The following is a 143,406-nucleotide window of genomic DNA, read 5'->3' on the forward strand; positions in this document are numbered from 1 at the left end:
TGCTGGGTCATACACTAAGTCCACATCGAACGCTTTGCAGAACTTTATTTACATGTTTTATATTTTGTTCATCGTGGATGATGTACATTCATTTTTTAAATATGTTTTTATTGATTTTTTTGGAGCGACAGGAAGGGAGAGGGAGAAGGAGAGAGAAGCATCGATGAGAGAGAAGCATGAAAAGGCCAGTGTGGGCTCCGTGTGTTTTCACAGGAGACGCAGAGCTGCTGGGAGAGCAGGCACGATGCCAATAAGAGGAAACCAGGTGGACAGGTCCTTTGCGGTAAGAGCTTGCTTCCTCCCCCCTTTCCCCCCCCCCACAGCCCATTGACAGCAGAACAAATCCTGCCCCCGGGGAAAAAATTAAATTCTCAAACCCTGTGATTGTATTTGAAGAGGCAGGATGACTTCCCCAAAGGAAGGATCTGCCAATTACCTCGCCGGCCATCCTTCTCCGGCAGCACAGCTGTCCTGCACGCTGCCCAGACGAGGCCGCCCCCGCGCGTCACCAGGGAGACTGCGCACGGGGGAGGGGGTGCGGTGGAGGTCTGTGACTTTAGCAGAAACACGCAGAAGCAACTCGGGAAGTGGCCCAGGGTCTCCGGCCGCCGCGCTGGCCCTGCCGGCGCCCGGCAAGTGCTTGTCCGGGAGTCCAGGCCAAGTCTCCCCCAGCCCCCCACGCCCAGTGTTTTGGGCTATTTATTGCATGTAATAAACTGCTCCAAAACTTGGTGGTTTAGCCCCGGCAGTGTTGCTCAGTGGTTTGAGCATTGGCCCGCGCACCCAAGGGTCGCAGGTTTGATTCCTGGTTAAGGGCAGGTACCTGGATTGTAGGTTCCATCCCAGCCCTGGCCAGGGTGCATGAGGGAGGCAACCAGTCGATGTGTCTCACAACCATATTTCTCTCTCCCCTTCCTCCCTCCCTTCCACTCTCTCTAAAAAAAAAAATCAATGGGAAAAATATCCTCAGGTTAGGATTAACCAAAACAAACAACATAGTATTTAGTGGCTAAACAACGTGGATTTGCTCTTGATTTTGCACGGTGGGGGGACTTGGCAGAGAGAGCTCATTTCTGGGGCCGGCAGCATCGCCGGCCGGGCTCAGCCAGGGCAGGTGGGAACACTTCCGAGAATGCTGACTCATGGGCGGGCCTTCCTCCTCCTCCTCCTCCTCCTCCTCCTCCTCCTCCAAGTGGCTGCTGGGCTTCCTCTCAGTGTGGAGCTGACTTCCAGAAGGGAGGGGAGCCGCCCGAAGAGCCACACCTCTGCCAAGTTCTATTGGCCAAAGCAGTTACAGGTTCCACCCAGATGCAAGGGGTGTGGCAGGAGACCCCGCGCTCCATGGGCACGTGTGGAAGTATTTGTGGTGTTTTCTAATGCACCACATCTGTGACCGACCGACCGACCAACCGCACTCAAGGGGCCCGCCGCTTGGGCGCTCTATTCAAGAGCCATGGACGGGGAGTTGTGCTTACTTGCAGCAAGAAGACGGGGTTGCATCCCAACTGCCTCCAGAGGGAGGGTGGCCATGGCTTATGTGCACTGTTGGGTCAGGGACATGTTGGTTGCAGCTGGCTGTTTTGTCCCTCAGTTCCTACAGGCTCAGCCTGTTGACAGCTACTGCAAACCGCAGTGCTGCGTTCTACCCTTAGCGAGCACAGCATTTGGTAAGCATGGCCGACCTTGAGACTCTTGTCCGACCTAACATCCAGTCTTGCTGCTCCTCCCTGCCCAGGCCCCACTCTGTGGCAGCCCCTTTGAGCTTTCCAAAGAGTAGGCCGGTGTGGCTCAGTGGATTGAGCGTCACCCCATGCACCAGGAGCTGCCGGTTTGATTCCTGGTCAGGGCATATGCCCGGGTTTGGGGCTCAATCCCCAGTGGGGCGGCATGCAGGAGGCAGCATCATCCATGTTTCTATCTTCTCTCCCCCCCCGCCCCCCCCCCAAAAAAAAGCCAATAAAAACGTATTTAAAAAAACAAAACGGGAAGACCGTTAAAAGGCCAGAGTGGATCCAACCACAGCGCTTTCTTGCCAGGAAACCCGGAAGCCCCATCATTGCCCGAGGACTCGCGTTCGAGCGATGTTGGCCGGCATCCCTCCAGCTGCCCCAGCCTTGCTCCCCAAACAGTGGGTCCACCCCCCAGGAGAGACTGATGTAGTTTGGGATATCTGTGCTCAGTTGGCTATTTCCAGTTTTGAGCCAGGAAAAACCAGTGATTAGTTTGCATAATAAAGAGAGTCGCCAGTGAGCTTCAGATAACTCGGTCTTTCCTGGAGTCTCTAACTGTGAGGAGCGGGAGCAGAGCATTTGCTTTCTCCTTTTGAAACAGTTCAGCCATGAAAATGAGGTGGCTCTATACTATAAACTCGCAGTGGTTCTCAACCTTCCTAATGCCGCGACCCTTTAACGCAGCTCCTCATGCCGCGGCGGCCCCCAGCCATAAAAGTACTTTCGTTGCTACTCCATCACTGTCACGTTGCTGCTGTTAGGAATCGTCATGTCAATGTCTGATCTGCAGGATGCATTTTCATTGTCCTAGACCCACAGGTTGTGAATCGCTACTTTATAGCCTGTTATCCAAGAAGGTATTTCAAAAGTATCTTAAAACCTTCCCTCTCCCAAGAAGCAGTGTATGGCAATAAAGTTGCATTTTCACCAAGGATGACATGTCCAGGGAAAAGTGCTTAGAAACAGAAGGAATGGCCATGAGGCAGCGACACTGGTCACCTCCAAGGAGGTGTGGGGGGAGGGGCGGGGGGAAGGCAGGAGGGGAGCAGGAGGGCAGGAGGGGGTGGAGGCCCTGAGGAAACCAGCCTTCCTGGCGGCTCCGTCCCGAGGGAAGCGGCCGAGCTGTGAGGCAGATGAAAGCGCTGTCGCTGTGCCAGGCCCGGGCGCCCACCCTGTGCTCCGGTGCAGGTGCTGAGTCCCATTAGCAGCGGCTTTCTTTGCTCTGTGTCTGAACTACAATAATCTGGCTCCTTTGGTCACTTTGGTTTGATCTCGCTTTCCCAGCCTGGGGGGTTAGGGGGTGGCATGAGAGAGTCCATTACAGGAGCTTTCATCTGAGGGTCTTTGTGAGTCAGAGGCCCCGGTGGGCCCGCTGAGCCAGGAGGGGTGAGGAGGCAGGCGGTGGGCAGATGCCCGCAGGCCAGGCTCAGGGCACACGTGGGCAGCTGGGCCGGGGATGGCTCCCTGGGGTGGGGGGCGTTTCCATGGGCGGGGGCTGCCTTCCAAGCCCCCAGGAAGCGTGCATGCTGACCTTCCAATGTGGCAAATGTTTCATCCGTTGCAGCGTGTTGCCAGTGTGTGGCATCGCCCAGTGTGGCCGGCAGCACGATTCACCGCAGCCCGAAGGGGGAGCACCTGGCGTCGGGGGATGGACACCGGATGGACGCACCCACCGGGCCTGTCTGCACATGGAACACACCCAGCCTTAGGGAGCGAGGGCTTCCCACCTGCTGCGCCAGGAACCCTCGGGCACTGCGCCGGGTGACAGGAACCGGGGCACAGGACAGACACGGCATGACCCGCTTCTGCGAGGGCTCTGGTCATCACACCCACAGAGACAGCATGCACCGGCGTTCCCGGGGCTGGGGGAGGGGCGGGGGGGAGTGAGGGTTTGATGGGGACAGGGTTTCGGTTTGGGAAGATAGACTGTTCTGGAGATGATGGTGGGGATGGTCTTATAACAATGTGAATTCGATTAATGCCACTGAATTGTGCCCTTAAAGATGCAGCCAATGGTACATTTTATTTGTTTTACCACCATTTTTTAAAAGTGAAAAAATCAGCCGGAAAGAATAATTATCCTCAACATCATGTAATTATCTACAATTTCCTCCCTCCCCAAAAGAGTAATTTGGAGAAACGTTTTTTACAAATTTCAGAAGCCAGTTTCCCGGCTCTATTGTGTTCCCTGGAGAAGTGGGGGTGGGGAGAGGGGGGAGCGGGAGGCCGGGGAGCGGGAGGCGGTGTGAATAATCCACGGCCTCGCGGGCGGCGGGCCTCTTAATGCCCCGAGTGCTGATGATGATTACATAACTCCGCGCCTGTCAGAATCACGAGGGCGGCGTGACCGTCTGATGGCATTATCCCGACTCCTGCCGCCTCATTTCCCGGGCGCTGTGATGGAGGGTTCTCAGAGGAGCACTGTGGTGTCGATGGAAAGTCCGGCCAGTGCTCCTGGCTTTGCTTCTCGCCCGTCACCCATCTGCATGTGGGACTGTCCCCACGCAGACCAGCCACAGCACGGGGTGTGGTCTTTATTTTCTTGGGGGGGCTATTCCCGGAGTTGGGGTGGTGCCATTTCCCCAGGATTCCACAGATCCTTTCCCTCCTGTCCCCTCGCCCCTTCTGCTTGGACACTTGTCCATCAGCCACTGCCTGCAGCCCCAGAGCAGGGAGCTGAGTGAGTGTAGCAGGTGCCGTGGCGTGGAGACCAGGCCCCTGTGCACCTGTCCCAGCCTCCGGGTGCTCCCGCTCACTGCTGACCCCTTCCTGCAGAGTTGCCATTGGGCCCTGCCCAGCTCAGAGACGGGGGGCTGGGGGGAGGCGCCCCTCCTTCTGCACAGCCCAGTAACGACTGAGCGTCCAACTTCTTCCCCAGGATGGGATAGCCTGTGAGGCCTCGCACACCCGAGCTCCCGTGGGGCCAGGCCGAGGCTCGCGTGGCTTCTCCCGTCCTCACCTGACAGGTTTCTCCTGAGGTCACTCCCTCAGGTCACTCCACTTCCACAAGAATCTGCCTCAGGCTCTGCTGGAGGTAACAGCCGAGGGTTTGGACTCATTCCGACCTGGGCTCGAGTTCCGCATCTTACAAGCTGTGTGAGCATCCATCAGCCCAGCGAGCCCCTCTTCCCGCTTCATCAGCGTCGGCCGGCGCCTGGCAGCCTTTTTGTGCCATGAGGTTCCCCCACCCCAATCAGGAATGATGGGACAAGTCTGGTACGTTGGGTCAGACCTCCTTCCTCAGAATCTGGGATTGTGGCCCCGCTGGTGTGGCTCAGTGGTTGAGCATCAACCCATGAACCAAGAGGTCACAGATCAATTCTCGGTCAGGGCTCACGCCCAGGTTGCGGGCTCATCCCCAGTGGGGGACATGCAGGAGGCAGCTGATCAATGATTCTCTCTCATCATTGATGTTTCTCTTTCTCTCTCCCTCTCCCTTCCTCCCTGAAATCAATAAAAAAAAATATTTTTACAAAAACAAAACAAAACAAGAATTTGGGATTGTGACTAAACCTGAAAGCCCCCTGCTAGGAACTGCACCACCTCCAGCCCTCAAGAGGCTGGGAGAGGAGGGCAGAAAGGGAGCCGCAGGGCAAGTGACTCCTCTGCCAGCGGCTGCCTGAGGCCCAGCTGCTCTCTTGTCCTTGGGGTTCCAGAAATTCACCTTGAGTAGATCCTCCGTTTTAGCTTAAGTTACCTCAAGTCACTTCAAGTCGATTTGTTACAACCCAAGACTCCGAGTAACTTGGAGCTGAAATCATTCACCTCCTTCAACAATGAGGAACCGAGGCTCAGAGGAGTGAAGGTACCTGCTGGAGGTCACCCAGCCGGAAAGGGCCCAGCCGGGATTTGCAGCAGGTCAGTGGGCCCAGAGACGGGCCTCCAGCCTGGGGAGTGCTGGCTTTGAACTCACCGGCCACCCCCTCCCCCTCCCCAGGCCTCTCTAGCCCCAAGCCCTTGGGGTCTGCCTTCCACAGGACGCCCTGGGAGCCCTGCCCTCCTCCCCGCCTCCCACTGGCCCTGAGCCATGGCTCTAACCGGGCAGCCGGGCTGGGCTGCGGGGAGCCTGCTGAGAAAGGGAGGCTCAGGGGACCTGGCTCCATCGGGAACAGCGCGCTCATGCGGACGAGAGTTCCCAGAACCCACGACGACGTCAGACCTTCCTTTCACAGCATGAGCCTCCCAGTGTGGAGACCCCCCCACATGCCCTCCTCCGGTCCAGCTTCTAGACTGTTCTAGCCAGGAGGGCCCTGGGAGGCTGCTGGGTGTTGGGTGATGGCAGAGAAGCTATGGCCAGGCCTAGCGCTGGCCTGGGACACAGAGATCCCTTCCACCAGGATATGCAGATCAGATGTCCTCTTCAGCCTGAGGAAGAGTCCGTCAGCCGCAGTGTGAGCGTGCTGTCGTGGTACGGGGTGTGTGTGTGTGTGTGTGTGTGTGTGTGTGTGTGTGTGTGTGTGAGCATGTCCATCGTGCGTCTCTGGGTGGGACCTGAGCCTGGATCGTGGCCCTCGCCCTGCCTGGAATGGCCTCTGCTTCTTCTGGGTGTGACAGACCCTTTCCGTCCCCAGGCCCTGCCTGGATCGCTGCTCCCTGCTCTCCGGCTCCTGAGCAGAGACCTGCCCAGCGAGGGGCGCTCCACCTGTGCAGGGACTTGGGGCTGAGCGCTCTGTTCCTTTGCCAGCTGGTGGCACTGCCCCGGCGGCCGGCCACCCTGCCCGAGTCCTGTCCTCTCTCTCACGACTCCCTGCCCACCCCTCTCTGCTGCCGCAGCGCACCCTCTGGAGAACATATGGACTCAGTTTGCCAAATCGAATTTGACTTATTGGGTTATTTTTGCCCTTTTAAAAAAGCATCACCATGCCTGGTAGGTTTCCTAATTGAATAACGTATAGCAAATGAACTTTTATGTTTTAAAAAAAGCTAATCCCCTGAAAACGTCATGAAGCGGGGGCGCTCCTGCCTGCCTTCCGACTGTGGGGTGAGAATCGCCCCCACACCCCCTCCCTCACCCTACCGGCCACAGGGGTCATTTGGAGCAAGAAGGAACCATTCTGGCTACAGGCAGCGCTGTTTCCGGGCAGCACAGGCCCCTGGCCCCCACCAAGGCTGGACTCCCCGGGGCACCTCCCCTCCCTGTGACAGTCACCCAGCCAGCAAGGGGGGAGGCCCAGCTGCCAGCTCCCACCTAGTGCCCACCCGAGCCTCAACTGCAGAGCGGGGCGTGGGTAACAGATTAGGAAGGACAGGCGGCCACGCCCCACGACCCGCCCAGCGGCCCGCCATAGGGTGTGGCAGCCGGGCTCTGGGACAGAAACAGGGACACTGGCCACCTGGGGGCCCGAGCAGCCAGGTGGGATGCCAGGGCGGTCCTCGCTCAGGCACCTGGCCCTCTGGGCTCTGCGTCCTCCGCAGCTCCCTGTGTGGGCTCAGCCGCCCGCACAGCTGTACCCAGACAAGCAGGGCTCCCACCCCCCAGGGTGTCGAGGAGAAGACGAGCTACTTTACGTCAACCTCTGAGACAGGACGGAGGAGGTGCTCCAGGGACACTTGCCGCTCCCCAGTGTCCCCCTCCACGGCAGGCACCGTGTCCCCACATGGGACAGCCCAAGGCCTTGTAACTGCTGTCCACGGTGTCACTGACTCGGCCGGATCACATCACAGACATCTTGTCTCGTAGCAAGTTAATTTTTTTATTTTTTATTTTGTTGTTAATCCTTACCTGAGGATATTTTTCCATTGATTTTTAACATTTTTTTAAAAATACATTTTTATTGATTTCAGAGAGGAAGGAAGAGGGAGGGAGAGAGAGAGAGAAACATTAATGATGAGAGAATCACTGATTGGCTGCCTCGTGCATGCCCCGCACTGAGGATCCAGCCCGCAACCCAGGCATGTGCCCTGGCCGGGAATCCAACCATGACCTCCTGGTTCATAGGTCGATGCTCAAACCCTGAGCCACGCCAGCCAGGCTCCATTGATTTTTAGAGAGAGTGGAAGGGAGGGGGGAGACACTGAGGGAGAAATATCGATGTGAGACATCGATTGGTTGCCTCTTGCACACCTGGCCCTGGTCCAGGATGGAGGCTGCCATTAAGGTACCTGCCCTTGACCAGAATCAAACCCGGGGCCCCTTCAGTCCTCGGGGGGATGCTCTATCCATTGAGCCAAACTGGCTAGGGCTCTCGTGACAAGTTTAAAAGGCGCACCCCCGGCTCTGCACCTGGCAGAGTTGGGGTCACCCCCTGCCTGCACCCCTGAACCTGGACTGTCTCCAGGCCTGGCCCCTCAGCCGCTCTGGCAGGTTCTCCGCTGCACGGATTCTGTCCCTGGCGCACATGGCGATGTCTGAGACAGTTTTGGTTGTCACGACCAGGGGAACAGATAAGGGGGCAGCTAGTGGGTGGAGGCCGGGATGCTGCAGACGTCCCTCGGGGCACAGGACACCCCAGGAATTGCCCCAGGAGTTCCAGGGGGTGCAGGTCTGGATGCAGGTGAGGAGTCTGCGTCTAGAGGCGAGTGATGAGGACAAAGCTGCGCTGAGCTGGGGTCCACGGCTTCAAACACAATCTGCATTTTCTTCTAAAACAGTGGTTCCCAACCTTGGCTGCACATTAGAATCACCTGGGAATCTTTTTAAAATCCTGATTTCTGGGCCCCATCCTCCAGAAATTCTGTTTCTTTGTGATGGGGTGGGGCCACAACGTTAGTAACAAAGAATTTCCGGAGGATGAGGCCCAGAAATCAGGATTTTAAAAAGATTCCCAGGTGATTCTAATGTGCAGCCAAGGTTGAGAACCACTGCTCTAAAAGATGGCTTTCCAGGGCTCCTCCGCCCACAGAACCGCATGGACGCCTGGCCCGAGCCTGGCTCAGGCGTCCTCAGCCCCTCGCAGGGCTCCTCCCAGCTGGCCCTCCTGTGGCACCAGCCTGCCCCCATTCTGTTCCTCCCCTGCTGTGCCCTTCCAGCAGCAGGCGGTGGCCTGATGCCAGGTCCACCATTTCCCCAGGGTCTTGGTCTGGGGCTTGAACTACAAACGTTTGCTTCTCACAGTCATGGAGGCTGGAGGTCCGGGTCAGGGTGCTGGGGGCGTTTCATTCTGAGCCTCCTCTCTTGGCAGCAGGCGGCCGGCCGCCTGTGTGCCCCGTGACCCGTCTGCACCCCTGTGACCCGTCTGCACCCCTGTGACCCGTCTGCACCCCAGGAAGGAGTTAGAGCTCGCTCACTGGTGTCTCCTCCTATGAGGACACCAACATGGTGGGGCGCCCGCATGACCTCATCTAGACCTAATCGCCTCCCACAGGCTGCACCTCCAAATGCCACCACATTGGGGGGGGGGACACACACCAGTCAGCACACAGCTCACAGCCATGGCTTCACCGTCCCTGCCCGTGTCGTCCTCTGTCCCCAGAAACTCTGTGCAGGTCAGACCTGTGTGTGTCACCCCCTCCCCAGGGAACTCCTAAAGGGCAGTGCCCCCACCATGTCAGGGGCTCCATAAATCTTGTCAGGGTCGCCTGGGGCCTGTCTCCAGGGGAGCTGTGGTCTGGTGATGTTCCCCCCCACCCCACCCCACCCCCCGCCGGAGACAGCTGGGGGTCTGCAGCCCAGCCCAGGGTCACCGCAGGCCGAGCAGCGGCCCCTCCCCTGCAGGGAGAGGAGCGAGGACCCCACAGGCACCAGACACTCCCCCACGTCTCATGCCTGGAGAGGAGACTCTGCGTCCCTTTTCATCACAAGGAAAGAACGGAGGGCAGCACATAATGGCCTAATTTATGCTGAAATTATCGGCAATTTGGGCCATTGAAGCTAGTGGACCCATGGCTGTGTCCTGAGCACAGGACGGAGGCGGCCTCTGTGGAGAGGCTGTTTCTGTGGTTATATTTTGGGGTGTTTTTTTAAACGTGTCCATGGCTGAGACATGAGCCCCTTCGGTGGCTGGGAGCCTGAACCCCTCGGCGTCCTTCTAGAAGCTGGGGTGCTGACGACAGGCTGCCACGTGGGGCCAGGGCCACGCAGGGGCCAGACACTGACCGACCCCGAGAAGGGCCCTGTGGGCGAGTCTCCACTTCATTTGCATTTTTATCCCTTTACTCCGCGCTCGTTGATAACTCCAATATTTGAAAATGTTAAGGCAGATGGAGATTTATATTTGAATCTGCTCTGGCGTCCGCTAACAAGATTCGAGTTTCATTTGAAGCTATTGAAAACACATCTCAGGGATATTTGCTGGAATTAAGAACTTGAGCTGAGAACATTCTGGAGAACTGACCACCGCCCCCCCCCACTCCCCCCCCCCCCCCGGCCCCGCACCCCTCCCGAGAGTGAGGGCCAGCTCGCGGCTGACGGCAGAGCTCACCCTGGGCCTCTGCTGTGAGTTCACACCCAGGGGCTCAGGGCACCCACCTGTGGCCAGGCGGGCAGCCCCTCCCCAGGCCTCACCTGACCTCGCTCAGGACAAAGTCTTCTATCCCCAGTGAGGCCCAGAGGACAGCATCTGTGCTAGAAGCTAAATCAAGGTCGGCCTGTTTCCTGTGAGGCCAGATAGTGCCTATTTCCGGCGTAGTGGGCCTTCTGGTCCGTCACAGCGGCTCAGCCCGCACGCTGAGTGACAGCGATGGCTGTGGACCAATAAAACTTTATGGAAACAGGCATCGGCTAGGTTTGGCCCACGGACCCTAGTGCCCCGATGCTCAGATGTAAGACAATCCCACCAAGTGCACTCGGCTCGTTGGCAGGACTTGAACCTTCCTTCTTGGGGGACACAGGTCAATCCACTACTTCTGGGTGCTGCCTCCCAGGCGCCCCTCCCTGGCCTGTCACGGAGTGACCTAGAGGATGTTATGAGTGACGTGTAAGTCAGACAGAGAAAGACAAGTACCACAGAATGTCACTCACACGTGGAATCCACAGAACAGAATACAAACAGAACAGACTCACAGACACAGCGGGCATTCTGATGGTTGCCCGAGGGGAGGGGGTGGGGGAAGGGGCTCAACAGGCAAAGGGGATTCAAGTACAAACTTCAGGTATAAAATAAGTCACAGGGATGTAATGTAATGAGTAGGGGACATAGTCGATAATCTATAATAAAAGCATACTGTGCTAATTAGACCGGACAGCGGAATGACCTCCTGGGCCGGGCTGGAGGCGTGGCCAGCACCGTGGCCTGGCCGTCTCCTGAGCCCGCTGGGGAAGCCCAGGTCTGGAGGCTCGCTGACATGGCCTCCGTGATGGGCTTACTGTCTGGCTGAACTCTAATGCCGCTGATTTCGCCTCTCACTCAGATTTCTGGGGGGAAAAACAAGCATATAATGGCCCAAGTTCACTTAAGCCAAGAAAATAAAATAGTAGAAAAATAACAGTAACAATTACCGTGCAACTTTTATCACCTTAATTTGTTATCCTCTCACTTATAGTTTATCCCCCATTTTCCTGAATCTCCAACAATGCAGGAGGTTACGAGTAATTTCCAGAAAGCGTAACCCTTTTGGAAGTGCACCCCTCTCTCCACAAATGAGCAGCTGCTTGTGGTAATTAAAGTAATGCCGTCCGGTGCTCCGACTGCCGTGCTAATGAGGCTAATTGACGACAGCGGTATTAACCATGATTAGTCATAACGTCTAATAGTCACGGTGCCTGTAATTCCCCGCAGGGAGGGCTTACAGGACTCCAGGCTCTGTCTGCTTTCAGGACCTGCACCCTTGGCTGTGCATTTCTCTCTAAAGGATTGGACCCCCCTTTGCCCGGCCTTCAATAGCCAGGTTCTGTTTCCAAAGGTGAAGAGGGCTGCAATAGAACATTTCATGTTGGCTAGTTTTTAAAAGAATAGATGCTGCCCTGGCCAGTTTGGCTCAGTGATTAGAGTGTCATCCTGCAGACTGAAGGGTTCTGGATTTGATTCTGGTCAAGGGCATGTACTTGGGGTTGCAGGCTCGATCCCTGGCCTGGTCTGGGAGCGTTCATGAGGCAGCCAATCAATGTGTCTCTCTCACATCAATGTTTCTCTCATCCTCCCCCTCCCTCTACTCTCTCTAAAAATCAATGGGAAAATATCCTTGGGTGAGGATTAACCACAAAAAAAAAAAAAAAAAAAAAAAAGAATAGACTCTAGCACATTCTAGGGTTTGGCGTTTATCCACATGGACACTTATTTTTTTTTTCATTTTTAAATATATTTTTTATTGATTTCAGAGAGGAAGGGAGAGAGATAGGAACACCAATAATGACAGAGAATCGTTGATTGACTGCCTCCTGCATGCTCCACAATGGGGATTAAGCCTGTAATCCGTGCATGTACCCTTGACCAGAATCAAACCTGGGACCTTTCAGTCAGCAGGCCGATGCTCTATCCATTGAGCCAAACTGGCTAGAGCAGCTGTGGGCAAACTACGGCCCGTTTGAAATGGATAAAACTAAAAAAAGACCGTACCCTTTTATGTAATGATGTTTACTTTGAATTTATATTAGTTCACACAAACACTCCATCCATGCTTTTGTTCCGGCCCTCCGGTCCAGTTTAAGAACCCATTGTGGCCCTCGAGTCAAAAAGTTTGCCCACCCCTGGGCTAGAGCCAGACACTTTCTAGTATCATGGTCCAATCAGGTGCTCAGAGCTCAGAGGCAGGGCTCACGCAAGAAATAACATAGGGCATTAGGAAACACAATTCAGGATGTCCATGTCCCCCAGGCTGCAGCTCCGTTTGCTCAAATACATGTTTGGGTTTACTTCACCTGGCTAGTGTCTGGCGGAGCCAGGATTCCACCCTAAATCTGACTCCTCCAGCTCTTTTTAAAAAAACCTTTCCCTTCTCTTTTTTTTTTCTTCTTTTCTTTGTGCCCTGGCCAGGAATCGAACCAGTGACCTCTTGGTCCCTAGCTTTACACTCAACAACTGAGTCACACCCAGAAGGGCAAACATATTTTTATTGATTTCAGGGAGGGAGAGGGAGAAAAACATCGATGATCAGAATCATTGATCGGCTGCCTTCTGCACACCCTCTACTGGGGATCGAGTCTGCAACCAGGCATGTGCCCCAAACGGAATCCAACCATTAGCTCCTGGTTCATAGGTTGAAGCTCAACCACTGAGCCACACCAGCCGGCTCCTCCAGCTTTTTTTTTTTTAATATATTTTATTGATTTTTTTTTTTTTTTTTTTTTTACAGAGAGGAAGGGAGGGGGATAGAGAGTTAGAAACATCGATGAGAGAGAAACATCAATCAGCCGCTTCCTGCACACCCCCTACTAGGGATGTGCCCGCAACCAAGGTACATGCCCTTGACTGGATTCGAACCTGGGACCCTTCAGTCCGAAGGCTCATGCTCTATCCACTGAGCCAAACCAGTTAGGGTGGCTCTTCCAGCTCTTAACAAAAGTTCAAGGAGAGAGTGTTGCAGAAACCAGAGAAAAACCAAGCCATGCTTAGAGAAGGGAGTTACATTTTTTTAAATTAAACTCTGTGCAGGCCCAGAGAAAAATGTGTCTTTCAAATTCTGGGCCCCCAACATGGAGGAAATTCTCTATTTATACTTTTTCTAGTCCTTTGTCTCCCAAATTTGGAATGAGACTTCTGGGCCTTCTGAGAAAGAAGGCCTGTGTGCTGGGAAGGGGCCATACCATATTTCAAGGCCTGGCCTGGTGTCAGCACTGACAACTCTGTCTAGGGCATAGTTTATGGCCTCTCTGAATGGGAGTAGTCCTATTTGCCTTATTATTTAAGCAAGCATTTACAGAAGCCAAATAGCAGGGTTAAAATTTCAAACAGCAGTTGTTATATAAGATGGATGCGTCAAGAGAAATGAGGAAATGGGTTTTGAGTTGTGTTTTTCTAAGGCTAATAGGTGCTGGAGAAGAAAGGATGAGCAGTAAACAAGGGAAGGAGAAAACAAAACTACAGGAATGTCAGGTGGGGAAAGATGAAGCAGCTCCCTGAGCCGGCCAGCGTGGCTCAGTGGTTGAGCATCAACCTATGAACCAGGTCACGTTTCGACTAGGTTTCGGGTTTGATCCCCAGTGTGGAATGTGCAGGGCAGCCAATCAACGATTCTCTCTCATCATTGATGTTTCCCTCTTTCTTCCTCTCTAAAATTAATAAAATTTAAAAAAAGAAGCTCCCCGAGTTCTGAGGCCAGTTTTAAAAATCAAGGTCAAAAGAAGTAACTATTTAATACTTTCAACAATAAAGATTAAAAGAAAAAATATATACATATATAAAAACTAAAAATCAAGATCAGAGGGAGAGGCATTTATGAAAGGCCCCGCCCCTATACCTTCCAGCCAGCAGCCCCTTCCCCCAGGGGAAGGCCAACTTCCTCCTCACAGGGCAGCTGCTTCTGGTAGAGACGTCCCAACACTGCCCAGCCAATCCCGGCCTCGGCCTCCCCTTTGTCTTGAGCACTAGCTCCTGGTGCGCTGGGAGGCTGGGCGCCAGGCCGATTCTATGGATCTGGATGTGGTGGATGGGAGCTTCACTGATTAATTTGTGCAGTTATTCAGTTTATGTTCAAGAAAAAAATATTAATTTTTATTAAAATGTTCTATTATTTTATATTAACGATTACTCATTTATTTCAGCCCTTTGTATTCAGCATGTCTCTGTTGAAATAAACCTATGTTTCTATGAAAATTGAAGCTTTTGTTTTTTTGCATCCCACATACACTCACACCTTGTTTATTTGGCCGTTAGCTTTTGAGTTTGACATGCTTGGCCAACTGTCTCTGTTCTTGCCATCTTCGTGCCTTCCTTGCACATGCGACAAGCAACACCAAACACAGCCCCAGAGAAAACTCCGACGCTCTTTCATCAGCATTAGGAGGAGGGTATACGACGCTGTTACCTTGGGTGGGACAAAGATGCCAACCAAATCCAAACCATATGGGACAGTATGTGCCACCCTGAAGCCAAGCCCTGGTGTTGCCGGCAAAGCTCTCCACCAGGCAAGCTAAGAGCGCGCCCATCCACCGGGAGTCCCCGAAGTCCTGTGCCACATAAGTCAGCAGCCTTGAGACAAGCTGAAGCCCCGATCCAGAGGGGAACACACGAGACAGTCTCTTGGAAGAGGAGCCACAACAGAGGTTCCTGAGGGAGGAGAGACGCACAAAGGCTAAGGGCACACGCAGCCTGCCCCGGGCACACGCAGCCTGCCCCGGGCACACCACTGACCCCACTGCCCCTTGGTGCCAAGTCTGCTACTCGCAGGAGCCTCTACATCACTTACAATGGGAAAGTGAACGAAAGAGAAGGCATCAGATGTTTGATTCTTTTATTTCCATATGCAATGTAATGTTTAGGCACGTTGCTTGGGAGGCTATTTCTAAAAAAATTGTTGGCCATTTCTCAGAATATCCTTTTGGTTTTAAATACTGGTCAGGAAAAACAAACAATGTAAAAATAGGTGAATAATTTTCTATTACAGAAATGAAAAACTGATTTGCATCTAAAATCGCAAGAGGTGAAGTCATTTAACCCTTTCACCAGACGGTACGCAATATACAACATATTGCTTCAGCTGTTTGAAGGCTGTGATGTATTTTTATATTGACATAGAAAATTATAAATTACATTGAATTAGTATCCATAATCACTATATATATATACATAGACCAGCTCTAAAAAATATAGACTGGTTGAGAATTTACGAGTGAAAACCTCACAGGGCACAGGAAACAATTAACATGCTGAGGTGCCACAGTCTGATTTCTAGGTTTAAACACTAGCCAGTAAAATGAACGCACTCTAATTCCATTAGCAGCACGAGCATTTTTCAACGGACTCGCCTATTATGATCTTGGTATGTTAAATACGCAGACTGCTCAGAAATGTTCATTGGTGGTGCCTGTTAACAAGGGAAATTTTGGTGAATGGGTTAAAAGGCAGATGAACTACCAAAACAAAACAAAAAACAAAAACAAAAAACAAAGAAACCAAACCACAAGCCATGTACACTCCAAAAATTCTAGTGTTTCACCTGCAGGAATAATCATTTCAAGCAAACAAGACTTTAACAGAACATATGGCTTTACAATAACATCAATTCATCAACTAAGTTGTAGCAATAAATACTCATCTCTACCAATAGACTTACATTTTTGATCCGTTTTAAACAATACAGAAAAAACAGTTACCAATCAAAAACTGGTTATAAAAAGAACACCAAGTATTTCTTATTCAAAATCACTTTTGTGAGTTAAGAACAACCAAAATAACACTCAGAGGGCATTCCAATCCCACTACTTACTCCTTGCCAGCCTGGAAGAAAATGAATTCAGAATTTTGTACAAGGTGAAAAATGTATGAAAACTGCCTAATACTTTGGTCACACTAATAATTGTCAAATAGTTATGTTTCAAATACAATAGCTCTGTGTTCACTTTTATAAAACTATTCTTACAGCCATTTTAACTATAGTATTACTACTATTATTACATGGGTGGCAAGATCTTATTTCACAGGCTACCCATTATTTAGAACAATACAATATAAACATACGCAAAAATTCTTGGTATTTGTCAATATGCAATATTTGTACACGTCCCAATTTCTCTGTACAATGTCTTAGCATCTGGAGTAGAAAGGTTGCTGGTCCTGATCCCCTGCAGAGCGAGGCAGCAGGGGCGCGTGGCGGCCCAACCGAAGCCCCGGAGCCCTGCCTGGTGGCGGCCTGCAGTCCTCGGAGGCACAGAGGTCACTCATCATACAGGGCCGTTCACGGATGTGTCGCCTGGCACGCTTGGCTGGTCAGTCCTACACAGTAAGACAGATATCTGAGGCATTAGGCAGAACGTGAGACGGAAGGTTAGCTTCACTTAGCTCTCAGGGCGGAGGTGATTTTAATATCATTTGTGCCATGCCTACCCCTAAGCCTGGCACTCAGTAGCTGCGTATGAAATGCTTCATAAATGAATTTATCTAAAGCTCCAGAAACTCTAACTGAAGAGCATTTAAGCTCCATCTAAGCTCGGTTACCCAGCACCGGCCAGGGCAGCAGCCACACAGGCTCCCGGAGAGCCCCGCTCAGCGCTAGGAGCACAGGCACAGGCCAGGTCCGCGGTTTAAACTTCTGCTCCCAGAGCCTTCGGGGCCATTTGCTCATCCCTCCTTCACTGCAGTCTCTTATCGCTTCCATGTACTGAAATCCACATAAACTTTCACTTGAAAAACAGGATTCTGCTACTGAGGAAAAAAGGAAAAGCTTGTCAACAGGACCAACTGTTGCAGACAAAGGTATGCACTGCAGCGCCCTGGCCAGGGCACATACACGAGGCAACCAATGAATGCATGACTAAGTGGAACAGCAAATTCCTGTTTCTTCCTCAAATCAACAGGAACAGGTGTGCACTGTAACAAATGTTCCCACAAAGCCAAGGTGAGGTTACCGTGGGGGGGGGGGGGGGGGGGGAAGAGGTGGCACTACCTGGACAAAGTGCTGGCAGAATCAGAACGTCTGCCTGCCTTCCTGCCAGAACGACAACCTAGACATGTCAGATACTCCGGATGGCGTTACCAAATCTCATGGAGTTGGGCAAGAGGATGCTTGGAGGCCAAACTGGGAAGCACACGGTACTTCTGAACTAGCACAGACATTCACAAACGGAATGCTTTCGAAGCCTGCTAGTAACAGAGCCAAGAAGGCAGCTGCACACTACTTATATTTGCTGATGTCTCACTATACCAGAAACAGGAACCTAGAGTTCTGGAAGCAGACATAGCCGGGCACATACCCCCCCCCCCCCCCCCCCCCCCGCTCACCATTTACAAGCTGTATGACCACAGTTAATTTCTTACCCTGTAAGAGCGGGACAATGATCCCAGACAGGCGTTCCTGAGTATACAATGTGTGCAAAGTGCTTAGCATGCTGGCGGGCACAGGTCTCGGACATGCTTGGTGAACAGTAGTGAAAAATAAAATTTTGTGGTGCTGCAGGAGCCACGGTGGGGAAGTCCCAAATGGCTCTTATCTTCAGCACTGCCATTTGCTTTAAGAACACGAATGTCACCTTCTCAGAGGCCTTGCCTGCCAGCCTACCTAAAATGGGACGCCCGTTCCTTTGCCCAGTTGTTTATTCTTATCGCCTTTTCTGTGCTTCCTTATATCGTCTGTCTGTTTTGCTCTGCTTTCTCCTCGGGCTTGGACCAACGGCTGCCACACTGAGCCACTGACTGGAGGGAGGACGAAAGGACAAATGCCCATATGGACACAGTGATGCTAGCTTCTCCACTGGTTCGCTCCACATTGCCTCCACCACCTCTGCCTTGCAGATTTGAGGCGGGGCTCTTCATACCAGAGGGTTCTCCGAAGGGAGGAGCAAGTGGGTTTCCTGAAGCGAACAATTCTGCACTCAGAGAGCCAAGGAAACGCACCCACAGCCTTCTGTGCCTCTCATGTCAGAGAGGCCAAAGCCAGACTCCTGAAGCAACTACGCAATTGGGACAGACGTGGGTTATTCTGCCTTCTAGACAGGTCTCAAAATCAAGAGAATTATAACTAGAAACCAGGGAGATGACAAATGATTAGCAATCAGACCTACAAAGGGCCTTTATCAAAAACATATTGAAAACCCAGGCAAAAAGTGACTTGTTCTCACCCTTAGCAGCACAGCTGGGGCTAGATCCTCCAAAGCTGGAGTGTCAACTGCTTCTTCCTCCCAAAGCCTTCACTAGAGCCAACATGCCCAAAGAGTTCTCATCTCATAATTAATTGGTTTTACAAGCAAAAAATATATATTTTAAAAATCACATTCATTCTGGCTAGAATTTCCATGAGAAACAAAGGCAGTTTCTGCGAGTCTGATATGCTTGCTGTAGAGATTTGCTGACCAGTGGACGGACAGTGCCCCCTGCTGGCCCCACTGGCTATGTTACCCCTAAAATGATTAGACAATTGCCAGGGCTGCCGAGGGAGAAAGCACTTATGTGAAATGACTTTAAAAGTTATTTTATTCCTTAGGGAAGGATTATTCAGACGTAGAAGTATCTAATCAAAAGTGCTGAGAAAAGTCCCAGTGGACCCAGGACCAGGCCTCATCCTGGCGGGAGCTCTGGGGTGTGTGTCTAGGCTGCCCCCGATCAGCCTGTGAGGCCATGTGGTGGCAGCGGGACTCTGGCCTAAGCAAAAGGTGACCAGGAAGAAAATCTGGCAGTGGGATTTTCACACTTGAGATAAAGTATTTTATAAAAATCAAACCACACATGGACTCATCAGGGGGTGGAGAGGATTTAGCTCCACAGATGGAAGGGTCTCCAGGGAAGTTCTCTGCGTGTGTCACATGGGCATGTCCACAGGAGAACAGGCACCAGGAGCCTCTCGTGCTGGCGGCTGCATGACTCCACAGGGCCCATGAGAACCTGGCTGCCATGGCCAAGGGAACCCAATCCTGGAGGGCTCAATCAGTCTCAACTTAGCATTTTGTTTATCATCAAAAACAAACAAACAAACACAAACAAGGGGGGAGGGGGGAGGATGCCAGCATGAGAGACCCTTCCACTTACGGTAATTTTTTTATTGATTTTTTTTACAAAGCGGAAGGGAGAGGGATAGAGTGAGAAACATCGATGAGAGAGAAACATCAATAAGCTGCCTCCCCCACCCCCCCCATGGGAATGTGCCTGCAAACAAGGTACATGCCCTTGACCGGAATCGAACCCAGGACCCCCCAGACTGCAGACCGACGCTCTATCCACTGAGCAAAACCGGTTAGGGCCATTTATGGTAATTTCTTAAAGAGCCAGTGATGTTACTGAAGCTCCAAAAACGGTTAGCTTTCGACTTCTGCTGTAAGGAGATACTATTTCTAAGTTCTGAGCTCAATCACTCTGATCCCCTAAGGACTGAGAAAACTACTGTGCTGAGTTAAGTCACTGAACGTTTGAGGACAATTCTAATGATCCCCCCTGCCCTCCTGTGCCAACTTTCCTCCCAGTGCCCAGGAGCCAACAGCCAAAGCCAGAGCAGGGCCTGGGCAGACCTGAGAAAGCGGGTGGTTACCTCTGCTCAGGACTACTGCTGGGGGGCCGGGGGGCTGCAGACTTCGCCTCAGCCGGCTCAGGGCTCTCCTCCACATGTTTGCAAGCAGCATCTTGAGAGGTAGACAGTTTTCCTTCCTCGCTGTGGTAAAGAGGATGAGAGGCAGCATTAGAGCCCGCAGTGCCAGCGCCGAGTGGAGGAGGGATCATGCAATGGCTCTGGAGTCATGACTGCCATGGAGTCACAAGCCCTGGGCTGAGCATGCTCAGGTGAGGGACACAGGGGCACAGACAGTGACTGGGAAACCACAGGAGGAGAGGATCACGCAGGAGGGATCTGAGAGGGACGATGTGATGCAGCTGGCGTTGATAAAGAACGGCCCCTGTGGCTTACATACCGGTAGGATTTCAACACTCTGACGCCAAGTGTGCAAAACAGAAAAGAAATGTACAAGAGTTTCAGAACACTCCTATAATGAGGGGTGGGGCTAATATGTCCACGACTGCACATAAGCAAATCTGCAGACTCGGTGAAGGTGTCAAATGAACCTGTTTGAAGGAATGAGTCTTTAGTTAAGCATTTTGCTTTTGGGTTGAGCCCACCATTCAAACCGTCAGTAGGACAGACCCCCATCAGTTTGCTGGCTGAGGTCACGGGAGCAGGTTCCAGGGTGCCTGACCTTCTCGAGTTGTCCTCCGACCACGAGTGAGAAGTACAACACCCTCAAGGAAGAGAGCCAAGAACTGCGGCCAGAAGAGGCAGAAATGGGCTGGAGGATCAGAGGGCGTGGGGAACATGAAAGGGTTATTTTTCCCCTCAGATGGCTCTTGGTGAAGAAACACAAGTAGTAAATGCTTTCAACTGTTTGTGGGCTAAAATTTCAGACGTTTGCCTATTCTGTCTGGATTTCTATTTTGACACAATCAAGATGCCCCTAAACTGAAATAAAGGAAATTGGAGGTTCCCTTTGAAAAGCCTAATTTTAGGATGATTTCTGGGGTGGCTTTCAGATGGGTAGGTCAAGTGATGAGGAAAATGACCTGTAGTCTACAGATTTGTTGACAATCTGAGTTGCCTCTTAATTATTCCTCTTCATCCCCACTCCCACTCCCTGACCAGCAAAGCAGCTACCCTGAGTGTCACACAGTTGTCCGTATGGGAAATGATGGAGTATTAATAAATAATACTAGCATGCACTCTTTCATGTGCTCATAACTACAAACCTCCTTCTGTCCCTCCTGCACTCCATTCCTGTAAAATGCAGTCAATGCAGATGTGCACTGAGTCAGACCACCGGCACTGAATCTGCACCCGGGGACCATCTGTGAGGAGCACACTCTGGAAGGTCCGTCTGCCCTGCTGACAGTGCCCCCCAAGGCGTGCACCTCTGGTTCTACCTGCTTCTCGCAGCAACCAGTGCTGAACTGTCCTCCACCTCCACGTCTCTGTGTACAACAGGGCAATGCACGCCACTGCACAGCGCCACAGGGGACAGCCCGGCATTTCCCAGCAGTGGAGAGGCGGTCACCCTTCCATCTCCAAGGAAGCCCAGTCTGCACCCCACAAGCAGGACAACGGGGCTGCTGTAGCCCAGAGCCCGCCAGCACTCAGCACTGTCCACACATTCCTGCTAGGCTCTGAGAGGTGTCAGATGGCGGCTGCTTTTTGAGCATCTTTTCTTAAAAATTTTAAGCCCTTTTAGATGTCCTTGTTTATAAACTGCCTACTGATATCTTTTGTCCCTTTTCTGGTTTGGGTTTTCTATCTTTTCCTTACTGGTTTATAGGAATGAAAGAAAATGCTAGTTTCTGGTTGATTTGGATACTGTAACCTTTACCCCCTCGATTTGCCATCTGCCTCTTAATTAGTCTACAGTACTTTACCAGCCAGAAATTCTTTTTTTAAAAAAATCTATTTTTATTGATTTCAGAGAGGAAGGGAGAGGGAGAGATAGAAACATCAATGATGAGAGAGAATTATTGATTGGCTGTCTCTTGCACGCCCCCTATTGGGGACTGAGCACACAACCTGGGCATGTGCCCTTGATGGGAACTGAACCCGGGACCCTTCAATCTGTAGGCTGACGCTCTATCCACTGAACCAAACTGGCTAGGGCGAGCCAGAAATTCTTAACATGGATACAGTCTAAGTCTATTCTTTGCATTATAGTTTATACTTCTGAATGTTTTCGTTTGGTTTTTAAAAAGGAAATCTTATTCTGCTGCTGGCCAGAAAGATGCACTGAATTTTATTCTAACAACCATGAGACTTTGGCCACATCACTTAACTCCAATCTCCTTTTTCTCCCCTGAAGAGTGGGAGGACACCCACTCTCACTAAACTTCTCAGGTTCTTGAGGGAAATCAATGAATGGTTAAAGCACCACATGTGGGTGCATGTCTCCCACACTGAGCTTCAACCCACCAGGAACTAACTGCCTTTGAATGGAGGGCAGGAAGGCTCTGATTTCATGGTCTCTCCCCCCACCCCTGCCTCCCACTGAGCCATCCCTGTGGTTACTGGCCTCTCACCTATTTGTGTGCTAACATCAGTTTTAATTGCTGTGACTTTGCAGGGCAAGTCTCTTTATTTCATCTTCCTTATGGTTCCATAAGCAATTTGGCAACCTTCATTATTCCACAGATTTTTCAGAGTATGTTTATCAAGTGCTTTTTAAAAATACAACTGAAATTTTTACAATGTCACAATATTCTCACATTCCTGAGATATATCCTTGGTCAGGACTTAAAACATTGCTGGATTTGGTGTGCTAGCTTTTAAGTTTTACGCATATGTGCCCACACATTGGCCTGCAATTCATTCTCCTCTCATGCTGTTTTGTAGTGGCCTCATGATGAGTTGGGAAGCACCCTCTCTTGTGAGGTGAAATGCTCTGTACAATATGGGGACCAAAGCTCTAAGCACTGATTTAAGTGCATTCTGCAAGTTTATAGAAGTTTTTTCATACCTTTTCAAAGCTATTGTTTTGCTACTGAATTCTAAAGACTGCATGATGTCTGAAGAAAGTGATCAGTATGATACTGAACCTTTGTGATGGGCTGTATGCAAGTCAATTTCCCCTATAACTAGATTCACCAACTTCTTATACTCGGGTATTTTCAATCTGCTAGACTGAAACTACAGTCTTTTAAATACTACCAGACAGGGGTGGGGCACTTGGGGGCCCAGACTTTTCATCTCTTCATTAAGACTTATAGAGTTTGTAACAGAGACATTAGAAAGATGTCAGGCTAATGTCTGAACCCACATTTGAACCAAATTAAAGACATTAAAACTTAAGGTTTCTCCCCATCATCCTCCCAACAACATGAAGCTGCCAGTACGATCTTGCCCCTGGTTACCTTTTGAAGACTGCAGTTTCTGTCTTGGCATCTACAGTGAGGCTGAGAGTTTCCTTCATGCCGCCATTCATCACTGTCTCAGTTACCTTGTCTGCACTTTCTGCATCCTCCTCTCCATCAGAGCTGGCTTCCATGGCCACACTACCTGTCACTGAAAAAACACACAGCTGATGGTCATCCACACCACAACCAAACAAGAACTGTCACCCCTCTTCTGTGCAGACCCACCCACCCCATGTGACAATCTCCTGCTTCAAGGGTGAGATGGTTTGCCCGCTGTTGCCTTGGACAATTCTTGATGGGCACAGGCTTCTTAGCAATGCCCAATGGAGACGTTTGCTGCAGCACAGGATCAGTGAGTACCCTGTCTTACGAGCTCACACACCCAGCTTTCCCCAGCAGACCCTGCTGTTCCTAATGTTCTCCAGCCCACAGTATGGGGCAGGAGGCAGCGACAGAGTCTAGCCCCCCGCTTCCATCCACAGTACGCACAGGCTATCCACTGCCCAGTCCTCACTCACCTCTTTCTTGTTATCCCACTTGGGTCCTATCCCTTTTTCCCAAGTTACTTACTTGTGGTTCCTGGTGGATGATTTATTTCTTATTATCATAGGGAGCCATCTGGTCTAGTGCTTATAAGCCCGGGTCTGAAGTCAGATTTCCCGAACTGAAAAGCCACTTACCAGCTGCATAAGCCTTGGGCAAGGCACCTAACAAGTACCTCAATTTTCTGAATCAGAAAATAGGGATAACTGATCTCACCCATAGAATTGCTGAGAGATCGAGTGAGGTCATCTACACAAAACGTTTAACAGAATAACAAATAAAAGAAGTATTAGTACTGGTCTTATTACTTTTCCCTGCCCCTTGGTTCATGTGCCTTCTACTGTACCCTCCTTTCTCTAAGAACTTACTTGTTTTTCTAATATTTATTTGATTTAATCTTTATTGTTGAGAGTATTATATTATGTCCCCCCTTTTCCTCCATCCTGCTCCTGCCTCACAGGACTTACTTCTTTGTTCCCTCCACATACCACCAATTCTCCCTCACATCCATTCACTAACCGCCTCCCTTTCCCCCACCTCCCAAAGTCCTGTTCTTCAGGTTGAAAACAGTTCAGGGCCCATGCAAGAAACAATATGTGTATTTTGAGTAACAAGAAAACTCACTGGATCCCCTTGACCATTTTGTCTGTTCATATGGTGAAAAGAAAATAGGCCCACGGCCTGAACCACACCGCATACACACACATGCTCCAGCAAAGTACCCAAGGGCAAAAGAACAGGGTACAGGCTGGGCTTGGATCGCACGTTAACTCTGGTTCTCCTTCCCCAGGTACTAGAGGCTAAGACCTGCTTCCTGTCTGCACACTGATGGGACTGAGTGACTGACAGCTCAACATGCTGTGGTTCTGGAGTGAGCACCCCATTTCTTTTCTCAGTTTCCCAGTGAACATGAGACCTACCATCTCATTTTCCTGGCTACTTTGAGCTCTTGAGCCCAAGAACAGAGAGTCAAGTCTGGTTTTACTATAAACCTGCTATGGGATAAAGTCACCTTTCAAATCTAGAACACTAAGCATACATTAACCCTTTTCGGTCCAACCGCGAGGCTGACTCAACAGACCAGGCGCTAGGAGCAGGTCCAATGTCGAGCAATAAGAACATTGAAAAGTTCAACATTCAATCCCGTCAATTAATTTGGACCAGACCGTTTGAATTCCAAAAATAACATTGGACTGCAAAGGGTTAAGGCTTGAACAGCCGCGAAATGACAGCCCACGGGATGTGCACCCAGGCTCTCTGCACCCACCTTCTGGCTGCACGGCTAGTGCAGCGACACTGGGAGTCAGAGGGTCCATTGGTTCAGCGCTGGTTTCCATTTCCACTGGAGAATTACTCCTTAAAGACTCTTTTGTACTTTTAGAAAAAAGAAAATTCACGTTAGCAGTGGGTAATAGCCTTGTTATCATTATTCACAAAAAATCCTTTGAAAATCAGTTCTGCCTGCTGGGAAGGCACCAGCAGTTGGTTACAGACTCCAGGGATACAAGGATCTACGCATAGGCAGTAGTATCTGCACACTCAGCAAGGCAGTAACGCAGGAACTTCTCCCAGGCCCCAGAGGCCCCAGCTTCTACCTCACCACAATCACCAGCTCCCAGGGCCGGACAGCAATGGTGCACGCTGCACAGTAGCACCTGCATCTCCGTGTCTGTTCTACAGAAACCCTGACTTAAGTAGAGGCTAACTGCCCGGAGCGCCCGCCCTCTTAGGATCCTGACTGAGAAAACACGAGCTGTGCACAAGGGGAAGGGAAATGAGGCGCTTCAACAGTATCTATCACCCACTGAGAAAGATACAGAGAAAAGCAGGAGGTGGAAACTGTTCTGGACTGGAGTGAGGTTGGTAAAATAATTCATAATTTGGAGACGTTTTCCACCAATTTTACTTTATCACTGAATAGTAGCTTATTTACCACCAATTACTTAGAGTTGCTATAAAGCAACATGGGTTTCTTTCATTTGTCTAAGATGGTAGCTGCTCACTCACCTTTTCAGTAGACAAAATAAAACAATGTTTTGCAAATCAAACTAAGCCTAACAAGACATGAATTCCATGGTAAATACTCAAATGCTGACAATATTGTTCAGGAAAATTACGAAATAACAGGTTGCTGTCATCGAGAATACAAATAACCCCAGGTGGTGTGTGGCTCAATGGTTGAGCATCAATCCATGCACCAAGAGGTCACTGGTTCGATTCCCAGTCAGTACATGCCTGGGTTTCAGGCTTGATCACCAATAGGGGATGTGGAGGAGGCAGACAATCAATGTTTCTCTCCCTCTCCCCTTCCTCTCTCTAAAATATCAATTAAAAAACATATGTATAGCCGAAACCCGGTTTGGCTCAGTGGATGGAGCGTCGGCCTGCGGACTGAGGGGTCCCAGGTTCGATTCCGGTCAAGGGCATGTACCTGGGTTGTGGGCACATCCCCAGTGGGAGATGTGCAGGAGGCGGCTGATCGATGTTTCTCTCCCATCAATGTTTCTAACTCTCATCTCTCTCCCTTCCTCTCTGTAAAAAATCAATAAAATATATTTTAAAAAACACACAAAAAACATATGTATATATATTTTAAAGAGAGAATACAAATAAGACTACTCCCCTTAATTTACAGCACTAGCTGAGCTACAAGTGAGATAGATACAAGTCCATGATATCACTAAATTCGAGTCACATTTTGCATTATTCTATCATGTTCCACAGAGAAGGGCCTCTCAGTTCCTTGGCTTCCCCCCATTCCTCTCTCCTCAGTCCTGTCCTGACAGCTCAGTGGGGCCAGAGCAGGCCTGGGAGATGCCATCTTCATCAGCACCCTGTCCACTCGCTACCTGGGGCCAGGTCTTCCCAAGCTGCTGGTGCAGGATCTACTCCCTCCCTTCTTTCCCCAGCTTGCTCTGGTGAAAGGAAGGAGGGTGGAAACTGTTGTGTTGGGAACTCAGAGCTATGGCATTATCTCCTCGTGTTGATTTTTAGTCTGTTTAAGTCACCATATCCAACTGGAATGGTGTGTGGTGCCTACGGCAAAGCACATCATCCCACAGTTTTCGTATGGGAAGGTGTGGAGAGCTGGTACCCATGCTCACCTCAGGGAAGATGTGAACTCTGAGAAAGAGGCCCAGCCTGTCTCTTTAGCTGGCATCGGCTCCTCTGTGCTCCAGACGTCAGAGCCCACAGAGTCTAAGGGAGCACCGTGGGTTGTCTCCATGGGGACATCAAAGTTGGCTGACCAGTTGGGTGCTAAAGAGAGGAGGAATTTCATTTTGAGAACACTTCAGTAGTTTAATATAACACAAGATATTTTACAGAAACAGATTGGCAATGATTTAAAGAAGATGGGAGATGTGGGGGAAGGCATCCCCTTTCCCCAAAGTCACTGGGTAGGAGGGTAGGGCACCACCACCTGGAGGGCAGTGGCACAGCATCCACCCGCCTACAAACTGCAGTGCCTCTGAGCCTTAGCAATTCCCACTGAGATTTTCCCCAGTAGAAATATCAAACAAAGATGCAAAGCTACACAAGAATGTGCTAATCTAACGGCTTAGTTTTCACAAGTGTACCAAGGTCATAGTAACATTGTTAGGAAGATGAGTGAAGGAAGCTACTCCCTGTAAAATCTTTATAACTTTTCTGTAAATCTAAAATTATTCCAAAATAGTTTATTAAAAATAAAGAATATGTTGGCTACTCACTCAACTGCAGTAAGTTGGAAACAACCTTAATGCTTCCTAATCCGCATCGGGTCCCATGTCTCACTGCTAAGGGACTAAGGGGCTCGCTGCAGTCTCCTGGAGTTAGTACGGATACCAAGCAATGTATTTAGTCCCTCCTCTGTCATCCTCATCTCAGAAATGGTTTCTTCTATATGCTAATGAGCTGACTGGTGGCTGGATGCCAAGGGAAGTCACTTTGTAGGAAGGAGAAGGGGCTGGAAGTTGAGCTAATCATGAATGGCCATAATTTAATCAGTTACTTTATGGAGCCCCTATAAAAACCCACGCTGGCCCTAACCGGTCTGGCTCAGTGGATAGAGCGTCAGCCTGCGGACTCAAGGGTCCCAGGTTCAATTCTGATCAAGGGCATGTACCTTGGTTGCTGGCACATCCCTAGTGGGGTGTGTGCAGGAGGCAGCTGATTGATGTTTCTCTCTCATCGATGTTTCTAACTCTCTATCTCTCTCCCTTCTTCTCTGTAAAAAATCAATAAAATATATTAAAAAAAACAAAAACAACAAAAAAACAAACCCACGCTGTAGGGTCAGAGCTTCTGGGGTGGCCCATGACAAATTCTGCAGGGACAGAAGCTCCTGTGCTCAGGACCCTTTCAGATTGCTACTCATCTCTTCACCTGGCTGTTCCTTTGTATACTTTACAATAGTCTTTGTGATAAAGTGGTAGTAGTACGTCAAGTGCTCTTCTGAGTTCTGTGAGCTATAATGGAACCCAAAGAGGTGACAGGAACTCCCGATTTATAGCTGGTTGGTTGGAAGAAAAAGGGCCCGTGTCTCACTGTGCCTGGCATCTGAAGTGGGAAAAGGCTGCAGAAGCGAGCCTTCCCCTGGGAGATCCACCCCAATTCCAGAGAGACAGTATCCGAACTGAACTGGAGGACACCCAGCTGGGGCTGGAGATGTGGTCCGTGTGGGAAGGCCCACCAGCTAGTGTCAGAAGTGAAGCTTGAGCACAGAGAGGAGCTTTATTTACTTTTAAGTCCTGCAGACACGGGCTGATTTCAGAGGTGGGTGGGGGTGGCGGGATCTGCATGGGCATCTGATTCCTATCTGCGGTGCCTATCACCATGCCACCTGCCTGCCAACTTTGGATCTGACCTGCAGGGCTGTTTAAATGCCACCTCCTCAGAGATGTGCCCCTTCAGATGACACAAGGCTGATACTTGAGTTCAGTGCACACCATGCTTTCCCTTCCCAGTGCTTATGCTGAATCCCTCATCCTGTCAGCCGGTGTGGAACCCCTGTTCTCTCTCAGGGCTATTTCCTAGCACCCGGGGGACCTCTAGGCTGTAGGGAGGCATGCTCGGCTAGGGAATCTGCCAGCTGTTAGGAAGATTATCCTAGAGGCATGAGACTGGGAAGCACCCGTGTACAAAAGAAATGTTCCAGTTCTAAAGACCTTACTGTGACTTTGGGCAAGTTACTTAACTTCCCCAAGCCTGCGTTTCCCCCCTGTTTAATTCCGATCGGGACTATCCACGTACTGAGGTTCAGCTGAGGATTCAGCGAGGGCCTGCAGGTCATAGGCATTGAATTAGGGTCTGTTCCATGCTTCCTGCCCTTAAGTCTGGGTGAGTGTGGCAGGGCTGCACTGATATCAAGAAGGGACGATACCTGAATGCTTGGAAATCTCACCTGAAACTCTGAAGTTAACTAATATTAATAAGCCAGCTAACACAAGTCTTTTTAGCAAGTAGCAGGACATAAATAAGGGAGTTTTAGGGTTTCAAGAGTCACAAATAAACTCTGAAAAACCCCATTTAAAACTGTTTAAGCTTTAAGGTGTTTCGTCTGGCTCAGTGCATTCATGATTCTACAAATGACAACACCGGCTCATCTCTCCACAGCTGTGGCCTCTCCTCTTCGGCACAAGCACCCAGAGACAGTGTGCCATGGCCCCTCTGCAGACTCACACAGGTGTTTCCACACCAAGAGAAGCAGCAGTGCCACCATCAGAAGTGTGACCTGCTTCTTCCTGCAGCATCAAATGACATGTGTCTCAAGGACTATTTCAACACAGATCAACACACGTGCTCAGAAGGAAAAGGTGACTCACGCTCACTGAGGTCCACCTCCATCTTGTCCTCTGTGTTGGTGCTACTGGAATCAAACAAGTCTTGTTTTGCCCCGTCTTCTTCTTCAGAGTCTGTGCTTTCCTCACTGTCTGTACTCCCCGAGCTAAGAAAAAAAGGGGCCAAAATGACTTAATGCCGCCTATCAGCCACCAGAAAATTCTACAGGTCATTCGACAACAGAAAACCACAGTGCACTTATCAGGAGCTCATCTGACATCACTTCATTAAGACTTTGCTCTGTAATTGGCTGCCTTATCCTTGGCTTAAAGATGTGGAGCACAACCTAGCAGCAGCCTTCCAACAGGGGTGCAGAGGTACCTTGCGTGTGTCAACCTGACTTTTCCTCCTGACTAAGGGTGCTGAGCTCTTCCTGCTGCTTTGCCACCCACATACCTTCTTTTCTGAAGTTTTTGCTTGTCTTCAGTGCATTTGAAAACTGGGTTACTGTCTTCTTTCTCATGATAGTTCTGAGTGCTTCAGAGCCTCTCCTACAAATCCTCTCAGACATGCGACTGCAGTGTTTTCCTCCTAGTGTATACTTTGTCCTTTCATTCTCTTAGTAGTGTCCTTTGAAGAGTAGAAGTGTTTAGTTTTGATAAATTTAAACTCACTAAACATTTTCTCTCATGTATAGTGTTTTAATGTTGTAGCTTAGAGACCTTTGCCTAACCCAGGGTCACGAAGGCTTTCTAGTGTAAGCTGTATAGTTGTACACGTAGGCCCATGGTCCGTTTTGAGCTCTGAAGTAAGCACTGAGCGGTTCTTTTGCACACACAGCATGGTTTGTTCCAAAGTCCACCCTTTCTCCACTGAACTGCCCTAGCGCCGCCATCAAAATCAGTTGTCTATGTATCTACTTATGGGCTCAGTCCAGTTCTCGTCTTAGTTACTTGAGGCCAGGTTGTGTTGGTCTCCAATTTCGTCCTGTATGAAAGCTGTTTTGGCTATTCCAGATCCTTTGTATTTTCACATGAGTTTAAGAATCAACTTGTGAACAGCTACCCAAAAACTTGTTACAATTTTGTTTGGGATTGCACTGAATCAAGACCAATTTGTGGAAAACTGAACTCTTAACTATGTTGAGTCTTCTAATCCATAAACATTTATCATTGATCAAGTCTTGGTTTCTTTCAGCTGTTTTATAATTTTCAGTGCACAGGTCTTACACATCTTTTGCCAGGCTTATCCCTATGCATTTAATACTTTGCTGTTACTCTGAATAGTATTGTGTAGCTATTTTGATTCTAATTGTTTGTTGCAATGTGCTGAAATACTATTTTATGGACTTTGTATTGTGCAATCTTGCTAAAGCCATTTAAGTGTCCGAGTCGTCTTTCTGTAGATTCCAGTAAATTTTCTGCATTGACAGTCATGCTGTCTGTGGATATATTTTTCCTTTTTCCTTTCCAACCTAGGTGCCTTTTCTGTTTCCTGACTTACTGCAGCGGCTAGAACCTCCAGCACAATATTGAAAAGCAGTGGTGAGAACAAATATACATCTCTTATTCCTGATCTTGAAGGGAAATCCTCTGGTCTTTTACCATTTAGAATGCCCTGACCGGTTTGGCTCAGTGGCTGGAGTGCTTCACGAATGTCCAGAAGACCAGACTGTTTTCTGCCTATTGTCTTATCAATATCTATGGATTTGTCTACTTCTCCATGCAGTTTGATCAGTGTTTCTCCATGTACTTTGAAGCTGTTATTACGTACACCAACATTCAGCTGTTGTTCTCTTAACTATAAAGATTCTGACAATGAATACTCAGATAACAAGAACTCCCTGTGTACAGAAGCAAATCTATTTAGGTTCCTATGATACAGTGACTTAAACATTTGGGGGAGACGCCCTGATCAGTTTGGCTCAGTGGATAGAGCGTCGGCCTGGGGACTGAAGGGTCCCGGGTTTGATTCCGGTCAAGGGCATGTACCTTGGTTGTGGGCACATCCCCAGTAGGTGGTGTGCAGGAGGCAGCTAATCGATGTTTCTCTCTCATCGATGTTTCTGACTCTCTGTCCCTCTCCCTTCCTCTCTGTAAAAAATCAATAAAATATATTAAAAAAAAACATTTGGGGGAGAAAAAATACTGAACTAATTCTGATGGGTTTCAATCGACATGAGTCTGTCTCCCCAAGTTAGATTAGCTTTTAGAAACAACTGCTCCATCCTTGGGGAAGCGCTCAGTCTGTGTAAGGACAATACATAACCCAGCTGCTGCCATTACTGGTGAGGAAGTTATTCAAAGCGCTCTGTAACCACATTGCTAGGCATCATTTCCCAGTCAGGAGAGGCTGTCACAACTTTTCACGAACGACACATAAGCACACCCAGCATTTTCAAGCAGGTCACCTTGACTCGTCCATTCTCCTATCACCCTACAGATGGGAGTATTAGCACCAGCTCACAGCAGTTAGCCAGGGTATTTCTGATCATGACAAAAGCTTTGGTTTCTAGATCAGATATACATGCTTGGAGAGGATACAACGATTCCTATTAACCATCTTTGCTTTATGCACTGGACATTATTGCTAATGGAACAGACTCTGCTTTACCTGGACCGTCTTTGGGATTCTGGTGTAAATGCAATGTGCTTCTCCTCCCAGATGTCTTCCTCATCAGAGCCGCCATCATCAAACTGCTGGATTCTTTCCTTACAACATGCTTCAAACAGGGCAATGTTTCCCTAAATAAAAATGAGGAGGAAAACAACAAAATTTAAAGCTCAAATCTCCCAAATTGAACAATGTAAACTGCATTCTTCTATTTCCTTTTAAAAACAGTGCTGCTCACATACACCAAAATAAAATGCAAATATCTAATGTCAGCCTCTGTGGAAGTAATGACAAAAAGTTCCCCACTAAGACTGGATTCAAAACTAGCATACAAGCCAGGACTGTCCTTGTGGACTCACGTTCATTTAGTAAAACTCCCTGCCCGCCTGCGATGCAGTCTCAGGTCTGTCGGAACACAAAAAGCAACCTGTATTTCCTCGGCTTTTCCAGTCCAGCTAAGCAGTGATGGGCACCAACTGGAGTCAGCACTTTCTACCTTATCACATCAGCCAATAAACCAGTGGTCTCTCATACTGATGAACCTAAAATTCAAGAATGTGTCACCTAGTTGGTTTGGCTCAGTGGATAGAGCATCAGCCCTCGGACTGACGGGTTCCAGATTCAATTCTGGTGAAGGGCACATTACTCAGATGCAGGCTCAATCCTGCGCGGGAGGCAATCGATCGATGTGTCTCTTACACATCAATGTTTCTGTCTCCCACCCCCCCTTCCACTCTCTCTAAAAAGTCAATGGAAAAATATCCTCAGGTGAGGATTAACAACAACAAAGACTGTGTCCATTCAAGCGACACTAATCCACTAGATCAGTTGCTGATGTGGGTGACTTGATGTTTCAGAACTGCTTGGGGCTAAGAGGCTAGTGCTGATCTGGCCCAAGTTCTGCTGACATACAGCAGAAAAAGGCTGCAGGCTAGCATCAAACTGCATTCTTTGAAGCTAAAGGTCTACACTGTAATCACAAGTGACCTGGTTTTATTAGCCCTGCTGCACCTTAGCCACAGGGCAGGCAGGCCATGTGAGTGGGTGAAAAAGCACCAATCTAAGATGAAGCTTGTTGGCCCAGAGCCCCTGATGTACACAGCACCCAAATGCAGCCTGACTCACCCAGTTCCCACTTCTAAGTTAATACTTACACTTTCATTTGTATTGAGGGTGAAGTTGATGTCTGATACCCGATCAAAAGAAACACTGTAAACAAAATGTAAGTGTAGAAATAGTTAATTATCTAGACTCACAGAAACAGTATTCATAAAATTTTCCAAATTTAAAATATTTACACTATCATTAAAATCTGCATACATTAAAAGAACACATACCCTTCTTGCATTAAATGATACCCCCTCCTTTGGAATTAAGGGATTTATATAAAATGGGAAGGCTGGCCGGCTGGTGTGATGCAGCAGTTGAGTGGTGACCCAGGAACTAAGAGGTTGCCAGTTCGATTCCTGGTCAGGGCACATGCCCAGATTGCGGGCTCAATCCCCAGTGGGGGCCGTGCAGGAGGCAGCCAATCGATGACGTCCTCTCTCATTGATGTTTCTATCTTTCTATCCCTCTCCCTTCCTCTCTCTCTAAAAATCAACAAAAAATATTTTAAAAAGAGAATTTTTTTTTTTTTTAATGGGAAGGCTGAAATAGAAGCCTTTTGAGAAACAATAAACACACCCTCAAAGACATCCTATAAAAGATTTTTAACATCCATGGACAACTATGGCTCCATAACCAGGAAAAGGTTACTCACAAAGAAATAAGTCAAAACATAAAAAGCACACAAACGTTCTCCAGGTACAGCCAAATTCATATACGGAAGACACAGATAGCCCTGAAATCTCAGGCCTGAATACGGCATTAGGAAGAAAGTAAGGAGTAAAAAAATTCAGAGCCTGGTGACATAACTTAACAGGTGGGGCTATCTCATCATCTTAAGAGATCTATTCTAATCAACCATTATTTTATTTTAAGTCCCCCAATACAAATTTTAAAGAGAGTATGGAATCCTAACAAGTAGCATTTAATGAGTGCAGACAGGCATGTGCAGAGATGCTGTGTGGGAAGCCTGCAGGTTCCAGTGTGTGCACTCCTAGGGTTCAGACCTGAATGCTCCCTTTGGATTTCCCAGGGCTATTGACAGCTTTCCACCCCTGCGGCTGACAGTGGAGCCTGAAGCGCAGGGTGCCAACGTGGCCTATTGAATGGCAGTTACAGTGAGTTGGAAAGTCTTTTAGCTTCTCCCATGCCTAAACTGTAGCTGTGATAGACAACAGCCTCCACTGGCTGTAGTTCCACAAACTATTGCGAGGAACCACAACAATCTGGTATTCCTGAGCGTCGTCAGGGAGTCTCCTGTGAGAACAGCCACCCAACATTCAAAACTTTGTTTTCAATGAGCTGTGCTACCTGTCTCTGAAACACTTTATTCCCCCAGGGAAGATGCTAGACCATCTGTTTCCATTTCTGAGGACCACCCACACAGCTTCTATCTGTTTGTTTTCTACAGCACCAGCAATGCCCCCTGCTGTGCTCTTCTTACCCTGACTGCAGAATGAGTGGTCTGGCTGCCTGGCTCTTGCAAAAAACCCAACTCTGCCTTATGGCGAGTGCCCTAGAGAAGGGAACACAGGGGTGGAACTGCTCCTGCACCCTCACTGTGTGCTGTAAGGGCAGGTGCTGCTCAGGCCTGGGCAGTAACACGGGGATTTCCTGCTTTAGTGCTGCCACCTAACTCTAATGACTGAAGAGCAGCAGAATGCATTAAGTTTTAGTAAAAATAAACTTCTGTGAAATAGGTCAAGCCCAAAGGCAATCCCTCTTAGTGGGAGGCTATCTAATTCCTCCCTGTCCTTTAGGTGCTGCAGGGCCTGACAGGTTAGAACTAATCTGGAAGGGTAAGTGCCTCCTGACTCATGGGTGCAGACAAGTTCCAAGAATCCAGGAAAATCACAAAATGTCTCACAAAGAGCAGGAGCATACGAAACAATTATGGAAGCAGGAAAATATACTCACTTGCCAATGTCATCTTGATCTGCAAACTTCTCATCGTTGAAGCCAAACTGGTCAATAAAATTGGACGTCATTTGTTGCATCTGATAATCAGAAAAGGCCTGGCAACCCCAGGACCAGTGACAGTGATATAATGATTCTAATGACATTCTACAGACTACTTGCCCACTGTGTTTCAGAAACCACCTTATTTATGTAGCCGTAGGGCTTTAAAAGTTGGTGTGTTTTCTAAGAAAAATTTCAAATAATTTCAGACATAATTTACCCAAGAGGAAATGTTTGGAATTTGGTCCACAAGTCATTCTAATGCATATGTCACTGTAATAAATGTTAAGGGACCACTCTGTCTCCTACTGCAAATTATCTTGAGAGAGGATTGGGTTGTCTAGTTGAAAGAGATGATTCAAGTGACATGTGACAGTCTGAAATTATAAGGTGTATTGGCTACCTCTGGACACCACCAACCTTCTCATTAAGATCCAACAAGTGACCACCTACCCTCCCTCCCTGCGTCCCCTGCCCCCTCCCATTACAACCACACGGCATTAGAGAACATCCACGGCCCTACAAACACAATGTTCATTTAAAAAAGAAAAAGATTAAAGTTTTAGAAGTTAGAACGAGTATAAAATTAACTTCTATCCTACCTACCTTAGAGAGAGGACAGAAAGTTCTAGTACTAATCCGAAACCATTCTGAAAAGTCTACAACACTGTTTCCTACACCACTTCTAGAGAGCCCAGCTCACGGCGTTTTCTTAGGTGGAAAATGGGGGAATGTTAAAATGAACTCCACAAAAATGTTGATATTCTAATTTAAAAGAACAAGCAAGGCCAGGGCAAGTGAAACAGGGAGTGTGTTCTATGCTATGGATCAGGAGTAAAGAATTTATGAATATAAGCAAGTACCACTCCTCACTCTACCCCAACAATAAATATGGAGACAAAAAACAATGTGTGTGATGCCCGTGGACAGGTAAGCGCACTCTTTCCTGCAGGGGAGTCCCACACAAGGGGCACAAACAGCAGGTGGTGGCTGAACTACAGGCGTCATTCCTGAGGCCACTTGCTGGGAGGGAGGCTGTAGCCGAGTCAGTCCTCTCTGAGCAGAGATCGTGGATTTCATCCTGCAAATTGCTGCAGACATGCCCTGCCCTTCCTTCCTGGCCATTCATTCTGGGGGCAGGGAATTATGGCATGAATAATCCAAGTTGTGGGTAATTAAAAAATAAACCTTATATTTGGCTTTGGAAGGCCTCTTAGGACTGAAAAAAACTTTATCTACTTTCCTGCAACCTAAAACCTCGCCTTTTGCTTTAACTCCGGATACCCACCGCCACCTCTGTTCGTTCTCACACTGTCAGGCGGTCCCTTCTTGCCCAGACATGACACTCTATGAGCACATGGGGCACAGGGCCAGCCTTGCAGGCAGCTGCTAGGAAGGCACACCAAGGCAGGGTTGTGGGAATCTGGGACCGAGTCTTGAATACGTTATTGGAAAATATGATGTGTAGCATGGCGGTTCATTAAATCAAAAAGGAATAAACCAGCTGTCTTTTACAAGTTAAAATAATGCTTGGTAACTTCAAAGATGTGCCAGAGAATGAGTCGTCTTTCTGAGGGAGCAAGCAGCATAACCCAGGCTCTGAGTTTATAGGAAATCTGGTCACACAGGGAAAAGGTCCTCCTCAATTATTGTGTTTGACCATTTTTTCCTTTATTTATTTATTTAGTACTTCTGGAGATCCTATTGTAAGTGTTTTGGATGTAAAAGGAAAGAAATATTACCAAAAGTATTCCTTTAAATGCTTCCTGATGTTTTAGCTGCTTCATAAACAGAATGCAAATTCTAAATGTATAATAAATGTGTATGTCAATGCCTACATTTATGTACATACAATCGTCCCTCAGTATCCATAAATTGGTCCTCGGACCTCCTTGGATACCAAAATCCAAGGATGTTCAAGTCCCTTACATAACTGTGTAGAGTATTTGCATGTAAAACACGCACATCCTCCTGCACACCTTAATTCACCTGTAGTTACTTATACCTAACACAATGTAAATGCTGTATAAATAGTTGCTATACTGGATTGTTAGTCCTCATTAAGGCTAAGTCTATTATAGCTTCTACATAGATATAAACTAGCAAAGAACTTCAGGTTTCAAACCTGATTTTCACTAATAAAGAAAGCATCAAGGCTTACTAAACCCATGTAAGTGAAGATGTTACTGTATTCTAGTTAAAGCTACATAAAAAGTGCTTTGAACTCTGAGGAATCCAAATCTGGAAAGCACACATGGCTATTAAAATCTTTTCATTATTAAAAAACAAAAGAAACATATTTCCCAGAACTAACATCCTGGCCAAAATCAGGGATGTACAGTCACTGAGCAGTGAGCCCAATGCTTCATTAAGCAAATCTCTTTGGTGGTGCCACCTGGGAAAGACCAGGCCACTTTGTCTGACCTGCCTGCCTGCCTCTTGACAAGCCTGTCTGGAATGAGGAGCAGGAGCAGGCTAGAGGGAGACCTTCTCACCCTCCACATCAGTTAGGCAGAATTACAAGGAGAAAAAGTCAAACACCAGCAGCGAGGAAACCACAGGAGCGGGAGGCAAAACAATGCCCTGAGCCAAACGTGGCCGCACGGGTGACATGCTCAGGCTGTCTAATGACCTCCTTAAGCTCTCTACCCTCGGGGCTTGACCAACATGAGACCGAACTTCAAATGTGAACGAGAACTTGAAGTTCTTATTCATATGAAAAAGAGCTCTGGACTAAAGTAACCTAGACTCATATTCTCAAATGAAAAAGAAAAAATGCTTTAGAACCCATTTCTTACTTTTAAAATGATCCATGATTGGTTTAAACATGCAAAACAAGTTTACTGAATGCCTGTCAGTCAGGAAAGAACAGTTACTCTCCTACTTTTAGAGGGTTACACAAAGTGGACAAAATCCACAGGAATAAGCCTGGTGAAAGCTGTTACTCAGGCAGTTTTGTGACTGAGTTACTTCATGTGCACATCAACAGTCTGTCAAACCACAAAAAAGTCAGAAACTTATCCCAGAGCAATTATAACCCTGGAACCAGGTTTCCTGAGAAATAAGGGATCCATTTCCAGACCCCTACACCCAACCACTCCTTGATTAAATCAGTGGCCCAAAGCTCCAAGTTTATTAGCCTATGTATCAAAAGAAGTTTAGGGGACTCTTCGTCTTCAAGTTATTTCAACAGGTACAAAATCACCGTGGTAATTTACATTCTCCACCACCATGCTTCACTGTGGGGTGGAGCAATGTGTAGCATGGGGTTCACACTAGGTTAAGTGGACATTTTCAGTATTCTACCGGTGCTCCAGTGGAGGGGAAGGCTGACATCGAAGTGCTTCCTGGGGTAGCACCGGAGAACTCAGGTCAAGAAAGGATTGCTTACAGGCATGGGGGCTCACAACAAGCCAGGAGGGCACCCTGGGGGGCAAGTGCTGCGGATCCACAAGCCAACGTGGAACAGTGGCAGTGAGGGGCTGCTGCCATCCATAGGAAGGCCCTGCTGCTCAATAGCATCCCCGATAGGATGGCTGCTCCCTGTTCCTAACTTTGGGAGGCTGGCTTCAAATTCAAGAGCAGCAGTGCCAAGAATCAAAAGAGAGCCCTGGTTGGGCATCATCCTATGCACAGAAAGGTCTCCGGTTCATTACCTAGTCAGGATATATGCCCATGATGCCGGTTCGGTCCCTGGTCGGGGTATGTTTAGAAGGCACCGATGGATGATGTTTCTCTCTCCTTCTCCCCCTTTCCCTTCCTCTCTAACAATCAATAAAAACGTATTAAAAAAGAAAAAAACCTGCCCTAACCGGTTTGGCTCAGTGAATAGAGTGTCAGCCTGTGGACTGAAAGGTCCCAGGTTCGATTCCGGTCAAGGGCATGTACCTTGGTTGTGGGCACATCCACAGTGGGAGGTGTGCAGGAGGCAGCTGATCGATCTTTCTCACTCATTGATGTTTCTAACTATCCCTCTCCCTTCCTCTCTGTAAAAATTCAATAAAATATATTTTTTTAAAAAGAAGAAAATCAAAAGAGAGGCCAGCCAACTGTGGAAATGCCACTTCAGACCTATCTTGAAAATGTGAATGTTAAACTGCCTTATTATCAAAACAAAGCAATTGCTTAGCTCAACTTACACTGGAAGGTGACAGCCTACTTGGACGCCAAAGATGGGGCCAGTATAACCAGTAGATGCTTCATCCTGGCCCTGATAAAAAATGAGGCTTACAGGCTGAGGGAAAAGAAGCTAAGCAACACTCGGTGCCAGGTGGGAAGGTGACCACGTTAATTCTGTTGTCACACCAAAGGAACTGATATGTGAAAATCTGGTCAACTTCTGGATATGAAGAGCTGATGACTTTTAAAAGGGCTTCTATTTTTAGCTCCCAAACTTGATACCCAGGTGAAATAATTTGTTGCCTTTCCAAAAACCACCAATGGATGATAAATCAGTACGTTTATTTTTACAACCTGTTTTCTCCCTCACAACAATTATAAGCAGCTGATAAATGGAGATAAGTTTGGGGGCAGTTGCTTCAACTAGAATTTAATTTAGAAGTCACTATAATAGACATTAAAGATATTAGAAACATATAAGCTATTTGGTTCAGGGATATTTGTGACATTAAAAAGGTTTTATTCCTATGATTTTCACCCTGAGTTCTCTATTACAGGAATCCTTAAGCAACAAGTTAACTACTGTAAAGGTCTACATAGCAACCATGTCTGAGACGCTTACTAAACTATTTGGTTCATTCAAATCTCTTGAAAACTTACTCAAATCATCGTTGTTATCAAGCATGAAACATTTCCTGGAAATATCAATACAAACCTTCCCCTCACATATCCAACACTTCCTATTTAAATGCTTTTGCTAATTAATAAGTAACCCTAAATTACATCCTGACACATAATCTGTCTCTAAAACGGATTCATAAATGGCAACTGGACTAAGCATTTAAAATAAAAACAAAAAGCAAAGCTTTAGGCATCACTCACTTGCTGCAAAGAAGAATCCTGTGAGAAACCCGTTTCTTTAAAGTCAATTTCATCATCACTGGATGAATGAATATGGCAGGTTGTAACCTATATGCATAAAAATGTAAAAGACTATTTAACAGAGAAAAGTTTTGGACATTTGCATCATCATTTTTATGGAAAAATTACAACAGCAAGAACAAAACTAAGTAACAGTTAAGTTGTAAAACCCACCCGATATTCATGGGTGCACTTCACTCAACCAGATGGTTTGGCTTCCTGCCCTCTGCCGCCCACTTGTGGTGATTTCACTCATTGCTAGCATCACCAGAAAACAGGTAAGAGATGAGTTACTCCCTTCAAGTGATTTTATCTCCTATAAAATGTTTACAAAGGGAAGGCAGAAGGAATGGCTCAGATGAAATATAAAAATAATTTATATGTGCCAAGCCTGAGAGCTAAAACTGCAATTCCTAGAAATTACTAATCAGCCACTAAAAGGTCAGGTTTAAATATTATGATTACACTTTAAATTCTTGCATTTCCTGCCCACTCTAAGCACTTGAGTTAATAGTCCCCTGCTTGTAAAAAGACCCCAAATTTTCCACCCCTTAAAAAGTACCGCCCCTGTGATTAGAACTTATAACCAATCTATTAATTAAGCAAAAACGCAAACATGAACTCTGCTCACCAATTCATGGTGATTTTTATTCATTTACAAATGTCACATAATATTAGAGGAAAATGTATTAACAATTAGGAATGAAGAAATACAAATGACTAATAGTACTAATAGCAATAACTGCTACATAGGAAGTAACAAACATAAATAATCTGTACACCCTAAAAACCAGCACAAGGGTCACTTACACATTTCCTGAGTTACTCTTCCTAAACTTTCTGTACAAGTGTGTAGGGCAGACACCTCTGTCATCAGGGGAGGACACTAGAGGCCATTACCTACCAGCCCTCGAAGCTGTGCCGAATACCGTGGAGTTACAGAACCTGCCGATCTGATTTTTGAGGTTTCAACACTGGTTCAAGCCAAAAGTAGAATTTAAATAGATCTATATGTGGTAGGGCTTGTGAAATTCTGACTAAATTACAGCCTGAAAATTAACCTTTCTCTGTGGCTGACCATCTGTGGTTAAAGATACTAAGCCCAAGTGAATAACCCAGCATTTTCAGTTCATTCCCTTTCTATGCCCCCTAAGGTCTAGAGAACACATTCACACCTAATTTTGAATCTGGTCTGATGAAATCAGAGGCAGAATTTGTGATCAATGAAGGAAACCTTACGTCAATCCTCCTGTAGTAAGTTAATGGGGAAAGATGTGGGGAGGATGGGATATGCCAGGAGTGCCCAGTCAGAATGCAGAGGAGGTGGCAGAATACTGCTTGGTCATGGCAGCTGGCTTTTCCTGGGGCCATTGCTATCAAGAGCGGGTCAAGTGGTTCCACTGCAATAGATGTAGAGGAGCTTTGGGCTACTTGGCTGGCAGGCTAGTGTCCGAGTCATATTATGCCATTGTGAGTTTTACACCATGGTGGGGTGCAGAATTAAAGGCAATTCACAGAGCAAGCAAGGTGAACTCAACAAGAGAGAATCAAAAAAGAGATGGCTACTCCTGTCTAAGTTTAAAAAGGATACAACATATGCTCATGCAGACTTTTACTTTTTGCTACAAAGTAACATGTTTAGCTCATTAATGAGAAAGAAACTAGCTTTTGTTGAGCAACTAATGTGCGCCAGACAGCAAAGCAATTCTGGGAGGGATCTAAAACAGTATTTTTCTCCAAAAAGAAACTACTGTTTTAGAAAGTTATTATTAATATTAACAAAATGCATGTACATACACCTTTGTAAATATGTTATTGAAAGATGTGGGGATTCTGCCCTAGGATAAAGCATTGGCCTGCAGACTAAAGGGTCCTGAGTTCAATTCTGGTCAAGGGCATATGCCTGGTTGCGCCCCAGTAGGGGGCGTGCAGAAGGAAGCCAATCAGTGATTCTCATCACTGATGTTTCTATCTCTCTCTCCCTCTCCCTTCCTCTGTGAAATCAATAAAAATATATTTTAAAAAAGAGATGTGGGGATTCTGATTTAATACTTTGCGGTAAAAAGACAATTTAATTTACCCACGGGGGAAAACTTGCTAACTGGAATCCCAATAGTTCATTATACAGATGTATCCACTACAAGTCCTGATCTAAACTTCTAAACACAGCCTTTTGAGGCATTCCATTTCAGTAAATGTCACCTTCATCCTTCTCCTTCAGCTAAAATTTCAAGTCATTTTGTTTTTTCTGTCCCACACACACCTATCCACTCTGCTGTCAAAATATAATCTAGCCCTTGTTCAGGTGCTTGCAGTGTTGACCAGTACACCAAAAGGTGGCAGGTTCAATTCTTGGTCAGGGCACATACCTGGGTTGTGGAATCAATCCCCAGTCAGGGCACGTACAGGAGGCAACCCATTGATGTTTCTCTCTCTCCCCTACTTCCTCTCTTTCTAAAAATCAATTAATATATATGTGTAAAAACCTAGAATCCATCACCTCTCATTAAATCTTTTTAAATTAAATTTACTGGAGGTGACATTGGTTAATAAGATTATATACGTTTCAAGTGTAGATTTCTATGATACATGATCTGTATACATTGCATTGTGTGCCCACCACCCAAAGTCAATCATCAAATCTTTATTACTACCTTCCTAGTGTGAGATAATGCTGTGTCATGCAGCTAACTAGTCTCCCTGCATGCCCAATATAGTCTAGTCTCAATCCAGCAGCCATAATAATCTTTTTAAATACACATCACTTGTTAGTTCCTAAGCTCATGGCTCTTCATCATACTAATAGCAACCTGAGGGGCTTGCTGTGGACTAGAAGAAGCTGCACAAGATCTGACCTCAGACATCACATCCCAAAATCTCCCTCCCTTGCTTGATCAAGGACACCGTGGCAGGCTCTGCACACAGGAAACGCCCCAATTCAGTCCTTTGCACTCACCCTTCCTCCCTCACTGCCATCAAGGCTCTAGAAAAGTTACCTTCTCAATGTAGTTTTCCTAGACCACCTCATTTAAAATTGCACTCCTCCCTGGAGTTTATCCATCCACTTATCCCTCCAAGGATTTTTGCCAATCTGGTCTAGTACGGCGACCTCGTGTCTGGCACATAGCAGCCATTCAAATATTTATTGAATTAATGAGTACTAGTAAACCACTAAATGAGAACACAGAATCATATGACTTTTTATAAAAAGTAACAAGTATATACAATCACTCTTGCCAGGCCAGATGTATTCTAAGCACTTTCTTGATGCTGCAGTGAAAATAGCTTTTAAGATGTTACTATCTTTCATAAAAAAAAAAAAATTTAGTTTTACTAACTGCTGTTACAGGAAAAAACAAATGTTTCCTTTCATCTTTGCTGATTAGGCTGCTAAGGAAAATCACAAGCATGACTTGACTGTTAACCTCTGACGGGGAGCAGGTTAGAAACACCAACTCTCAGAGGTTCCCCCAGAACCTGATAGATCTCCAGGCAATTCATATGTGCACATCTGTGTGGGGCTTTTTGTTTGTTTTTATTAATTCTTATCTGAAAATATTTTTTCTATTGATTTTTAGAGAGAGCGGAAGTGAGGGGAGGGACAGAGAGAAACATCAATGTGAGAGAGACACATGGATTGGTTGCCTCATGCATACGCCCTGACTGGGGTTGGGATCGAACCTGCAATCCAGGCACATGCTCCTGAACTGGCAATCACACTCGAGACTCTTCAGTGCACAGGCCGGCGCTCTAAACGCTGAGACACCGACCAGGGCCATAGCACATTTGCATTACTGTCCACAAAAACCCCCATAAACTATCTCATCAGTGCTGGGAAAGAAGCACCAAGACTTTTCATTCTCTCTCTCTCTTTTTTCTCTCCTTTTGTTGAGATTTTTCATTCTCTTCCTTGAGAATGAAACCCAATTTTCCAAAGTAAGCAGAAAAACATTTCCTACATCATCTAAACTTACTCTACCTGAATCCATACCAATATCTATAGTTTGGGGGCTTAGTCAAAACACAAAGGTCTCTGGATGTAATTAAAATACCAAATTTCATTCATAATAAACTCCCAACATAAAAGCATAAGCAATATACGCGTCTGCTGATGGGGTCAAAAGACTCAAGTACTCCAGAACTCTCAGAGGGAGTAAGGAAAGTGCTGCCCTAGCAGTGACAGGAGCTTGGGGCTGGTCCAGCCCATCCTACATAACTAGCAAGTCCTCAAGCTTACAGCCAGTAGGACGGACAGTTAAGTATTTGGTGTGTAAATGAACAAATCCTTGCTGGGACTAGGAAAATACTAACAGGCCAGGGCAACACAACAATGTAGCAACTCAAGCATTTGGTTCTTGAGTCACAGGTTGACTCAAATTCTGTGAATAACCTGACATGATTTCCAGAGAGGTAGGTACCTGAGCCATCCTAAAACCAACAAAATCATGGCAGTGCATCTAATCTATCTATTTAGGGAGGAGTCAAGGAGAAAGCCATCTAGTACCTAAGGCAGTGGTTCTCAACCTTCCTAATGCTGCGACCCTTTAATACAGTTCCTCATGTTGCGGTGACCCCCAATTTCATTGTTACAAATTGAACATAATTAAAGCATAGTGATTAATCACAAAACAATATGTAATTATATATGTATTTTCCGATGGTCTTAGGCGGCCCCTGTGAAAGGGTCATTCGACCCCCAAAGGGGTCGCGCACGACCCACAAGTTGAGAACCACTGACCTAACGGCTGATTTGACTGACAATGTACCTGAGACAATGAGAAGGGAAATGCTTTCACCTGGACCTTGCACTACAGCACAAAAAGTGGGCTACCCCAATGCCCTGCCTCCAGGCCACGTGGAGCAGCCACTGGGCCCCGCCCCCGAGGAAATCCTGGCATAAGCCGTTGGAAGCAGTTGCTGGCCCTGCCCCCGCTGTGCATGCTGCCATCTTGCGACAGCATTACAGCATGAGGGTTAATTTGCACATTACCTCTTTATTATATAGGATTCACAACAGCATATCTTCCCTGGAACATGGTTCCCAACCCCATTGGAATAGAGTCTGAAACATTCCGGGTGGAGAAATGAAGAGTTTGGAGGCTGCAGGTAAAGTCTCCTTGGTGGCCTAGGACAGTTGTCAGCAAAGCGCAGCTCGCGAGCCACATGTGGCTCTTTGGCCCAGTGGCATGGGCCACGAAGTTTCAATCACACTGTAAGTGCGCTCCTGCACGTGGTATTCTGTGGAAGAGCCACACTCAAGGGGCAAGTGTGCCAACCACTGGCCTAGGATGACTGTATAAGCATCTTTTAAAACCTGGAACATCTGTTACATCTGTATCCCTAAAAACCCTATAGGAAGAACTCAAGACTAAACGGAGGTGGTATTTTAGTGCTGGGTATGTGGGACCAAGAAATTGAAGAGGTCCTGAGAGAGCAACCTGTAATTCTCAACAGAAAATAAAGTAGAGAGAGGGCTAACTCACCTGGGATGTGAGCAAGGTGAACCGGGCTCCAAATCTGACCACTTTTGCTTTAGTTAGCCACTGCTCCTTACTTCACTTTTACTGCCGTCTAAGTATGGTGGCAAAAAGTGTAACAGGCAAAGGAGACCTGAGCTCCAATTAGGGCGGCAGGTGGAGCCTGTGGGGATTTTCCTTCAATACAGGTGCCCCGTCTAGATGTGCTGGACACCAGAAGGCTGCACATCAGTTTGCACAGCCTGCATGTGGATATACCTAACAACATTTGCACGGTCACACATCAGATTACTGACAACATCATGCAAAGTTATGGAGTGTTATCTGAACTGCAATGAAGTCCTTTATACAGAACTGCTCACAAGAGAAATCTGCTTGAATTACCAAAGATAAAGAAGTTTTTTAAAAAAATTTCTTACTTTTTTTTACTTCCACCTATGAAGTCAACCTAAGGATAATTTTAAAAGAAGTCTCTCAAAGAAAATGAGAATATCCCTCGATATTATTCCCAAATATTTCTTTTTAAATAGAAATAAGACAAAAATCCTCTTAAAGGCGACCACCTTGCCTGCAAGGAATCAAACATGGGGCCTCTAAAATGAAATGGCTTCATTTAACAGTATCAGAGTACCATTCCCCCTCCAATAAACCCTGATTGTCCAGAATTTTAACCAATTTGATGGAGGGGGCAGGGCAATCTACAATGGGTACTATATTCACAACAAATTACTTAACCCTTCCTTGATGACTCAGGGCAGCCAAAGTGAATGTGTTCCTTTGTTGGGCTATAATACACTCAAGACACTAAGGGCCGTAAGACCCATTTTAATTAAATGGCCCTACACAGCTCCCTTTTTATTGTTATTTCTTAACTTCATAATTCCTCCAACTCCTAATACCTACTGGTTCTATCATATGCCCACCTTAACAAGACATTAGCCCACCAATCTGTCAAGAGTCTGGAAAAAGATAACAAAATCTGTTAGACAATCTACAATGGAGGAGGCAACAGGCCCTTCGGGGTGTGACTTGGGATGACCTGGTGACCATCTGTAGCTGCCTCAGCGTTTTCGTTTCTCTCCTGTTTCTAAATTCCATTTTGAACAGAGAAGGCTGCCAGAGACTTGACTAATAATTGACGAGTTACGGTTTATTAGAAATTCAAGACTGTGGCTGCTGGATTTGGATTTCAATTATAAAATTCAATGCCTGACATACCCACTTCCATGTGGAGTCAAGGCCACCACCCCAATCATTGGCTGCCATGTGCTTATGAAAGGAAATACTTTCCCACATCTTAAAAGCAAAGGCAATACTCACCTTAAAACTTAATGTGTTAAAAAAAATGCATTCCAAAGTCCAATATAATTTTAAAAAACATTATCAATGCCATTATTCCCTTGCTAAAAGTACCAATCTGTTAAGGCTTTAAACTGGGGTTTCAAAGGCATCTACAAATTTTCTACCACTGAGAATGATCTAAAACAAGGGTCAACTAAACTGAGTAACATTAGGAAACATCCAAAGGAATAGTTAGGGTTCTGACCACCAAGGGTTCCCTTTACCTGAGGCAGAAGGCAACACACCCGGCGGAGTGGCAGGCAACTGTGGCTGAGGCGCTCAGGGAGCAGAGCACTAAGGGAAAGGGAAACCACCTCTGGTGTGAGAAGGAGCATTGGTGGCTTCCTTGTTCCCCTTTGTCATCCCAGGCAGGAATCAGGAGCTGACTAGGCAAATCAGCAAATACAATGCGAACACTGACCTGTCTTCTTGGTAAAGAAACAAACTTATCTTTGACACACTGTTACCGGGACAAATGGAAGATCTTTCACGTTTTTCTGAAGAAACGAGCAAAGGCTAAGTGCCCTGAAACCATAGAAATTTAACCTTGTAAAACCTACTAGATCTACCGTGTTCCTCTTGTTAGTTTCTCCTAAGGAGCTTGTGCAGAAGGTCTCCCATCGCTCCCTGAGGTCGTCTGGAAGATCTTGAGGGAAAGGAGGAGAGAAGTGTCATTACCATAGTGACCCACGCAGGCAAAGAAACTCACCAGGTAACACAGGAGGCCCACCCAGCAGTTCCCAAAGGTGAACTCAGAGGAACCTGAGGGCTTTCAGGATCAGAACCCCCACTCCCCAAAAGTCTATGTTTGATGTCAAAAGCCCTCAGCAGCTGTAATTATAACACTTTTTAAAAATATTTTGGTTAAAAACAAACTGGAAAATGTGAGTGTTTCCAATAAACTCTTCTGAGAAAGGCAACAGGTCTCTAAGGTGGAGGAATGCCATCTTTCTTCACCGTCACATAAGTTTAGGAAATGCCGCAAATGTCGGCTCCTGCACATTTTCTTGAGGTACTCTGATTGACATTTGACCAAAGAATGTTCCATGGAACCCAGTATGGCTTTTCAAACTGATCAAAAATAATGTTTCCTAAATGTTTGTGCCATAGGCCAACACATGGATCAGATGCAATAGGGAAATTCTACGTTCCAAAGAATTTTTTACAGAAAAGGATACATAATGCATTTTCTGAAAAAATGAAACCACAGCTGTAATCTTGGAGGCCTTACTAGACTACAGCTGTCATCTGACAATTCTGCTTTAAATATATTCTTTTATTGATTTTTTACAGAGAAGAAAGAAAAGGGATAGAGTGTTAGAAACCTCGATGAGAGAGAAACATTGATCAGCTGCCTCCTGCACACTCCCCACTGAGGATATGCCCGCAACCAAGGTACATGCCCTTGACTGGAATCGAACCCGGGACCCTTGAGTCCACCTGCTCTATCCACTGAGCCAAACCGGTCAGGGCTGACAATTCTGCTTTACACACACACCTGCATGCACCAGGCACACTGCGCTGGCATGCAGCCACCATACAAGAGACCAATCTAAAAAACCATCTCACACACACACGGCCACTTCTCTTTGGTAAGAACAGGAAGATAACCTGTGATGACCTGGCTTATACCTCTCTCAAGAAGCAAAATTGCAAGTGGGCAAGCCCCAATTTTTCCATCACGGGGCAGCAGCTATTCTCTGAATGCACATTCGATAGATAATAGCTCTTGAACACGTCAACATTCTTAAAAGATAAAGAAGGGACTGGAAAATGATTTTCATCATTACTCTGAAAGAACTCTGTGCTGCAAAGGTGAGGATTTTTCACAGAGTAAGTCCCAGGGCTAGTGATCCTGTCGGTACACAGAGCTCCCTCGTTTTAGAGGCGACAGACCGGGCCAGGGTCTGGGTGCCAGTGTAAAAGGCACCCACACACTTTCTTCCAAGTAACCTTGGGCTGACTAAATTTCAGTGTTAGTAATGGAGATGTGGACAAATGCTGAGAAATGTTTTAACACCCCAGTTAGAGGACTCAATCCACAGCCTACACAGTTGCCTTCAGAAGGAAAGAGAAAGCAAGAGTAATTATAGCTCAAGGAACGGGTCACCGAGCAGTGCTCTTTGAGATGGAAAGTGGGTAACTCTAGCGTGCTGAGCTCGGCCAAGCCTGCAATACCTGCTGAAAGAATGCAGAAATAAGACAAGTAAAGAACAATTATTCAGAACATTCTCAAGAAACTCATTCAAGTCTCCAGATAATTGTTAAAGAAACTCCACAAAGAATTATTACAAATGACAGAGTATTTCCATTTTGTCTTTAAATCCTTTCTCTGACCCTACAAAAATGTGATGAGAACTCCAGAAAGCACTTACCTTTGATAAGCTGCTGCACCAATACGCTATTAGGGCCCTTATCAGTGCTGTGCACGATGCAGTTAGCTATCCTCGTCAGGTGTCCCATGTAGCCATGCCGTCGTCCTCCCTGGGCCCTGATAACAAAGGACAGACATTCAGATTCCTGACAGGACGGAGCGATGAAACAGAAAAGCAGGGTGCCAGAATATTACCAGGCTTGGGGGTGAGGATGGGAGGTGGGGTGGCAGAAGCTCTACTCAAAAATTATACTATAGCTTCACTCAATGGGACAAGGTTTATTCAAATATGCCAATCAACTAACCAACAAACCATTAATCCTCAATAACATATTAGCTTTAAAAAACCAACAAAACCCAACCACTCATTGATGCTTCATGTTCCTGTGACTTTCCTTTTTATCTTTTTTGTGAAACTATTTTTCAGACTTTAAATAGATCGTAGGGAACTGCTTCATTTTGTTAAAGGTCATCAAATTTTAATCAATTAATAAAGAGAATCACCTACCAATAGCATTTCTCAAGTTAAAATATAAGCTGATTTGAAGATTTGGCCAAGAGGTAATCATCTCACGTCTGGCCCACATATCACTTGGAATACAGGCAAATCATCCCTGTCCCTTTCCCCATTTAGGGTCTAACCTTCCCAACTATACCCATCTTTCCATTTAGACCAACGCTATTACAAACACCACCACCCGGAAAAAATAAATCTGTGTAACAAACTACTTACATGCATCAACTAAGACTCGAGTAATATTGCCAATCAGCTAATGGAAATTTCCTGACAAGAAAGTAGGCAATTCCTCCCTCTAGTTCTATGAAGTGACATTTCTGCACAGTGAGAACATGGGGTACGCAGAAACAGAGTGCTGGTCCAACCATCACTGAGTAGGACTGGACTTTACAAGTCTTCCTTCAACTCCACATTATTCTCAGAAAAACAGCCATTCAAAAAGGACCAGAAAGTCTCAAAAGCAGCACAGAGGTGGGTAGTACTCCCAACCCCTGGTTTCCCCTCAAGAGGGAGAATGACAGAGGGATCAAAAAATAAATTATTGCCAAAACCGGTTTGGCTCAGTGGATAGAGCGTCGGCCTGCGGACTGAAAGGTCCCAGGTTCGATTCCGGTCAAGGGCATGTACCTGGGTTGTGGGCACATCCCCAGTATGGGGTGTGCAGGAGGCAGCTGATCGATGTTTCTCTCTCATCGATGTTTCTAGCTCTCTATCCCTCTCCCTTCCTCTCTGTAAAAAATCAATAAAATATATTTAAAAAAAATAAATAAATAAATAAATAATTAAAAAAAATACCTGCCCTAACCGGTTTGGCTCAGTGGATGGAGCATCAGCCTGCAGATGCAAGGGTCCCAGGTTTGATTCCGGTCAAGGGCATGTACCTTGGTTGCGGGCATGTACCCAGTAGGAGGTGTGCAGGAGGCAGTTGATCGATGTTTCTCTCTCATCGATGTTTCTAACTCTCTATCCCTCTCCCTTCCTCTCTGTAAAAAAATCAATAAAATATATTTTTAAAGAAAGAAAAAAAAATACCTGTTACAATGAAATACCCTGGCCGTCCAAGGAGAAGCATTTGTAACTATGAAGTGCCATATACCATGTAATCACTTTCACTGCTCTCTGTCCAAGGTAAGGGAGGACATTTTCTTCAAACAGAAAATCAAACTGAATTCCTATCAATTTACTTACTGTTTCTTCTCGTTCATTTCCCAGGCATCAAGTATTCGTTCTATTAACTGACATTTTTGAAAAAGCTGAATGAAAAGGAATATTCCAGTTAATCTTTATATAAATGTCAAAGTGTCAAAATTTTAAAGTGACCTAGAACACTAACTGAATAGAATAGTGATATGTTTAGCCCAGCAAGCTACTAGTAAATATAGCTGTAAATTATTGGCTAAATCAAATGCAGTGTGCTGAAAAATGTACCCAAGGCTCTCAGAACACTACAGGGATTTCAGACAGGACCCATGCCTTTAACTGTGCATCTACTGGGAAAGGACAGTATTTCAAGTAATGCTACCAATGAGCTATTGATCTAAGCAAAGCTAGGTTTTAGTAACCATGGAAATTTGGCCCAGAAATACAGAGCCTGACTAAAATTAAAATGGAATAAAGAAAATTGTGAGTCAGAATTCACAGTAATATTTGTACTTTCTTTTTTAATCCTCACCTGAGGATATTGTTTTTACTGATTTTTGAGGACAGGAAAGAAACACAGATGTGAGAGAGAAACATTGATCAGTTGCCTTCCACATGCACCCCAACTGGAGATTGAACACGAAACCTAAGTATGTACCCTGACCAGGAATTGAACCCACAACCCTTCAGTGCATGGGACGATGCTCCAACCAACTAAGACACTGGCCAGGGCAATCCTATCTAATAAAGAGGGGATGTGCTAATCGACCGTCACAAAGATGGTGGCACCCATAATCAATAAGGAGGGAATATGCTAATTGACTGCACCGCCCTCAAAGATGACGGCGCCCACAGCAGAAGGGGAGGGCAGTTAGGGGCGACCAGGCCAGCAGGGGAGGGCAGTTGGGGGGGCCAGGCCTGCAGGGAAGGGCAGTTTGGGGCAACCGGGCTGGCAGGGGAGGGCAGTTGGGGGCGACTGGGCTGGCAGGGGAGGGCAGTTGGGGGCGATGAGGCCAGCAGGGGAGCAGTTAGGCGTCAATCAGGCTGGCAGGCAGAAGTGGTTAGGGGCAATCAGGTAGGCAGGCAGGCAGGCAGGCAGGCGAGTGGTTGGGAGCCAGCAGTCCCGGCAGTCAGACACACTCCGAGGGGTCCCAGATTGGAGAAGGTGCAGGCTGGGCTGAGGGACACCCCCAGCCCCCCCCTCCCCCTGCCAGTGCACAAATTTCATGCACCGGGCCTCTAGTATACTTATATTTTTTAAATGTGAGCTATAATTCATTTCACACTTAAGTGGAAAAACTCTATGACCAGGAGTAGCAGAAAAAAGCAATCAAGTAAGCTTACGTGTTTCAACAATAAATTGTCACCAGTGGATTCCTGATCAGTAATTGTGCTATTTTCTGTTTTCTCAAAGGGACTTGCAAGTATCAGTGCAACACAAATTTCCACTTGTGTATGTAAAAAGTTATTCCATGTATATTTGAAGAACATGTCCTACAAAAAAAACAACAATTCTTTCTTTTATTCAGTTACCTCAATATTTAAGTCACTGCTTTAAAATACTGACCAAATAATAATTTAATAAAGTAAAAATGATGTGTTCTTAGTCCAATAGGACTACTAAAAGAATACAAGTTTATTTGAAACTGCACTTCATAGACTAAATAACAGGATATTTGCTCTTTCAACATGCCAAAGTTTTCATGAAATCATGTAGACACCAACAATAAACAGATGAAGAAGAGTTAATAGTTTCTCAAAGAGAAAGGGAGTATCCTCTTATGTTTTCAAGACAACTAATGCTGATATTTATTAAGTTCAATAAATAATTTTTAAAGAAATATATATATAAAAATAAAAATAAATGCCTAATAAGCAAAGTGTCCCCTCGGGAGTTCGACCGACCCTGAATTCGATTGCTCACTATGACATGTGCTGACCACCAGGGGGCAGCGCAGAACAAAGAAAGGCCCTGGCTGGCAGTCAGGAGCCTACTAGGGAGCCTACCCAGGCACGAATTTCATGCACTGGGCCCCTATTTATAATAATTTCCTTTTGATTTAACAAATATTTACTGAAGGCTTTTTGTGCAAGGTACAGTGCTAGGAGCAACAAGGCAGAGAGAAACACATAGGCCCCAAACTTGAGGTGCTCACACCTTAACAAAGAATAACCACTCGAGCATTTGAAACAACCCTGTTAGCAAATGGAGCAAAACAAGGGATTTCCAAATTACCTGAAAAGGTAACATATCACAAAAAGAAAAGACAATCCCTAAAAGCACAAAACACATAGTTATGTATTTAGACTATTATTGAGTCTGGTTAGGTAATCTCAAATGAAAAAGAAATGATGACCCACTTAAGAGTTTTATCAAATTATCTAAAGATTAGCAATAGTAAGATTAAACTAGTAAGATTAAAGACTAGTAATTGATGACTTCAAGGGGACTCAGGGACAGGAGTAGAAAGGTATATTTCTCGAGTTTTACATTCTATCCAGAGAGTAAGGCAAATACTATGTCCCCCAGGGCAACAATTATGCTACCAAACAAACTATTATCTTTTCACATTTCACCTTTATCCAAACTGTTCCTGTTCTCTATGCCCTACACTGACATGTCATTTAACCAAAGTATCTCAGTGACGCCAGCAAGCGCATGGTATGAAAACCACACATGGGTTTGCAATTGGATATGAATTCAAATCTGGCTCCACCATGGACAGCATGAGTGCATCCCTTCTCTGGGAATGATCTGAAAAACAGACTCTCTCTCACAGTGTTTGATGTTCAAGATCACATGAGCACAAAGTAAGTGCACATTCTAATGTGCACTGCCTTTCATGTAGTGATCGAACACCCACACATCCTCCTGTGAAACAACCCTAAACTCCGCAAATGAACAGTGTGATGGTACCTTGTGAAACCTGCTAAGTGTTAACCTCATACCTTCTGGATGGTGGGGCAGACACAGCAAGCAGGGGCACCAGAGCGGGGCCTATGGATTCTAAGCACAAACTTTGAAACTGGGGAGGAGCTCCTTCCTGGGATCTTCCTTTCCCTCTTTCACTGACAAGCAGACTCACAGCTGTTTCAAGGGAAATTCTGGACTCAAATCTGGTGTCTCAGATATGATAAACAGAGATGTCTCCGTGGAAAGATGAACACTTGCCCCTTTGCTAACAATGCTATCACCAGCCGTTATTCACTGTTCATACAATCTCCTGAAGAGGGTGACTAACCACGGCGGAACTTCTTGGCAAATCTGTCTTCACCATTTCTGAAAGTCTCTAATACAGTTTTCTTTACATAAATAACTACTGACAAATTTAAAGCACTCAAATTTGATGATTAACTCAAGGCAAAAAAAATTCTAAGATCATTTACACGCAAGACCAAGAAAAGTCATTGATATGGATTGTAAATTTGTGAGGTTGTACCTTGAGTTATATGGCCATAAAATACCGAAGGCAAATGAAAACATCTCTCCAGGGAAGGCTTACCAATATGACCCCAATACTGTTCAGCTCCATAAGGTCCCCATTGATACTGCTGGTGTTTGTCTGAAGCAGGCTGGATATCAACCGAATCACATTCAACCGGGTGTTGCCGACAGGAGGGTCCAGCACACCCCATGTCGTCTTCATCACACTTTTCTGAGGAAGAAAAAGTTTCCAATTAAAAGGCTTCCCGATACAATCCACTTAGGTAAACAAACAGAAAGGGACAGGGTATGTGCTAACGATGAAACACCAGGTCAAATAACCCTGTAAACAATTCAGCCTGAATTCTACATCTGAAGGAAAATTTATATCTTTAGGATATAATGAAGTAACCAAGAGAAAACAATCAAGTAACTTCCCTGGACTATTTTATAAGAAATGAAGTGCCCCATTTTAACATTCTAACTGCTACAGAAAGCAAGCAGAAAGCTACGTGGGTTCCTAAAAACCAATGCAATATGCCAAACCTGACCAGAAACCAAGAGAAGTTACAAGTGGTCTTGAACACAGCCCTCTGCCTTCGCCAAATCTGCCATAAAGATGGACACTCAGAAGCTGCCTCTGGATCACAACCTTGAAACATAACCTCAAACCTGCTCTTGTCCATAAAAGGGAGTTCCTACCATGTGAAGTCACAACAGACAGGCACAGAACCTTTCAGAATCTCAAGTTCAGGAGTTCAGCTGTGTGGTGTCCTTTCTCAGTGTCAGCACCCTCACCCCTTTCTACTCCCCCAAGGCTTCTGGGATTGTGAGGCTCACAGTTTTACTCTATGTACGACAGCTCTAATTATCAGATATTTTAAAAAGCTTCATGGATCTACTCACACACCACACCAGACAGTAAAATCAGGACACACTGAACACACTCACTCCTCCAAATGAGACAATACCTCCCTTTGGATTGGAGCCAAGAAGAATACGAGTGTGAGACTCCACATTAGATGCTGCCCTCGATGTCCTTCTGCAAGGAAGATGTGGAGGTTGTCTAAGTTAACTGGTCAGGGCCTTTCATCATGCACCCTCTTCTCTCTCATCCTTCTTCCTCTTCCGACTTCCACTTGTGATGTTCTCTCCTCTCCTCCTAAGTAAATCCTTTTTCTCCCTTACTCTCCCTCTTCTTCTGCCTAGGTCTGGCATGAGAGATGCCACTGACCGTTAAATATTCAATACCAACACTGGCACTTTTCCCGAGGGAACGCCAAGCACTCTGGACGGCATCCCATGCAGGCTGAATGCAGGGAAGACAGCACGGAGGAGGCAGGACCACACTTGATCACTGCAGCATCAGCCATCTGAAGAGATCATCAAGAAGCTGAACTCCTCTTCCTTGGTAATGGACATAAATTAGCCTGGGTTCCCACTCCACAAAATGACTAAATAAACAGAAAACATTTCATTTTGAAGGAAGAAACTAGCATACTAAACCTAAATCCCCAGTAACTCATGCACTAGATACCACCAAGGTTCTAGCTACAATGTCTAGGACACTGAATCCAGTGACACAGGGCTGAAGGGAAAGGAACACATAAGAGCTGGTGTTGGCAGAACTCTCCATAACTGAGTCTTCCACCCTCCAGATGCCAGAGGGAGAGCCTCCTACCCTAATCTACGCCTGTGCATCATTGCGCAGGCAGGGGCTGGAGCGATAAAACCACTGGGAACTGGGTACCGTGGACTCATTTTGCAGGTCTTCATTGCCTGTTCTCAGTGCTCTCTCTCATGGCCTGCCCGAGTAAACAGTCGTTTTCACATCAGCACACACATGCTCCCTGCAGAAAATCTTGGGCTCTAAGTCACATTCAATTGACAGCTTAACTAAGCATCTGTCCATTAGCTCCATTGCTCCAACTCTGAATAAGACAACTCCACTTCTAAAATCAGTTCCTGGAAGATTTATTTTACCTCAAAAATGTGAAAATAACATGCTGTGAGAAGAAAAGTATTCATTTTATGGGCACAGAAGTAACCAGAGTTTATAAAAAGAATAAGAGTTTCTTAAGCAGGTAAAAATTTTTTTAATTTTAATTATATACATTTGTTAATTTAGACATTATCCTATATAATAAAAGGCTAATACGCAAATCAAGAATGGCAGAATGACCGGTCGTTATGATGCACACTGACCACCAGGGGGCAGATGCTCAATGCAGGAGCTGCCCCCTGGTGGTCAGCACGCTCCCACAGGGGGAGCGCTGCACAGCCAGAAGCGGGACTCGTGGCTGGTGAGCACAGCAGCGGTGGCAGGAGCCTTCTCCCACCTCCACAGCCGTTGGACATCCCCTGAGGGCTCCCAGACTGCAAGACGGTGCATGCTGGGCTGAGGTACACCCCCCCCCCGCCCCCTGCATGAATTTCATGCACCGGGCCTCTAGTCTATATATATATAAAAGCCTAATATACAAAGTGTCCCCTCGGGAGTTAGACCGACCAGGAGTTCGATCGCTCGCTATGACATGCGCTGACTACCAGGGGACGGCATAGAACGAAGGAAGGCCCAGGCCCGCAGCCAGCAGCCAGCAGCTACTAGGGACCCTACCCGTGCACGAATTTCATGCCCTGGGCTCTAGTATAGAGATAAAAGCCAATTAGAAACTAGCTCAAAAGCAATAAAGACAACTGGCAGTGTATGTGTAACATATTTTGTGCATGCGGGTCACAGCCAGTTCTATTACTCAGAAGGTTCATATTCTTTCTAACAACTGTTTAAATCAAACTGTTAAGATGGCCAGCCATGTTTAAGATGGCTGTCCTACCTTCGGTGGCTCAAGCAGGAGTTCATGAAAAGATCCAAGCCTTCCTCGGATAGCTTCTAAAACACTCTTGTTGACCGAACAAGCTGAATGACTCATGCCTGGTGGACAGATCTCTATATGGCCTTCAAATCTTAAAATAAAGCAAGTTAATTATACTTATTACAATTTCAGAACAAATCACAGTGCTCCATATCAGCATGTAGATATATACACAACAACTATATAAAAATGTAGTAATTCGACAGGGACCAGCAGACACAACCTGAAATCCAGAGGCCCAGAGAATCAGATGGGAAATTGTATGTGATTTCTTCCCATTCACTTGAACCACCAATCATCTTGTACCTGTTAAACTACTAGCAGTTCTCTAGCCAGAAAATATGGAAAGCAGGCCTCTGACCCTTGAAGTACAGAGCATACCACACTGCCTACCATTTGGGATGTTAATAACAGGCCTGCATTTATTCTAGTTTTTCTTGGCTAATCAACATTGTTTCCTATTTAAAAGGCTTAAATTACCCCTCTCTCAAAAGCTCAAGCTATACTCATTATAACCCACTCCTACAAAAAGAGTTATGAATTCAATGAGACTCTCAAATCCCAATGGGCAGGACAGAGCCCAAGAGGGGAAAAAGGACATCAGGAAGGAGGGGCCTAAAACTGCAGGGATGCCGTTCAAATGAAAAGTCATATCTGGAAATGGTGTCAGCTGAACATCAGTGCAAACCAGTGGTTAAAAATGTCACTGCTGGAGTTGTGCCCAAGTCCTGGCTCTTCTCTTCCCAGCTATTTGTTCAAATGTGGAAAGTGGGCTCACTCAACGTCTCTCCCAAGACTGCCGTGAGGATCATGCTAATGTAGACACAGAACTGAACACTGCCTGGAACACAGCTAACTTCTAGAGTGATTATTATGACGATTACTTGAAAATATTCCACATGTGGAAGTGATTTCTAACTGTAAGAGCTACATGGGACAACATTCAGAAACTCAATTATTGGAAAGGGAGGAAGGGAAATAGATTACAGTGCTTTTGGATGTGTAGGGAGGTTTAATAATTTATGTGGCCAAATATAGTTTTTTTATTATAATTTCTGTCTAAAGAGATATGCTTAAAAGGTTTTCACAATTCCATAATTCTTTTGAGTGTTTGCATACTTTTCCTCTAGTGTTTTTAATTTAATTTGAATAGAATTCATTTTTATGTAAAATAGGTATAGACATATTTTTCCCCAAGTGGTGAGTCACTTCCTAAGCCATATTTATAGAACAACCACCTTTCCTGCTTACGTGAAAAACAAACAAAAAAACCCATAAACTTAAGCATATAAGTTGTGGTGTCACAAATACTAGTAACACGCTGACCTATATTACATCAGTGATGCATTGTAATAGGCAGGAGACAACTTAATCTCAATCACTGGTCTTGCTCAAAATTCCTTGGCTAGTCTAATATTTTTGTAAGTACTACAAAACCCAAATGTCCAGAATCCAAATACTGCCAATAAAGAGTGTTCACCAAATGCTATTTTTCAACTGCATCCCTATGTATTGCATTCACATAAAACTTACTTATAGTTTATACAGCAGAAAAAGATTTAGCACCTAAAATTCAAGGGCATGATATTGTAGCTTATAACCAACAACTCAACTCTTAGCTTTTAAAAAAATCTACAAAGCAAAGCTAAATGGCATTTTGTAAGATATAAAAGAAAAGAAAAGCTTACGTTGGTCGTCGTGTCTCAAGTAATGTCAGCAGTATCTGTATTGCACTGACTATAGCTGATTCATTTTTATCCTTGTGGAATATATTTGATAGAAGCTGCTCTATAATTTCTTGCCTAGGGAAACAAATCAACAGTCAAGTGTTAATTGTAACATCATTCACCAACAACAACTTCAGAGAAAAAGGTCATGGTACCAGTGAGACAAATATTACACAAGAATTCACAGTCACTTGTACATGTTTGTTTCACTAAACAGTATTTTGTTTTAATACATTTATTAAAGTAGGCAAGTGATCCTGCTTATAATAAATGTAACTCTCCATACATATATTGCTCCCCTCCTTCCCTCTGCAAAATCATCTGGGCCCTGCTTCCTTTTGCCGATCTTGTTGAGAGCCAACAAATATTTCAAGACTAGACGTCACCTCCCACTCAGACCAGAGTGGTGGTGGCGGTGGTGGTGATGATGGTGGCAGCGGCTGGGGGTGGGGTAGGATAGTAAGACCTAGAACCCTTCACCCCTGCAAAAAAGGGAAAATTTTTAAAAAGGCTAATTAGAAGCCACAAAGGCATTAATGTATAATTAACATCTAAAACAGGTAAAAGAGAACATCAATTATTGCCTTTTACTCTACAATTAAAATTTCATAAATCCAAATAAAGTGGTAGCAATGAAATGAGTATGACTGAACTATTGCCCAAAAAGAATTTTCTGCAGGCTTTTCCTATTACAGCTCTCCTGTACACAGGCAAGGTCACAATTAAAATGTAAGGTAACCTGCTAGGAAAATTTACAATGATTTTCTCAAGGAAAACCTCCATTTTTTAGGATCTCAGTAATTTTCAGAATCCATGTAGATTAAGGAAGGAACCTCCCTGACATACAGCTTGGGCTGCCCCGCGGCTCACACAGTTGTGCTCACTGTATCCTAACTCCAGGTCCCTTGCCAGCCCAGGGCAGCAAGGAGAGAATCTCTTTTTACTTGGGGGAAGCAAATAAAACTGGTATTTAAACTAACTTCAGAGGATTCCGCTGCAGGAAGTAGCTTTCAGGTACTCCCACACCTGCACTAAAATCACTCGAGACCTCTACCTAAAACAGTACTCTAACAGTCACTCAGCACGGCAGTCTACAGCAGGGGTCCTCAAACTTTTTAAACAGGGGCCAGTTCACTGTCCCTCAGACCGTTGGAGGGCCGGACTATAGTTTAAAAAAAAACTACGAACAAATTCCTATGCACCCTGCACATATCTTATTTTGAAGTAAAAAAACAAAACGGGAACAAATACAATATTTGTATCTGCATGTGGCCCACGGGCCGTAGTTTGAGGACCCCTGGTCTACAGGGTAAATGTGAGTTTAGGCCTGGGACTGTGCTCTGGAAGACAGTGGTTTGTTTGTTTTTTACAGAAAATATGTGTATTCTTCAAACAGCAACCTCAGGGGTACTGAAGGAAGAGGGTACCGACACAGTGTCCGACTGCAGATGCCCACCTTACTTATCAGGCAGCACTGTCACACTTTCATCAACACTATGCCTGAACGGAGTGGCTAACAAAGAGGCCCTCACTATTTCATGGCTGCACCAAATTCGAACTCTACCATATCCAAAAGGCGTTCTACTAATGGACAAAAAGGATATACTAACCTGCAAACACTTGGTGGTCAAGATGTAACATAGTAGCTGAGCCATATTCTGAGTCTTATCTAAACATACAAATATCACTGAATACAGATTTCAAAATCATAAACCAAGGGACTGAGCTTACCAAATAGGATAAAAGGAATGTCTTCATATTCTATAAGGTGTTTATTTACACCTGAGAGAAAACATATTCACTTTTACATTAAAAACAAACACACTGTAGTTCCTAGATGAGCATCAGTGGAACTAATGGTATGAGTGTCTGGTGCATGAAGCATTCCAGGGTCTTTCTCCATGTCTGTGAGACAATGGCTCACTTCTGTTTTGTTTTTTCTATGGGCAGGCAGAGGAAAGACTTCTATACAACTACTGGTTGAACAGGAATCAACCCCAACTCATTCCAAGTTCATTAGTATTAAGAATTAAGAGCTGCACAGTCCAACCCTCTCTAACACAACTATTCCTTTCAAGGAATTTTTGAACTTGAATATTTTCCAGGTCCACTAAATTGAATACATTCACTTTAAGCCCAGATTACTTCCCAAGCTAATATGCATTATCTAACACTTCAACCCACTTTTTTAGAGACCTTTTGGTACCCCTACCCATCTTTATCATTCTCTTTAACTTTAGCTCATTTCAAACTTTCCCTTCAATGCTAACTTATATTCATACATATGGTGTGTGCACTACACACACACACCCCACACAGTGCTACCCAACATATGAGTTGTTTGGCATAATATAAAGATTAGGTAATCTGTTTACTACGTATTGTCAGTAGATGGGCCTAATATTATACTATATTTCTACATAATTTATCAAATATTTAAAAAAACATTATGATTAATAAGCTTACTAGGCTCACAGAAAGAAGCCTTTTGTCACTGTGTATTTTCTCAATCAACAGATACTAAAAGAACAACCATAATGTGGGAGCATGTCTGATATTTAAAGGGGTTGGTTCTCATTCTCAAGAAGAGTGTAGGAAGCAGAGGAAGGGTCCCTGCTGCTAAGTGCAGGGAAGGTTTAACTCAGTGACATATTGGGGCCCCTGACTCAGCAGATCCATGTATTTGAAGAAACCTACTCCAACTAAAATTTAATGGTGTTATTTCTGAGCATGTACCTATCTGCATCAAAAGATAGTTGCCTGATTCAGAACTAAAGACACAGCCTGAAATGTAACAGCTGGTCCACAGAGGCTCCAGTGGCTAGATCCCCCATTGGTTCAAGCAGAGCTGTGTGAACAGAGGACTACAGCAGCATTAAGAACTCAGTGATTACTAGTGATCAGTCTGACATTCAGAGTGAACTTGTGATGTCCAAGACAGGAGCCATTCACCACACGTGGTCACTGAACACTCAAAATGTAACTAGTCTAAATTGATCTGTCTTAAGTGTAAAACATGTTGGAGTTCCAAAACTTTATATAAAGAAAAGACTATATATATTTCTTTATATAAAGTTATATATATATATATATATATATATATATATATATATATATATATATATAGAGAGAGAGAGAGAGAGAGAGAGAGAGAGAGAGAGACACTATAGTATACAGTCGTCCCTCAGTATCCAAGGATTCTAGGATCTCGAGGATACCAAAACCCAAGGACACTCACGTCTCTTATATAAAACTGTGTAGAGTATTTGCATATAACCTACATACTTCCTCCCGTATACTTTACATCTCCAGATTATTTATAATACCTAATACAATGTGAATGCTACGTAAATCATTGTTTCACTATATTGTTTAGGGAATAATGACAAGGAAAACAAGTCTACACGTTTAGTAGCTAGGACACATCAGCAACACCGTAACTTTCTTCCCCCCTAATATTTTTTTTTTTATATTTTTTATTGATTTTTTATAGAGAGGAAGGGAGAGAGATAGAGAGCCAGAAACATCGATGAGAGAGAAACATCGATCAGCTGCCTCCTGCACATCCCCTACCGGAGATGTGCCCGCAACCCAGGTACATGCCCTTGACCGGAATCGAACCTGGGACCTTTCAGTCCACAGGCCGACGCTCTATCCACTGAGCCAAACCGGTTTTGGCCCCCCCTAATATTTTTGATCCATGGGTGGTTGACTTGTAGGGAATCTGCAGATATGGAAGACTAACTGTAGGCTCAGTAACAGTTTTTTAAAATGAGCATATGTTGAAATATTATTTTTAACCTATTAAATACATTTAAATTAATTTCACCTATTTTTTTTTACTTTAATGTGATTAATAGAAATTTTTAAATTACATGCGGCTTTTATTATGTTTCTCTTGGACAGTGCTGTCATGAACCATATGAAATAGTTGCTATTCAATGTTTCAATCTACTTAAATGGCAATTTTATATGATTCAAAGAATATTGCAATTATTAGTATCTGAACATGAAATGTCTTACATGTTATTAAAGGAGTGCATATGTCATAATGCCAAGAACTACTGAAATGGGGCAGGTAAAATGACACTTTACTCAAAAGCAAGTAATCTCTTTAAGAATTGCTACTTGAGAGAACTAGTCAACTCCTCCCGTTCTATCACACTCTGGGAATTACAACTTTACTTCTCAGAAGACAGAGTTTAAAACAAGATACCTTGCCTCGAATTTGTTCCTTGCTTGGGTCAAACTTGCCAAGTAAATAATACATACACATGTCTATTTTAATAAAAGGCCTTCCAAGGTGTTAAGCCAAAAGGTGCAAATGAGCCTCACTATACAGGACTGAAACAGGACTGACAAAGTCACTAAAAAGAAGGAGAGCAGCAGTAAGTTGAAACAAGACAGTCTTTCATACTTAACAATGCTAACTTTCTAATGAATCATCTAACTGGGGAAATGTCTGTTTTTTCTTTATTAAAATACCTTCAGCTGCAAGGATGCAGGTCAAACATATGCCCATATTTAATGGTAAAGACTCTTTCTGAAAATGTGTGAACCTACAAAAACCTAGTACATGCAGGGTGGCCAGTCACAAATTTGAAAACAGCACACTGTCCCCAAGCTGTTTTCTGAAAACCTAAACATGACATGGCTGTTCATTTAAGAATTTTCTAAAAAGGGCAGAAGCCAGGACAAAGAAATGAAAGATACACGACATGTATCCCCTTCAAATCAGGTGTGATAAGGTTGCCCTTAGTCAGCTATAAAAGGAGAGTAAAACCTAAAAAGGGCTTCTGATAAAATTATTCACTAAAATAAATCAATTGAGTGCATTCGTAAGAAATTCTCCATCAAAACTCATAGAGGCTGTGAGTACAGTTATGATGTGGCTACGCCATCTTATGATGTCTTCAAAGAATTCTAGTTTGAACTTTGAAAAGTTCAGAGTCTACATATAAATGTCATTTATTTACATTCTTACCCTCCATGTCTCTACTGGGAAGCAATTTTCCTACCTTCTCACCCACCCAAAATAGTATCTTCCATGGACGTGATTCCCAACACTTACCAATCTCATAATGGCAACACATCAGATAGCATCAATATGAACAAAGGACAAAAACTGGGTTTAAACATACTTTTCTAGAGTGGCAAGCAGAGGATCTGGCTCTGTGCTGTTCTGAATTTGTAACATCTGGTCTCTGCTCAGGCGAACAATTTCACAAAGTGACTGTGATGCATTTGAATGCCGCTAAAGGAAAAAAGTACAATTTTAACTATAAAACATGTCAAAAGTCAAATTTATAAAAGTTAGGAAGGAAACTGCTTAAGACATGACACAAATTAACACTGGCCATAAGCTGCAGTGAGTAAAAAGTCAAGCTCAAAATAAATAACATATGGAAAAAGCATGAATTTTTAATTCTGCCAATCTAATGAGCTTGACTTAACAATATTGCACAGTACATACTGCAATTTGTGGGGAGAGATGATAGAATTTAATACTTAAAAAAAAAATCCCCAAAACATATACTTTTATCAGCATAAAAAAAAGCAAATACAGCTTTAAGGACTATACCAATGGGTAAGAAATATTACACTTTTCCCAAGTGTACAGTGTATTTACCTTACAGGAAAACACTAAAATCTCAGTGCCCAAACACTGAGCATCACCTGCAGTACAGGTAGAACAATGATATTCCAGCATAGATGACACACACACCAGGATATCAAAATCCACTGTTTGGAATCAGGAGCCTAATATTTCCTTAATAAATATAAATTGGTCAGTACAATTTTAGCATGTAATTTATCATTTAATACAGAAATATCAATAGGACTGTCCCAAAGAGTGAAATTAACTTTCTTGCAAGTCAAGTAGGGAAGGAGCTGATGCCCTAAACACTTTGTCCTTCGGAAAAAACCTGCTGCAGAACAGGGCTTCTCCTTTGATTTCACCTGGACCTGCAGAGGGTATAACATCCTGTTGAACCAGCAAGTTCTTCTGCTCAAGAACCTGAACCTAGTGAGGAGCAAGTCTGGTCCACAGCCACAAGCTCCCCGTGAATGGGTAGGCCGTGCTCCTGCCATCACTTTCCATATACCCATTGCATGGAACCACCTACCTCCCAAGCCACAGGAGGGAAGATTACTTCCCTTAGACTCAAGGCTTCTTCTAAGCAGGGTCCTCACACTTGGGCACCTGACATACCTGAATGTGTCCTCAATGTCAACAGTAAGAACACTACATGACCCCAAAAAGAATGATGGAGAATCAACAACCCCTTTAATAGTTAGCTCTTTTCTTCTTTTTCTTTTTTTCTTTTTAAATGCCTATTTAGATAAACTCCAGGTACGAAGTTTTGAAATGGACCAGAGTGAAGGGGAGGGGCTAAATTCATCTTAATGGAAAACAGGCCTTCATGAGAACACACCCTTTGGTGACACACCTCCTCCATTAGCACTCTGTCTAACCAGCAGCCTAAGGGTACAAGGAGGTGCCCCTGTGCCTCATGATATATCCTGCATCTTCTTGAAACCAACTCCTTCATAGAGATGAAGTTGAACAGCATGGAACTGTCATGTCTATAGGTAGAAATGGCTGAATGCTGAAAAATTCCACAGGGCTCAGTCCACTGCTGAAGGTGGCAAGAGTAGCAGCAGAGAAGCATAGTGCTAGCCTCCTCCACAGAGCCATACCAGCTGATCCCCGAGACCCCATCCTGACAGGCGGCCCCTCAGCACAGCTCAATCTTCAAACTGCAAAGCAGTGTCAATCCTATTGCCAAGTCCATCTTCAGCACCCAGGACCAAGCCAAACCTGCCAGAGCATGAAGTACGGGCCAAGGACAAGCACCAAGACGCTGTCACTCTAGGGATTTAACGGAGTCAACACTGACCCAGGCCCTGACACAAATGCAGATGTAGCCATATCATTCGGAAGCATGGACAGAGGTCTGTAACAAAGGCAAGTAGATTCAGCATGAAAACTGGGCTCTGGAAAGGAGAATGGTTACAACCAGACCTTGCTGCTTTCCATACTTTTGGAAATTTTCTGGGTATCAGCAAAAAATATTAAACATAGTATTTTTAAAGCCTTTAGTGTTTAGAAAATTGGCAACTTTAAGAATGCTAGGTTATCACTGTTCTACCTGCCCTCTATTTCACATTTCATGCAATTATGCTCTATGCCCAAATAAACATGGTTCTTTTTTTAAAAAAAATCAGTTTACAGTCAGACAAGGGAACTTACATCTTCTTCTTGCGATGGATGAACTATTTCCACAAGCCTCTGGATAATTTTCTCCTCATTTAACCACTGTAAAACACATTGTAGAAGTGATCATAGCAATGAGTGGCTCTTGTTCAAGCCCCAATGAAGGTTAACATACTTGGAAATATCCATCACATTTTAAGTAGAATGTTACAGGTTTCTCTGGACTTTGAACACTACAGGAAATTAAAAGTCCCCCAAGGAAAACGCCAGTGAATATATCATTTTAACAGTAGCCAACAGTACCAAGTATGCCCCAACTTACAATGCCCACATAACGAAAATTCTATACATCAGCTTCCTAGCCATGGGATAATTCACTGAGTACGAAAAGGGTCTGAACTTTGGTTACTGGAAGTTGGGGGATAGAATTCATACATTTTCTATAAAAGAGTATTCACATTAGGAGAGCTTCAGAAAGATTGAGAAAAGCAATATTTATTATTAGGCCTCTGGCTTAAAACACATTATGAACTTTTAGATTGAGAAACCAAAACAACCACAGGAAACATGGCGGGGGGGGGGGAGGTTAAAAGTGGGGGCAGCACTACGGAAGCAGTTTATCTACCCTGTCACATGTTAGCAAAGAGCTATTATCATGGCTAGGACAGTCTCTTCTTCAGCCACACATGAAATACTGCTGTGAATGAAAACATGAGGAGATGAAAATAAGGAAGAATAAGTAAAAACTCAGTTTGTGTAAACACAATAAATGAGATGCTCAATACCTAGAAAGGACTCCCCCCTCCAAAAAAAAAAAAAGGTTAAAGGAGACAGGGGGATACCTAAATTTACAAAAGGTATAGAGAGAAACCCTAATACTGTCCAAACTGTCCCCGGCTTCTTAAGGAGACATGCCAAAGGAAATGCAAACAATAGCTAATGGGGGGAACAAAGGTAAAGGCCCAACTTCACAGTTTAAAGTCTGTTTTACGGTGGGCACAGTAATCACCCTCCTAGGGTCTTGTTCAGTGCAGATCTGACTCAGCAGGGCAGGGTGAGATCTGAGTTTCTGGGTTTCTAACAAGCTCTCAGGTGATGTTTGGGACCGCACCATGAGTAACAATGGTGTCTCCTAAAACAGTGGATGGTAATGCCTGTACAAAGGGGGATGGGGTGGAGGGTTCTGACCATCACTCATCAGTCCCCCACCCTACTCCCTACATTTCACACCCTTTTTTAAAAAAAAAAAAAATATATATATTTTATTGGTTTTTTACACAGAGGGATAGGGATAGAGAGTAAGAAACATCGACCAGCTGTCTCCTGCACACCCCCTACTGGGAATGTGCCTGCAACCAAGGTACAAGCCCTTGGCCGGAATCGAACCTGGGACCTTTCAGTCCGCAGGCCGATGCTCTATCCACTGAGTCAAACCGGCCAGGGCACACCCACTTTTTAACTGATCCCCCATAGTGGGCCCCCAAATAAAGTTGTCATTTATGAGTTTTCAGCTACCCTTCCCCTAACTTATGTGTTTATTAACTACCTATCACTGTATCCCTCTAATTCAGTGGTTCTCAACCTTCCTAATGCCGCAACCCTTTAATACAGTTCCTCATGTTGTGGTGACCCCCAACCATAAAATTATTTTTGTTGCTACTCCATAACTGTAATTTTGCTACTGGTATGAATTGTAATGTAAATATCTGATATGCAGGATGTATTTTCATTGTTACAAATTGAACATAATTAAAGCATAGTGATTAATCACAAAAACAGTATGTAATTATATATGTGTTTTCCGATGGTCTTAGGTGACCCCTGTGAAAGGGTCGTTCGACCCCCAAAGGGGTCGCAACCCACAGGTTAGCGACCCACAGGTCGTCACAGGTTGAGAACCACTGCTCTAATTCCTTCTAAAAGACCATACCGAAAATTTACCCCTGTAACAATCCAAATTGTTACATTTGGACCTTCCCCCTTGACCTCAACAGTCTTCCCTGGAATCCTCAACCTTTTTCACATACACAAAAACATACCTAAAAGGAACCAGTGTTCCAATTCAGGGCCCTTCCATGGGCAGGGCCCAAGACATTCCCTAGGTCCACCAACTGGTTTCCTCACAATGAGCACGGTTCGCCGTACACCTCTACCTGTTCTACCTTCCAGCCCCATGCCCATGCCCAGGTCCTCCCACTCACACAAACACCCCACTTCTGCAGAGCATCCCCTTTCCTGGAGTACCACCTGACAAACCCCCATCTCTCCTTCTTTAATTAAAATTAGCATTCCCGCCCTGACTGGTTTGACTCAGTGGATAGAGAATCGGCCTGAGGACTCAAGGTCCCGGGTTCAATTCCAGTCAGGAGCATGTACCTTGGTTGCAGGCACATCCCCAGTGGGGGGTATGCAGGAGGCAGCTGATGGATGTTTCTCTCTCATCAATGTTTCTAACTCTCTATCCCTCTCCCTTCCTCTCTGTAAAAAAATCAATAAAATATATTTTAAAAATAAAATAAAATTAGCATTCCCAATAAAACTCATTTCCACGAAAAGAAGTAAGTTCTAAGATTCGAGGTTAAGTATTAGAGATGGCCTGAACTAGGGAGTGGTTCTGGAAGAAGGCAAGGAGGAGAACGAGAGGGAGAGACAGAAGATAAGAAGGCAAAGACAAGGGTCTCTGGGAAACTTCAAGTTACTCACATCTCCCTCTTCCCACCCAAATCCTGCTCAAGAGGCACATGTACCCTAAAATAACCATCTCCCCAAATTTTTAAATATGTGCCCTTTTGGAAATAAGCTCCATTCTCCTTATCCCATGCTCTTAGAAAGTTACTTCTGAAGCCTCATTCCTTGGAAATACAGACACCTCTCCTTTGACTCGTAGAGATAACGCTCTGATGTGCCCATCTTCTCAAGAAAGAAGCCTCAAAGCATTGCAGATGAGATGCAGCTCATAACAGTCATACTTCTGCTTTCACTACCTGGCCAGCTTTGAGACTAATCCTCAGCCCATTCTACCTTCTTAACCCACTGACAAACATGCCAGCAAAGGAAATAGAAGCCCGCAAAGGAAGCATCCCAGAAACCTAATGGTGTACACATCTGAAACCTTAATCCTGCAAAATCTGAATCTCTTCCTATCTCGGAACAACCTTCTGCCCCACCCTGTCCCCTACCCTCTAGTTTCCCAGATAATCTTCTACCAACCCGTGGAATCCCACCCCAGAAGACAGCAGCCTGTGGGTTCATGCGCGCCTCTCCTCACCCCAATCAAGGACAGTCATAATTCTACTCACATTCAGCACATCTTGCCTGGGCTGTGGAGGCTCGATGCATGTCAGGAGCCTGAGCAACAAGTCCATGATAGCTGAAGTTCCTATGTGCTTTATAATAAGGTCTACAAAATCACGTTTCTTCTTTAAGAAATCCACAATCTAGAGGAGAACAAACCAAAACTGAAAGACATGTAACCTGAGAACTAGAAACTTTAGAATGCTGCCAGTCCTGCCCCACCAAAATCCTACCACCACTGTGAGCAGAGGAACAGCAAATGTTGAATTCATAACAAGATGTCAAGTTGGGAAGCCTGCTAATCATTATGCTATTCAAAAACCCCTAGGGGGAAAACCTCCCAAATTATCACATATTCCCTAATACAAATACACCATCACAGAATCTTTTATTTCTGTTCACTTTCATTAATTATTAACTCAGAGAAAGAGGATATACCATTTCAGTTTATAAACATAAAGCAAGTCCATTATTAGACTGTGCACTAAACTGCGGATACATATTTAAAATCCTAATTATACTCTAGCCAGTGAGAGAAAAAAATTCAAAACATTAAGATTTCTCTATCAGTCAAAGTGACTAACTCACCTGCTATAGAAACATCACGTGGATTTTATTTTAGCAATTCACCTGATCAGATTCACACAAGGAGAGTGACTGTGGCAGAGGCTGACAGTATACCGAGACCATGACGACAGAAATAAAGTTACATCCCTGCCACCTGGGTCTTTTCTGTACAGGAAGAAGAAGGAGACTGTTTTGTCCCATACTCCCTTGTGTACTTCTGATTTCTGTCTGTGTGCAGGAATCATCTATTCCCAAGCCCTAGAAGCAGCAGCCCAGCGTGGCAGCTGCTCTAACATAGTCTCACTGAAATCTCTCAAAAGCCCCAGACGTGAGGTTGCTTAACTCACGTTGCAGAAACTAAGGCTCCAGTGGCTGTCCTGAAATTTAAACTTAGATTTACATGTCCCCAAAGCCATGATCCTGCTATTATCCCACATGAAGAAGTCTAGTAGCCAACTAAACCTGCTTCACACTCAGAACCAGGTGGAAGTACAGGACTGACAATCCCATGTGGCTTCTTTAAACAATGATGTTAAATGTTGTAATAAACCTTCGAGTCGTCATACACACTGAATCCACTCACAATTGAGTCACACAATAGTATTAAAACCACAGTTAAGGAGAGAGGAGGAAAAAGCACTAGATCTGGAACCCAAAGGCACAGCCAGGACAGCAAGATGTCCTATACAGAGGATGACGCTGCTGATGTACTAAGTCATCCAACAATGAAGGTGCCCTACAACTTGACTTTATGCTCCACGAGCTAATAAATGTCTGTATCAGTTAAGCCAGGTTGAGTCAGATTTTTCCCCCCATTATTTAACAGCTGCATATATCCTTACTAATTCATCATGTGATGGGAAACCTTAATTTACACTCATAATTCCCAAAAGGTTAAAGAGGTGCCGGTTTGACCCTTTTCCTGGAGCTGAAAAGACCAAGGGCTATAGAATCCACTTGTTTTCATTCAAGGAGTCCTGAACCAAAATGCACAATGAGCAGCAATGACTAGGCCAGTGATAGCGAACCTATGACACGCATGTCAGAGGTAACACGCGAACTCATTTTTTTGGTTGATTTTTCTTTGTTAAATGGCACTTAAATATATAAAATAAATATAAAAAAATATAAGTCTTTGTTTTACTATGGTTGCAAATATCAAAAAATTTCTATATGTGATACAGCACCAGAGTTAAGTTAGGGTTTTTCAAAATGCTGACACGCCGAGCTCAAAAAGTTCACCATCACTGGGCTAGGCCTTTTTCTCAGCATTTAATTGGCAGGTACCATCACCTTTACACAGATACTATGTCTGGCCTTGAAGACCAATACAAATACTCAGAAAGCTTCAAGTGCATTCTCACTCATGTCACTGAAAACCAGGACCTGTTTCACTAGTCACTACAACCATCTGGAACTGACTAGTAATTTAGGCTGTGGGGTGACTTGAACTTTCCTGTAACAGTCAACAGTCCTATTATTTCTCATCGGAAGGCAGAAGACAGAAGACAGAAAGACAATCTATCAGAGCAATCATGATTTGGGGAAGATTCTCGAAGAAAAAAGAACCTCGATTCCAATACATTTAAGAAAGTAATCCTACTCATTTAAGATAAGAAAGAATAACCTCCTCACTAAAATAAAACATGTATCCCCTTCACCCTGGCATAGGATAGACACACTAGGCCTGAAACAGTTCCAGTCCCTCTGTGTGTGCAGATAGCAAGGCGGATCCTGGAGCCTGCTTTCCCCATGAAGGATGCCAGGCCCGACGGGTTTGACTACCGACAAACCCTGTCATCACACCTCTGCTCGCTGCGCTCTCGCAGGGCTGACGGTTTGTACTTGGGCATCTGAGGCTCGATGCTCCTTGGCTGCCTGTTTCTCTTAGTGGATTGTAATCAATGGTCAGCAGACCCTTTCACACCAATACTGCTTAGAGCAGTGATCCTCAAACTGGAGCATGCATCAGTCATCTGGAACAGCGGTCGCCAACTAGTGGTCCATGACTGCTGATCTGGAAGACTTGTTAAAATCCCAGATTGCTGCCCTAGCCGGTTTGGTTTAGTGGATAGAGTGTTGGCCTGCAGACTGAGGGGTCCTCGGTTCAATTCTGGCCAAGGGCACATGCCTGGGTTGCGGGGCTCTACTCCCAGTAGGGGGCATGCAGGACGCAGCCGATCAATGATTCTCTCTCATCATTGATGTTTCTATCTTTCTCTCCCTTTCCCTTCCTCTCTGAAATCAATAAAAATGTATTTAAAAAATAAATTATAAAAAAAATAAATCCCAGATTGCTGAGCCCAACCCCCAGAGAGTCTGAGTCAGTAGGTCTGGAGTGGGGCTCAAGAACTTGCATTTCTAACAAAGTCTCAACAGATACTCATGCTGCAGGTCCTGGGACCACACTTTTGAGAACCACTACATATACAACCGATAGTTGGAAAATAAATTTCCCAAGGACATATGAATTATTTAAAAAGCAAACAAAGTGGGGTAGGAGGAGAACAAGAAGAAAAAGGAGGAGGAGGAGGAGGAGGAGGAGGAGGAGGAGGAGGAGGAGGAGGAGGAGGAGGAGAGGGGTGGGGATGGTCCTGCCATAACATTAAGGCATGAATTTCTGCCAATCACTACAGCAGAGCTACATAATAGGCACATACAGTCTATACCCAGATGTCTCAAGCGAAACTTTTTTTTTAGTAGAATCAAAATAGAAACAATCACCATTTGTATAAACCAATAATCAATTACACTTATAAAAAAGCTTTTTTATTTAAGCTTCATTTGTAATCATCAAGGGGAAAAAACAATTGTTACTTTACCACAGTCACTAGGACTCTACTCACACACTCAACTGCTCAGTATGCACCGTCATGCCATCTTCACAAACAGATACTAGCGTTCTCATGCTTCTAGCTACTTGTCAAAAGAGAAAACCACAGTCTACTAAAAAACTGAGATGTGAGGCATTTGGAAAATGTAAAGTTAGAACATATTAATGTATAAACCAATGTTAAGCCAGCAAACATTTAGAATGCTTAAGGTGTAAAATATATTCTTTTATAAAAGCTGGACTTAGAGCACACTCAGAACACTGAAGCAACAAATTACTGGGGATCATCTCAGAGTGATGATCAGCCCTAATACTTACCTTTTGGGAAACAATATTTACCTGTTCTGGTTTTCTGCTGATAAGAATACTTAGCACCTTGCTGAAGAAACTGGCAAGTAGTGGGTTCAAGGGGGAATCGTTTAGGAGGAAGCTATATAATTTCATTAGCAAGGATTCATCTTCTCCCAGCCTATCATTTATCTGGGAAACATCAGAAGTGAGCAACTCACAAGATATATTTGGATACCTAGAAGAAGAGGATACCTGTATCATCATCTGCATTAACAGTTTAATTGCATAAAGTAACACACAAATCAGAAAGGCTTCCTAAAATTGTGGGGGGGAAATTATCTTGTGAGAATGACAAAATCCTTTATTTCAATTTCTGTTCAGCCTCTAGATTAAAGTGAGTTTGCTATGTCATAAATATTGTTCCTAAACCAAGCTTTAATAGGAATACATTTCCCCCAACAAAACTAGAACACAGCTAGAACTCAGGAGCCAAAAGAGGGGGCCAGGAGGGGTATGGTGCAGGGGCCTGGCCTTCTCAGATGAGGCAAGATGTGACAGGTAAAAAGCCTTGGGCTGCAGCCATCAGTAGCTACTCTGGCACAGCTTATACAACCATGAGGGACACTGGTTTCCAGGAAACTGCACACAGCACCTTGTAAGCACTCAAGAAACATTTAGGTCCCTAGAATGGCCACTCAAATTTCATATGGTTTGCAAATGGTACTAGAAAGTTGTTTTGGGGGCTTCTCAAATGTTCAATCTTTATTACATCTTAAGAGAATAAATACTCTAGAGAACAGGGCATCTGCCTGAGTGAGCCAGATGGGAAGCTGTATATAAAAAAACCCCACTCTCGCCCTAGCCAGTCTTGCTCAGTGGATAGAGCATAGGCCTGTGGACTGAGAGGTCCCAGGTTTGATTCCAGTCAAGGGCACATGCTCGGGTTGTAGGCGTGATCCCCAGTTGGAGGTATGCAGGAGGCATCCAATCAATGATTCTCTCATCATGGATGTGCCCGCCTCTCTCTCTCTCTCTCCCCCCCCCCCCCTTCCTCTCTGAAATCAATAAAAATATATTGTTTTAAAAAAACAACAAAAATACGCACTCTCCACACCAGCCTTCCAAGGTCTCTGGGGATCAATCCACCATCAAGTTTCAATGCTGTGGAACACAGACCTCTTCTACAGAGCCCACAGCACCAGAAGTACCTATACCCCTCAAGCTAGCTTGTCTTTGAGCACCAAAGGGCCCTCTCCCTCTCTCTCTCTCTGAAAAACAGGCAGTAGATCCATTTCCTGCACTCAGTTCTCTGACCACAATTTCTCATGCTTCCAGTAGCATTGGAGACTGCAAGGCCTGTGTAGACTGCACTCTCCCCAACCCAGTTTACTTCTCTGTTCTTTATTCCTCCCTGTCAAGCAGCCAAGATCCAGAACCATCTAGTCATCAGGAATAGGAGACTCAAATGCTGACCAGGACAGGGAAGTGACAGAACAGCCAGAAGCAGCAATATGACAAAAGAGAGAGGTGAGGACTGGGGGCTGGAATAAGCAAGCAAGTGGCTGCCTGTTTTGAGGCCCCTGGCTGGAGAGGCCACTGGCATCAGACCAGAAAGCTGCAGCACCTGAGGGGGTCTGGCATGAGGTCAGAAGACTGAGCAATAGGAAAATGTCCCCAAATGAACCTTTGCAGGGAGAAAAAAACCCAAAAAACTGCAAAGACAATGGAACTGGCAGGTGTGTGGGCACAAAAATCACATTATCAAACAGCCTCTTCTGGAGGCTTGTGGCTCAATCAAATTAAAGCCTTCCTCACTTTAAGAAACATGTTGGCATATAGATGCCATAACATGAAGTCGCCATTATGCTGGGGGAGTGGGGGCAGGATTATCCAGTGATTACAGGTGTGATTTCTAGAGTCACATCATCGAGGTTAGGAATCTGTCTCCACCACTTATAATCTATATCATGGGCAAGATACTTAGCTTCTCTGGGCCTCAGTTTCCAAGTCTGTAATATTAAGACAATAGTCCTTATGCCACTGAGGAGAATAATACATACAAAATACTGAGAAGAAAGGCTTAGAGTAAATGAGTGTTAGCTGTTTTTATTCTTTCTTATTTTCTACTTTACAGAAGTGCTGAAATGCTGCTATAGGGCTTGGGGAACACACTGCCGCAATTTGAAAGTTGCTGGCAAATAAAGGATTGGTAAAAGGCAGTAGACCTCAACCCCAGTTGCAAACTAAATGTGTAGGTACACTCTCTGAATTCTGACACAGGTCATCTTTTTAATTTTGCATCCATTTTCCCACAGGTAACTTGAAAGTGTGACCTAGCTTAAAAAGAGCACATGTGGGGCCTAGGCACTACAGACAAGGCTCAAAGTTCTGGTTCTGGACAGGCTAGGGCTACACTCTCCCTCCCTCAACATTAAAAAAGTTTCAAAAACATCCAAAGTGGTTGAGCAATGACCCATGAACCAGGAGGTCACAGTTCAATTCCCAGTTCGGGCCACATGCTGGGATTTGGGGCTCTGTCCCTAGCAGGGGGTGTGCCGGAGGCAGACGAGAAATGATTCTCTCTGACCACTGATGTTTCTCTCTCTCTCTCCCTTACCCTCTCTCAGAAATCAATAAAAACAAACAAAACAATAAACCTTCTACCTCATTCCTGGGCAAGCCTCTGGCTCCTACCCCACACATACTCTGACTTCGATTCCTTCCTTGGCACTGAGAACACAAAAGCAATCAGAAGAGAACCCTGGTTGACTGTACCCTGACCTGGGAGCCAGCCTGATCCTAAAGCTGCTGGTCACTTGTCCTCTTGATCTCGTCCCCACCCACCCACTCAAGCACAGCACATCACTCAATCTCCAATCCTCCTCAATCTACACTACACCATCATTTCCCTCTGAACTGCACCATTCTCACCAGCATATAAACAGGCCACTATTTCTCCCATGTAGGGTAAAAGCCAACGCCACCCACTCCTGACCCACATCTGCCTGTAGCTCCCACTTTCTCCCTCTGCTCCCTTTCTAGGAAACTACATGAAAGAGCTGTCTCAGGTTTGTCTCTAATTCTTCCTCAAAGGCATCCAGGGCCCATGGCTCCATGATGCAAACACCAACAGTCACCTGGCCAGTAGGCAGCAGCCCTGTCCCACTGCCCCGTCCCTTCTTCCCACAGCCCGTCTTCCCTCAGCTCTCAGGGAAGCAGCCCCTTCTGGTCTTCCTCTTGCCTCTAGAAGTCCGCAGTCCCTCTGTGGGAACTTTGACCCTACCAACAGCATTTTAGTTTTTGGATTTATACTTCTACTAAGGGCCTATTTTAAAAGTTCTGTTAATTCAAATTTATGCTAAATTATTTAAACTGAGGTATCTGTCATTAGAATTAAAAAGGTTAGTATAAAATGACAATCCTTTAATACATTGTATATGACCACCGAACTAAGTTAGAACAGTGATGAGTTTATAACTAATATATAGTCATAAACTTCACAAAATACAGCAATCACTCCATCATCCCGAAACTACAAAACACCAGTCTCAATGTCCTTAGATGACTATTGTCAACCCTAACTCTGAAAAGCTTTCAGATCCCAGTGGAAAATCCCCTCTACACTAATCCTGTTGCCTGAGTCATCCAGCTGTATGTAACATACACAGCTGATGGCACTGCCTAGGCCAGAAGCATAGCAGAGAACAGCTCTGCCCAGGTTATGCTCTCTTGAAATGGTGCCATCCAGAAGGCTGTGTCCAGGAAAGGCACACCTCCTTTTGCAACTTCAAATGTAGTACAAAAAAACCCCACCAGAAAAACGTAAACAAATAAAAAACCCCACCAAAATGCTGGCATGGCATAACAAAAGCCACACTACTTTTTTGGTAAAATAAGCACTTTCCATAGGCGTGCCTACACTTCCCCAGTTAAAGAGGTATTAACTTCATTCAGTACAGGAAGAATCAGAATCCAGAAGGGCAAGTCCCCTGCTCAAGTTCTCAGAGCTTGTTAAGAGGGGACGGCCACACCTCTCCTAGGAGGATCTGATACAAAGCCCACACCATAGTGTCTCCTACCAGCATAAGCCCCAAACAAGCAGCACCCCACATGTGGCAGGAATTCCAAAGTATCACAGTGTCTATCTCTTGAGGGATGGGAATACACTAGTATTTCTGACACCAAATTTCTTTCCTTTTCTTTTTTCAGACACTGACCTCTGAGTGGAGGCTGTCATTGAATGCTAGTTGTCAATCTTCATGGCTGACAGAGAACATGACTAAAAACATTAATAATTATTATTTCCCTGACAGCAAAATTCTCACCACAAATGAAAAGATATCTAAAAAGAAAGGACAAAAGAGAACCAACTAAAAAATATAATTCTTCCGCCCTGGCCAGGTGGCTCAGTTGGCTAGAGTTTGTCTCATACACCAAAAGGTTGCAGGTTCAATTCCCGGTCAGGGCACACATCTAGGTTTCTGGTTCAATGCCTGGTCAGGATGTGTACAGGAGGCAACCGATTGATGCTTCTCTCTCACATTGATGTTCCTCTCTTGCTCTCTCTCTAAAAAAAAAAATATATATATATATATATATATATTCCCCGCCCCTTGGGGTGGAGGATAAAAATAAACCACCATAATTCTTCCTAGTCCATGAAGTTTATTTAGCGCATAATCAATAATTTTTTGTTCCTGAATTTGTACTATTTTCCTGGGGGAAAGGTGGGAGGCGAGCCAAATATTTCAATGGTTGGAGATGGAAAAATAACTAACTGAAATCCCAATACTTCAAATACATATGGAATATTCAGAGTTTCCAGGGGTCCGAATACAAAGTTTCATCGAGATAGTGATAAAGGGTCCCACTGTACTAACATTCTCCTTGTAAGCAGGTGAAACTAGTGAGTAGGTAAGTCCACTGTAATTATTCAAGGTGTTACATGCTTAAATTTAGTGACACTAATGTTCACCAAGACACGCACCCTTACTTTTAGGTAACAAAAGGTCAGAATTTATTTTATCAGCAAGGTTCTTCAGAACCCGAGCTCCAGCTTAGATTCATTGTGTGATCTTGGATGATCACGTAACCTCTATCTTCCTATTTTCAAAGAAGAGAAAATACTTACTTAGATGGCCTTACTATTTTAAGAAACTTCATCACTACTTATAGAACACGTTGCCCTTCTGAGTGAAATACAGAACACTTGTTTTTAACGAGAATGAATATTCTACCCCCCTTCACTTCAGTCCCACCCTAAAGAGAATATTGAATTTCTTACTTGTATCTGATCTTTTCATCCATGTCTTGAGGTGGTTCTTCTATAATGAACGAGACTAAATCTTCGAGACATTCTGCTTTTAACAGAAACTCTATAAGTTTGCGGTTCTGAGCTTTACATTCCTGTAAAACATCTTCCTCATCCATTAACTCCTTCAGTGTTACATCTTCTCTTTCTAGAAGTGTGTCTATGTGGGATGATGAGTGAAGATCAAATTTCCAAAACATGCTGGTCTAGACAAAATGCAGAGAGTATTTCAAATAAAATTTCAATTTCACATTAATTTTTCCTTTCAGTTCAGTTTTACAGTCTAAAATGTCACAATAAAGTTTCACATTGGACCTATAAAATATTTTCTAAATAAGGATTTTTTACTTCTCAGAAAAAAGTTTTTGATAACAAAAATTTGATTTGCAGTGCTGAAACAATGCTAAATCTTGGGATTTTTAACCTGCAGAATCATCCTATCCACACTTTAAGAATTACTACTGGAAAAGGAAGTAAACCCTTTCTTAAGGGTGAAGAACACATTCTTACACAGAACAAACATCTTCAGCAACAATGACAAGTACTGAGACCTAAGTATCTACTACTCTTCAGAATACTAAAGAATTAAATACATCAATAACCACCACCAACCAGCACTGTTAACCATTTCACAGCACTTTCCCAGCTGAAACTTTGGAAGTCATAAAATGGCACAATCTTTGCAATTATTAATAAAGGAACTAAAAACCTGGAACCAAATTCTTGAGGAACAAGAGAAAACAATTCTCAGTTACTAGGAAAAACACTTGACAAACTTAAAACAATGACTCCACAATGCCACGTCCACACTGTTCCTGCCTCTTTTCCGCCCCGCTCCTCAAAACGAGACATATGTACTACTATCTGTAATACTTTAAATAAAATAAAATTTTTAAAAAACGAACTTTGTTTTCTTTTGAGTTACAGAGTTAAAGAGGTCCTTATTAGCTACAACCGAAACACAGAGTCCACTACACATCCTAAAGCTGCCATAATTAGACAATCTCAAAGGCCAATTTTGACCAAAAGATGACAAAAGTTCTGATTAGGGATAAGACCATTCAAAAGTCATTCCTATCTGTCAAAGGTGCTCACTGCAGAATTCCTGAACCAGGGTTTGGTAAGATACATACTATAAAGTCACCTGCATTTCCATTTATCAATAAATAGAAAATTTAACTTAAAAAATTTATTTACAATAGAAAAAACCCCCACCTATAACGTACCTAAAGAATAAATCTAACAAAAGATGTGCAAGACTTATAAGAAAAACCATAAAACTTTTTAAAAGACAACTACCTATAAACCAAAAATATATTTTCTCTTCTACCTGTGTAGCATGAAGGCTAGAAGATTAGAACACTGAGATCCTTTTTTGTCCTTTTATTCCATGCTTTCAAATAACCACTTTTTAAAGATTCCATAAAAATAGTAAAGACAATTCACAAACTGAAGAGATTATCTGTCACACAGATAATAAAAGAGTATTAAACAGAATGTTAATTCCTACAATAAGAAAAATCAAACTCAATAAAATAAAATACACAAACAGGCATTTCACAAAAGTGGAAATCCAAGAAGCTAAAAGATACTTCACTAGTAACCATAGAAAAGAACATTAAAACCATTCAAAAACAAATTAACAAAATGGGTAACGTTTTTAAATACTTTCCTCTAAAGATATACAAAAGGCCAAGAATCACATGAAAAGATGTTCAATAGCATTATCATTAGGGGAAGGCAAATCAAAACCACATGAGATACCACAGGTCACACTCATAAAATGGCTACAATTTTTTTTTTTAATGGAAAACAGTAAATGTTAGCAAGAACATGGAGAAACTGGAACCCTGATGTAGTGCTGATATGGTATAACCACTTTGTAAATCAGTTAGGTAGTTCTTCAAAATCCAAACATAGTAACCACATTACCCAATAATTCCACTCCTAAGTATACAAGAGAAATAAACATATGTTCACCCAAAAACTTGTACACAAATGCTCATAATAGTAGTATTAACACATTGTATGCGGGAAACGTGTTTACACGTTTTATGTATTTATACGTTCTACCAGTGTAGTAGAGCACGGGACACATATTAATACGTTTTTCATAGACTGGCGGTAGAATGCGGGTAACGTATAAATACGTAAACTAAAGTTATCGTAATTTTACTGAACGCTGCCATTTGCGCAAAAAATTAGCAAAAATGGCCCGCGCCACCTGTTAGCGCGCGATAAAAACTACCCGCAAACAATGTGTTAATAACAGTAAAAAAGTGGAAACAACCCAAATGTTTATCAACTAGTGAATGGATAAATAACATGCGATATAGCCATACAATGGAGTATCATTCAGCAATGACAAGCAAATAAGTACTGATAATGACACACACTACAACATGGATGAACCTTGAAAACATTTTGCTAAGTGAAAGGAGCCAAAGACCACATATTGTATGATTCCATTTATATATGTAGTATGATTCCATTCATTCAAAATTTCTAGAATAGGCAAATCTATAGAAAGTTTATTAATAGTTGTCTAAGGATTAGACAGAAATGAAGAAAACTACTATTGGGTACAAGGTTTCTTTTTGGGTGATGAAAATGTTCTAAAATTAGATTGTGATGAAGATTACACAATCTGTGAACAATGTATACTAAAACCCACTAAATTTTTAGTACATGGGTGAACTCTATGGTATGTGAATTATATCAATAAAGCTGTTATTTTTTAAAAAATGACATGTAAGTTCACACCCAACAAAATAGCAAATAAAGAAAGTCTGACAACACCAAGGGTTAGCAAGGATGTAGAACAACAGTGCTGGTAGGAAGGTAAACTGGACAACCATTTTGGAAAACCATTTGCACCAGCTACTTTAGTTGAAGATGTACAGTTCCCACTACCCTTCAAGGTCTATACCCTAAAGAACTGTTTTGCACTTGTTCATAATATCATTGTTTCTTTGCTGGGAACAATCCTACCTTCCAATGATAGGGCAAAATAAAATGAGATGTATTCAGTCTAAAACAGGACACAGAAGTGAACAGGAATGAACCACAGCTACACGCATCACTGTTGACAACCCTCACTACCGACATGCCCTCACTTCCTCCCTTCCCAGCTTCGACTTCATGCCCCACCAGCAGACTCACTTCCTTGACCTGTTCTGGCATTGCCACTTTTGCTGGGGAACGAGGCGGGGGCAAAAACTCCAGCACAACCCAGCACTGTCTACTCTGCCTCTGCTAAACAGAACACAATTGCTGTTTCCTTCAGATCACTCCCCTCAGCTAAGCCATTCCATGTTGCTAATCCACTCACATTCATTTTTAAAAAAATATATTTTATTGATTTTTTACGGAGAGGAAGGGAGAGAGATAGAGAGTTAGAAACATCGATGAGAGAGAAACATCGATCAGCTGCCTCCTGCACATCTCCTACTGGGGATGTGCCCGCAACCCAGGTACATGCCCTTGACCGGAATTGAACCAGGGACCTTTCAGTCTGCAGGCTGACGCTCTATCCACCGAGCCAAACCGATTTCGGCTCCATTCACATTCTTATCATACTTAACAACAGACTATTCCATACCTTCTCCTCTCTCCCCACATCTCACTAGCCCAGTGATGGCGAACCTTTTGAGCTGGGTGTGTCAGCATTTTGAAAAACCCTAACTTAACTCTGGTGCCGTGCCACATATAGAAATTTTTTTATATTTGCAACCATAGTAAAACAAAGATGTATACTTTTTATATTTATTTATATATTTAAATGCCATTTAACAAAGAAAAATCAACCAAAAAAATGAGTTCGCATGTCACCTCTGACACGCGTGTCATAGGTTCGCCATCACTGTACTAGCCCCTACTCACCTTCATTTCCACTTGACAATGCCTTCCTATTTCACTGGGAAGACAGGAGACAATGTCCACCTGACCGACCCCACTATCCCAACTCTGTCTCCCTCTTCTCAAGAGCCTGTGGACTCTCCACTCGGCCCATCCTGTGACCTTCCCAAAAGCAAGGCTCCAGCAAGTGCCCCCTCTCCCACTTCATCAAGTTGGTCACTCTGTACAGAATCATTTCCCATCAACATGACAAAAATGCAGTAATTCCTCCCACCTCAAAAAAACCTTCTCAGAGTTCCAAATCCCATTGCAGCGTCCTGGCGCCTGCTAAAGAGCTTTCTCTACTTGAGGTCCTCTTCTCTCAGTTCTTCATGAACCCTCCTTCCCAGGTTTTTCCGGCACCACCCTCTAGAAACTGCTCTTGTCAAGGTCATCAATGTTCTGTGCTGCCAAAGCCTCCAAACAAGCCTTGACCCTCCTTCGACTTGACCTTACAGCAATAGCCTTGAGCACAGGTCTCACTGCCTCCTCCATGACAATATTCTCCTTGGTTTCATAGATGCACTGCTTAGATGGGCTCACATGGTTCACCTCTACCACAAGCCCTGCTTCCCTTGCTGACTCAGCCCTCATTCCTCAGTGCTTTCACTCAATCTCAGGACTTACAGGTGTCTCATATTTCTATCTTCAGCCCCAATCTTTCCCTCAACTTCAAAAGTTTTAATCCTACATGTCTCCAGCAGGCTCTAAAAGTTTCAAACTTAACACATCCCCATCCCAATGCATCTTTCTTCCACAACCTGTGCCTCCCTCAGTCTTCCCTTTCTTCATAAATGGCAACTCCCACAGCGGCAAAAATCCCCAGTATTATCATCCTTCACTCCCTCTCAGAAAATCACATTGTCATTACTTTCAAGACGCACCCAGAATCCAACTGCTTGCTTCTCACTGACACCTGTGTTTCCCGTCAGTCCCAGCTGCCATTATTTTGCAGCAGCACAAGACAGCTATTCTTTTAAAAATATGTATTGTTTTGTTGATTTCAGAGAGGAAGGGCCTCTAGAGGGAGAGAGAGATAGCAACATCCATGATGAGAGAGAATCACTGAGGGGCTGCCTCCTGCACACCCCACACTGGTGATCAAGTCTGCAACCCAGGCATATGCCGACTGGGAACTGAACCATGACCTCCTGGTTCACAGGCCAATGCTCAACCACTGCGCCACACTGGCTGGGCAAGACAGCTATTCTTTTTTTTTTTTTTTTAATATATTTTATTGATTTTTCACAGAGAAGAAAGGAGAGGGATAGAGAGCTAGAAACATCGATGAGAGAGATCAATCAGCTGCCTCCTGCATGCCCCCCACTGGGGATGTGCCCGCAACCAAGGTAAATGCCCTTGACCGGAATCGAACCCGGGACCCTTCAGTCCGCAGGCCAACGCTCTATCCACTGAGCCAAACCGGTTCGGCAAGACAGCTATTCCTTTTTTTTTTTTTTTTTTTAAATATATATTTTATTGATTTTTTTACAGAGAGGAAGGGAGAGAGAGATGGAGAGTTAGAAACATCGATGAGAGAGAAACATCGATCAGCTGCCTCCTGCACATCTCCCACTGGGGATGTGCCCGCAACCCAGGTAACATGCCCTTGACCGGAATTGAACCAGGGACCTTTCAGTCCGAAGGCCGACGCTCTATCCACTGAGCCAAACCGGTTTCGGCAAGACAGCTATTCTTAACACCGCTTTAGGGGGACCTTTTAAATATACAAATCAGATCACACAGCTGCTCAAAACACCACTATTTCCCATCTCATTCAGAGAAAAAGACAAAATACTAGCAAAAGCCTGTGTGATGGGCTCCCACTCCACCTTAATCCCCTCTGACCTTATCTGCCACCACTCTCCCTTGGGCTCTACTGCCAGCCAGGCTGGCCTCTTCCTACTGCCCCTCCCTCCCGCCCTCTGAGTACCTCAGGCACACTAGGCTCTCCTCCCACCCCACCCACACCCATAGCCACAAGGCTCTCTCCCTGACCTCCTGTTAAAAGGTTCCCTTTCTCAGGGAGGCCCACTCTGATCACCATATTTCAACCTGCAAACAGCCCTCACTCACCCACCTACCCACTCCCCTGCTTTACTTTTCTCCCTGATGATCACATGATTGTTACAGCTAACTTTTCTGTGAATTATTTTTTTTCTTTTATTTTTAAATTGATTTCAGAGAGAAAGGGAAAATAGAACTCGCTACTTTTTCATGTATGGGACTATGATTCAACTGAACCACACCCCACTGGCCAGGGCTGTGAAGTGTCTTTCCCCATTAAAATGTAAACTCTGTGAAGACAGATACTTTTTTCTGCTTTCCTCACTGCTAATATACCCAGCATGAGAACATGAGTCTTAATGCCTAAGACATGATAAGTACACATCCTATATAATAAAAGGGTAATATGCAAATCGACAAATGGCAGAACGACCAGTCACTATGATGCACACTGACCACCAGGGGCAGGCGCTCAATGCAGGAGTTGCCCCCTGATGGGTCAGTGCACTTCCACAGGGGGAGTGCTGCTCAGCCAGAACCCCAGAAGCCAGGCTCACAGCTGGCGAACGCAGCGGGAGCCTCTCCTGCCTCCGCTGCAGCGCTAAGGATGGCAGTGCTAAGGATGTCCGACTGAGGGCTCCCGGACTATGAGAGGGCTCAGGCCGGGCTGAAGGACCGTGCCCCCCCCCCCAGTGCACGAATCTCATGCACCTGGCCTCTAGTATTTGAATAAATGAACCTCAAAAACAATAAGGGGGTAAAATTCATTGAAGACATACAAAAATTAAGTTATAAGGATACATTCACAGATGGCAACACCTTAAAGTAAAGCATGAAAATGATACATGCAGGGGAGTGCTTGCCTTGGGGAGGTCAGAAGAGGGAAGAAGTGGTCTGGTGCGAACTTACAGGGAGCCAAAGATGTGGCAACATCGTATTTCTTAAGCTGGTTAATGGGTACACAATTATTATTTTAGCATTTAATGTCTGTACACATGCTGATATTATTCTTTGAACATATGGTTTTATTAAAAATTAAAATAAAAAGGTTAGCACAGGACTGGCCAAATCCAGCCCACCACCTGATTTTGTAAATAAAACTATTGGAAGACAGCCACCTTCATTTGTTTACATGTTGCCTATGGCTGCTTTCACACAACTGTGGGGTTGAGTAGTTATATAAACAATATAGCCCCCAGAGCCTTCAAATTTTACTAACTGGCCCTTTACAGAAGAGTTGTCTGGTAATAATGTGAAATTTGTAAAGAAGTTAAGTACAAAATTAAAAAAAATCAATCATCTGTTAAAACGCACTGATGCTTCAAAGCAGATGTGATTTTTCTTCAAGAGCACAGTATACTGAGAAAATATGTTTTAATATGGGAGGCTTCAAAGCAGAGTTACCTTTATAATGGCAGAGAGAGTTCAATAACATAATCTAAATTTAGAAAATAACACATTTGCATACAAACACTAACTCCATAACCTCCCCTGACCCAATACCATCACCCTCTATTTCCCCAGAACAACTGGTTAGACCTCAGAGGTCCTCTATGATCCCATTTCACTTCTTCAGGGCATTCACTTCACCTTATATTAGAGTCATTTCTGCAGTTACTTCTATTATTATTAGGAAGATTGGTGACAGTAATAAAATTAATACAAATATTACTCTTGAGCTAGGCATTGTGCTAATTAGTCTATATTTAATATTCACTAATATTTTCTCATAGCTGGAAAACTGTGGGAGCCAGAACTCAAAACCAGCTATTTTAGACTCTGAGTACTCTTGACCTCCATAACATACTCTGAACTGGGGACAGAAAACAGGTACTAATTTATGAAAACTCCCTTAGCTTAAAATACTATACCTATGATGGATGTTTATTACCCTGGATAGTTGTTGGATCCAATGTAATAAAGCAAGGACAAGAGATCCACAGTGGAAAGGAAGAGAGGGGTGGGGCTCATTCAAAGAGTGTTATTTAATCACAAGGGGCAGGGTCTCCTGAACTCACAGCCAACAGAGGCAGATGAGACCTACCCATGGTCCAGAGACAAGAGAACCCCTGTGTATCTTTGTCAACAACAAAAAACCAGGAGACACTACTTCCCTCATTCACTACAATGACAAAAACTGGCATGTACTACCACCAAAGGAAATAATTCATTTATTTCTTTGTTCTTAACTCTCAGTGAGATCCACCTGTGATGTCACTCTTGAAACAAATTACACTTGGAATTGTGGTCTAGTAGAGTCAGCAAAACCCTAAGGAATCACATGTCCCTTCTCCAATCTGGCCTAAATTTTTCTCTAAGATAATAATCTCTAAGTTATGTTCTAGCTCCAAAACCATGATTCTCATGAAAGGAAGCCCCAAACACCCGAGTCAATACTTGTCAATGTTTCTGCCCCTACCTGGGATTGAAAGCCCAGATTTGCCCTGGCCAGTGTGGCTCAGTTTGTTGGCTGTTAGGCGTTGTCCCGTACACTAAAAGGTTGCTGGTTTGATTCCCAGTCAGGGCACCAAAACAAAAAATAAATTAATTTTTTTAAAAAAAGGCCAGATTTCATCCAGGTCCAACCAATGTCTATTAACTACTAGGCCACCATGCAACGTGCCTCGTGGATGGTGTAACACAGCTGCTTTACTTACCCTGATTAGGGTTTCAGAGTGCCACACGTTATCAAGCAAACTCTGCTTTCTCTTTTTGTCAAAGTGTCTCTCTAACACCATCACTGTTGTTCAGATATGCATCCACGTACAGAGAACTAAAGAATCCAACTAGCAATCTGCACAGCTTTCTCCAAGTCTGCCGACTCAACATTCAATCATACTCTTACTTCTGCACTATTAATTTTTATTTTTTCTGCAGCCTTTTTAGTTCTGCTCTCTAATGTACCAAAAAAACAATCTTTCACTCCACTTTCCTTTAGGCAACCAGATTTCATGGCAGTTAACCTCTGGGGCACACAAACCATCCAAAATCTGTGTATATTCCACATAAGAAATTCTGGAACTAATAGTATCCTAGTTTTCTCAAGAGTTGTTAAATACAAAATCAGAACCTCCTTTTATCAGTAAAAAGATGTTTGTAACTTATCAAACTATTTATATAAATTCATAGACTATGTAGCCTTCACTAATACATACTTATAAAACCAGTCAACACTAGCCAGCTGTATGTTTCAAGTAGTAAACTGCCTCTACTCAGAGTAAACTCAGTTCTTTGCCAAGTCTGTGACATAAAAATGTCCCAGTTAAAGTAAGGAGCCTTTCAAGTACTGCCAAGATCCCTTTTACTTGCTTCTTTACCATCCAGCCAATTTACCTGGTATCCAGATGTCAGTTCATCGTCATCCAAAAACTGAAATAAAATGGGTATTAATGCAACTAGTAACTAATATCTCCCCTTCTCCCAGGAAAGAAAAGGAAAGTGGGAGGGAGAGCAAGAAAAGGGGTTCTCATGGGAACTAAGCCTAAAGCCAAAGTCAAAAGGCCACAAAAACAAATCTCCAGTCAACCTCGATCCCACTGGAAGCACCATCAATTTCAAGGATACGCAAGATGTTTAGCATCAACCTACATCAAGCCCTGATCAGTATGGAGCCAGTCACTGTTTCAAGTTTGACTGACAACCAATATCTATGGAGCAAAAGATATTATAGATCAACTAGAGGCCCGGGGCGGAAGGTTGGACGGATGGCTGGTCCTGCCCCCCAGTTGAAGTCCTGATAGAACACCCGTTCGGGAGGACAATTTGCATATTAGCATTTTATTATATAGGGTAATATCTGTCATAAAACAGCTTCACCAGCATGGGAAGAATGGCATTGCTTTTTAAGACACACCAAACCAAGGACGCAAGTCAACATAACAATTTAATACGTAGGAGAAACAAAGGTGTAACTCCTTTATTCTCTGGCAAAAGACTTCTGGCAATCTCAACCACCTTACTAGCAAATATAAGCTCTTTCCTCTGAGGCCTTGAGGGCCTCCAAGAGACTACTTATTCCACATACTCGTACAATTTAACAAGCTTTTGTTATCTGGTCTCCCAGCCAAAACTGTACCTCTTTTCATTCCTGTCTCACCCAAGTCCTTAAGCCCCTGTTCATGAGTGAATCCCTAATACAGTTCCTGGCAGAGTAAGGACTCAGTATATTTGCTGACCAAATAAATGAAGATCAGAAGAAGTAGATGACCATAAGCCAAATTTCAGGATGTAAGATTAGAAAGTGCCTGCGTGATCTTTTTTGTATGTCTAGAATCTAGATATTAACAACATTAAGTTGCTGAAAATTTGTATAGCTTTTACTAGTACACTACATTCTTCCATTCAATAAACTAGATATCCTAAATGTTAAGTGTGTAAGAGAAAAGAATTTCTGCCCTTCTCCCTACTACTGCACCTCATATTTCTCAGGAAGTCAAACACCTGTGTCAGAATCCAGGACCTGAGGACCCCTCTTTACCAGCTGTCAAGGTCACTGTGTGAAAGGTTAAGCACAGAGTATGCCTCTCTCTTGCCCTCAAAGGGAAGAATTGGCAAACTGATACAGGCCAACTCTCGGAATAAAAAAAGATAATGATGAAGCTGGCGTCTAAAAACAGAACTGACAGATGACAAGCAAGATGAGGGCAAAAGATACAAAACTCAAAAACCACAGTTTAAGGTTATTTAGCATAGGAGCAAACAACCCTAAATACCTGAGAGAGCTGCTAAGTTCAGCACAATACGGTAATTTTTGTTTAACCCTCATCAAGGGAAACATCGATGAGAGAGAGAAATACAGATCGGCTGCTTCCTGTACGTGCGCTGCCCCCCACCCCCCAAGGAATTGAATTCACAACCTAGGTATGTGCCCTGACTGAGACTCGAATTCGAAACCTTTTGGTATATGGGACAACATTCCAACCAACTGAGCCACCCAGCCAGGGCGCAATATGGTAATTATTTTCACGGGAAGAAACATTTCTAAATTACCTTATAAAATCAAGTCATTAAAATTTTCATTTAAAGTTCAGTTTTCAGGCACCTGAAAATAATGTATGTATACCATCTCTCCTGTTAACTAAGCACCCTCCAAGGTAGAAGCTACATACAATAGACACCGTACAAATCACCTGAAGGATTCTTTGACCAAGTAGCCCCTAACATTTCTGGTGTAGCACAATGTTTCCAAAACCTAGCTGCACTTCAGTACTGCCTAGGGAGCTTTTAAAAATATATACTATCAATCCCTCCACAAATTTCCAGAGATGGGATCCATCATCCATCATCCATGGTCATACAAAGTATCCCAAATGATTCTAAAGGAGGCCAGGCTAGCATTTATCTAGAGCAGGGTTTCTCAACCTTGGCACTATTGATTTTGGAGCTGGATAATTTGTGTGTTAAGTGGGGGGGGGGGGGGGGGTTAAGAAATGCTGCCCTGTGCATTACAGGATGTTTAGCAGCATCCCTGATTTCTACCCTCTAGAAGCCAATAGCACATTGCCCATTTCCCACAGTCAAAATATCTCCAGCCCGCCGGCATGGCTCAGTGATTGAGCGTGGATGAACCAGGAGGTGACTGTTTGATTCCCAGTCAGGGCACATACCTGGTTGTGGCCCAGTGGGGTGTGTGTGTGTGTGTGTGTGTGTGCAGGAGGCAGAAGTTCAATGATTCTCTTTCATCACTGATGTTTCTATCTCCCTCTTCCTTCCTCTCTGAAATCAATAAAAATATATTTAAAATAAATACATATATACATATATGTGTGTGTGTGTGTGTGTGTGTGTGTGTGTGTGTGTGTGTTTATTGCCAAATGTTTCTTTGGGGCAAAACTGTCCCCCTGTTGAGAAGCACTGATCTAGAGTAAATAAAAAAACAATCATATGAGGTGCTCTTAAGAAAAGAAATAAGTCCCTGACCGGTTTGGCTCAGTGGATAGAGCGTCAGCCTGAGGACTGAAGGGTCCCAGGTTTGATTCCGGTCAAGGGCATGTACCTTGCTTGGTTTCGGGCACATCCCCAGTAGGGGGTGTGCAAGAGGCAGCTGATCGATGTTTCTCTCATTGATGTTTCTAACACTCTATCCCTCTCCCTTCCTCTCTGTAAAAAAAATAAAATAAAATCAATTATATATATATATATATATATATATATATATATATATATATATATATAATTAAAAAAAAATAAGAAGAAAGCTACTTAAAGCCAGGAGGCCAGGTCTATTTTTTTAGCCCATGTCACCCAAGAAAAGTAGCTGGCACTACTCACTGTACAGATACTTCTGTACACATGCTGGGCAAGACAGCTCCAATCTTTGAAGCTGTACCTCCTCTCTGGTGAATCACCCAGATTCCCACCCCTCTACGTCTCTCTCCACCCAAATGCCCACTTCTCTCTACTTTCCCCATAAGCTCACTGAGACCCACACTGGGGCTCAGATCTTGACTTATGAGGACCAAACCACAGCTTCTTGTGCTTTTTATGAAATAAACTCAATGTTGAGTTTTAGTTGAGCAGACTGTTAGAAGACTTTCACTGTCACTACTATTCACTCTTATTAAAGGTAATGCAACCATTATAAAATTTTTAGAGCAATATATACTCAGGCTGCCTCTCAAAGATACAAACTATAAAACTGAAAGATACACAAGTTTATCACAGAAACAAACTAAATACCACAAATACTGTTTTAAGGAAGAGCTGCTGGTTTATCTTTAATAACATTGTATTTGTACCAAATTGATACAAAAACTTAAAGCTAAGCAAACTTCACGCTGTCTTAATTTTCTTATCATTCATTTTACATCTAGCTATTGTCTGACTTTCAAATTCTCAGTTAACTGAAGCTAGCAAGTTTTTTTGTTTGTTTTGCTACATAAAAGCTAGTTTTCTAATCCCAAACAATCTTCTTCCTGTTCTTGGGAAAGTTACACCAGACAGATGCTCATCTCTACCTAAGACTGAGTCTATCAAAATAACACTTTCTCGGTGCAAGCCAGGTCCCAAGCAAGCAATGCCAAGGGTGAGCGGGCATGGTCTCCAGTACCAAGAAGAGCACAGGACAGGAATTAAAGGACTAGGAGTATGTGTGACCAAATGGATGGCATTTAGTTAGACACTCTGGATTCCCTCAGACACAATGAAATGCATCCATCCAGGACAAGTTATTTCCCAAACTATCTTCACTGAAGGAGATCTCAATACACAGCAACCACACCGAGAAATCCTGGAGTTAATGACTTGGGTGCCAGTCACTTAGATGTAGCATCCGAAAGTCAGAGGAAAAGAATCCAACTTGAGCTCCTGATGGGCTTTTCTTTATGTAACCACCTCCTACACAAAACACTCTGAGGCACCACCACTAATCATTACTCCTGGAAACGTTCATTTCATTCAATGAATTACAAATTGAAAAAAAAAACCTCCACTTCATTTTCTCAGTCCAGCTGACTCGTAAATACACAGAGCTTGCTAAAGACATTCACCAAGAGGCAGGGCTTAAACACTCATTTGGCTTCCCAATAATACCTAAACATTTAAAAGCAAAATTTAAATGAACAATAGCCACTAAGGACTAAGCTGCCTCTCTATATTCGAGGCACCTCTCCTAGCTGCTTTCCATGCACGAACTCATTTACTCCCAACAAACTCACTCGGCAGACACTATTATTATCCCCACATTACAGAGGAAGCAGAGAGGTTGAGCAACGTGCCCAAGGTCACAAAGCTGCAAAGTGGAGACGCGGAGATCTGAACCCAGGCGGTCTAAGCCCCGAGTGAAGAAAGCTCCAACCTCACCGCCGCTCAGGAGACATCCTCGTGGCTGGAAGCCTGGAGTCCCCTTCCCACTCGCTGCCTACCTGCACCATGACCTTGAGGACGAAATCCAAGTAAAATTCACCCAGTGGGACAACATCCACGTTATCGAGCGCTGCGAGGATGAAAGGAAACACCACCCAAGTGCCCCTCCCATGAAAGCAAAACATCAACAAAGCTCCGTGGGACCCGCAGCGAGAAAACTTGAAGTACCGGGAAAATCACAGGAAGCTTGGAGGCTGAAACCTCAGGACACAGAGACACACAACCGAGGACTCATGCCGGGCACCTACAACCTCAAGTCCCAGCTGCGATCGGAGCAAGCCGGGTGGAGGGAGGAAACCCCTCCAAGTTCACAGCGCACGGGCTTCTTTCAGGAGGAGGTACCTCCAGCCGCAGGGAGGACCACCCCCCGAGCTCCGGTGCGCCCGGGAGGCATTCGCGAGCAGGTCTGCGCTCGAGTCACAGCACCCGAGTGAAGAGATCGCTCGGGAGGCCATTTAAATGCTCCGAGCTAGTGCTCGCCTTGTGCGAAGCGTCTGCGGCCAGTGCACAGGGACCCACAGAACTTGTTTTCCGGGGAACGGGGTCCAACAATGGTCTTCGCGAGTCTGCGGCGAGTTGCTCCTCAACTTGATACGCTCGGGGGCCCGAACGCGGGGCGGCGCTCGAGCAGATAGGCCGGAGCGGAGCGGGGCCCGGCCGGGTTAGGGGTGCGTCCGGTCCGCCCGCCGCCGCCGCCGCCGCCGCCGCGCAAGGCCGGCGCAAAGTTCGCCGCCGGGCCAGCGTCCCACCCCGCGGCGGGCAAGCGGGCGGCTGACAGGCGCAGGCGGGGACGGTCAGGGGAGCCCTCTCAGCGCCGCGCCTCCCCGGCCGCCGGCGAATTCCGGGGGGGAGGGGAGGGGGCCAGGACGCTCCCTCCCCGCGCCACCGAGGCCGGGCGGAGGGACCTCGCCGCCGTCCGGGCGCCGCGCACCCCGAGCCGCCACCCGCTCCTCCGCCCTCCTCCCCCTTCACTACCTGGAGGTGCCCGCGACCCGCCGCTAGTTGCGCTCAGGCGGGAAACGCGCTCACCGACACCATCAGCGAAGCGCCCAAAATGGCGGACGTATCAAGCAGGCCTTGAGTTCCCCCTTCCCACCCTCCGGCCGCCTCGCGGCCAATTGCGATCCTGACCCTGCCTCCAGCTCCACCTCATTGGCCTTCCTCTCCCGCCCCCTGCAGTCTATTGGAGCGCCCAGCGTGCCCGTTGCACTCACTCCAATTGGCTTTCAGGACCCGTCAGTCAAGCGCGAGAGGCGCATTTTTTTCCCATGGACTTGACGGATCCGGAATCTCTAGGACCCCCGGCGTCTGGAGAAACAAATCAGAAACCAGGAGAAACCCAGCTGGGACCCCTTACGCCGTAGCAACAGTAGGGCCTCCCCTAGATGGACGTGTCGGACCACCAATCCGATAGCCAATGCTTTTTAAAACCCAATTGAGCCAAACCAATCGTGGTCGTGGAGCTGGGAACTGCAAGAGAACCAATGGGGTAGCGAGATGGGCGGGCGGGTCGGAGGGTCTGGAGGAAACCGGTGATGACGTGAGCCACAATGTGTACCCACCGCGGAAGTGACAAGCAGCTGGGGAATTAGCTCAAATGGTAGAGCGCTCGCTTAGCATGCGAGAGGTAGCGGGATCGATGCCCGCATTCTCCACACTTGAGTTTTATAAAGCAAACGGGATTCATGAGCACGTCATTACTCTCTTCAAGAGAAAAAGGTGGCTGGTCCAGTTCCCTTAACCGTTTGAAGAGAAATGTGCGAACTAGGGAGTCCCTTTTGTCCCACGGAAGGGTTTACCCACGACCTTCCTCCGAAAGCCGGGCCCCCGAGGAGCACCCCACCTTGTGCACTTACTAATAATAACCTGCCTTATTCCTAAAAGCACAACAAGAGGGCGACATTTGTCGGCGGGGCTGAGAAAGGCAGGCGGCAAGGTTAGCGCCCGTGAAACCGAGCTCAGTGAACGCAGCATCACGCCCACGGGTGTGCGCGCAGTGCGGGGGAGGCCAGGGCTGCGGGTGCTCTGCATGCGTGGGCAGCCCGCTAGTGCGCGCCTGCTCTGCCCGGCCCGTGGGGGGCCTGGCTCACGCGCAGTGGGGGCCGTCAGGCACCACCCAGGTAACACCGGGGAGTGGTCTGTGAAACAGGCCGCAGAGGGGTGGGGACCCTCCCTGAGCAGGTGGCATTGCCACCCATGGGCAGGGAGGACAGGGCCGCAGGGAGAGAGCCCAGAGGCCCCAAGGTGAGGCTGTGGAGCGCCGGAGAGGCAGGTGTGGCTGGACTGTGGTGGGAGACGGGCATGGCCGGGAGAGATGGCAGGGATGATGGGTGGGTGGTGCAGGACCTTGAGGACTAGAGGAGGAACTTGTGTTTATGCTCGGAGGGAGGCCCGGGAAGAGCTGGGTAGGGGAGGGCGTGTTCGGGGGTGGCCATCCTTTAGAAAGGACGGTGTGGAGCCGGAGTAGCACGGGACCAGAGGGGCAAGCTCAGGGCTGGACCCAGGAGCATGCGGGCAGGCTACAGGGAACAGCAGGACAGGGCTGGGACCTGCCCTCCTGGACACCTGGGGCGGGCCCAGCTACCCACCGGTTTCGTTACTCATTCATCATCCAAGGACTTGCCGGTACCTGCCTCAGGCTCCTCCATCCCAGACTCTGAGGGGGGTCACCGGGCCTCCTGCACTGTAATTAAATGAAATAATGCAGTGCTTCCGGCAACGTCAGTGGGTTCCAAACGTCTCCAGTTATTATAACTCCTAACCCAGCAAGTTCAACCTTTTTTATTCCATGGCACACATAAACGAATTACTAAAATTCTGCAGCACACCAAAAAATATATTTTTTGCCAATTTGACACCCAAAAAAGGGTATAATTTTGATTCATTCACACCAGATGGCTATTTTGTTGGCTGTCATATTTTTTATTTGACAATCTAAGGGAAAAGAGGTCAGTGCCCCTGACTAAATAGTCAGGTATTGCATGTTTTAAAAATCCTAACACAATCCAAAGGGTTGAAATCAGGAGAACTTCCTGAAGGAGGAGACATTTGAGCTCAGCCAATCATCAAGAGCCAGGGGGCTTTAAGGAGGAGAGTGACTTTGAAACTCTGCATTGGTCTTACCATTGTAGAATTTTTAGATTTCACAGATTACTACCTTCCCCTTTTTCTCTCTAATCTTTTTGTGATTTAATTTTTAATGTTAAAATTTTCAAATCATCTAGACTTGTTAAAAACTAATATAATTTCACACACACTCAACGATAGAGAGGAACCTATAATGAACGCCCATGTGCCCATCACCCAATTACTACTCCTTAATTTTGGGAACAGACATAGAACTGCCCGATTTTAATTCTATCAAGTAACGATTTTTTTAAACTATCATTTATTGTCATGATTTCATAAAAGGAAGGACATTTGTACACACACATACACTCAAGAAAGATTAACTCGGGATAAAGAAAAGGTTTTTAATTGAATAAGCTCTTCTTGAGGACAAAGACATCCCCCATTGGCTTTCCTTTTGTTATGTTACCAGGGCTCAGACCTGATCTGAGGGCTGGAGTGGGGCCCCGGGAAGGCCATGCTCTGGGGGGGGGGGGCTGGGCTGGTGCTGGGTCAGGTCAAGACCTGTTGTGACTGGAGAGAAGGGGCCAGATAGGGAGTTCTATTGGGGTGTGAAGGGTAGACCCATTTTAACTTGGAAATTTAACTCTTCTGCTTCTTTTTTCTCCCCCACATTCAGATCCAATCTGGGAGGGGGGAGGTATTTCCTTTTCCGTCATAGGAATGTTGGTAGCTCAAGTGTCAGTAGAAAGGAACTGCTGGGGTTGCTAACCATTAGGGCCACCAGTGAGCTTATGGGGAAAGTAGAGAGAAGTGGGCATTTGGGTGGAGCGAGACATAGAAGGGTGGGAATCTGGGTGAGGACCTCCAGAGAGGAGGGAGTAAGGATGGGACCAACAAAGGGGGTCCCAGTGCTGTGAAGAACCAGCTGAGTGGTTCTCGAGAAGGTGCCCCAGGGTGGCCAAGTGGGACCCAAACCCTTCCCAACCATCCAGGTCTGTCTGGGACAGAACATTCCACATTACCCACATCCTGGTTCCCCACGTCCTGCCTGGCAGTGGACATGCCCAAGATCTGGCCACATGGATTCTGTCCGGCTGCCCAGGGCAGCCATGGCCCCCAGGGGGATGCTGGACCCGGACAGGGAGGAGATCCCACACCTATCCTGGAACAGGATGTCATGGGTGTCACCATAGATGTTGGAGGGAAGGTACAAGTCCTTTTGGCCAGGTTGAGTAGCACTCACTAGTCAATTAGTAACATTTATTGGATAAAGGAATGATTGGCCCTAGCTGGTTTGGCTAGGTGGACAGATTGTCAGCCCAATCACGGACCCTTGTCCATGGTTCAATTCCAGCCAAGGGCATGTCCCTTGCTGGTTCCCGTGGTCAGGATGTGTGCAGGAGGCAACCAATCAATGTGTCTCTCTCACACCGAAGTTTCTCTCTGTCTCTCCCTTCTCCCTCCCACTCTCTCTAGAAATCAATGGAAAAAATATCCTGGGAGTGAGGATTAATCAAAATAAATAATAAAATGAAAAAAATATATTTCTTTTTAAAAGGAATGATCGAACAAATTATTGAACAAGCCTTGGTTTCCTTAACTACTAATTGAGGATACCATATGCCTAGCTGGTCTATTGTGAAGTTTAAATGAAAAAAGCTGGGTTAATGTCATCCTCCCACTTAAGACACAGCTGAAACATCACCTCCTCCAGGAAGCCTTCCCATCTGAATGTGATACCCTCTTTGGGCCCCAGATACCCCCATGGCTTTGGAAACTGCCGGCCTCTATCACTGGATTCAGAGCACCTTCAAGGGAGGACATCTGACTAATGTCTGGGTCCCCCAGCATGTGACTTAAGTGCAGGGCCCTGCACACAGTGGGTGCTTACTGAAGGCTGACAGACTGACTTGACACCTGGAAGACCAGAGCAGATTGTCCTCCACTCCCTCTAGCTGACCACACGGCAGGAAAGCATGCAGGGGAGTAGCCTCTGGCCACCAGATGGCACCCTAGCCATGCAATGGCTCCATCGGGGCTGGGTTGGGTGCTAGGGGAGTGAGGGGGATGGGTGACTCTCCCTACCACCCCCACCCCCAGCCCACACAGGCCACCAGGTGTCAGCAGCCCAGGCCACTCCTTCCCTTCCCCTTGCCTGATCCCTGGCAGACCCTAGCAGACTGAATGTCTGGCTGGATAGGAGAACAGAGCAGGTGTGCTCCAGGGGATCCCCAAAGCATGAGTGAAGGGTAAGAAAGTGAAGGGAGGGTCTCCTAGGGGATCCCCACAATGCAGCCACTGCTTCTGAGTCAGCGAAAGTGACCTCCACTGCCTGCTTGGCTGCCCAGGTGGAGATTGGTGCTTTAATTAGCACCTCAGGGTGTGTGCTCCAACCTGGAAGAACAGGAATCCTGGGTGCTTGGCAGCTCTGTGGGGCAGAGAACCCCACCTTGGGCTGAGACCCTGGGTGCACCATCTAGCTCTGCCGGTCCTTAGCGGTGTGACCGTGAGCAGGTGTGTCACCGCTGAGCTTTAACGTGTCCCAGCGCCCATTCACCAAGGACCTGCCGCTTCAGCCAGGCAGACTGGGCGAGGCGTCTTCATGGGCATTTATCTCTTGGAAGCCTTCCAGCCGTCCAAGGGGTGGTGACGGCACCTTTCTTAACAGATGGGGCCAGCTGGCCTTCCCAGATGCAGTCTGACCCCTCCTGCTTGCAAAGGGGCCTGAGCACAGGTCCCGCCAGGTGGCCCTGGCAGCCCTGGGTTGGAGCTCAGCACTGGCTTCTGGTGCTCACTGTTGCTTTGTACTGTCCCCGACATCTGCCCTCCGTCAGTGGCAGGAGCATCCACAATCAGGAGACAGGGGAGGTGATTCCTGAAGGTCCACCCTTGAGGTCCCCAGCTCTGTCCCCTGGCCAAGCAGTCTTGGAGTGCTAAGGGCCTCTGCCTTCCCACCGCCTCCGCGCCAGAGCTACAGGATCCAGTGCATTCTGGGGCCCCGCTTGTGGGAGGCCGTCTGGCAGCTGATCCATTCACCTCGCTCAGCTGTCACCTCTGTATCCAGGCCCTGGAGGGGGGGCGGCTCAGGGTCCTATTGGGAGGCCTTCCTTCCAGATCTCTGCTTTGACTCCCAGCTCTATGCGTGGGGAATCTTCCATGACCCACCTTAGACATTCCAATTAGGGTCAGGCCCTTCCCGGCTTCCCCTGGCCCCGGGAGAACAGCCCAGCTTCGTTACGACACACCGTTGCTTGCCGACTTCTCTGTCTCCTTCCACAGATGGGGATGCCAGGGGGCAGGAACCAGGCCTCATCTAGTCGTCTCCTCCCCTACTGCCCAGACGGGCACATCGCAAACCTCGGACAGCGTTCACCGACTGACTGTGTGAGGGCCGGGAAGGAGGGGCCAGGGCAGGCTGGGGGCTTCCTTCCCTGGGGAGAGTGTGGCCTGGCAGCCCCATCCACTGTGCCCACAGGATGGCAGGACCAGGAGGCGCCCCTAGTCTCCAGCACAGTCTTGATGGGCACAGCAGCCTGGGTTGGCACACACAGGCCAGGAACAGCTCAAAGCCCAGCTATTTAAGCTGCAAAACCTAGTGCAAAATTAAAACACAGGGCCTCTTTCTCAAAAACTATTTATAATTTCAGGATGGCAACAGCTGAGACGAAATCAAGCCCGAGGCCCTTCACGACTGCAGCCATGACGCTGGCCCTGCCCGCTGGCTTTTGCCCTCCCACGCGGGAGCCTGATGAAGCGAGACGCCTGGGCCAGGAGGACAAAGGCTGTCCAGGGGAGGGCCAGAGGTCGGAGTTCGCTCCGTGGGGACACTCCCCTCCAACGCACACATGGCACAGAAGAATGGCAGTGATGTTAAAAAAAAAAAAAAAGGTTTATAAATATTTTCTCCACTGTACAAAGTTTCCCCAGCCCTGCCCACCCATCACTGTTCACATTTCTCATGTTTTTAAAAATCCCAACTATATTTATTTTTTTAAATCATAAAATATATTTTTTCTTTGTTCATATTTAAAACTATTTACAGGGGCGCAGAGAGGCCAGGGGGGCCCGGCCGAGGTCAGGACGAGTCCGTGCAGGGGGACGGCGGGGGCGGGAAGAGGTGGAAATAGCTCCTCTCCGTGGCGGCGGGCGAAGGGGGGCAGCTGTCCTCCGCCGACAGGTACTGGCTGTGGGGGGTGGGCGGGGGCGGGTAGGGGTCTGAGTCAGAGTTCAAATCCAGGTAGTACTTGCTGGCCTTCCAGCGGCTGGCGCTGTAGTCGCTGTCACACACGTCAGTGCTGCAAGGCGTTGTCGGGGGCGCTATGCCACGGATGATGTAGGGCCTGCACGGGACAAAGAAAGCGGGGTGGGGCTTGATTTGAGGACCGGATGGGCACAGGGGTCCCCCAGTCACGTGGCCTCTGCACCTCCCCATCCCCATCTCTAAGTAGACGTGCCTCCACCTCCCCGGCAGGGCTCCCAAGCCCAGGCCCTGGCGAACACGGCAGCCCCCGGCCAAAGTCACCTTTACGGAGAACAAGGCCTGCAGAGCCTACCGGGTTGACCCTGGGCAACTTAACCCCTCTTCGCTTCAGCTTCTCACTGATGAAATGGGGAGAATGGAGCAGCACCCGTTTCAAAAGGGACTTGTGAGGGTTAAATGAGATTCTGCATAGAAAATGCTCGAAACTCCCTGATAGGAGAAAAGTGCTCGGCGACCATTCCCCCTTATATACTGTCCTTCTGGCTTGGAAGGGTCCCATCTTGGGTTCAAGAAACCTGACCCCAGAGGTACCACCCAGCTGTCCTCCATGAGGGCATTGCCGCCCAGACACCTCCTGCGCGCTGAACCCTGTGTCGGGCTGCCACTCGGCCTGCGTGTGGGGCTGGGATCGCGGTGTGTTTATGAGCCCCAGCTCCAGGCCACAGGGGGCTCACAGGGGCAGGAAGGAGGAGCCAGCAAGGGGTGCCTGGTGCTGAGGAAAGTGTGTAGGGGGAGGATTCCCCTCACAGGACCCCAAGAGCAGAAAGGGACCCCGACAGGCAGTGGGAAGGGAAGAGGTATCAGAGGTGACACCCAAATCAGGGCAGAACAAGGCATGGGGTATTCCAGAGACTGAGGGGCCCGGCCTGGCTGGTGTGGGTGTGACAGCCCTGGGGCAGTGGCCTACGAGGCTGCTGGGGACAGACCCGGCCTGAGGCACTGGGGAGCCACAGCAGGTCCTTGAACAAGGCAGTGACCAGTAAAGAGGTGTCTCTCTCCAGAGACTGCCTATCTCCCCTGCTCGGCCCGGAGTTCCCGAAACGGCCACTAGATGGCAGGTGACGCCTCCCTCAGTCTCCACCGTGCCAGGTGACTCAGTAGAGAAAGAGGGGCCTCCAACACTCCAGAGCTTCTGCCTGCACCTGGGCGGCCTGGGCATGTGCCAGAGCCCACCCCCACCCACCCCATCAGGTAGTTCACTTGGGGTGAGGGGCCCAGTGCACCTGGAGCCCAGCTGGCTGAGACCACCAGGTTGAAGTCAGGAGGGTCACCCCCCCCCCCACCCCAGGTCGTGACTGGCCCCTGGACACAGACCAGCACACCAGATCCCACTTCTCCTCAACATGCTCGAGTGCCCCCTTCCCACCAAGGGAGGTGGGGTCTGTGACCCCAATGTAGACCACGTGGAGGATGATAGCGGGGGGTGGGGGGGCCAAGGCAGAGCCACCCCAGCACTCAATGTGGATTAGATGTGATCCCCGGCATCACTGCCAGGGTCCCACAGCCATGCCAAGATCGGAATGAGTGGGAGCATTCTTCCAGGCCCCATCTGCCTGTCCCGGCTTAAGAGCCACTTAGATTTGGGATCCGGTGGGCTTCTGGCCTCAACACACAGACCCGGTCCTCTGGTGTGGAGGGCAGCCCGGTGAGGAGGAGAAGAGCCAGGGGAGGCAGGACTAGGGTCCATCATGTGCTCATAACCACCCTGAACCTCTCCCAGGTTCTTCCTCCTAGGAAACGTGGACCGAACCCTCCCAGCCACAGGCTCCCCTGGAGGCCCAGCCAGCCGCTCCCACCAGGGCGGTGCAGGGACTGCTCACCTGTAGGGCCTGGCGGGGGCGGGAATGTTCGAAGAGTAGAATACGTCCACGTTGTACATGGAGGGGTCCGTGGCGGGCGACGGCGGTGGGTTCAGGATCTGCGGAGAGCCAACCGGGGGTCACAGAGGCCCAATGCAGCTGTGTGGTCCTGCCACCGCCGCCAGGTGTCCCCCCAGAGCAGACCAGCTCAGCAGGCCCACACCTCCCAGGCCCCCTTGTCTGGTGAGCAAGTTCACCTGTTTGGGCCATGGTTTCCTCATCTCTAAAACAGGGCTGAGAAGACCTGCTTCCCCGGTCAGGGTCTGTCCTGACCGCGGTGAGTCACCACAAGAAGTACCCTGCCCCTGCCCCCAAAATAACAAGCCCAGCTGGTGGCTCAGTGGTTGAGCATTGACCCAGGAAGCAAGAGGTGGCCAGTTCAATTCCTGGGCAGGGCATGGGCTTGATCCCCTGTAGGGGGCATGCAGGAGGCAGCTGATCAACAACGTTTCTCTCTCATTGATGTGTCTATTTCTCTGTTCCTCTCTCTCTAAAAATCAATACAAACCTTTTTTTGAAAGGTAAAAAAATTACTCTCTTCTTTTTGGAAAATAAAGTCCATACTCTTGTATACTTGCTGATGTAACATTACTCAGGAAGCACACACAGGAATCTTGCCATGGAATGTTGCTCTAAGGGGGTCCCTGCTCATGTTGGGAGGGGCCCCCTTCCCTGCGCATTCTATTGTGCCTTTTGAATTCTGTACCATGAACATGCGTTACTGATGCAAAATCGTGTCGTTACTTTAAAAATAGCTGGCTCCATGTGGTTTCTTTTTGGGGTGATGAAATATTCTAAAATGAACCATGGTGATGGTTGCACATATCTATGAATATACTAAAAACCACTGAACTGTACAGCTTAAGTGGATGAATTGTATGGTACGTGAGTTATATAAAAAACAACAATGGTTGGGCCCTGGCCAATATGTGTCAGTGGTTAGAGTGTTGGCCCACGCACCGAAGGGTCACGGGTTCGACTGTCAGTCAAGGGAACATACCTGGGTTGCGGGTTCGCTCTCCACCCGATTGGGGCGTGTGTGAGAGGCAACTGGTCGATGAGTCTCTCCCACATTGATGTTTCTCTCTCCCTCTCCCCCCACCCCTCACTCCCTCCCTTCCATTCTCCGAAAGTGAGGACTAACAACAGCAACAAAAAAACCCAGCTGGCTGTTCATGTCACCTCTTGCTGCCAATAAGATCCCCAGTTCCCAGCAGAGCCCGGGACAGAAAAGGCAGTCTCCTGAGCCTCCGGTGTCTGCACGGGAGGCCAAGGGGCTGCTTCCTGGGGCAAGCTCGGCCTTACAGGGGTTCCCGGTGCCTCCGGCTGGTTCCGTGGGGCATGTGAGAGTCAGCAGGGAGGACGAGAGGAGTGGTGGTTGGTATTTTTAAACTCCAGGCTTCTGGGTCCTACCTGCCTCTGCCCCGAAACGCAGTCGGGTCCTGGAGCCTCCAGGAGACTCAGTTCCCGTCCTGCGAACCCCAGATAACAGCTGCTGCTGCCCCCTCCTCCCCTTCCAGGCCTGCCAAGCTCAGGGCCGATAAGGAGGAGGCAACACCCTGGACGTGCGGGACACCCAGAGGGGCAGGAAGGCCTGGCCCTGGCAGGTGGGCTTGCTGGAGACCCCAGAGAAAGCTCCAGGGGCTGCCCTCACCTCAGAACATCCAGTCATAGGGAGTCAGGTTTCAAAGGATTAAAAACAGAACCTTCAGACTCCGATGTTTATATACACACAGGCTCACCTGCGTGCCTCAAGCTCGCCAGTCACCCTGGAGCTGTGCTCTTGGAAAAGAGGGTACCCCAGCCAACCTCAGGGAGAGGGTTCCCACGAGGGACCCCCCAGCGGGGCTCGGACACTGTACAGTTGTTCTGCTACCAGGTGTGGCTTGGTGAGAGCCAGCCCCTCACCCCACTGGGGCTGCCCGCAGCTCCAAGGAGCATTTCAGCCACAAAAGTCACCCCATGAGGGCCTGCCCTTTAGAAAACAACCCAGCTCTTTTCTGGGAACCAGCAAGAACTTGGTTGGAAAACAGAGTGTTCCTGGTGGGGATGCTGAGGGGGGGCTTGCACAGGGACCCCTGAGTACCCCATGTAGACAGAGTGCAGAACAGAGACTGCGCTCGGACAGTGAAATGCCTGCTAGCAACCGAGGAGGTGGGAAGATGGGTGGAACTTCCGTTCTAGATTTTTGTGTGGTTCCCAGATTATCCCCGATGAACAAGGCATGCCCTTTTCTCAACTGAAACAGTGTCGCTGGAGAGGAAAATGGCAGGCTTGTAGGGGAGGAAGGGGAATTCTCTGGCGGAACAGCGAATTAGTCCAGGAATCCTGAGGTCCCAGAGGCATCCCCCGGCCAGCCAGGCCTCCTCCCGCCCCCACTCACCGGCGGGTACAGCGTGGCCTTGGTGCTGGAGGAGCTGCTGGACGAGGCGCCGGTGACGTGGTTCCGGTCGTAGAGGGGCACCCCGCCCCGGCCCCCCATCAGGCTCACGGAGCTCATCATGGACTTGCCGCATGAGATGCCTGCGGGGGGAGGGGAGAGGGCAGGTCAGGCTGGGGTACCCCACAGACACAGAGGGCCCTCCACAGCTCCTGCCGCCCACAAGACCCAGGTCCAGGTGAGTAAGGCCCTCTGCCCACCACCAGTGTGAGCCTCATCTGTAAAATGGGGAGACCCACAGACCTCCCCCAGGTGCCACTGTGGGCCTGCGGGAGTGAACTCAGAGGGTCTCAGCACAGGGTCGCCCGGCACAGAGAGGATCCTGTTCTCCGGGGACTCTGGAGCTCTGGAGAAACCCCTGACCACCCCCACATCCAAGCAGAATCAGGCCTCATCTGCACACAGACGTCAGAGTCCCAGCAAGGCCAGCTCTGGGCAGGGGAACAGGACAGGAGAGAGGGACCCAGGGCTGGGCAGGCACCGAGGACTCCCCAAGGTGGCCCTGAGATGACCTCAGGGACCATCTCGGGGCTGAGCACTGACTGACCCCACCTCCCTGGCCGGACGTGAACCATGGGCTCAGCCTGGCAGTGCCACCTGGGAATCCACACTGTGGCCTCTCAGGTCCCTGGTCCTGGTGGACTACACCTCACCGTGGTTTTAACTGTGCAGCCGCCGTCCTAACTGCGCTCAGGACAAAACTGCTTGTTATATACCCAGTGACTCTGATTCTAGAGCGAAGCGAAGCACCCGTCTCCCCCTCCCCGCCCCCCCCGAACACTCAAGACGTGCTCCACAAGAACGTTAAACGCCCCGGCTGGGTATCTCAGTGGTCAGAGCGCTGTCCTGATACGCCCAGATTGCCAGTTCAATCCCAGGTCAGGGCACATATGAGAATCAACCAACGGAGGCATACACAAGTGGAACAACAAACGGATGTTTCTCTCCCCCTTCCTCTCAAAAATGAAAAAAGATCAGTAAAAATTATTTTTTTAAAAAAAAGGAATACTGAAGGTTAAATCCAAAGAGCTTGCCCACAACCCCCAGGCCAAAGGACGGGCCGTAGCTGTGCAGCGTCTGCACTGAGGACTCTGATGCCAAGTAGAAGCTCAGGAGAGCCTGCGTGCTGTGACCGACTAGTGATGTCTGCCACACGCACGACACGGGGCATGGCAGCAGCATCCCTGACCCGCTCACCCACGTCCTGCCCAGACTGCTCTCCCCACCTCTGCCCAGGGCCCTGCACATCGCGGCTCCTTACCTGTGAAGGGACCGTGTTGTGCGGCTCCCGGGGCTATGAAATTGAGGGGCACGTGAGGCGTCCCACTGACATACTCGTGCGGGAAGGGCCCGTTGGCCCCGGTGTAGCGCTGACACACCACACGCTGGCAAACAAAGTAGACCCCGCCCATGACAAAGAGCGAGAGGATGATGCCGATGACGGGCCCGATGGCGCTGCTGTGGGCCGGGCCTTCGTCCAAGGGCGGCTTGGTGATATCTGCCAGGGGACAGACAGGAAGAGGGGGTCAAGGTTAGCTGCACAGGAACAGGCTCCCCTGTGGGGAGACCCCCTGTGGGGTACCGTGGGCCCTGGAGGAACTGGTTCTGCCTGGGGCCGGCACTCACTGACGGGGGGCCGGAAGGAGGGGATGCTGGGGTGCTGGGCTGGGGACTCATGCTAACCTCAGTCCCACCCACCCGCTGCCCCCTTGGCCTGCCTGGAGCACCGTCCTCCCCCCTCCTCCCTCTACGCTCCTCCCCCGCCTCCTCCATTTGGCTAAGCTCTATGTATATCCCAAGGGGCCCTTAACCGTGACTCCCCCACAGCAGCCTCATGTTCACCCCCTTTGCCCAGCGTTCTCTGTAGCGGCTGGAAGTACACAGTTGCTCCCATGAGTCATGAGCTGGGCCAGGAGGCCCTTGGGGCTGGTTCCAGGACTGACCACCAGGCATTAGGCATGGGGCAGGCAGCAGAAGCCCAGTGGTCGGCAAACTGCGGCTCGCGAGCCACATGCGGCTCTTTGGCCCCTAGAGTGTGGCTCTTCCACAAAATACCGACTTCTGCGCATGGGTCACGAAGTTTCAATCGCACTGTATGTGCGCGCCCGCACGTTGTATTTTGTGGAAGAGCCACACTCAAGGGGCCAAAGAGCCGCATGTGGCTCGCGAGCCGCAGTCTGCCGACCACGGTCCTAGCCCATCTAGCAGTGGACTTCACCTGGGCAGAGGGGCTGGGCTAACAGGTGTGCCAGGGGCCCAGGGCCTTCACTAGCAGGGCTCACGGAGCCCCGCAGAAATCCTGTGACAGGGCCTGGCTGAGGGGGCTCAGCCCAGCCCACAACGCCAGGAGCTGGCCCAGGGGCTGCAAAGGTGCATGCCGGGGTCCTCTGGGCGTCCTGAGCTGGGGAGGTGCTCCTTGGGCTTCTGAGCCCTGGGGCCTGGGAACGCTGTCTTTGATTCAGACAGAACAGGAACTGGAGTCTGGGCTCTAGACTCAACATGGGCACAGCTCTGGCGAGGGTAAGCCTGCTGCCTGACCGATGCCACTGATGGCTGAGGTGCCTGGGCAGGAGCAGGACAGTTTACACTCAGGCCAAACCTGGCACCTGTGCATGCCTTCTCCCAAGGGGGCCTGCCCGTGCCTCTCTCCCAGCTGGAACACCCCGAGCTCACGGTCTCCCTCTCCCCTCAGCTCAGCTGCCCAGCCTCCTCCACTCGGGGAAAGCTTCCCTGCCTGCTAGCAAGACCAAGGACCCCCGACCTCCTAGCCCCTGTGAACACTGCCCCAGTCCGCTTCTCCCTTCTGGACCCCAACTCCGAGGCAGAACCTCAGCACCGGGGGGACCCCGCCCTCCCTGGGAAGCCGGCTCACCACACATGAGCTCGTCGGAGCCGTCGATGCAGTCGGGGAAGGAGTCACACTGCTGCTTGATGAGGATGCACTGGCCACTGGCGCAGCGGAACTGGTTGGGCAGGCAGAGGGCTGCGAGGAGGGAAGCTGGCACTCAGAGGCGTCAGAGGGCGCGGCGTGGCTCCCTGCCCCGCCACCCAGGACCCAAGGGAGATCTGGGTTCCAAATGTAGAGGGACACACGGACCCTTTCTAGGACTGGGCAGGGAGACGGCAAATCCAGCCTTCACCCTCCCCTCGATGGCCCTTGTCCCAAAGCTGCTGCAATGCTGGGGTCAGGGCCGGCAGGGGAGAGACGGTACTGATCAGGCTCCTTCCTCGGCATGAAGAGCGCAGGGACTCACCCAGCCCCTGCCCCAAGACTCTCCAGGTACAGGAGGTGAGCCAGCTAGAGGGTCGCCCACCAGAAGCCTTGGCTCCCCAGAGCGGGGGGTTGGGGGGGGCAGGACACAGGTGATGTCTCAGCCGAGCTCAACTGAAGGCATAGGCATCCACACAAGTGACCAACGCAGCTCGCAGCCTTTCCGGCGGGAGGAAGAGAGAGGCTGGGTACTGACTACGGCTGCCGCCTCCCTTCCTGCGCCCGAATGCTGTCGGGGAGGAGCTGGAGCCCCGCCAGGAAGGCAGCTGCCCAGGGGCTCAGCCACCGGGCATACCTGCCATCTGAACTCTCCCTGCCCTGCCCAGATGCCCTGAGAACCACTTGGAGGCTTCGGAAACAGATGGTGGTGCCCAGAGCTTACACTGGGGCTGGCTGTGAGTGCAGCATGTGCACCGGAAGCAACATTTACAATGGGAAGGGGAGGGGACAGTTCCTGATGGGGCTCCTGCCCTCCTCACGATCGAGGCCAAACACAGTGCCGGGCATGAGGGTACGGCTGGGCTCAGTATTTAGTCACTGAGGGCCATTGGTCTCTATTGCAACTGCTCGATTTCGCTGTTCCAGCACAAGACAGAAACCAATGCGCCTGCTGTGTCCCAATCAAAGTTTATTTACCAAAACAGGTAAATAAACCATAATTAGCCCTCAGGCCAGTGTGCCAGTCCAAATTCCCAAAGGGTCTCTCAGCTGGAAAGACTTCAGAACGGTGACTTTACAGAAACATCCAGGGAAATGACGTTAATCGTGAATAGGGGCGGCAGGCCGTGACCGGGCAGCACCCGAGTTATCTAAGACTGGACCCTCGGCTACGGGGGAGGCAGTAAGAGTGACCCATTAAGGGCTCGGTGGCCGTCCTGGGGCCGTGGTGTTAGCAACATGTGACAGGAACCTCCAAGCAGGTCACTTATACAAGGAAAACTCACAGGGGAAACAGAGAGAGGTTTCCCTGCCAAGGTCTAAAGCAGTGGTTCTCAACCTGTGGGTCGCGACCCCTTTGGGGGTCCAATGATCCTTTCACAGGGGTCATCGCCTAAGACCATCGGAAAACACATCTATAATTACACATTGTTTTTGTGATTAATCACTATGCTTTAATTATGTTCAACTTGTAACAATGAAAATACATCCTGCATATCAGATATTTACATGACGATTCCTAACAGTAGCAGAATTACGGTTATGGAGTAGCAACGAAAGTAATTTTATGGTTGGGGGTCACCACCACATGAGGGACTGTATGAAAGGGTCGCGGCATTAGGAAGGTTGAGAACCACTGGTCTAAAGGCAGATCCTGCTGGTCACAGTGGACCTGGGATGACAAAGCCCATCTCTTGGTAACTCCTGGTTCCATGAGTGGCTAGAACCTACTCAGGGGTAAGTGTTACCCCACACACAGGTCACAGGAGGCCAGCCTGCCTTGTGGGGTGGAATTTACCCAGGTGCAAACCATGAACATCCAGCTACAGGACTTGTCTTGGTTTCTGTAAAACTGTGGACTGAACGAAGGAAGGCAGGACTGACTCTTACACTCCGCCTTCAAGTCAAACTGCCTGGCAGGGCAGGAAGGGGGCAAATGGCAAGGTTTTCCAGATTTGGCCTAAAAAGCAACTTCTTTCCCTCCCAAGCTGAGGAGGACCTGGCGATTTCTCTCCTGGCAAAGGTTTTAGAGAGACGCTACCCTTGTGGCCAGAGACCTAGGAGAGGGTAGGACAAGTGGCTTCAGGGGACTTGCACGGCTCCAGAAAGGATATGGACAGGGCAGAGCCTGGGTAGGGCCAAACCGGGGAGAGGCCAGATTGGGGGATGGGGGTGGGGGGTGAAATAGGAGCAGGGCCTTGGTGGATGGGGATTGGGTAGGGCCGGACGGGGCGGGGCCTCACCATCACAGTCTGCCTCATCTGAGCGGTCCTGACAGTCAGCCTCACCGTCACAGCGCAGTCTCAGGTCCACGCACTGGCCCCGCGCGCAGGGAAACTGGGCGTCCGAGCACACCGGGCAGCCCTCCTCGTCGCTCTGGTCGTCACACTCCGGGAAGCCGTCGCAGCGCCAGGCCGCGGGGATGCAGTCGATGTCCCCCGTTGCACAGGTGAACTGGTCCGGGGAGCACGTGGGAGGCTCTGGGGGGTACATTCCTCTCACAATCCAGGACCACTGGCTCCTAACTGCTCACCTGCCTGCCTGCCTGGTCACCCTCAACTACCGCCCCCCTGCTGGCCTGGTCACCCCCAACTGCCCCTCCTGCCAGCCTGGTCACCCCCAACTGCCCCCCTCTGCCAGCCTGGTTGCCCCTAACTGCCCCCCTTGCTGGCCTGGTCGCTCCCAACTGCCCCCCCTGCTGGCCTGGTCGCCCAATGCAGCCTGCTGTTCAGTGGTTTGGTTGTCCCTCACTAACCCCCTTGCCGGCCTGGTCATCCCACGTAGCCTGCTATTTGGTTGTTACTGTTACTGTGACAGTGTCCCGGACAATTTGCATATTCCTCTATTATTAGTATAGATTACACACACTTCTAAATAACACATGGATCAGAGAAGAAGCCATATGAGAAATTTAAAAATATTTGAACTAACTGAAAATGCAAATGCAAATTATGAAAATTTGTGGCTGCAGCCAAAGCCAGGCCTAGAGGGAAATGCATTGCCCTGAATGTTGATGTTAGAAAAGAGAGGATGATAAGGAGACAGTTTTCTTTGGAGACTGAAGGCCACAGGGACTATAACTTTAATAAAAAAATGCAGGGCAGCAACCAGTGGGCAGAGAATTAGGTCCCAACACAAAGTACTGAGGTCATATCTACCACCACAGGTCAGCAGGTTCTGCAGGAGCACGAGGTGGACTGGGCATGAGCACCGTGGTGTCCCGTCACCCTTGGCAATGCAGATGTGGGAGCAGCCGCCGTTGTCCCGGGCACATGGGTGGGCCGCTGCAGAGACAAGAAGGGAGGAGGTCGAGCTCTGCCTCCCACCTCAGGACTGCAGTCCAGAGGGTGGAGGGGATGAGGGCCAGGGGAGAACTCACAAGAGCCGGCACTCGTGTTGGCCAGGCCCCTACAGATCCTCCCACTTAATTCCCAGGGCAACCTCCAGAGTCTGTGTCTAGTGACATTGCATTTTGCAGATGAGGAAACGCAGGCCAAAAGCAGTTACCAAACTTACCCAACGTCACAGCCCAGCGTACCTTCCCCAGCTCTCACTGTGCCTACAACTGTCACTCTACTCTGCCCACCTGCCTGCCTCTCATGGTGTAGAGAGCTGAGTGGTGGCCCCCAAAAAGATATGTCCACATCCAAATACCCAGAACCCGTGAATAGGACCTTATTTGGAAAAACGATCTTTGCAAATATAATCAAGTTAAGAATCCGGAGTTGAGGTTATTCTGAATTATCTGGGTAGACCTGAGTCTAATGCTAAGTGTCCTCATAAGAGACGACAGGGGGATGAAGGGACAGACACCGGGGAGGAGGCGGTGTGGTGGCAGAAGCAGAGATTGGAGCGATGCGGCCACAAGGAACGCCTGTAGCCACCAGAAACTAGAAGGGGCAGAGAGCCATCCCAGGGCCTGGAGAGGGAGCTGACCCCACAGACACCTTGATCCCAAACTCTGGCCTGCAGAGCCAGGGGAGGCCACCTTTCTGCTGCACTCAGTCACCCAGTTTGTGGTGGTTTGTTACGGGGACTGCAGGATACAAACAGGCAGGGGAGCTCAAGCAGCAGGTGCTGACTCTGTGGGGAGTGCGCATATTGCAATTCCACTAGCAATGCACCCACACCTGACCCAGAGGCAGGAGCCTGGGGAGGGGGGGGGCTGACCTCCCTGCGGCAGGAATGGCAGAAAGCACTGGCTCCGCCCCTAGCAGTCAACACACAAGTGACAGAGTCACTGTGTCAGAGGTCACACCCAGGGAGCCAAGACCTCACTCAGACCCAGGCTTTGTACTTCACAGGTAACTCTAATGAACGTGGCAGCCAACTTGGAGGTAAGCAAGAGACAAGCCCAGGAGCTAAAGCATGAGCTCTGGCCTCAAATCCAAGCCCCATCGTGTCCATCAGCCAACGGACAAGGGGAAGCTAACAACACCCTCTCTGAGCCCTGCTTTCCTCAGATGCAAAGTAGCACAACTGTGAGATACAGGTAAGGCAATGACACCGTGAGCACAGGGCCTGGGAGGCAGGACAGTCACCACGTGGCAGGGAGGGGGGTCTGAGGGTAGAAGCTCGTCCACAAGAGAGGGACACCTGAGCTGAGTGAAGAATTAGGAGTTATTCAGACGGAGAAGGAAAGGTGACCAGACAGAGGGACTCCAGGGAGCAGGCGCTTGGCCAGTGGGAGGATGAGGGGCTGGGGTAAGGCTGGTGAGCCGGACATCCCCCAGGGCCTTGAAGGCGAGCACCTTGAACTTGGCCAGACCCTGGGCATCACAGGACAGAGAAAGCGATGGCCCTGCTCAGCCCCGCTGTCAGCCCAGGTGCATTTACTGAATGAAGAGTGAGAAGACAGACACTCAGGTAGACACCTACACACACGCACCCTACATGGTCATATATGGAGGGGACAGAGGAACAAGTGGTCCTGGCATAGACAGCAGGCTGTGGCAGGCAGAATCCTAAACGCTCCCCAAATTTCCACCCAAACCCCCAACACAGGGGATGCGATGAGCTAGCGCGCCCATGGGTTTGCAGATGTAACTAAGGCTACTAGTCAGCTGACGAGTTAACTGCAAGGGAGACTTAAAGCGGGGCCAAATCTACCCACGGGTCCTTGAAAAGCAGAGCGGGCTCTCCCGCTGGAGGAAGTAGGAGATTCGGATCTATCGCTGAGAGGCAGGGAGCGGGCCTGAGGGAGGCCTCCAGGAGCCAAGCACGAGAACAGGGCCTCAGCACCACCACTCCGCACAGCGGCCCGACCTCCTCTCTCCCCAAGGGGGCCGGTTCGGGGTCACTGTGCTGTGAGCCCAGGCCCACCCTTTCCTGGGTACCCCCCACACCGCTGCCCACCCCCCACATACAGAACTCCTCCAGGCTGATGTCCTCCACGGCGTGGATGCCGGTCAGGTGGGCGACACGGCCCTGGACTCGTGTCCTCTTGTCGCCCGTGGTCTTCTCCACGCGCTCGATCATCTGCTGCTGGCGGTCAATCCAGTAGAGATGCCTGCCCAGCACGGTCAGGCCCACGGGCTGCGCGATGTTGTCATCCTCCAGGGTCAGGCGGTTGGCCCCTGCAGATGGGACAAGTGCCCCTGAGTGGCAGCCGACCGCGACAGCACGACCCACACCTGGCTCGGGAGGATGAGGAGGGGCTGGCAGGGAGCCTGCAGGACTCCACGCTGGGGCTGGAGCTGGAGCAGATCTGAGACCAGCCCCGGACTGCCCCTGCTCCCACCCGCAACAGCCTTGGGATCAGGAACACAGGACCCCGCCCTCCACCCCACCCCACCTTATGGAAGAAAAGGCCCTCAACGCACCCACTCCCACTCCTCTCCAGCCGCGGGCCTCCTGGTCGAAGGCGGCCCACCTGGGACCTGGGCACTGGAGGCAGAGGCTGGGGTCGGACTCCTGCCCCACCCCGCGCTGTGGGAGCCAGGGCAACGTGCTCGCCCTCTCTGAGCCTCGTCTTCGGCCTCTGCCACATGAGGTGAACGTGAAGCCCCAGCTGTGCCCACTCACAGCAGGTCCCCGACAACCACGGCCACTACCACGGTTACTGATGACAAGGGAGGCCGGACGTCCCGGCCACGGTCAGACCTGTGGCTGCCCAGGGACCCGATTCCGAGGACGCCCAGGGTATGTACCTGACAGGTCACAGCTTTCGATGCGCTTCAGGTCCGCGTCCACCCAGAAGAGCTTGCCCAGCGTGTTGTCCACCACGAGGGCCACCGGGCGGATGAGGCCCGTAGTGAAGAGGACCTCACGCTCGGTGCCGTCCAGGGCCGCGCGCTCGATCTTGGCTGTTCGGTCTTGCATGTTGGTGAAGTACAGGTACCTGTGGGAGGGGAGTGGGGGGACAGGTGCCATCTCCTGTCAGGATGCAGCTCACACAGCACCAGCCAGTCGGCTTCCTGTCATGTGGGTTAGGTCCCCCTCCCACCCTGGTTTTTCCCGTTGGGACCCTCCGAGTCTATCATCATGTCCCAGGTGCCTCCCACCCGTCAGAGAACCCGCAGGCCCGCAGGGGGCGCACCAGGGGTCTTCCTGGAGGGAAACAGCTCTCAGGAGGGGAAGCTGTGCCAGGGACAGCCAGCTTGGGAGGTAGTGAGCTCCCTGTGGCGGAACATATGCGAGTGAGTAGCCAGCCACCACCTGCGATGCTACGGAAGGGATTTTCGTACAGGGTTCGAGCTTGATGGGGATGGTACAGAACCCACGAATTAGAACTTACGTCCTTCCCGGTCTCTCAGCAAAACCCGCCCCTCCCCTCACGTGCCTCCTGGGAAGGCCACCCACGAGTGTCTGCTTTCCCGCTGAGGCCGGAACGAGCTAGTGTCCCCACGTCCTGCTCTGGCTGCCGTGGCGGGACTCCTGACCCATCGGGAAGTGGGGGATGGAAGACCCCTCCCAGCCCCGGCGGGGCGCAGCCCCCCACATCACGGTGTCCGCCTGCCCCTCCGGCCTCGCACCCTCGCTCGGCGTTGACGGCGATGGCCCGCGGCTTGTCCCGGTCCCCACGGAGCACCACGCCCATGGCGTCCCCGTCCAGCCGGTGCACGTTGATGGTGTTGGCGGCCTCGCACGTCCAGAACAGCGTGCGGCTGTAGACGTCGATGCTGAGGTCGTGGGGCTGCCTGTCTGGGCTTTGGTCTGGGCTCGGAGTGGTCAGAGTGAAGGGCTGTGAAGCAGTGAGACAGGAACGCCGGCTAAGGCAGGGCCGGAGGGCCGAGGCCTCGGGCCTGAGTTCAGGCTCCGACCCTATCCAATCGGCTCTCGCCCACGCGCGCTGCAGAGTGAAACTGACGCCTGCGGCAGCCTCCCTCGGGGAGAGCGCTCGCCCATTCACCCAGGTCTCAGGCCCACCCACTCGGATTCAGCCGCCCCCCCCCCCCCCCCCCGCCCCAAGCACTGTCACTCTCCCGGGCCTGTTCCTGCGCGCACCGCACCGAAGGGCCGCCTGACGGCTGAACCCAGGATCCCAGACCCCTTCCAAGACATCGCTCTGCTTTCTTGTTTTCTTAGACTCCTGCTGTTTTTTAAACTGAAGGTGCCAGAACCAAGTGAAGAGAACGGAGGTGAATCTCGCAGAACCCTCTCCTCCAAAGGAGAGGCCAGCGTTCAAGGCCCAGCGAGGGTGCAGGGCCAGGTGGGGGCCTAAAACCAGACTTGGGACACCAGTCACCAGAAAAGCCAGCTAAGAACCACACCTGCTACAGCTCGGATAAACCCCGAACACGTGACGCTCGGTGAAATAAGCCAGACACAAAAACACACATGCTAAGTGTGTGATGTCACTTACATGAAGTACTTAGAACAGTCAAATTCACAGACAGAAAGTAGGACGGTAGGTGCCAGGGGCTGGCGGGAGGGGTGGGGAATTCAGTGTGTCATGGGGGCAGCGTGTCAGCTGGAGAACACGAACAGTTCTGGAGTTGACGGTGGCCACGGCCACACAGCCATGTGAACGTACTTAGTGTCACTGAACCATACACTTCAGAACTATTAAAATGGTTCTGCTATGAATATTTGCCACAGTAAAAAATTTTAAATGAACAGGTAAGAAAACTTAGCCAAGAATGTAATAATTTAAAACATCATCTGTGGGGGGCTTGCGGGGGGCCCTAAGGAAGAATCAAAGCCAGCCGTGGTTAGAGCATCCGCCTGCACACCAAAGGGTCGCAGGTTCGATTCACAGTCAAGGGCATGTATCTGGGTTGGAGGTTGGATCCCTGGCCCCAGTTGGGGTGCATGTGGAAGGCAACCAATTAGTGCGTCTCTCTCACATCGATGTTTCTCTCTCTCTCTCTCTCTCTCTCTCTCTCTCTCCCTCACCCACCTCCCCTTCCACATCTCTAAAAATCAGTGGAAAGAATACCCTTGGTTGAGGATTAACAAGCAAACAAACAAGACTCAAAACCAGAGCCACCGGAGGGGGCAGGCTCAGCAAGAGACGAGGCGCGAACCATGTTTCCAAATTCAGTGCAAACCCAGAAGCTGCTCCTGAAAGGACTTTTTCTTCAAAATCTTTCCATGCTTTTGCCCAGCTTTCTAAAGGAATGCCTGGACAGGACCCTAAGGCAATTCACACCTCCTAACAGCAGGGAAGCCACAGCCCATCAATTAACACCTCCCCATCCTCGGAAAGGACGGAAAGGACGCTCAGTGATGCGGCACCTGCTCTGAGCAGGATGAGAGAAACCCATTTCCACCAGGCACAAACCTCAAAGGTGCCCTGCTAACTTCCCTCCGTTGCTGGAAGAAGCATTTTGTTGGAAGTTATGCCCAACCCACCTAGACAGCAACGGCATCCAGTTCGGGGGGGGGGGGGGGGGCCAGCAAAATCCACTTTACACACACGACAATCATCCGAAAATCTCCACCGACGAGCATGCCTCGCCATCACCGTTACACGGTCTCAAGACCTCGCCATCACCGTTACACGGTCTCAAGAGCTCCCCACGGTGACACAGGCCCCTGCACGGACCCCTGGCCTGGGAAAGGGGCCGCTCAGTTCTGCAGCTTTTGTAAAAGGGTCTTTGGAAACTGGCAGGACGAGCCCAACACGCTCACGGTGGTCACAGTTCCCTGCTGCACGGAGACACCGGGTGAGGCCCGAGGCAGCAGAGAGCGTGTCCTTTCCGGACCGGGTCACATACCTAAACCGTCCGTCCTGCCAGGACGCGAATTTTGAAAACACGAATGTGTTCCCACACAGTGATGTACTGGGGCCATTTGAGCAGAGCGTGGATTTCACATTTGCTCTCGGGAACTCTCACCCGCAAGAAGCACCAGGTGGGTGCACCCAGTAGGAAAACACGCCCCCTCAGTCTCCCTGTGAGCCCCATGTCCACACTCACGCCACCATCTCACAAAAACCCACAGGCTGCAACCTTCGGACGCCCAAATCCTCAGCCAACGTCAGGCCCCCACTGTGGCACTTACGTCCTGAGCCATTTAAGCCTGCATGACACTGCTGTATGGAGCTCCTGTCGGTACGTAATGTGTCCCAGCCCCCTGTCCCCATGGCCCTGAGGTGTGTGCTGTGTGATTCTGCAAAGTGTGGTGATTTTCAGAACGCACAGACTGCATTATGGCAGAACTGACTACATGATTCCTATGAAATAAGAACAAATCCAGAGTAAGCAATACCAGCCACCTGTGCAAAACCACTGTGGAAAGAAGAAATATCCCATGGGGTTGGACACCATCCCCCCCCACCGCCCAGTGATCTCAAAAACTATAAAATCCAGTTTCTACATATAACCAGTCTCAGAGTTTCACACCCAATAATGGCAGAATCGGAGCTCAAATCATTGTTGACCCAACGCCGTGCGTGGTGGGCACCCCCACTGCTGAGGAAAGTGGGCGGAGCCCAGAGAGTCCCAGGGCGAGCTCTTCACGGAAGTGCCCTCACGCCTCTGACCGATGCACTTGCCTGGGTCCCATCATCCCGGGCTCGCTTGATGTTCTGGCGTCCATCCACCCAGTAGATGAACTTGTCCAGTGGGTCGTAGTCGATGGCCTTGACGTTCCTCAGCCCGTGCAGCGGCAGGATGAGGTCCGGGCTGTGCTGGTCGTCCGGGATCATCCGGCTGATGGCATTTTTCTGGCTGAACAGCAAGAAGGTGCTGGGCGCTAGGGTGAGGCGAACAGAGGGGGGGGCTGCGGGTCAGCATCCGGGAGCCGCAGGGAGAGCGGATCTACATGTGGAGCCCCCAGGGGACATGGGACAAGGCCAGAAGGACAGAAACCTGCTTCCGGGGGTGGACCACGGGGAATTTTACCCTCCGTGTTACATGTCTCGGTTTCAGTTTTTATGAGTGCCCGTCTTTTTAAAAACAGATATCAATTGATCTGTAAGTGATCAAGACTCAAGACGGCAGGAAGGAAGGCAGTGAGTACCAAGGGCCCACTGCAAGTGTCCGTCAAGCTCGGGTGACATGTCTCCACGTGCCAGGGAACTGCTGAGGAGCATATGACGTGAACAGTGACCCCAGGAGGGCACGCTGCCTGGGGGTCATGAGCAAAGCTGCCAGCTGCAGGAACGGCATCTCTCAGAATGTGCAGGAGGCCACGGGCTGCAGCCACTGTCCGACAGCGCCGTCCTCTGCCCAGGTCACCGGCCACAGGTGGCCCCTCTGGGTGCGGGGTTACCTGCACCTCTGCTTCAAGGTTATGGCCCCCAGGGGGGCAGGGACAACAGGACCAAAGGGAGCCCAGGGGTGGGGTCCCAGGCTGCGGCCCAGGCCCAGCTCGCACCAGCTCAGGGGCCTCAGCGACACAAGGGGATGAGGAAAGCCAGCCCTCCTGGTGCCGAGGGCTGTGTGACCTCAAGTCAGGCCCAGGCAATAGAGAGAGCTCTGCACGCTGCCCTGTGCTGCACACAGGCTGAGGCATGACGGCTCTGAGGCTACAGGGGAAGAGCCCGCCAGCAGGGCCACCGCTCTCCCTGGGCCCATGGGCAAGTCGCCCTCAGGCTCCCTGGACTCACTTTTTTATCACTGACATGAGAGCTTTTAAAAAGGCCTGCATAATTCAGAGTGTCAGTGTGAGGATTACACGTGTGAACGTGAGGCCACCTGGCAAGGGGTCAAGAGCAGGGACTCTGGAGCCAACCTGCCTGCCTTCAAACCGGGCTCAGGCCTTCCCACTGCGTGGCCCTGCACGGGTTACTATGCGTCTCTGTGTCAGGTTCCTCGCCTGTGAGTGAGACGGGGACAGTGACACTTCCCTCCCTACAGGCGTGAGGACTGAACGAGCGCCACAGAAAGGACTAGAACAGGGCCTGCCTCCCCGAGCGAGCGCTCTCTCCCAGGGACCACGATTCCCCGTGGGATGTGCCAGCTCGGGGCTTGGCCCAGCTCCTGTGTCTTGATGAAGCAACAGGTCCTCCGCCCAGCCCAGGCCTCCAGGTAACATTGTGCAGTTCGTGCACCAAGGCACCCTTTCCCTCCCAGCCCCGGAGCCAGCCTGGCCTAACACGGGGCACCGGCAGGGGACACGAGCACTCACGGCTACAGTTGCGGCTGCTGGGGTCCAGGGTGTAGTGGGAGGCACAGCTGCAGCGGTGGCCGCCGGGGACGGCCAGGCACAGCTGCCCGCACTGCCCATTGCCGTGCACGCAGTCGTTGAGGCCGTCCTGGCGGGAGGAGTGGAACACCAGGATGTCCATGACGAAGTCCAGGTGGCCCTGGATGAGGGTGCGGTTCCGGCCGCTGGTCTTGTCGGCCCGCTCGATGCTGTGCAGGTTCCAGTCCGTCCAGTAGATGTAATCGCTGTACTGGGTCAGGCCGAAGGGGTGTGGGAGGTCGTCGGCGATCACGATCCTGTCCTGACCTGCGTGGGGCACACGGGCGGGGCGTCAGCAACAGCACAGCACGCCCACAGCGCAGGGCGCCCCGCAGCCTGGCAGCCTGTGCCGGGGCCAGGAAGTTCGACCACTTTGGAAAAGGAACAGGACTGACTGACGTTGGATGTGCACCACCGTGGGACCGGGCAACTCCTCTCCCGTTCACAGGAGAAAGGCACGCACACAGTGTGCGCCTGTGTGGCAGCCACTGGCTGTGAGAGCCACGGGCTGGAAACAAGCCAAACGCTCATCAACAGCAGAATGAAGGAAAGGTAATGGGATCGTCAAAGACGTTCAAAGCTGGCCATTAGCCCTGTACACCAGGACAGTCAGCGTGCAGGGTGGGTGTGGCCCGCCCCACGCAAAAGCCAGGACATTGGGTCCTAGCTCTGCTCACACCTGGAACTAGCCATTCAGCCCGCCTCTGCCTCAGTTCCCTCACCTGTAACATGGGCATAACCACGCCCACCCCGGGTGAGAACAGCAGAGATGAGGCAGGAAGCCAGATTCTTTCCGCTGCACAGGGCAGCCCCATGACCCCACAGAGCTGACAGGACAGAGCCCAGAGTTACGTGTTCTGGGTTCAAATCCTGCCCCTGCTGCTGGGTGACTTCGAGCGATGTGTTTTTTACCTAATCCCAGGGTGTTGGGTGTGGCTTGTGAGTGGTCCCAGAACAAGACTAGCACATAGTAGGTGCTCAGGGTAAAGATGGGTGTGTGGCCCTGGCGTCTGAGCGGCACTCTGTGATCCGAGGCAAGTCCTGTGACCTCCCTGGGCCTGCTTCCCCATCAGTGAAAGCCTAGGCCACGTGGTGCGGTGTCAAATCAGAGTGCTAGCCCAGGGCTTAGCTGGAGCCCAGCTTTCGGTGCCCAAAACTGTGGTCACAGGGCCTCTGTCGACACGCCCACGGCACAGTGCGGGAGGGGACGGCCCTCGAGAGAGGGGAAGCTGGGCGAGCACTCGGGGCATGCCCACACCTCCTGGAGGGCCCGGGGACTCGAAGGCCAGAGGGCACAGTGCAGGGCGGCTCCAGCCAAGGATGCCCATCCCCCAGGACCACCGGCCCTCACCCAGCATGTTGGATGACTCGATCATGTTGGTGTCCAGGTCAGTCCAGTAGAGACGCTGGTCCGCGTAGTCGATGGTGAGGTCATTGGCCCGGCCCACCTTGTCCACCAGCGTCATGCAGTTGGTCCCGTCCATGAAGGCCCGCACGATCCGTGGCTTGCCGCCCCACTCGGTCCAGTAGATGTAGCTGGAAGACACGGGAGAGAGGCAGGTCGGGCTCAGATGCGTCCACACTCTCGGCAACACGGCAGGGAACGCGGCCGCCACCGTCTCCTAAGCTGGGTCCTCCCCGCCCCAGAGAAAGCCACTTCCACAACATCCCTCCGGGAAGCAGGGCAGAGGCCAGACCCCCTGAGCCCCACCACCCACCATCCCTCCAGGGGCCGTCACTGTGCCACCTCCTGCCGCCTGAATGCCCGCAGCAGCTCACCTGCAGGGGAAGTGTGGTCACCCCATTTACAAGCACACACAGGTGCACAGACAAGGTGGCCGTGTAACAGAACCACCAGCTGGAGTGCCTTTGTCAAGGACAAATGCTAACAAACCTGCACGGGATGCTGGGTGACAGGGGAGCCAGGACGAACGTGGGCGAAGCAGGACACAGGTCCGAGGCGGCAGGCGCGGCAGGGCCAGGACGCACACAGCTCTGCCGCCTCCCGACAGCTCCACGAAGAGAAACCCCCGTCCTCCTCCCAGAATCAGGCACGTGGGACTTGCCCTTTCGCTAAAACCTGGACCTCCCTGTTCTGCCACCCCTAATAGGGCAAGCGGCAGGACGAGTTTGGGGTGCTCCCTCCACATGGCTGATGCCTTATGGGACCAGCACTGTGCCAGCTGCTCAGAAAAGGAATCTGGGAGCAGAGGGAGATGCCCCCTCCGCCACACCCCAGCCCCAAAGCCCCAGGGCAGAGCCCAGGGCTCCCACACAAAGCCGGGAGCTAACCCTCGGCTAAGTGCAATCCAAGGGGCTCAAAGCCAGCTCCGAGAAGGCGGAGCCTGGTGACACGGCGAGGGAAAGAACAGCCCTTGCTGGCCCAGCCCTGCTCTGACTGGCTGTGTGGCCTTGGGTGAGGAGCTCAGCCTCTCTGAGCCTGTTTCCGTCTCTGTAAAATCAGGAACAAAACACCCCTCCCCCCACAGGCCTCCTGGGCGCTGCAGTGAGACAACCCACAGGAAAGCGCCCGGCGCAGCCCGATACAGCGGCTGCCACTCCGTCCTCGGCTCTGGGCCTCAGTTTCCCCCGTGAAACAAACTACACGATCTCCGAAGTGCAGCCAGCCCCGGCCACCTCAACGCTAGAGCGGTCAGTGCCGCTCTCATCACAGAGAGCCAGCCGGGCAGCCACCGCCTCGGTCTCCGGTCATCCCCGTGCTGGCGGGCACAGAGGTGGGAGGGGGACGGGGACACACGTGCCCGACAAAACGGTCCTTACCCCTTGGTGGGGTCCAGGGCCAGCGACCTCGGGTTGTCCAAGTCCCTCCACACGAGGACCTGCCGGAACTGCCCGTCCAGCCGGGCCACTTCGATCCTGTTGGTCCCGGTGTCCGCCCAGTACAGGTTCTTGCCCATCCAGTCGACGGCCATGCCTTCCGGGTAGTCGAGGCCGAACTCGATCACGTGCTCCACCGAGCTCCCGTTCAGGAAGGCGCGGCTGATGGTCTGGGCGGGCGGGGGCAGAGACACCGGTTAGGAACCAGCGTTCAGGCAGACGTTTAACTATGAGCTGCTCCGCCACCTGGAGCAGCTGCTCACCACATTGGTGACCGGGTCACCAACATGCGAGAGTTTCAAAATACACTCGTCAACTATAAACATTTTAGAAAAAATTTTAGCTATTCTCATATGTAATATATGTTTTATAAATACATATTTTATATACTTATAAAACAAAATAAGTTATACGTAAATTACATATTATACATCTATCTCTCTCTATAGATAGATAGATAGATAGATAGATAGATAGATAGATAGATATATCATGAATCTTAAAAACAGCTGTGTCCTTCCACTCAGTAATCCTCCTCCTGAAATTGTACCCAAAAGAATGAACAAAAATACACAAGATGGGGAGCTACTGGAAATGCTGAAGGGACTTTGCATGCGAAACCTTTGCCGCTGTGGTTGCAGAGAGCTGGGAGAAGCAGAAGTGACCAGAAAACACATAAAATGAAGGAATGGTCATGTACAGTAGGGAATAGCTGTGCAGTGGAATCTTTTACGCTGTTAAAGAGTTCATAAAAGGCTAACAAAATAAATGCCTGTTAAAATGCTAAGTGGAAAAGACCAGGAAACAGAATTCTATGTAGCATATGATTGTGATTAAGAGAAATACTATCATAGGGGAAAAAACCCTCAAAGGAAATACACAGAAGTGTGAGGAGGGATGGTTAAGTTGGGTGATGGGTGACTTTTATTTTCTTCTTTATACTTTTCTGTGTATTTCCCTCTTTCTACAATGAACCCTGGTGACTTCTAGAATCAGAACAACCTTTCAGCAACATCACATAAATGGTAGAGCAAAAGGCAGACGGTTAAACGGCTCTAGCTGTAAACACTGCACTTCAGAACAGGGGTCGGAAAACTGGTTCTGTAAAGGGCACTAAATGTTCTAAGCTTCACGGGGCACACGGATCTGCCAAAGCTCAACCTAGTGGCACAAAGGCAGGCGTGGGCAATCCGTAAACAAATGGGGACCGCCACGTTCACATAAAACTTTATTTGCAAAAGGAGGAGGCCAGCCCTCGGACAGCCTGCCAAACCCTGCTTTCCTTGTATTTATCCAGGATGTTCATGCCTGCACGTGAGTGAAGAGTTGGCTAAGCAAGTGCACGTGGGGAAGGAATGGGCGGGTGATGCTGAGGACAGTGTCACAGATGACTCTCGGCTACCCAATCGCTCCAGAAAAGCCCGTCTGCGGGTCTCCTGGGCCTGCCCACTGTAATCATTCACGTTAGTTTATTAAAACAGGCTCACTAATACTTTATTGGCTTGAGTCGAGTTACAAATATTTTAAAAAACTGCCCAACCGGCGTGGGTCAGTGGTTGGGCATCAATCTATGAACCAGGAGGTCGCTGTTCAATTCCTGGTCAGGGCACATGCCTGGGTTATGGGCTCCATCCCCAGTGTGGAGCGTGCAGGAGGCAGCCAATCAATGAGTCTCATGCTTGACGTTTCTCTCTCTCTCTCTCTCTCTCTCTCTCTCTCTCTCGCTCTCGCTCTCGCTCTCGCTCTCCCTTCCTCTCTCTGAAACCAATTTAAAAAAAAATTAAAATCCTCTGAGGCAGGCCCCCTGCAGGCAAGGCGTTCACGGGAGAGCTGTGTGCAGGCACCTGGCGGACCGTACCTTCAGGCTGACGTCTGTCCAGTAGATGTGATTGTTGGACACGTCGAAGTCCAGCGCGGAGGCCTCCTTGACGCCCGTGAGCGGGATGGCCACGTCGTTGTTGTTGGTCTCCAGGGAGATCCTGTGGATGGTGGCCCTGCTGGTGAACACGAGGAAAGCCTCGGGGACGATGCAGGTCTTCATGTCGCTCAGCAGCTCCAGGCCGATGGGGCAGCCGCACTTGGTGGCTCGGGGCGTGAAGAAGCACAGGTGGCTGCAGCCCCCGTTCTGGTCCGCACACGGGTTGGTCCCTGGAAGGCAACACACAGGCCCGACACGTCAGCAGCCCGGCAGAGAGCGCGCCGTCGGCCCACAGTCATGTGGCTTTATTTCCACCGGACACACACGGGGACCCTGGGTGGAGAGGGCGGAAGCCCAGGCCTCCCCTGGTACCGGAGAGGCAGTGACGAGGGTCCCGGCGGGTCCCTGTGTGCTGACTGGCTCTGAGCACACAGCGATCTGGGAGGTGGAAGCTAGTCCCATCCCCGGTTCTCCGTCGAGGAAACGGAAGTGTGCAGAGGTTAGTGAAGGTGACACAGTTAGGAAGTTAGGGAGCAGCTCCGCAACAACAAGAACCAGGAGGTCTAGCCTCCAGGCCCGAGCTCCGACCCCGGGTGGACGCAATAATGGCACAAGGCGATGACAAGACAGTCGTCCCTCCCAGGGCCGGCCTCCTGGCCTGCGGGCCGGACCGGAGCCTGAGACCCCACTCAGAGGCTTCCTCCGATTCCCCGACGCTCTTGGCGACCTCAAGAACTCCGACGTGCCCGGGACGGCCAAACACCGCTCTTTTTCACTCAAGTAGATGGTGCTCAGCATGTTCATTCATTTCTGGCCAGCCTGTGAGTCGCACTGATCTACTGGGGTGCTGTTAACATTGGCTCTAACTTAATGTCAAGTGTTTCAGCTAAAAAAAGAATGCTTTTCCCCATCTCTCTCAGTAAATCCTGGGATGAGACAGAGAGAAGGGGGCGGGGGGAGGGATGAGCCTAATTTCTCAACTTTAAATCACACCCTGTGGATACATCTTTTTTTAACCACCTCTGGGGGTTTGTTTTTTTAAACCATCACTCACAGTGGTCCCACCACCCACACTGGTAACGAGTGTGTTTTACGAGGTGGCTGTAAAAGGGAGCGTGCGATTCCATCGTTTGTCTCAGGAGTGCAGGTGGGGACTAGGCCCTGAGATGCAGCAGCAGTGGCCGCTCCCAGGTCAGCCCCCACGGCCTAACCTCCGGGCCTTTGCTCAGCCATTCCTTCTCCCCGCAAACCCCACTCCCCACCTGCTCCTCAAATTCCAAGCTCCAATGACCTCCCAGGCCCTCCTCTAACATCAGCTAGAGCCACCGCCTGGAGCTAAGGGGAGGCTCGCCCACCCGACTGTAAGCACTTGAGGGCGAAGGTCTGCTGAGCACCATGTGCAGGTGCTGTACCAGCCACAGGGGCTCTGCTCCCAGCTGCCCCATGGAGCCCGCAGCCCCCATCCTGGCCCAGCCCACCTGGACACTACTCTCTCCAATGTAGCTTGTGGACCTGCACTTGGAATCCTTTTGATAAAGAGACAAAATTGAATGAAGGGAGCTCTTTTGCAAATCTTGGCAATGAGGTGGAGGCAGACCCAGGCGTGAGTCCCAGCTCGGCCACCGGCCACCGTTAGCTGCGTGGCTTTATCTCTGCCTCCCCAGCGTGAATGGGCAATACTGTAATTAGCATCTAGGGTGGCTTTGGGCACTAAGGCATACAGCAGGTGCTCAGTAAGTGTTAGCCATTATTGTAACAGTTCCTGCCAGCAGCGCCTGTCCATATCCACTGCCTCGACACTACCCCCGGTCAGTACACCCCCCCATGCCCACCCAGCCCCTAACCACATACGCTCACCACCTCCTGCCCTGCCCAGACCACAGTGAGGCTCCCCAGCTGGACACGTATGCCCCCAAATTGGGCCGCCCGTGGACCAAAGGGCAGCCACAGCCCTGCTGCTTCCTCCGCACACCAGTTGGCACGGCTGACCCCTGGCTGGAGGCTGACCAGACTCACCGACGACCTTGGCCACGTTCACGGCCTTGAGCCCCATCAGGTCGGGCAGCTGGTCGATGATGACGTCCCGGCTGGCCTTGACCTTGTGCACACGCTCGATGCTCCGCCGCTGCCAGTCGGTCCAGTAGATGAAGTCCCCCAGCAGCGTGAACCCGAAAATGTGCGGGAGCTTGTCCTCCAGGAGCATCCGCCTCTTTGTCCCGTCGACGTTGATCACCTGGCGGACGGAGACAGGAGTCTGAGCCAGCCGAGGCCTGAGCTGCCTGAAACAGGCCGGGCTCGACTCCGGGAGCCTCAGCTCCATCCGCACCTCACCAGGCCACCACAGCGAGGACCGGGTCAGGGCCTCTCCTCGCAGCCCCCCTCTCTGGGCGGCTGCTATGCTGAGTGGGGCGGCGTGGTTGGGAGCAGGTGAGGCAGACAGGTGGCTGCTCCCACCACTGCTGCTCAGCTGGGGGTGGCTGCCCGGTACCAAGGCCGGGTCTCAGCCCAGGGGTGGGCTCCACGGGAAGCAAGCCTGCCCAGGGCAGCACAGGGAGCCTGGACCACCCTCGGACACGGAGCTGAGTTTCAGAGGTCCGGACAACCGCGGCACTGCGGGCCCTGGGCACCGTCACCCACTTATCTACTGGGGTGCTGTGGACGAGCTCCTCGCCAGGTCAGGACCAGCTGAGGCTGAGGGCGCTCTGTCTCTGACTGAGCTGTGGCTCCAGGATGCCTCCCATCCCCGCACACCAGCGCCGGTTACTCTGAGAGGCACAAGCTAAGCCCTGCTCTTGCGTCTGCGCTGATGCAAAGCACCAACCACAAAGGCCACAGAGGAGAAAAATGCCGGCCAACACAAAACGCCGTACCCCACCGGAACGCACACACCGGCTAGGACGGGGTTCTGACGGGGGCACCGTGTCGAAGCTTCTGATAAAAGGAAGACGATAAAAACGCAACAGCCAAGCGTGGGCTTTCCGGCCCCGATGAAAGCGACAAGCACATCAAAAGCAGGTCTCAGCAGGCCTCCCGCAGACAGATGATGCTTCCAGCTCGTCAGAAAAGCCAAAGCCCTCCGCTCTGCAGGCGGCAATCACCCGAGCAGAGCGAATGCGTGCGGGGCAGAAAGACTTCGGTCCTCTGGTGTTGGACGTTCCGGACAAAGCCGCTGGGCCAAGCGGCAGGGCCAGCCGCCAGGGCCCCCCCTCAGCTCTGCCCAGGTTCAAGGCCCTGCACCCCATGGATCTAAGTTTCTCCACCTGAAACTTAACCCAGGAACTTAACCAAGCGAAGAACAACAGCTGGGCCCCAACCTGGGGCCACGCCATCGGAACCGGAAGGCGCTGGGCCCAGGTGTGGGTCCTGCGAGCAGCCCAGGGGCGAGCCCTAGGTTAGACCACCCCCTCATGCCACTAGCTGGGGAGTGGCCGCCTGACCTGGAAGGCAGGCCTCAGGTTGTACGGATTTCCTACGGGACTCTGGGCGCCACTTCCTGGCCCCTCGGGGCACCGGTACAGTTGACCCTTGAGCAACACGGAGATGAGGGGCGCGGCCACCCCCGTGCTGTCGAGAATCCGAGTATAACTTCTGACTCCTCCCAAACTTAACTGCTAATAGCCGACTGTTGACCGGAAGCCTTATTGACAACGCAGTTGATTGACACTTATTTTGTATATGCATTATATTACTGTATTCTTACAACAAAGTAAGCCAAGGGAAAGACATATTATTAAGAAAATCGTAAGAGAAAATAAATTACTGAAAACAGTCCGCGTACAAGCGGACCCAAGCAATTCAAACTGAGCTGTTTAAGGGTCAACTGCAGATGGCGGGTGATGGATTAACTCCCTGAATCGGTCTGGGTGCCGGTTTCCGTTTTGGCCCCACAACAGGAAGGTACAAGAAGGTGATGAAAACGTGCTAGGTGGGCCCTGGCCGGCGTGGCTCTGTGATGGAGTGTCGGCCTATAAACCAGGAGGTCACGTTTCAATTCCAGGTTCTGGGCTCGAGCCTCAGTGGGGGGTGTGCAGGAGGCAGCTGATTGATGATTCTCTCTCATCATTGATGTTTCTCTCCCTCTCCCTTCCTCTCTGAAATCAATAAAAAATATTTTTTTAAAAAAAGAAACGTGTGGTAATTATTATTTTGAGGATTCTCTTTGGCCAACGAACAGAGCCCAGGTCCTGACACACACATGGGCCGGGGGCAGGGCACGGGGGGCAGGGACAGGTTTGGCCTCTGCCAAAAGCTCGGAGCCCAAGGTCGGCTGGGCCGACCTCTCTACGGAGCCGCTTCCTGACCCGCCGCTCACCGCGGGGACGGCTCACCTCGATTTTGTCCGTCTTGGCGTCTCCCCAGTAGAGCTTCCCCTCTTGCAGGTCCAGGGCCAAGCCATTGGGCCAGCCGAGGGACGTGTTCACCAGGACGCGCCGCTCCTGCCCGTCGAGGTTGGCGCACTCAATTTTGGGGTTTTCCCCCCAGTCTGTCCAGTACATGAGGCTGGAGAAGAAGAAGCACCTGTCCGTGACAGTGTCCGTCTGTCCTGTCCCTGCAGGACCGGGGACTCCACGGGGACAGGGGTGCCCCAGGTCTGGGCTTCATGCTCGGGGCCCCTGGGCTGGAAGGACCAACAGAGAGCAGACGCCCTGACGAGGGACCTGCGTGTTGCGGGGCTGAGCGCCCAGAGGGAGGAAGAGGCCAAGTGGAACCTTCTCCAAAGAGCGGAGGGGCTCCCGCGTGCAAAGCAGGTGACACGTGCTCTGTGGCCCCGAGAAGCAAAACTAGACGCTGCGGTGGCAGCTCCAGGAAGAGGGTGAGCACTCGGACAACGTGCCTGAGCTGTGCCCGACCCTCGGCTCTCACACACCCGGCCCCATGTCCCCGGGGACCCGAGACCCAGAGCTGGCAGGGGCCTTGGAGTCTGCTCCCCCACCCCCAGGGGAGAACAGCCCCGAGCCACAGTCCCTACCCTGGGGCCAGCAGTGAGCGCCTCTGCCTCCCTGTCTCTCACAGCCTTGCCCACCTCCTTGGGGGACAGTCCTGCCCTTGGCAGCTGACACAGAGCCGCATCCGTCTAGGTTGCGGCCTCACCTTGAGCAAATCCCTTAACCTCTCTGGCCTTCAGCTTCCTCCACTGTTGAACCTTCCCCACAGGGTGAGGGGGGAGGAGAAGACTTATCTACAGAAGCACATGACGTGCTCCGAAGAGGCCAGCCCCTGCGTGGCGAGGGCCGCAGCGCCCATCACTACTGCTGCCATCACTAGCCCAGAACTCAGCCTGGGGGCCGGTCCATTTTGCAGACACAGAGATTAAAGCCCAGGGGAGGAAATGACGCACCCAAGATCTCCAGGGCTTTCTGTACACACACAACAGCCTGGCAGAGCTCCCCTAAGTCTGGTCCCTGGACCGGCAGCAGAAGCATCCCACCCAGACCTCCTGAGTCAGAGCTCGGGGACCTGGCCCAGCCATGTGCGCCGTAAGGAGCCCTCCTCGGGGGACTCTGACGCAGGAGGAAGTTCCAGAACTTCCGTCTGGCCCAGCTGCCAGCTCCAGCCAGGGAGGGAGGCCCAGCCGCCCAGCCTTACCCCATCATCGGGTGCAGCGCGATGGCGCGGGGCTCGTCCAGGTCCTCGGACACCAGGATCTTGCGGGAGGTGCCGTTGAGTCGCGTCACCTCGATGCGGTCCGTGCCCGTGTCCGTCCAGTAGAGGTTTCGGGCCACCCAGTCGACCGCGATGCCATCGGGGTCGTTGATCTCGGTGTTGACCAGCGTCTGCGCCCCCGACCCGTCCAGGTACGCCCTGCGGATGGCCCGCACCTCATCGTCCGTCCAGTAGACGTAGCCCTCCAGCGGGTCGTAGTCGATGGCGATGGCGTGCCGGATATCATCGACCTGCAGGACGATGTCGGTGAAGTCCGGCGTGTCCAGCGAGATCCTCCGCAGGTCCGTCCGCCGCGCCAGCAGCAGCACCTCCTCGGCCCCTGTGGGTACACGAGCAGCGGGGTGAGGCCTGCGGCAGGACAAGAGGCTGAGCCCGGGGTGGGCACGGCAGGGGAGGGGCTCAGCAGGTCCCCGGGGGTAACGTTAGGTGCCGTTCACTAGATCTTCCTATACAGTCACCAGTTCATCCTCAAAGGGGCTCTATGAGGCTGGCACTATTTGTATCACCACAGGATAGATGAGAAAACAGAGGCACAGAGAGGCTAAGCGACCAGCTGAAAGCCACACAGCCATCTGGTGTGAACCACGGCACAGCATAAGCGCTGCCTCACCAGCCACAACTATAAGTCCTGCCTGGGCACTGGGCTCCAGACCCCACTGGTGGTCCCATTGGGCCCCACCTTCTCTACATGCTCACCCTCTGTGGCTCAGCTCAAATGCCACTTCTTCCCTGAAGCACGCCCCCCTACTCTGCCTACCCCTCAGGCAGCCTCATGAACCACAACCACATCTATCAGCGCACAGTACAAGGCAGCCTCATGAACCACAACCACACCTATCATTGCACAGTACAAGGCAGCCTCATGTCCCACAACCACACCTATCAGCGCACAGTACAAGGCAGCCTCATGTCCCACAACCACACCTATCAGCGCACAGTACAAGGCAGCCTCATGTCCCACAACCACACCTATCAGCGCACAGTCTGATTCCTTCCCAGGTGACCGCTCCTGGCCAGGGTGAGCACCTGGGACAGGCGCCCCAGGCTTCCTCTTTGTCACCCAGCAGAATTAACACCTGGTGCTGTCCTGGGTCCTCCCTGCGGGGGTTTACCAGAACTCCCAGCAGGAGAGGCACATGGAGACTCATGTGGACTCGGGGGCCCTGGGGTGCTCTCAACCCTGACCTAACACCTCCGGAGACCGCGGGGTCAGCACGCGGCCCTCGCCCAGGGCTAGACCATCACTCACTCGTTCATTCTGGCCCCTTCTCGTCTCAAGGATCCACAGAACCAAGATTAGGCCCAGAGACCACTTCTGGCACGTTGGGGCCACTTACCTGGTTTGATGCAAGGCCCAGAATGGGGAGGGAGCCCACTGAAGTCACACAGCATGACAGGATGCAGACAGACCCAGGACCGCCGGCACCTCCCTCACACCGAGGCTCCCAGGCCCCCCGGCACAGCCAGCTGCCTGGCCTCCTCAGCGCCTGGCCAAGCCATGGGTGGTCGGATCTCCTGTACCGCACGCCAGCTTCAGGCCGCAAGGGCCAAGCGCGCCAACAGGTGCCCTGCGTTTGTCCCGCTTCAAGGCCCAGAGGTCATCATCGGATGCCTCCACTAGAGGGCGCACAGGTGCCAGCCACGGCTTCATGAACCAGGACCAGGCAAAGCGAGCAGGCCTTGGGAAAGGGCGGCGGCCGGCAAGGCTCAGAAGGTGCCCCAAGTGCGCGAGGACACCGGCCACTTCCGAGATCCAAGTCCAGATTTAGTTAGAGGTGGTCATGCAAGCTCAGATTTGCTGTGTGTTGGAGGAAGAGGAGGGGAATTCTGAATTTCAACAGACTGTCTTCCTCTGGGCTCCATTCCCAACATGTTCTGTTGACATCTGACCTGTCCTTAAAGGCCCCGGTCACAGGCCTCCTCCTCCCCTAAAAGCCATTCCCGCCTCACCTCCCCAGTGCATGGGCTGACCACACTCACAGACTGTGGGGCCGGCCCCTCTGCTTGGGCACCACCCATGGGGATTCTGCCCCCTCGCTCTCCGCAGCCCCAGCACAAGGCCAGGCTCGGAGCAAGTGCCAACATCCTAGGACAAGCAGGGAGAATTCAGGGCAGAAACCTCCCGCACTGCCTCTGCTGTGTGACTGTGGGCAGGTCCCTAACCCTCTCTGGGCCTTGGTTTCCTCATTTAGAGTAAAGAAACAGCCCGACCCTGTCTAGCCCTGACATCAAGGAACCTTACTCCATAGAAGGTTCTGGCTTCATCTGCCATGGTGGGGGGGGGGGGGGGGAGAAGAAGACCCCAGGGCACGACCAGGAAGAGCCCTGCCCCAGAGGGCATCTGCAAAACTTTCCAAAGAGGTTGTCGGGCTCCCAAGGGAAGGTCGGGCAGCCTCACTGCGCAAGACGTAAGAGTGTATGTCAAACCCCATTTGACCTCAAGTAGCACTTCAACCACAACCCCACAGAAAACACTGGGCCCGCTGGAAACCGACACTTGGCCCCAAAACACATTTTGAGCCTGTTTTGCCTATCCCTGTTCCCATGATCCTCCAGACACAACACCTAAAATAGCACAAACCTCACACCGACCCGATTATGCCCCCTTTTCCCGATGAGGAACCTGATGCACAGAGAGGTGAGGGTCCCCGCCCAAGCACACAGCAGCAAGTGGGACAGCCGGGGCCCACGAGCACTCTGTCCCTGAGGCTGGCACACGCCAGCGGCCCAGCCGGCTCGGTCACCCCACCAAGACTTCTGAGGGCGGCTACTTTCAGCCAGGTCCTGGACCAGGTGCTGGCGATGGGGGTGGAAAACACGGATCAGCCCCCCTGGTGTCCCTGGGGTCACAGGGCAGAGACCGCCAGTGAATCAGTGCCAGGGGAAAGCTGGGGCACGGGGACGGTTGAGACAGGCAGAGCGTGCCCAACGGGCACAGAGCCACCAGGGGCTAAGTGTGCCCAGCCCCAGCCCTCCAGTACCAGGTCAACACAAAGCCTGGAGCACCCCCCCCATCAGGGAACCCCACTATCAGTGTCCCTTAAGAAAGAAGCCTCTGTGGCTGAGGTGGTGATTAAATGCTGGGAAACATTAGTGGGTGTTAATTGACTCCAAAGGGGGGTCTCCCACACCCCTTCGGCTGCAGAGCCTTTGAGGTTCTTATTTGAGCTTTGCCTAGAAAATGAGAAAATTGCAGAGACCCCGATACCAGGAGGGAGTCAGGGAGGGAGCCATAGCTCAGCCCGTTTGCCTGATGGTCTGAGGAGGCCCAGGCCGTGCCCAGCAGGGAGGTGGCAGGGCACTCTGTCCAAGGCCAGGCCAGTGTGGGCACAGACAGAGCCACTGGCCTGGGCCCTGAGGCCACTCACCAAGGCTGCTGCCCACAGGTAATCCCCGAAGGTTGTCCACAGCAAGGTCAGAGCAGCAGCCTGGCCTCGGGCCACGTGGGGGTGGGTGCAGGGCACGGTGCCGGCCATAAGGCGGAGAGGCCGACCCCCTCCCGGGGACCAGACACGAAGCCTGGGTAGGAGTTTGTTTAAACACCAGGGAAGCGAACTGTTTAGAAACTAACAGTTTGGCCAAATGGCTTTCCTTGGGGTTGTCTAAACAAATAGCCGGCCTCACAGCGCTGCCAAGGAAAGTGAAACCTTCCCTCCCTGGCTGGGCAGCAGTCCCTGGAGCCTCCTCCTTGGGGGGGCTCCTGACCGCGCCCCTTCCTCCCTGCACTCACACACCCAGGCAAGACGGCAGCATCTCGGCCTCACGGCCAAGCCTGGGCCGCAGGGCACAGGCCGGGTCGGACATGGCCTTCCTGGCAGAGGGTGTTCAGACCTGAGGGGTGGCCTGATGTCATCCCCCCTTCCCACTCCCTGCCAACATCCACCCAGGCCAAGCGCCCTCCAGCCCAGGCGCCATCCCTGTGCCAAGCCTGGGATCGCAGACCAGGTGAGACACAGAGAGGGGCAGCTGTAACACACGGCCACAAACTGGGGGGCTTATACCAGCGGAAACTGACTCCCTCACAGTCTGGAAACCGCAAGTCAAACATCAAGGTCTGGCAGGCCGTGCCCTCCGCAGGCTCCAGGGGAGGGTCCCTCCGGCCTCTTCCAGCTTCAGGGGGTCGCTGGCCACCCTGCCGCTCCACTCCTGGGCTCGCGGCGGCCTCACTCCTCTGCCTCCATCTGCACGCGGCCTCCCCCCACGTGTCTGTGTCTACGTTTCCCCCTTACAAGGGCACCAGCCGCTGGGCTGAGGGCCCACCCTCATCCGTGTGACTATCCTAACCGGGCTGCATCTGAAAAGACCCTCTTTCCAAGCCAGGTCACCTTCACAGGTTCCTGGGGGGACACAACCCAACCCACGCCAGGCGGGGAGCAGGGTGTGAAAGGAAAGGTTTCGCGGAAGCTCCGAGGGAGGGAACTCTGGGCAAAAGCAACAGCCTGGGCAACAGCACGAAGGCCGAGCAGCAGTCCACCTGCAGCTGGGCGGGGGGGGGGGGGGGGGGGGGGGCAGGACGGGCACTGACCTATCAACGCCCCGCTTCAGGCCGTTCTGAGCAAGGCGGCCGGGGGCCCACGGAGGGTTTGAGTTGTCACACAGGCCACAGCTCTCCCAGGACAGCTCTGGGCGCAGGCCTGTCTTCGAGGACGCCTGGTGCACACGGCACGCTGCGCACACCGCAGGGCAACACACAACCCTGAGACAAGCGCCCGGCAGGAAGCCCGCGCATGTGTCCGCTGTGTCATCTCTGGACGGCCCAGGCCCTCCCTCTCGCCTCCAGCAGAAGCCCGAACGTGTTCTCTGCCAAGGGCAGGAGATGATCCTGGGCCTTGACGGTCTCCGCCACAGGCACCCAACGCTTTCATTGTGGCCCCGACGCCGCCCCAGGCGACGCGTAAGCGGAAGTGTGAAACGTCCTCTGTGGACACTGACTGTGAATGTCCCATCGTGTCCCACGTCACAAAACCTTCTCCCTGGGGTTCTTAAGTTTTGCACACACACGTAAAAACGTCAAAACCATCTTAACTCCCAGGCTGCACAGAAACAGGCAGGGAGCCTTCTGCCCACAGGCGGTTTGCTCACCCTCATGTGAAAGGTACGTGACTTCACAATAGCAGAGTGTAAATTCTAGTGACCGGAACTGGGTAAGAGGGAGACTGGATTCAGAGAAATCGCCCATACCCTTCCCTCTATTTTCCTGTAAACCAAAAGCTGCTTCAAAATTAGAGTCTATTAATTTTTTAATTAAAGGCAGGTAAGTCAATAAGAAAACCACCCAAACCCCAGCAGTGCTCAGGTGAAGACCATAAACACAAACTAACAGGAGCAACAGCACAGGAGGTAAACGGGAGCAACGAGGCACCTCTCGGAAAAATGCCAACAGGAGAGGCCCCCGGCTGCCACCTCGGGGTGGAGAGGCTCATTCCGCTGTCACTGTGGGTGCCACAGGCCCCCGCCTCCCAGGGGACTGCAGCGCACACACGCCCTGGACGGCGACGCGGCTCAGGGACCCTCTCACCCAGCGAGTTCCCCCCTGAGAACCCAGCCTGAGGCGCACGTGGATCCTGGTCACCGCTTCCTGGTCAGCGAGAGTCACTGTCATCTCTGCACGAAAAGAGCAAAACCCAAACCGAAGCAAAGAGCCTGCGAACAGTCTGACTGTCCCACCACACACGGCGTTAGGTGACAGCAGGCCCCGGGCTGAGGGCGCCGCGCAGGCGCTGAGCACACGCTCTGGAGCAGGCCCGCGCAGGAAGCGCTCGTGAAACGGTCAACGGGGAAGTCAGGCACGATGCCACACTCGCGATGAGAACAAATCCCGTGGGAAAGATGAACGAGAAACGCAGCAGAACACTCAGAGCGGCGATTTCTGGGTGGCAAAGTTATGGGTGCATTTTATTCTCTCCATTATGTTTTATGATGTTTTCCTTTCTACAGTGAAAACAAACGTTACTTTATAACAAGAAAACACCAAGACTTTTAAAACACGGGTGGGCGCACGCGCTTATCCTGCGAGGATCTGGAGGTCTAGCGCGGAGGCCGGTCGGGCCTGGCGAGTCCTACTGGGCGACATGGGAACGAATGACCCAGGCCTGCATTAAACTGCCACTCGGGGACGATTTACGTGGCCTCGGGTTCCGAGCCGTGCGGGAGAAAAGAGCAACAGGAGGAGGGAGGAACGGGGCAGGGGAACCCGAAGGTCCCCACAGCCTAGGAGGAGAGCCTGCTAGCAGGTCGCCCGGAGCGGGGGAACCTGAGAGGTCGTCTCGGTTAATCGCCACACCCCAACGTGGGAAAAGGGGTTTTTGTGATGAGCAGAATAAGGACCGACCACAGCAGCCCAGACGGAAGTGGAAGGGCCCCCCCCCATCACCCGGCAGGCAGAGTGGACATCACCACAGGTCCCCGATGAACCACTGCAGCTCCAAGGTCATGGCCCAAGAACGGGCCCCCCAGAGGCCAGCACCACCCCATGCTGGGGATGGATGCAGAGACAGCCTCCCTCGCCCCCCGGACCCCCTGCCAGGCCTGCTCCCAGCCCAGGCTCCCTTCAGCTGCCCCACAGCAGGCAGAGCCGGCTGGGGCCACCTCCCGGGCCCGGAGCCGCGTGGGAACGGCCGGGCCCCAGCCCAGGCTGCCGTCCACTCTGCAGAGTCGAAGGCCATAAACGGCTTCACAGCAGGCAGGCGGCCGGCTTATTTTTGTTTTTTAGCAATTGATTGAGTTTCTCCACGGCCCCCCTGGGGTAAGTGGTTGGACAAAAGCTAAAACCGCAGCCCGGCATCCTGGCCCAGGAAACCGTGCCGCGTGACCACAGGGTCACAAGGCGCAGAGGAAGTGGCCGGGCCGGGCGCTGGCTCCACTGGAAACCTGAGGCCCGAGCAGCTGTCCGCCGGCATGGCCCACCCCAGGCTCCCGGAGATGAGGCTGCAGCTGCCAGGAGCGGCAGGGGCACCGCCGGCCCAGCTCTAAAACGGGGGGTCGCTCCTCTGCCCGGAGGCCTGGGGCAGCCAGAGAGCAGCGAGGTCAGTGCCAGCCTGGGACCCCCCTGCAGCCGGCCCTTCCTCCCGTCTCGTCTCCAGGTCTCGGCCCCTCAGGTGGTCCTCCGCCACCTGCTCTTCCCCCGCCGCCTGGGGCTGCTCACCACACGGTGGCACCTGACTTCGGCCCCATCCCCGCTTCCTCTCCGAGTGACCTGGAGCAAGCACCCTGACTTCTGCTCCCTCACAGATAAAACCCAGGTATGGATAAGGCCCCCCAGCAAGGCAGGGAGGGTCCCCTGACAAGGCCCATGCGCCCGGCAGCCCAAGGCCACAGCCCCAGCACACGGCCCCTGCCCGTGCCATAAACACGCGCTGGGGGACCTGGCCCGCCACGTTCCCTGCGCACAAGGGGAGAGCTGCACACTGAAGGCTCACGCCCCGGGCAGAGGAGACACCTGAGCAAAGGTGGTTTGTTGGGCAAATTAAAGATGGTGGCCCTGCCCAGGCAGCGCAGCTCAGTGGTGGAGCGTTGACTTATGAACCAGAAGGTCACGGTTCGATTCCCAGTCAGGACACAAACTCGGGTTGGGGGCACAATCCCCAGTGCAGGAAGCAGCGGATCCATGATTCTCTCTCTCTGATCATGGATGTTTCTATCCCTCTCTCCCTCTCCCTTCCTCTCTAAAATCAATACAAATATATTTTTTAAAAACACACACACGGAAAGATGGGCGGCCCTGAAACTCAGGACCGTGGGTGTGTGGGGCTGGAGAACAGGCAGTGACCTAGGTGGGGAGGAGGCTGACCCACCGCTCCGGCACCTGGCGCGGGTCTTTAAGAAGCCGTCCCAGTGCCTTTCTGAGCCAGGCCCCCGTGCCGTTCCACCAACAGCAGGGACGCCCCTCCTGATAATCCCCTCTGTCCTCCGTGAGACGGCCTGGCTGGGCGCACGGACACGCCCCTCTGCCCTTGGGGCCCAGGCAGTGTAAGGCACGGGGTGGGGTACGGGCAAGCCCAGGGCTCAGCAGTGTGCCGGCCCAGCAGGCTCAGGAATAGGACTGCTACCACCCAACCCACCCCGTGGCGGCCGTCCAAATCTCGGATCGGCGGAACCTTATGACAATGCCACCTCCCAGACTCGAAGGTGGCTGAGCATCAGCGGTTCACACGGCTCAATGCTAGGGCACGGCACTTCACAGTTTATAAGGCGCCCTCAGAGACATGACCATGTTTGACCCTCAACGAGACCCGAAGATTCTGCATTTCACTGGGGTGACCGCCACTCCGTGCAGAGCCGAGGCCACACTCAGACGCCCGGATTCCCACCAAATCATGTCCCTCGGGTTAGCAAGGCGGGGAGAAGGAAAGGCCCCTCCTGGCGCAGTCAACCAGGTTGTTCCCGCGCTACAGGCACTCTTAGAGGCGATGAACCACCTTTCCCAGCACCTTCCTGGTCCTGACCTTGGTCCCAGGGGAAGCCAGAACCCCCCACTCCTTCCCAGAGGGGCTGGGGTGCCTAAATGAAGGTCTGGCCCTAACCGGTTTGGCTCAGTGGATAAAGCGTCGGCCTGTGGACTGAAGGGTCCCAGGTTCGATTCCGGTCAGAGGCATGTACCTTGGTTGCGGGCACATCCCCAGTAGGGGGTGTGCAGGAGACAGCTGATCGATGTTTCTCTCTCATTTGATGTTTCTAACTCTCTATCCCCCTCCCTTCCTCTCTGTAAAAAATCAATAAAATATATTTTTAAAAATAATAATAAATAAATGGAGGTCTGGGGCCAAGGGGAAGGGTGCTCTGGGCAGCAGGCACAGCAAAGGCAGAGAGCCGGGCGCTCAGAGGGTGGGATGGAAGGAGCAAACAACTCACCTCTATGGGAACAGGAGGTCACGGGTGGGAAAGACCCTCCTAGTCTCTCTCTGATGACAAGCCGGCCGCCCAAGGCATCGGCCCAGCTCAACAGGGGCGCTCTGCGCACCACCCCAGGGCACGCGAACGTGCACGGGCAGAGGCACAGGGCCACGCTCAGAGGAACCCAGTCAGGGAAGGGGCAGCCGTCACCCAATCCAGGGCGAGTCTGAGGGGCACGCGACCCGGCGGGGCTGGGCAGGTGGGACTTCCTCTGGGCAGCCTGGGGCTCTGCCAGGACTTGGACTCTAGAAGCCCAGAACTTGACTCCGACGCGAGGGGAGACATCTGAGCGCGGGGGCCACCTGGGGCCAGGCTGGGGCCGGGCTGGGGCCGCCGGAGCACGGGGGACCCCGGGCAGGCTGGGGAGACAGGGCCAGTGTTGGGGTGGCTGCAGCGAGCGAGCCGGACCAGAAAGGAAAGGGCTATTGGGTCTCATCCCACAGCCCAGGAGGACAGTCTTCTCTTTCCAAGAACAGGGCAAGCTCTCCTCTCCGCTTTTATTCGACATAAACGTTGGTCTTCAGGCTCTGACATAAAGAGCACGTGCTGTGTGGTTCCATTTCTAAAACGTTCCGGAACAGGCTAATCTGGTGCTAGAAGCCAGGACAGCGGCTGTGCTGCTGGGCAGGGAGGGGTTCTGGGTAGCGGGGAGGTTCTGTATCGGGTTGGGCGGTGGTTGCACAGGTTTACACAACTGTCAAAGCAAACCAGACGCACACTTAGAATCTGCACGCGTTACTGTCTGCAAGTTATGCCTCGATTCCCAACAAAATAAAAGTCAGCGCTCGGCCTTGTCATCCCATTTCCTGGGACTGTGCAATCTCACTTTCCTGCCATTAAAAATTCACTCAAAAATTCACGGTCCACGGCCGAGAACAGCAGCTGCCTTCCGTCTGCAGAGTCAACGCCAATCACGGCGCGGGTGGCGGGGGCCACAGGGCCTCCTTTCTCTTCCCTTTGACCCACTTCCCTGATAAGTGACAAGACAGCCAGACTGGGAACAAATGCGCCCCTTATTCCTCAGCCCCGAGCCCCGGCTTAATCCGCCCGGACAGACGGATGGATGTGAGGGGCTTTGAGACGTCGGCCAGTTGTCAGTCTGCCCCTCAGACCCAACAGTGACGCCTCTGTTCCCCCCGCCTCGGCCGGCCACATCCCCGCCGTCTTTCTGTTTCCTGTCCCTGCGAACATCTGTTAAAACTACTTCTTGGCGAGGTGGGGCAGGCGGACCCGTAAATCACTGCGTCGCAGCCGCCCGCCCGCCTGCCCGACGGCCCACGGTCTGGGTGGGGGACGGAGAACCCGCCCCGGCACAGCCCGGCCACCCTGGGCGGTGAGGCCCCAGGGCCCGGACACTCCCGTGCGCCACCTACCCAGGTCATTCGGGCCCAGAGCAGGGGACGGGGAAAGGGGGGTGCACTGCCCAGAAGCCCCCAGCGATGAGGAATGTGTGGGGACAAAAGTCAAAACAACAGGGGCACGCCCCACAAAGAGCCGGCCGCTAAGAGGCTGGAGCGAGGGAATCGGCAGGCCTCCTCGGACGGGGTGGTAACTCCCAAATAAGGCCCCGCTACTGCTGTTTTTAGCCCATTCCACATAATTGGAAAAACATGGGGGAAACCAAAGCCAGCTGGGCGCCTCAGCGGAGCGGCTCGGAGGGGAGGAGGGGGCGGGGAGGCCCAGCGGGAGGCGGCGGGCGCTGAGTTCGGGGCCAGCCCCAAAGGGCTCCTCGCATGCTGGGTTCCAGGGACAAGAGTCACTGGGTCCCCCCGAGTCCCCCCAAGCCCCTGGCAAACCTGGGGCCACTTGGTGTGACTTCCTTCCTAGTCTCAAACCTCAGGACCCTCACCAGGGCCACTCACCAGGAGCGGCTGGGGGACCTGAGACAACGCACCCCTGAGCCCAAAGGAAGGGACCCCGAGTCTCACGCTCGGTCCACGTGGACCCCACATCCTGTCCACACAGGCATCCCGGACAGCAGCCTCTCCTCTGACCGCCGCCTCCCCACCCCCCGTGCGGAGGGGAGTCCTCTGCGCTCCCATTTCACAGGCGAGGAATGGCTGACGCGACCAGCCCCATTCCACCTCCACCGGCGCGCAGCAGCCAGAGGGCCCGCCCCCATTCCACCCTCCCCTATGAGGGGGCCGCCTGCACACCGCTGGAGGCCATACCCATTTCCTGGGTCCGAGCACACCACCACCTCAGCCCTTTTCTTGGGGAAGGCACCGACCTCCTATATAAGGCTGGCTTTCATTCACTCAAAGTCAGGAAAAAAGAGAATTCTCACAAATTTTCATTTCAACGCCATGAAGCAGACACCCAAAGCGAGAGTCCCAGGCACCTCAGTCACGCCCAAGGTCCCAGCTGCAAATCCTGAGACATTCCTGGAATTCTGGTGCATGGGGAGCCTCACGAGCCCCTTAACAAAAACTGCCTGCACGCGTCCCCGCCGGGCCAGGCGCCTGCACAACCCACCTTCTGGGAGGGAGTCATGTCCACCCCCCACTCCTTCCCCAAATGCCCACATGCAGCCTGGCCCCACACACCCCGAGTGGGCGGAGATGGCGACCAAGCCTGCCACCAGCCACCCCTCCCTCTCCCAGAGCAGACATCACAAGCCGATCCAACACAGGGCTCAGCCAGGCATCACCGATCAACACCAGATGCAGCTCCCTCTTAGTCCAGGGCCAGGCCCAAGCCGGCCTCTCCCGGCAGCAAAAACGGACAGAAGGGAAACACCCAACAGGGAAGCAGGTTCCAAGGGACGCCCACTTCCAGAAGAGCACGCGGGGCCTGCCACCTGCAGCCCGAGGCTCAGACACCACACAGAGCAGGGGCCCTTCCGGAAAAACAGTCGGCGTCTGAGCCCGCGGAGCACCCAGTGCCTGGAAATTAAGGGGGGGAGTAAAAAGGTGGTGAAATACCGAAAGCCGAGGAAAGGCACGGCGTGTGGGAGAAACCAACCGAACCGGGGCGTGAAAAGGTCGCATCAGGAACCGGCTCTCCACCGACCTTCCCCGGGGGTCATCACAGGACGACCCCACCGGGACGGACGGGGAGACCGCTCCTGCCAGGGCGGCGCAGCCAGCGCCACGCGTCTCACCTGCCTTGCACGTCTTGCCGTTGTCCTGCAGCTGCACGCCGGTGGGGCAGGCGCACGTGTAGAAAGGCTCCCGCGGGGACAGCAGGCAGAGGTGGGAGCAGCCCCCGTTGTCCTCCTCACACTGCGTGTGGACTGGGGGAAACGGGGCAGGGTGAGAGAAAGTTCCAGAACAGGGCCCCCCCAACCTCCCATGCCCTGGGAGCCCCGGTGTGTCCCTCTGCCCAATCGCCATCCTCCTGGGGCATCGGGGGTCACCACGGCACCCCATCCCACCTCCCCGCCGATCCCACCACGCCCGGCCATCAGCCCCGCCAACTCCTCCCATCTCTCCCAGCCTCCCTCACGGCCCAGGTGTGGGCATCTTCCCGCCCCCAATCTTCTACAAGAGGCCCTCGTCTCCCTCAGGGCCCCACAAAGGACACCTCCTCCAGGAAGGCCACCTTCAGCCTTCCCTGGCAGGATCTCAGAACCTGCCTTTATGGTCATGACCGGGACCCCTGGAATAGGCCCTACACTAGCCCTGCAGGGGGGCCCCCACCAGGCCACTTCCCAGCCCACCCCTGCACTCTGCACATCTCCCTCTGCTCCAGCAAGCATCCCCCTTTTTCCCCACTAGCCTGAGGATAGGCCTCCCCCAGACCACAGGCCCCTGGGGGGTGGCCACTAGCCCCTGCCCCACCCGCCCACCCGACTCACTGTAGGGCTGCCGCTCGGGGCTGAGCACTTGGATGTCCATGGGTGAGTAGAGAGCACGAAGGATCTCCTTGCGCTTCTCCCCGGTCCTCTTGTTGCAGGCGTGGATGGAGCGGGTCTGCCAGTCCGTCCAGTACAGCGTGTCCCCCGAGAGCGTCAGGGCAAAGGGGTGCGTCAGGCTGCCCTCCACCACCTTCTGCCTGCGGGTGTGGAGGAAGACGGGGATGCAGGGACCTGTTCAAAACCCGGTCGGACCCTGGGGCTTTAGGTCCACAATCCCTTGTCTGCAAATCCAAAAGTCTGAAAATTGAAAGCGTCTTCTCCTCATTTAACAGCCAAACCTGTGCATGGATGTGGGGCTAAATCATTTCGATTTCACTGAGAATGAGCACTTCACATCTTGCTATAAAAATGTTCACGCGGCCGATGGCAGATGCCACCCCAGGCCCCGCTCGGGGTGTGATGTTAGATGAGGTGCGTGCGCTCTATTACGGTTCTAAGTAAGAGTTGTGAAGTCCTCAAGCCCCCAGCATTCAGACAGAAGACTATGGGCCTGAGTTAAGGACGCCTGCCAACCTCCGGCGTGGCCTGGCCAAGGCCCTGGTGGCAACTGGGGTGCAGTGGGGGCCCACAGCTGGGCAGCACCTACCGGAACGAGCCGTCCAGGTTGGCCCGGTGGATGAAGCTGAGCTTGGCGTCGGCCCAGTACAGCTTCTGCTCCTCCAGGTCGATGGTCAGCCCGTTGGGCCAGTAGATGTCCGAGTCCACAATGACTTTGCGGGTGCTGCCGTCCATCCCCGCCCGCTCAATTCGGGGTGTCTCACCCCAGTCTGTCCAGTACATGTACCTAATGAGGGGGCAGGGGAGGAGGTAACAGATCTGCCTTTTGTTTTTGTTTTCTGCCTCCACAAATGCAAACAGGAAACAGAGAGCGTGAATGTGCCCCAAAGTCTCAGCCAGCAGAGACAACCAAAGCTTAGGGCCTGGGCTGTTACTACTTCCGATTGCTTTTCTAAGCAGTTAGTAATACATAAAATGATTTTTAACAAAGTTGGATAATCAAAATATACCATTTCCAATCGTTCTCATTAGCGATATATTCCGCGCACCCAATCTTTTTACTTATAGAAATTCCCTTTATTCTTTTATGGCAATTAGTACTATAAATTATTTAAATAACTTCGCAGTGGGTGTTTGACTTGTTATCTGATATTCTGCAACTATGACAATGCTGTAAATGAACCTCTTAAAGACAGCTGAAGACGTGTGAGATGGAACGTAACTTAGCACTAAAATGAAACACCAAGGAAGAACCTTACAAGTACATTAAGTCGAAGAAGCCAATCTGAAATGGCTACACACTGTGGGATCCGACCACATGACATTCTGGAAGAGGGAGAATGGTGGGGACAGTACAAAGATCGGGGTGCCAGGGGCTGGGGGGGGGGACGGGGAGGGTGACCAGGCGCAGCACAGAGGACTTGCGGGGCAGTGACACCGCTCTGTCTGATGCTACGATTAAACCTCTGTCAAACGCACAGTATCCGCAAGGGAGTGCAGGAACTCTCCACCTTCCCCTCAGTTTTGCTGTGAACTGAAAACTGCTTTAAAAAGTGAAGTCTATTAAAAAAAAACTAAAAAAACCAGCACCATGTACGCGGAGGGGACACTGATCTATCACAGCAGGTGCTCCTGGGTGGGCTGGGGGTGGGGGGGACTTGGTTTTGTTCATCCACATTCTCATGTTTCCAGCGAGGGGCACCCACCCCCACAAAACCTCCACCTCCTCACGGGCTTCCTCATCTGATGGCCCAGCAAGTGAACGAAGACACTAGGTGTGACCCCAGGCAGCCAGGGTGACAGGTTCACATCCACCAGCGCCCAGAGACTGTCCCAGTCTTCCAGGCGGGGGGCCCACCTATCT

At 49.7% G+C, this 143,406-nt stretch overlaps 2 protein-coding genes and 1 non-coding gene across 21 annotated transcripts in view; 1 reads left to right on the plus strand and 2 right to left on the minus strand.

Annotated features, from left to right (window-relative positions):
- Positions 1-14,982: 14,982 nt before the first annotated feature.
- Positions 14,983-93,368, minus strand: PPP6R3 (protein phosphatase 6 regulatory subunit 3). 18 transcript variants are annotated; one of them, XM_059709830.1, is made up of 24 exons: positions 93,215-93,368; positions 78,446-78,678; positions 73,210-73,396; positions 69,476-69,613; positions 66,213-66,278; positions 64,099-64,211; positions 58,919-59,032; positions 57,192-57,321; positions 54,437-54,589; positions 52,278-52,427; positions 50,982-51,046; positions 49,278-49,393; positions 47,463-47,548; positions 40,046-40,132; positions 35,003-35,049; positions 33,133-33,187; positions 31,979-32,109; positions 29,410-29,531; positions 26,710-26,863; positions 24,873-24,979; positions 23,060-23,210; positions 20,095-20,112; positions 19,719-19,838; positions 14,983-16,477 (listed from the first exon to the last, which is right to left on the minus strand). In XM_059709830.1, the coding sequence occupies exons 2-24, from the start codon at positions 78,670-78,672 to the stop codon at positions 16,426-16,428; spliced, it is 2,589 nt and encodes an 862-aa protein (XP_059565813.1). In that variant the 5' UTR covers positions 78,673-78,678; positions 93,215-93,368; the 3' UTR covers positions 14,983-16,425. The 18 variants fall into 18 exon arrangements, with proteins under 18 accessions (XP_059565813.1, XP_059565810.1, XP_059565806.1 ...); XM_059709827.1 differs by having other exon boundaries at positions 35,003-35,082; XM_059709823.1 differs by having other exon boundaries at positions 35,003-35,100.
- A 453-nt stretch (positions 93,369-93,821) lies between these two features.
- Positions 93,822-93,894, plus strand: TRNAA-AGC (transfer RNA alanine (anticodon AGC)). Its single transcript has one exon. It is a non-coding gene; the product is annotated as a tRNA-Ala (tRNA).
- A 5,034-nt stretch (positions 93,895-98,928) lies between these two features.
- LRP5 (LDL receptor related protein 5) overlaps positions 98,929-143,406 on the minus strand; it is a 74,366-nt gene continuing 29,888 nt past the window's right edge. The window contains exons 3-23 of one of the 2 annotated variants that reach the window (XM_059709849.1): positions 142,132-142,329; positions 141,486-141,682; positions 140,790-140,921; positions 128,717-129,113; positions 127,459-127,630; positions 125,147-125,363; positions 123,071-123,360; positions 121,156-121,382; positions 119,726-119,910; positions 118,318-118,641; positions 116,741-116,940; positions 113,775-113,983; positions 112,950-113,140; positions 112,167-112,376; positions 109,959-110,084; positions 109,089-109,280; positions 106,744-106,854; positions 105,133-105,369; positions 103,815-103,954; positions 101,393-101,490; positions 98,929-99,651 (exon numbers count right to left, since the gene is read on the minus strand). In XM_059709849.1, the coding sequence (XP_059565832.1) occupies positions 99,387-99,651; positions 101,393-101,490; positions 103,815-103,954; positions 105,133-105,369; positions 106,744-106,854; positions 109,089-109,280; positions 109,959-110,084; positions 112,167-112,376; positions 112,950-113,140; positions 113,775-113,983; positions 116,741-116,940; positions 118,318-118,641; positions 119,726-119,910; positions 121,156-121,382; positions 123,071-123,360; positions 125,147-125,363; positions 127,459-127,630; positions 128,717-129,113; positions 140,790-140,921; positions 141,486-141,682; positions 142,132-142,329 (4,318 nt within the window). In that variant the 3' untranslated portion in view covers positions 98,929-99,386. Of the gene's footprint in view, positions 99,652-101,392; positions 101,491-103,814; positions 103,955-105,132; positions 105,370-106,743; positions 106,855-109,043; positions 109,281-109,958; positions 110,085-112,166; positions 112,377-112,949; positions 113,141-113,774; positions 113,984-116,740; positions 116,941-118,317; positions 118,642-119,725; positions 119,911-121,155; positions 121,383-123,070; positions 123,361-125,146; positions 125,364-127,458; positions 127,631-128,716; positions 129,114-140,789; positions 140,922-141,485; positions 141,683-142,131; positions 142,330-143,406 lie in introns of both variants that reach the window. The other variant, XM_059709850.1, reaches the window with a different exon arrangement.

This window comes from Myotis daubentonii, chromosome 9 (assembly GCF_963259705.1).
Source record: "Myotis daubentonii chromosome 9, mMyoDau2.1, whole genome shotgun sequence".
Taxonomy (NCBI): domain Eukaryota; kingdom Metazoa; phylum Chordata; class Mammalia; order Chiroptera; family Vespertilionidae; genus Myotis; species Myotis daubentonii.

Coding starts and splice junctions, on each gene's coding strand:
- PPP6R3 (XM_059709823.1), bottom strand. CDS start 78,672: ATGTTTTGGAAATTTGATCTTCACTCATCATCCCACATAGACACACTT. Junction 73,397..78,445: donor GATGAAAAGATCAGATACAA/GTAAGAAATTCA, acceptor CTCTTCTTCTAG/GTATCCAAATATATCTTGTG. Junction 51,047..52,277: donor ACAATTTATTGTTGAAACAC/GTAAGCTTACTT, acceptor CTTTTCATTCAG/CTTTTTCAAAAATGTCAGTT.